Below are 121,896 nucleotides of genomic sequence, written 5' to 3'. Positions count from 1 at the left end.
CTGAATTCCACTACAGTCCTACATAATTTAAAATGACAAATAACCCCCACCCTAAAACACCAATGCCTGCCCATGTATTGGCATCAATTCCAAGCTGACACCTACCCAAACTGTACTATGGGGCTAAGAATTCTTAGGGTGTGCCGAACACTCATTCTCTCAAAAGTTTGAATGAGAAGTTAGAAAGAAAGAGGGTAGAGCTTGTCTTTTCTCCCTTGTTCATTAGATTCTAAAATCCTAACCATATGCCCAAATTTGATTTGGGACTCAAATGTTATTTTTTATTTTCGTTTAATTATAAAAATAAAAAAAAAAATGACCCACAAACCGTTGACCAAGTCAAATGGTTTGACGGTTCAACCACCTCAACAGTTCTTTAACAATTTAAATGATTTTTTTAATAACAATCCAATACAAAGCTAGACCCAAACCAATGAACGGTTACTAAGTTGAATGGTCTGCCCAACTTGCAAGTGGGTGTATTTGAAAGTCTTGAATTATTACTGTGTTACTATGACTCGATTTGGAAGTATAAATACAAACATATACAATATAAATACATACAAAATAATATAAAATACAAAGGTTTACACTCTACATATTTATATTTGTACTCTTTCCAATTGTAGCCTATAGAAAAAGAAATGTGTATACTTATTTGCATATTTGGTAAGCATTGGATTTTATATTCGGAAAATTACATGACAAGAATAAATGTGACAAAAAACCTCTAAAGTTTCTCTCTCTATAGTTTTTTTATATCTACCCAGAAAATGGAAATGCATGAATAAAGTCCATTTTAATATTTTGTGTATATAAACGTATAAGTGGAACTCACAAGTACTGTAAGCATATTTGAATGTGTTACCAATCACATGTAAGAGAAACCCACAAATATGCTTGTCAAATGGTCTTCTGATCTTTCTAGCTTTTGAAAAGATCTTTAAAAAAAAGTTACTACCAAACAATCTTTGGTTTTTGAAGATCTACCTGTGAAAGCTCATCGATATTGAGATTCTAAAATATCTTCCTAAAAAGACTTGTCAAACAGTTCCTTAATTTTACACACCACAATATCACACCATATTGGCAAACTTGGGTGGAATGGAACAGAACATAGTTTCAACCATTTGGCCAATTTCAGAACTAAAAGCCTTAGAGCTCCATTGGCTTTCTAGTGAACCATCGCCCAATTTCAATACTTCAAACCTTAGCTCCATTGGCTTTCTAGTGAACCATATGATCAGATAACAAAGATATCAAACCTGCACCCCCCATATCAGGGAAATGCCGGGTGCAAGTGCAACAACTGCAAACGCCAACGATCTTTCTTTGTGAAAATATATATATGTACAATATTACCTTCAAATGCTGAATGGACAACGGACTTCAGCTTAAATAACTTAAATGTGCCTCAATAGGAAACCTATCTCTCCTACAAAAATTTGAGCCACTGGGCATTAACCATTTTACTCAGCTAGATGCTCCAGCAGCAGTAGCAGCACCTTTATCATATTCTCGCTGTTCCTCCTTGGCAAATTCTTCAATCAACATACGTTGTCTCTGAGTCAAATTCCTGTAAAAGATACAAAATCCATTGCTCAAAAATCATACTCAAACTAGTGAAAAAAAACATCCAATGCTGTCTGGATCAAATTTGCCAAGAAAATATAAGATCAATGAAACTGGGAACTTACGAGGGAATGCTGACATTAAAATGCACATATTGATCCCCATATGAAGCAGAGCACCTTGTTCTAATCCCTGCAAGAGAATACAAGTCAGAATTTTAGTATATGAGCATCAAGTTTTGTGTAAAAAGAAATGCATTGCTTCATCCACCAGTAGATTAAAAATCTATTAGCCTCATCTACTAAAATTTCTCACAGTCTCAACCTCGCAGATTAAAAATTTATCAGCACCTGTGATGAACAGACATGTAAGATTTTGTGCATCACAAGAAGAAATTTGTGATTTCTCTGAAAATAAGTCCAAAGTAATGGAAATTGCAATTTTTCTTTTCTTTTCTTTCAATTCATATGGAAAATAGAGAAGAAAACCAAAAGATGTTGCAGACACAAGCACAACTTTGCAGTTCTCACCTTTTTTCTTCAGCACGACCTTCTGACCATGTTGGGTGCCTGGGCGGATCTGCAAAGCAAAGACAAGTTAATCATGCCACCCAAGTTTTTGGACTATGAAAAAACAGTTTTCTCAAGGAAACCCAACAGTCATTCTTTGTGCCAAAGTATATCTAAGAATACAAAGAGGATATTTGAGAGAAGCAACGCAGATCCTACTCCACTTAGTAGAGATGTTTAATAATGGGATATTTTGTTGTGTAATCTTCATGCAAGAATTTGTTTTACTTGTTGGGTAATCTTCATGCAATAATGGTAAATCAGATTAGCTGAACAAGATGGCTGTGTAGTGGGCTGTGGAACCAATGATAATGCCCCATGCCAATCATAAAATGCATGGGGCCCACCGTGAGAGATTGAATGGTTGTGGGCCCCATGTATCTTATGACTGGTGTGGGGCATTATCATTGGTTCCACAGCCCACTAAACAGCTATTGCATTCAGCTAATCCTATTTCATTTTGGCCTTTGGAAGTAGGTTATATCTATAGGTTTTTTGGAGGTTTGGATTCTATGGATTGGTTGAGTTGTCAGTCTTGGGAGTTTGGGGGTTTGAAGATGTTCTGTTTGTAATCTTGGGTGTGGGTATGGTCAGCGATGGGAACCTTCTATGTTTATTTATGGTTTGTGTAGGGCTGAGAAAGAAGTTCGATATTTGGGTCTGTTTTTTACTTCTTTTTATTTTATGGTTCATTCTTTATCGTCTCTGTTGTAATTAAACTTGTTCACAGGCCAGGCTTTACCACTTATTAAGTGTAGAGAACACTGATGTGGTCCCCACAGTGTTCGTATGGCAGCAATATTTCTGTTAGATATGACAGTGTTAGTTGGTAGTTATTTCAGCTTTATTATTAGTTATTTCTTGTTCTATTTGCCATGTAAGAAATAAGGGCAATTCAGCATTTTACAGTTAGCCAATAGTTATATAAATACTAATAGAGGATCAGCAAAAATTATGACCCTCTCTCTCTTTTCTGAAACTCTCTTCCTGTACTTCTTCTCTTCCTCTCTTCTCTTCTTCTTCTCTTCAATGTTTCATCCTTTTTTTCTTTTTAATTCAAGACTGATTGTAGTCTAGATTGACTACTTGGTATCAGAGCCGACCTAGGAGCTCTTATGCTAGTTTGATTAGTCCAACTGCATGAGAACCTCCTAGGTTTGGAAGTTTTTCAACAAGAAAGGAGGATCGGCTGATTCTTGGAGGTTACTGGTAGTGTGCGGCTGCTACTAAAGAGATTGTAGAAGTCTGGGAGAGTTCCGATAGTCAGGAAAAATCAGAAGCAGCTTCGGATTCTCAAGATTAGTGTTTTGCATCAACCAGAAGTTGGTGACCAGAGATTTTTTCATAAAGTAAGCTTTTTTCTTGTGATTCCTTTTAGAAAATATCATCTTGGTTTAGTCTGAGAGGTGCGGCTGGAGAATTTTTGTGTTTTCTTTAGGGTTTTGAGAGAAAACCCTAAAATTCAGAACTGTTATTTGTTTCAGATCAGAATTTGAACTGGTTTCATTCAGAATTCTGTTTTCTGTGTTCTTTGGAAGACCTAGGCCGGCTGTTATTAGTTGTTTGGGTGTTGTTTCTCTTATTCCAGTAATTAAAAAAAGGGTTTTTTTATTAATTCTTGGTCAAGAATAGAGTTCAACAGTCAAGGGAAAGGTGTTTTTGAGACTAGCAATTATGGTAACATGTCTGAGAATAACTTTCAGATTACAGCAGTTCAGTTTGATGGATCAAACTACCTAGAATGGGCATCAATCGACCATGATGGCCATTGGGGGTAGAGGAAAACTAAGCTACTTGTTGGGAGATGTGAAAGAACCAACTAAGGAGGACCAAACCTATACCAAATGGGTTTAGGAGAACTATTTGTGGGCGAAAACAGCTAAGGAAATCTGGGATGTCATGAAAGATACCTACTCCCAACCCCTTAATGTTGTTAGGGCTTATGAACTGAAATGTGAGGTTAACAACCTTAAGCAAAGAGAGAAACCAGTCTCGGTTTACTTCTCTACACTAAAATCTTTGTGGCATGAAATTGACCACCTAGAAACACTTGAGTGGGAAAGCCAGAAGGATGCACAGACTCATAGAAAGCAGGTTGAGACTAATAGGGTGCTTGAGTTCCTAGCTGGTTTGAATCTTGAGTATGATATTGTGAGATAGAAACTACTGACAAGAGACAATGTGACCCTATCACAAGCCTACTCCTTAGTACATAGTGAAGAGACTAGGAGAAAGGTTATGATGCAGCATCAGCCCTTCCACCATCCTTGGCAACAGTCAAACCTAAGTCTGGGGGTGATACGAAGAGGGATATAAAGAAGGAAGACAAACGGGATCTAGTATGTGACATTACAAGAAACCCAAGCATACTAAAGACACCTGTTGAAAGCTGCACCCTCATTTAGTCCCAGCAAAACTCAGGAACAAAAGGGGTAATGCTAATATGGCTGTTAATACTGATTGTGCCACCTCATTAGGCACAAAAGGCACACCCCTAGACATCCTAGCTGTTGTTTAGGCTGCCCTGACTCAATCATCTTAGTTGCCATCAGCTCCCACATCAGCTTTTGCTCATTCAGATACCCGGGCCTCAACTTATCATGCTTTAGCTCCAAGTAACACTGAACATTGTTGGGTAATAGACTCAAGTGCATCTGATCATATGATTGGCTTGCCATCACTATTCACTATCTATCACTTATCTTTTGGCAGAAATAAAGTGTCCATTGCTGATGGTTCCCTTGTTCCCATTTCTGGCGAGGGAGACATCAAGTTGTCTAATGCCATCTCCTTATCTTCAGTTCTACATGTTCCTAAGCTTAATACTAACTTACTTTCAATCAGTAGCATTACAAAGCGTCAGAATTGTTTAATAACCTTTTTCCCTGACCGATTTGTTTTTCAGGACTTGGAGACAAGGAAGGTGATCGGGATTGGCCGTGAGACGAATGGGATTTATCTGCTTTGAGAGAGTTCACATTGGGAAGACAGTGAAGATAGGAAGTCTTTTGTTTCTCAGTCTATTAGTCAGGTTATGCTTTGGCATAACCGATTGGGTCATTTATCTTTTCAGTCTTTGAAGAGTTTGTTTCCTGATTTATTTGAGTCTGTTCAAATGTCCAATTTGAGATGTAAGAGTTGTGAGCTTGCAAAGCATTGTAGAACATCTTATTCATTGAGTAATAAACGAAGTAATAGTCATTTTGATATTGTGCATACTGATGTTTGGGGTCCGTATCACATCACTACTATGGGGGGTACAGATATTTCTTGTTGTTTGTTGATGACAATACCCGTTTTTCTTGGGTTTACCTTATGCATTCTCGAGATGAGGTTCCTACTTTGACTCAGATCTTTCATCAGATGATTTCAACCCAATTTGAGGTCAAAATCAAAATCTTCATATCCGAGCGAAAGAATACTTTGCCAATCAATTAGCCTCTTATTTGCTTGACCATGGGATTATCCACCAAAGTACTTATCCGCATACACCACAGCAGAATAGGGTTGCTGAGAGGAAGAATAGGCACATATTGGAGGTGGCCAAAAGCATCATGTTTAACTCTAATGTGCCTATTCATTCTGAGGAGATGCTATTCTTACAGCAGTGTATCTCATTAACTGAGTTCGTTCACGGGTTCTTGGCATGAAGCCTCCATTTACCCTCCTATACCCTGATAAAGACTTGTTTACTGTTCCCCTTAAAACCTTTGGTTGTAGTTGCTTTGTTCAAATTCTTGGACCTCATCGTTCCAAATTTGATCCTAAGGCCTCCAAATGTATTTTTCTCGGTTATGCACAAATTCAAAAGGGATATTGCTGCTATGAACCCACTTCTGAGAAAAGATTTGTCTTTATGGATGTTACTTTCTTCGAGGATGTACCCTATTATCCTAGGGTTTCTCCTCAGGGGGAGAGTAGTGAGTGTGGGGTTAACTCATCAGAAGTTCCTTTACCTGTTCCATTTAATGATGAGGGATGTAATCGGGAGGGTGGTCAAAGGTGTCGGGATTTGAGAGTCTATCACAGGCGGTGGAGGCAGGTTGATTTCGGTCATCAGCAGTCCAGGCTAGCCCCAATTCCTTCTACAGATCCAGATCCAGGTACTACAATTCCTTTATCAGATCCAGGTTCCACTGAGATACCTTCCACTGTTGAGCCCTTACCTCCTTTGGATGATCTTGACCTCCCCATTGCAGTCCGTAAAGGCAAACAGTGTTGCACCACATCCACAGTCCACTGCATTTCCCAATTCTTGTCCTATGATCACTTGTCCCCCTCTTACAGGTCCTTCCTCACATCTATTGTTGATATTCCTATCCCCAGAACAGTGCAAGAGACCTTGTCAGTTCCTGAGTAGAAAGATGCAATGAAGGTTGAAATGGATGCTCTTCTGAAGAATAATACTTGGGAGCTAGTTGACCAGCCTAAAGGGAAGAAACCAGTTGGATGTAGATGGGTATTTACTATGAAACATAGTGTTGATGGTTCCATTGAAAGGTATAAGGCTCGATTAGTTGCAAAGGGATTTACTCAGACTTATGGTATAGACTACTTGGAGACTTTTGCTCTAGTAGAAAAGATGACCATTATTAGAGTTTTATCGTCCCTTGCAGCCAGTTACTCTTGGCCCTTGTTCCAGATGGATGTTAAAAATGAGTTCCTTAATGGAGACTTGCAGGAAGAAGTCTACATGCAGTTGCCTCCTGGATTTTATGATGTAGACACATGAAAGAAGGTTTGCCGGTTGAATAAAACCTTGTATGGACTCAAACAGCCCCCCAGAGCTTGGTTTGATAGATTCAAGCAAGCCCTTGAAAGGTTTGGTTATGTACAGGCCCAATTAGACCATACATTGTTCATTAAGAGTAGACTCTTCCTTGACCTTGCTTGCTGTATATGTGGATGATATTGTAGTGACAGGGAATGATAACGGTGAGATTGGATCTCTCAAACAACTCCTTCATCAAGAATTTGAGGTGAAGGATCTGGGAGAACTACGATACTTCTTAGATATTGAGGTAGCTAAGTCTAAACATGGGATTTTTGTTTCCCAAAGAAAGTATGTTCTAGATTTGTTAGAACCGGAAAGTTAGGTGTTAAGCCTACAGATACACCTATTGAACAAAATCACAAGATCAGTGCAAAGGGTGGAGAGCCACTTGAAGATAAAGCTATGCTCCAACGGTTAGTTGGAAAACCCCTCTTTGTCTCACACGACTGGACATCAGTTATGCGGTCAGCGTTATTAGTATATGCACTCTCCTAGGACTACTCACTTACTTGTAGTTGAGAGGATATTAGCATATTTGAAGAGGTGCCTAGGTAGAGCTATACTATTCAAGAATAATAATTACATGAAGATAGATGTTTATACAAATGTTGATTGGGTTGGGAGTATTGATGATAGAAGGTCTACCTTTGGATATTCCGCTTTTGTAGGAGGTAACCTGGTCTCCTGGAGGAATAAGAAGCAAAGTGTTGTTTCTCGTTCTAATGCAGAAGCTGAATACAGGTCCATGGCTAATGGTGTGGCTGAAATCCTATGGCTGAAATCACTATTTGAATTGGGTATTGCTTATGAGAAGCCCTTAATGTTGTATTGTGATAATCAGACTACTATTAATATAGCTCATAATCCGGTACATCATGACAAAACTAAGCATATTGAAGTAGACCGACATTATGTCAGAGAAAGGGTTTTCATCTCAAAAAGTGTGTCTTCCGTATATCACCTCCAGCATGCAGCTTGTAGATCTTCTCACCAAGGCTATTCCAAGGAAAAAGTTAGAGGCAGATCCATGCAAGTTGGGAATGACAAATATCTATTCCCAACTTGAGGGGGAGTGTAGAGAACACTGATGTGGACCCCACTGATGCAGCTTGCAGATCTTCTCACCAAGGCTGTTCCAAGGAAGAAGTCAGAGGCAAATCTATGCAAGTTGGGAATGACATATCTATTCCCAACTTGAGGGGGAGTGAAGAGAACACCGATGTGGACCCACTGATGTGGTCCCCACAATGTTCGTATGGCAGCAATATTTCCGTTAGATATGACAGTGTTAGTTGGTAGTTATTTCAGCTTTATTATTAGTTATCTCTTGTTCTATTTGCCATGTAAGCAATAAGGGCAATTCAGCCCTTTTACAGTTAGCCAAAAGTTATATAAATACTAAGAGAGGGTCGGCAGAAATTATGACCTTCTCTCTCTCTTTTCTGAAACTCTCTTCCTCTCTTCTCTTCTTCTCTTCAATGTTTCATCCTTTTTTTTCTATTTAATTCAACACTGATTGTAGTCTAGATTGACTACTTTAAGTATTAACAAAATATCCAGGCCCGAGGCCAAGCCCAAGTCTATAAAGCCCAAAGCCCAGTGTAGTAGTATACATTATGCAATATCTTAGTTCTATCTTCTAATTTCATATTTTTGAGTTGTTCATATCCAATCACACATTTTGCACATCAAAAATATTGCTGCCCAAAATACAATTATACACCTTGGTTGAAAACAAATCACACAAAATACAAAAAGGCAAAATAGTATCACAAGTTATTACCTAATACCTATTACTAATATATATATATATATTTTATTATTTATAATATTATCAATCTGGGTCTAAAATGGGCTGGGCCAGGCAAGCTTGCTAGGCTACCCAGCCCATGGACAGGTCTAATTGTAATAATGTAATCTTATTCTCTTCTTTCTTAAGCTATGTTTGGTCTGAAGGAAAACGTAGGGAAAGGAAGGGAAAAGCAGGGAAACCTAATACAAGGTTTAAAAAGGTTTTCCTACCTTTCTCTTCTTTTCCCTACTTTTCCTTCAAAACAAGCACAACCTAACAAATTTTCTTTTTTATTCACTACCAAAAAAAAAAAATTCCCGAGTCGAGTAAAATGTGTCTCATTCAATTGCACTAGCATGTGACACATGCATATACATTGCATGTACAACTTTAAGAAATCCCATGTATCATATAGGACCAAGGTGGAGGTGAAGAAATGATGAAAGGACAAGAAATGAAAATAAAAGTGAAAAAGAAGTGCAAAATCCAAAAGTAAATAGAGGTGGACAATTGCTTTAATGGTAAAAGGATAGTCTCACTGCTCAATGTGATAAACATGCATTAGATTTCAATCCAACCTTGAGAACAACATCGCCTGTTAGAGTAGGGACCTGGATAGTTCCTCCTAGAATTGCCTGCACAAGAGCAAACAGATCACTTATAAACCCCTTGAACAAGGTTAAAGATCCTGAATGTGAAACTAGAGGGGAGTATTGGACTGGGCTGGCAAGAGGCCCAGCTTTACATATAGGAAAAAAGTTGGGACCAGGCTGGCTCAAGTCAGCCTGGGCCTGGCCCGGCCTAAAAATACATATATGTATGTATTATACCATGTACTAAATAATATATAGAAGAATTAAGAATCAAATCATTTTAGTTGTTTAGTTCATTACCTAATCAAGTGGCTCCAAACCATAACCCCAAAACTAAAATTTCATTCACTAGAAACCCAACCCAGTATGCATTATTAATTCAGGCTAACACAATTCTAATACACCAAATTGGGATTGGTTTCAGCTTAGCATCTTGGACCAACTTCGGACCTCATCATCCCAGCCCAAAGCCAGAGTCTTCATGTTTGGGCTAGGTCTGGTCTAACTTAGCCCAGCCTGGCATAGTGTTCATCCCCAAGGTTCAAAGTATCAATACACCTTTGTGTATAAGCATAGGAGCTTGAGTGCTTTGAACCATACTCCTTTTATTTTTTTTAGTGTTTTTCAAGTTTCAGTTTTAAACATATCTTTATATATTATTTAAAAAATGGGTTCTAGAAAACACCTGTAAACAGGTGTACGGGGACCAAATGATGCAATACGACACGCCCGATACGGGGCATATCGTATCGATACTTTGTTGTTCATCCCTATGTGGAACTGACTCAGGCTCCCCGTAAAAAATGGCACATTCGAGTCAAAGATCATCCAATTTTTCGACTTTAACTGTTTAATAAATAATTTGCAAATGCAATGACTTTGTGGTTCTCTCCATAGAGAAGCATGAATACCACCCACAGAAAATATATTTCTATCAATAATAGAACATCTAAAGGAAATATCTCATATTAGACTTATTAAAACTTTTTGCCTTCCATTGTATAGAACATATTAATTTTTCCTGGAACATACAGGAAAGGTTCAGTTTGAAGTACCTGAGTGAAACTAATAACAGTGTCAACATGGATGTCAGGACCTTCTCTTCGGAAAACAGGGTCTTCCCGGACCTAGAAAAGAAAAATGACATTAAATTTTGGGCAACAAAGAAGGTATGGCAACTTTCATCACAAACATAAAACATCAGAGATAATAGAAATTAGAGAAGTCACCTTTATTGTAACATAGAGATCACCGGGTTGATTGCCATCAGGATCTGCTCCACCACTTCTAAACACCTTCATGGTTTCATTATCATCCACTCCTATATGCACCAAAGAAACCAAAGAAATTAAACATTCTTGTTAACTGCAAGAAGCACACAATAGAAGACAGAACTGTTTTCCCCCTTGGGACCCTTATGGTTCCATGTGTAAGTACATGGTAACTGCTTCCTGTTGGAAAGCACAGAAATAGGGATATGTCAAGAACTTGATGATGAGAATGAGACAACCAATCATATCAATTCTATTACATTGTTTATATGGGAACATACCCATCCAAAAATGGCATAGATTCTAAGATAAATGAAGATGATTAAACCATGCCTTCAACAAACTTCTTTTATAGGTAACAATTAATTTATTAAAGATGAACAATAAAGACGTACAAAGCTTGCATAGTTGCTGAAGTTTATATTACAATTGAGCCAAAAAAAAACAAAAGTGATTTCTAATTTGGCCCTTGTTTGACTCAAGTATCAGCCAAACTATTTGCTGAAGCGTACACACATTGAATCCTTAGGCTCAGTTTGGAAGGAGTGCAAATACAAATATGTACAGTGCAAAGCCTTGTATTGCATATTTCTAAACCTGTATTTGCACCATACATATTTGTATTTGTACTCTTCTCAAGCTGAGCCTTAGAAACCAACTATTGAGTATTGACCAGAAAGACTACAAAGATAATGTTCATTATAGCCTATCAAAAGGAAAGAAGGTAAGAATATTCATTCATTCTATTAAAAATTTCCAATGGAATGAGTAGAGCTTAAAATTTTAAGTTCAGTTACACGAGTAATAACATATTCTCAACTATGGAAAGTCAGAAACATATTACCCCATCTTTCCCAAAGAAGACGTTTTCCCTCTTTGAAAAAAGCCCATATTTTAAGAACTATTTTGGTGAACTGTGTCTATTTATCCAAATTTCTTGTCTAACAATATTCTCTAATCACCTGGTTTTACAACATAAATAAAACACAAAAAGGGAAAAAACTATTTATAAATTTGGCAAGGGGCAATATGAAATAATGAGAAATCCTGATGCATTACTTCTCAATGAACAAATGCCAAAGGATAAAGAAGAACCACAAAGTGAGCATCCTGGTGGAATGAATGGAATACATTTAAGCAGAAACAAAGAGATAAACAAAATAGACTGCTTAAATGGATATATTAGCTTCTCATTTCAAACCACAAGGAAATGTTCTAAGACATATACTTGGATGGAACAGGGAAAACAACTACATTTAACTCTACTAAAGCAGGAATTGTTGCCAAACTTACCAAACAGATTTCCTAGTAACTATGCTTGTGATTATCATGTGAGTTGCTTGGCCAACTACATAATTTAGGTCAATATTTTTTGTCATTAAACTCATTAGAGGTGGGCCTGTGGTTTAAGTCCCACCCCTAAATAGGGCAGAAGACCTACAGGGTCTCAGAGTTAGTTTATAGCTTATGCTGCTCAAAAAACACCTGACGGTTACAGTAAGGGAATCTAATACTTACAACGAGATGGTAGAAGAGTCAATTTATCATGTTATTAAGGAACAGAGGACATTAGACAAAGCCGATTAAAAGTGTTCATTCAAATGTTTTGCCATTAATCACTTACGAAAAATGACCAAAAAAGCATGAAAAAGTTGAGAACATTGTAAGTTTGGTTTCAATTTTCTTCTTCTGGTTTATCAAATTAATACTAAATCTTCCATTCTACCTGCTATCTTTAAGCAATATGGACATTATTGGGTTGATCTTCCATAGTCTAGTAACTGCAACAAAGCCAGACCAATCTACCTCTATTGATCAGTCAATCTCTCATCCGGGTTTTGAAACATTATTCTAAAACAGTACTAAAAATAAGTGAAAATCAGAGGAAAATACATTTTAACCTCTCAAAAAGAAGACCATGTGTAAAACAATAAAATATAAGATAATGGAAAAAATGCCACCTTAATGGCTTTTTCTATCAAATATAAGCTCATTACCCAACAAAGGAACAAGAATAAGAGAAAAAAAAAAAAAAACAAGAAAGTAATCAGAATAACCACATGCAACCAGAAGTGAAAGAGACAATTCAAACTCACCTGGTGCAATATCCAACTTGACAGACTTCTGTCCCCTCATAACGCGTTCACCCTTGCATGACTTACAGAAGCTCTGTAGACAAAATATACAGAACACAATTATATGTAATAGTTCAATAATAGAAGCCATGAAAGTTTTTAAGAAAAAAATAAAAATATGAAAAATGAAATGAAAGATGACAGATACCAAATAAGCACTACTGGTGTGATTTAATAAATTTCTTCATTCATCAAAAAAAAAAATAAGCACTACTGGTGGCACCTGAATAACTACAAGCAAGGTCCAAAGTATCACAATTGTATTGGTTTTTGAACGCACCGAAACACTGTTTACAGCGTCTAGAGTGTCTTTATGTACAAACATAAGAATCCCTCCTAACATGTTTATGGTTGAACCTCAGTTTAAAAAGTTAAAAAAAAAAAAAAAAAAAAAAAAAAGATTTTCAGTTGTTTGAATCACACAACATGCGGTTTTTGCATATTGCACATATTGATACTTTCAACCATGACTATAGCTGATGGCTAAAAAACATACAACTTAGACCTTTAGTTTCCATGTAAAAGTCCATATTACATTTGGAGCATAAGCATGCATCAGATCAAAAAGCGCGTCTGATGATTTAAAACTCTCCTTAAGAGGCTATTTTCTCCATTTTGGAGGTCAACTTACCTGACTGCAAATAAATTTATCTTGGTAGAGTATATCCTAAAATAAGGGAGTTAGGTCTTCAAACCAGCAAGAATAACACATCATTTTCTTATGAATTACTCTTAGAATCAACTATCCAAAACAGAATTCACCGTTCCACCATTGTGAGAAAGCAACATAACAGAATTCTTCATCTGTGAGACAAATCCAGGGCCTGGCTCTCTTCTGAGAAGGACATTGAAGGTGAAGTTATCCCCCACTTTAATTCTATCTTCACCTCCTCTTATCCAAACAGTGATACTGGTTTTCTCCAAAACCTCCAGGCCCACCTCTTTGACGAGACAATCCACAATCTTACCAGCCCTTGACTGATGAAGAAATCAATCAAGCCACCCTCTCTAATGGGACCCCATAAATCTCCTGGTCCAGATGGCTTACCCAGTGTGTTTTTTCAACGTTATTGGAACATCATCAGCTTGGATGTTACTACAGTAATCAAGGAATGCTTTCAAAATGCTTCAGCCCCCTCCCTCATTTCTGTTGTATTTTCTGCTATTTACTTTTAATAAAAGCTCTGCTAATTATCCAAAAAAATGCTTCAGTCCCAGCTTACCTCAACTGGACCCACATTGCTCTGGTCCTGAAGTTGAAGAATCCTGTCAACATGCATGGCTATCGGCCTATCAGCCTCTCAAACACTCTTATCAAATCCTCTCTAAGTGCATGGTGAATAGATTGAAACCCTCCCTCAACATATTGATTGATTCCGCACAAACAGTCCTCATCCAGATCTAGAACAGAGCCACCTCTGAGAATACTTTCATTGCTCATGTTACTTAAAGCACCTCAAGAGAGGCAACAATTTCCATATGAAACTAGATATGAACAAAGCTTCTGATTGATTGACTTGAATGGCCTTCTTTTTTAGTCATCCTTCAGCCAGTGGGGTTTCCTGCCCCACAGATCAATTTCAATCAATTTTGTTTCCACAATGAGTTACTCAATCCTCATTAACGGCTGCAGCAAATGCAATATAATTCCCCAAAGAGGTACCAGACAGTTCTTCAAGGCCTTAAAATCGGCAGATCAGCTTCAGTTCCACCTTTTCTCTTGAAGATAACACTATCCTCTTCTTGAAAACTATCATCATCAATGACAACTTTCTTAAGCAGATCTTAGACACTTAGAGATCACCTTCAGCTCCAACACACCTCAAGAATTCTGCAAAATTATCTCCAAAATCCTCCACAATCCTGAGGCTAAAGGCCAAAGCAAATATCTGGGAGTCCCCATGGCAATTGACAGGAGAAAAGTCAAACCCTTTTCATTTATTCATGATCAAGTTATAACCAAGTTCAATAGTTAGAAGAGTTTTAACCATACATAAGCTAAAAATGACGCCCTCCTTAAAGTCATCATCTCCTTCTTCCTAGCTTACACTCTATGCAACACTTTAGACTCCCTAAAAGCCTTATTTGAAGATGCAAAACAAGTGTTCTTCCTTCTTTTGGGGCCAAAAGGCCGGTGAGAAGAAGATTACTTGGATCAGTTGTAAGACATCTTTCGGGTGGTCTTGGCTTCCAGGATTTAGGGCTCTTCAATTCTTTCCTGCTTGCCAAAACAGCATGGCATCTCCTCCATGATGATCACTGCCTTTGGGCAAATCTAATGAAGCCCATCTATTCTACCCACAGCTCCCATCTCGAGGCTACTACCTGGGCAATGCCTCCTAGGGCAGGTGAATCCTTCAATCTAGGCTCGATTTTATTGAAACAAGGCATAATTTGGAAGGTGGGTGATGGATAAAAAATCCAAATATGGAATGACCCCTGGATCACCTCATTCCTTGGGCAAAGAATCATTACCCCCAGCCTCCTAACTATACCCTCTCTACGGTGTCTGACCTCATCCTTCCTAGAGCCTGCAAATGGAATGAGCCGCTTTTTTTTTTTTTGATAAATCAAATGGAATGAGCCATTAATTAGAGGTCTTTTATCCAATGCTAAAGTTGTAGCCATTCTCTTTCCCTCTCAGTTGGTAAGACCCCCAGGACACTGTTACTTTGTCTCTTCACAGAAGGGGCAATTATACTATTAAGTCTGGTTACCACCTAGCCTGGCAACTAGACAGTCAAAACCTCAAGCAGCCCCAACCCAGCCTCAACCAACCCTGTGGAAAGTCATTTGGAAACTCAAAGACACCCACCCCCAAGTGGCAAATTTTATTTAGAGAAGCTGCTCCGATGTCATTGCCTCTTCCCATGGAGCGAACATCCCTCTGTTGTCATTGTAATGATGCCCTTGAGGACACTATCCACATATTTTTCCATTGCCCCTTCTCCCAGGCTATCTGGTTCGCATGCCCCCTGCATATCCAAACTGATAGCATTCATGTTTCTCAATTTGCAGATTGGGTTGAGACTGGATTCCTCTATAATGACCAAAAGCTTTAGGCTCACCTAATTTCAAATGGTCACTCCCATAACCCTCTTATAGTCATGAATCATAGTGCTTCTCTTCTCATGGAGCTATTCCTAGTCCTTCCAGAGCCCTCCTTGCTCAATTAGCCTCTGCCCCAGCCGGCCCTCTAGTCCCCTCCTGATTGGAAGTGGCTCAAGGTCAGATGTGACACTAGCTCCTCCCCTTCCTCTCAGGTAGTTGGCCTTGCTTGCATCATCCAAGACCAGCAGGGTCCCCTTATCATGATGAGAGGCTTTCCCAACTGCAGCTTATCGATGGACAACACTAAGAGTAGAGCTATCAAATTGGTTTTCCTAGAAGCTTCCCGCCTTGGCCATTGCAACTTCATAGTAGAATCAAATGCTCGTGGAGTCCTTGATGCTTTGGTTGCAAAAGACTGGCAATTAGGGTGGCTCATATTCTAGCCCAGCAAGCCCATCACCAACAGTTTTTCTTCTATGATAGCTCTCCTATCCCTAAATGGCCTGCTCAGACTTTGATTCATGAATACTATGTATTTCAGCCACCTTCATTGAACAAAATCCCTCATTTTCTACCAAAAAAAAAAAAACTATCAAGAGCATACTGTATATGTATAATAATATGATCTAATACAAATATTTGTGATGTCTCTTCATTTCTTTTTCTAAGTTTGAATCTAATCATTTATTTGAAGTACAACACTGAACTTTCCAAAACTTAAATGCCTTTTCAGCTTCCAGTAAGATATAAATGTCTTTTCAAAATTTAAATTTCAAATTTCAAAATAGACAAGGAGATAATTAAATGGGTTGTCTAGAAAATGACATCTAGGTGTATTGGAAGTTGAAAACTAGACATTTTGTCCCACATCGGATAGGAAGAGCAAGGGAGCAACAAGTACTCAACTATAAAAGAAAAGTTGGGATACTTAATAATAGGTTCATGATCACCTCTAATAATAGGTTCTAACACAGTAGAACCATTAGGTAATAACATGTAGCTGTGCCTACATAGTAATAAGTACACTGATAACAGTACAATAAGGTGCCTTGTGATTTTTATCACCTAGGTGGGTGCCTAGTCACCTAGAAGATGCCTTTTTTATATGAGCCATGGCATTTAGACAAGGTGCCCAAGTGAACTTTATCACCTAGGCAATACCTTGACAATAAGGTGCCTTGTGATTTTTGTCACCTAGGTGGGTGCCTAATTACCTAGAAGATGTTTTTTTATATAAGCCATGGCATTTAGGCAAGGCGCCCAACCAAGTGAACTTTATCACCTAGGCAGGTGTAGGGCACCTAGGAAACACCTTGACAACCATGGTATATGCTTGATATGCAAAATGCATGGATTTCCCCAAAATACACCACATACAGAACATGATTTTTCAGCATACAAACAATTAGAATAAGCTCATTCATGAAGATATCTAATATTTTGCATCTTGTAAAAGAAACAAAATGCAGTTGCTCATGGAAGCATAGTTGGTACAGTAATGCATACACAGAGGTGAGGTTAATGACACAAACTAACAATCAATAACAGAAATCACAGAAACACCGACTGATTCCACAAGATATATGTGAAGTGAAATAACTGCTTTGATTTTTTACAAGGTTACCAAGTGAACAATGTATCAGATCCATTCAAAACAATAATTCAACAAACAGACACATTATGCCATCATACCGTTACAGTTTTTCCAGTTCCACCACAATGTGTACAAGTGGTCTGCAACCTAAATGGTCCCTTCTGCATGAATATCTGTGCATGTGACAGATAACCCCATCAATATACACAAGCATGCAGATGCGCATACATACCAATAAAAGAAAATGGAAGAAGAAAAACCAAATGCAGAGAAAATAGTGTCTTCGCAGAAAACTGACCATTCCAGAGCCCCTGCAAGGTCTACATGTTTCTGGCCTGGTCCCAGGAGGCACACCAGTTCCACCTGCAAAAAATAGTTACATGAATGTTAAAAGAAATATAATTATGTTATAATTCAACCAATCTTACAGAGCTAACAGAACTGACAACAATAATTAAAACTTGCTAAGAGAAAAGATAATTATTATACCACAAGTTTCACAAGGTACAGCAGCTTGGAATGTCACAGTTTTAGTGCAACCCTGGACAGCTTCCATGAATGATAGCTCAAGCGAAACCTATGCAAAAATAATAATAATAATAATAATAATAATGAGAGTGAACATCAAAGAAACAAAAGGATAAACTTTCAAACAACCAACTTCATGATGGTATCAAGTTACGAACTATATATATATATATGTGTATATATATATGCATATATATATAACATGACATTCAAACCTTGACATCTTGCCCACCGAAGCCTCCCTGATTGAAAATATTCTTGAAGAACTGATCTCCGATGAATAACGCCCCAAATCAAGCATGCAAAAGACCAAATAAGATGTCAAGTTTCAGATTAACAATCTGAAGATAAAATTTCTAGAAGAACAGATGCATTACAACCTAAACCAGATTCAGTACATGATAAAATGAGAAGAACTAGGGAGTGAAATAATCAAAGTTTGGCTTAAATTTAATATCAAGAGCACATAACAACTAGTGATCTTAACAGGTTGAGTTCAGTCAGATATAGTTAGATCTGGACTCAACAAGAATACACATTTATGAAATCCAGTTTCAAGTTTGAATCTGATAAGTATGTTTCAGGTTGATCTTTTACCTTATCTGTACATGCAAGTTCTCAACAAAATCCACAACAATACTTTTCAAAAGACTTGGATCTACATTCTAATATAAATAACAGTATTGTGAAGGATCCAAAGAAAACCAAGCTGGATCCCAAGGCTACAAAAGGAATATTTTTGGGGTACTCTCCTATACAAAAGGGGTACAAGTGTTATGATCCTGTCTCCAAGAAAAAGTATGTCACCAGAGATGTAGTCTTTTTTGAGTCTCAACCCTATTTCCAGTCTTATCAGAATCCTCTTCAGGGGGAGACTAGTGGATTGGAAGAGGATTCTCATTCTCCCTCCTGTTTTGTTCCCCTATCTGACTCAGGTCTTCCATTACCTTCCACTACTCCTAGCTGTGACATTCTGGGTCAACCTAGTAAGGCTCCAAATGTGCCAGTTACTCCTCCTGATGCAACAGTTGTTCCTGAAGATTCCAGTAGGCAACAGAAGGAGATACTTACCTACAACAGAAGGAAAAAGGGCTCTCAACCTCATGACTGCAACTAATTGAACTCAAATCAATCTGTCTCTGCAACTCAAGGTAATTCTGACTCACATACTTCGGATTTGGATCTTCCTATTGCTCTTCGTAAGCCTGTCCGTTCTTGTACCACCTGGCATCCCATAGCTTATTTTGTTTCTTACTCACAATTATCTCCTGCCTATCACTCTTTTGTGTCTGCTCTTTTCTTTGTACGTGTTCCTTCTAAGTACTCAGAGGCAGCATCTGATCCAAGGTGGAAAGAAACTATGAATGAAGAGATGAAAGCCCTAATGAAAGCAAGAACTTGGGAATTAGCGGACCTGCCAGAGGGGAAGGGCACTGTTGGGTGCAAGTGGGTATTCATAGTAAAGCACAGGGAGAATGGATCAATCGAGAGGTACAAGGCCAGACTTGTGGCAAAGGGATTTACTCAAAAGGAAGGAATTGACTACAAAGAAACCTTTGCCCCAGTAGCAAAGCTCAACACAATCCGGGTTCTATTGTCACTTGCAACAAATTTCTCATGGGAACTTCATCAGCTAGATGAGAAGAATGCCTTCCTAAATGGTGATCTTCATGAAGAGGTATTCATGGAACCTCCACCAGGCTATGATATTGGCAAGAAGGTGTGTAAACTAAGGAAACATTATATGATTTGAAGCAGTCTCCCCGGGCATGGTTCGAAAGACTTTGTATGGCCATGAAGAAAGTGGGGTACACTCAGAGTGGTGCAGATCATACCTTGTTTACAAGGAAACAGGATAGCAAGCTTACGGCACTCATTGTTTATGTGGATGATATGGTGATTATCGGGAATGACTTGGAAGAGATAAAGAGACTGAAGGAGTTCCTAGCTTCAGAATTTGAGATCAAAGACTTGGGAAATCTGAGAAATTTTCTTGGGATTGAAGTTACTAGATCAAGAGAAGGAATCTACATATGTCAGCAGAAATATGTGCTAGATCTCTTAGAGGAAACAGGCATGATGGGGATGCAGGCCAGCAGACACTCCAATAGAACAGAACCATGGCCTACAAGAATCAATGGGTGAGGACTACTATGATAGAGAGAGATATCAAAAATTGGTAGGAAAGCTTATATACTTTATCCTTTACTCGGCCAGAAACTGCCTATGCAGTGCATGTTGTTAGCCAATTCATGCACTCACCAAAGATCCCTCACATGAGAGCAGTTGAAAGAATTCCCAGGTACTTGAAAACTTGCCCAGGGAAGGGAATTCTATTAAGAAAAAACAGTAAACTTGAAATTGAAGCCTACACTGATGCAGATTGGACTGGGTATGTTGGAGACAAAAAATCAACCTCAGGTTACTGTACATTTGTAGGAGGAAACCTGGTCACATGGCGCAGTAAGAAGTAGAATGTAGTGGCTAGATCAAGTGCAGAAGCAGAATATCGAGTTATGGCCCACGGGGTTGCTGAACTCTTATGACTCAGAACTCTTCTTAATGAGCTTGGCATTAAGGTTGAAGGTCCTCTCAGGCTTTATTGTGACAATAAAGCTGCCATCAACATTGCCAACAATCTCGTGCAGCACGACAGGACAAAACATATTGAAATTGATCGACACTTTGTTAGAGAGATAATTGTCTTGGGAGAACTCTATGTGCCTTATACTCCATTTGAGATGCAAATTGCATATGTATTGACTAAAGGGCTAGCAGCAACAAAGTTCAGGGACATACTTGGCAAGCTAAACATGATTGATATCCATGCTTAGCTTGAGGGGGAGTGTTGGATTGAAGTCTCTTAATGTATGAGTGTTCGGTTGATAAGAGTTCTTATTAGCCTATACTTAAGTTTAAGTTATCCTGTACTGGGCCTGTGTTAATGGGCCTAAGCCTGTTTAATGTTTTAAGTTGTCTGGGTGTCCCATCACTAATTAAGGGCATTCCAATAATTCCTTGTATCATTGTACTACATTCTAATATAAATAACAGTATTGTCGATTGAGCTATTCAGTTCGACATTCGCAGTATTTCAAAGGTCTTCTTCTCTTCTCTACTATTTCGAATACAGCTCCTAAGCTCACAAAGACTACAACATATAAAACTATAGCAGCTGAGTTTATGAGACCATGAGAAAGAGATTATGAGGCAGGCCCAAAGACCTGACAATTGAGATTCCACCAACACCAAGGTGTATGGTCTCCTTAGTAATGTCATCCTCATATCCCCACAAATAACATCAATCAAGTTTCTTGAAAAAAAAATTATATAAATTAGTAAAGCTGAATCCCTATTTGTCACCTGTGAAGAAGGTGATAGTGAAACATGTTTTCATTTTCAGCTGTCATGGTGCCATGTGCACCAACTTTTTGCACTTACCAACAAGAGCATAAACCATGAATTTTAGTTTAGGAGGTTCTCACTCTTCTAGCTTTACACCTATAACAATTTTTTTAGATAAATAACATGACTTGTTGTATTAGCATCAAACTCTCCTCACTACACAAAATCCTGGACTGCAGGCCAAGTATATAAAGCTACCTTTTACTAGAACCAAACTTAAAGAGAAATTACAATTTCATTTCTGGCCCAGGTGATCCCCATAAAAGACTTTCCCTTACATCCCTCAATTTTTGCTAAGCTAATTACCTATAACAATGAGCATTAGAAAGAAAAATAAAAGATATTCAATCCCTTTAATTAATGAAAAGTTAAGAAATATTATATTAATATATAAAAAGATGAAGACATCAAGAGTAGAACTTTTACATCATTCATTCCACCACCATTAAAGATGTCCTCAAACGGGTTGAATCCAGGTCCAAATGGACCACCAGGACCACCTCCATGAGCATGCTCTTCAAATGCATCGGGACCAACCTGAATATTTTATACAAAAGGAATGTCATGATAACAATTAGAAAGATAGTTATAGTAAAACAACCAGAAAAATCATAAATACAGACAAAACCTTGATAACAATATAGCAATACCAAATATAAAACTGAGATTTAAAGAACAGCTAGAAGTAGTTGTGCTTTGAGCCAAATCAACATATGAAGTTATGAACAGGAAATTAAGAGATGATAGGCATATCCTCATTGCTTTTTATGGAAGAGATGCACAAATGAGAAGATATGAACTAACCATTTCCCCCACATTAACACATACTAGCAGTTTTCATATATCATCATCATCTGTTTTTTGATAGATTTCATATATCATCATCATCATAACACATGATAAGCAATGACCTAAGCCTACTCCCACTATATGGGATCAGCTTCTAATCCTCTTTCTTTTCTTTTCTTTTCTTTTTTTTTATCAGCAAGAAATTTTATTAAAAAAGTAGCAAAGGTTACAATCAGTTACAAAAGCTTCTAATCCTCTTTCACCATTCTATTCTGTTTAGTTCCATATCCACTCTTAAATTATGAGTGCTTAAATCCTTCCTTACTACAACCTATGTCCTTTTTTATCTGCCCCTAGCCCTTCTAGCCTCTTCAACATGCAAGAGATCACTTCTTTTTATGGGTGCTGTAGATGGTCATCTATGCATTTTTTTTATTGGAAAGGGTAACTTCATTAAATAACTAAAAATAACTTTCCAGATTTAAATACAGCTATCGACCCCTAAGTAGGTGTTGAGCCCCCAGTTATCTTTATTACAAAACTGCCCAGAACATACTCTCCCTCACAGTCCCTTGTTTAGCCAACGGGTCAGCTAAACCATTAGCTGATCTCCTTGTCCATTTGAAGCATGCACCTATCTCCCTTGTTATTGTGGATTTCCCTTATGGGCTGTCTATAAATTCAGGCTCTCAACTTACCAAATTGCAGCCACTCAATCAACAATTTAGAGTCACCCACAATCTCAATTTGGTGTAACCCCATCTATGCATGTCACCAAACCATCTCAGTCTTGCTCTCATTTTATCACCTATTGGAGCTACTCTTAGGTTCCTTTGAATGATGTCATTTCTGACCCTATCCTTTCTAGTTTTTCCACTCATCCATCTCAGAATATCATTAACTTAATTCATACATGAGAAAAAACAATGGTATTGAGATACAAGGCTCTTCTATTTATTAAGACATCTTAGCAATGTTGATAATTTAACAAGCCACTTCCCACAAAAAGGATTTATTCATTAAATCATTTGTTTTTTTTTTGAGGGGAAAAAGAAGGTTTCTAAGGCTCAGTTTGGGAAGAGTGCAAATACAAATATGTACAGTACAAAATTTTATACACGGTATTTTTAAACCTTGTATTTGCAGTGTACATATTTTCTCTTATCAGTAATCAAAGGCATTTCATTTCATTAAGAGAAAAGAATTACAGATTCATAATAGATTAGATAAAAGTGAACTACAGTTTTTTTCCAATTTACAGAGATCATCCCGAGTCTGCCCAGAATAGTTGATCCCTATGTGCCTATTTGCAGTGTACATATCTGTATTTGCACTCTTCCCAAACTGAGCCTAAAGGGATGGGGCCCATATTCCGAAGTCTCCACCAAGGGAGTTGAGAATATCATCTGTAACATGATCAAATAGATTGGCAGGTCCCAAGTACTTGGGATCCCTAAGAACCCTTCTAAAATTAAAAACCCAAGAAAGACAAAAAGGTGATGAAACCAATGGTGGTTGAGAAATAACATCTTTAGCATGGTCAACAAGATTGACATGTCCCAAGTATTCATGATCTCTAAGACCCCTTATGAAACAAAAATCACAACAGAGACGCAAAGTGTTAACACCATGGATGACATGGAAGTTTTTGGTAGGCTAGGAAATAAAGCCTAGGAAACATGATACAAAGTATATAATTCTAACAAAGAGCCTCCCAAAATTTTACTCCATCCTCAGGCTGTGGGTCATGTGGCTTGATCACCCACATTTCCTAGAGTGGGTAGAAGAGAAGTGGGGTGAAATACAAGTAGAAGGGTCAGCAGGTTTTAGACTGGTCAAGAGGCTCCAATTGCTGAAAGGGGAAATCAGGGTTGAAGTTCAGCAGTTTTAGGGGATAAAGGAAGAAAAAAGAAGGAAATATTAGAAAAAATGGCTCTCTTGGACAGGTTGGAGGAGGAAGGAACTACTTCTCGGGAAGAGGAGATTGAAAGGGAAAGGCCGGGTTATGAATTAAAAAGAATAATTTACAGAGAAAGCGAGAAATGGAGACATAAATCAAGACTGACATGGCTGAAAACAGGTGATAAAAACACTGCCTTCTTTCATGCCTACAATAATGCTAGAAGGAGGAGAAATTTTATCTCTAGAATTCAGGTGGGGGAGGAGATGGTGGAGGATTGGAATGTAATTCAAAGCAAGGTGGTAGATTTTTACAAGAATTTATTTTCTTCAAGAATTTGGAACTGGATGTCTATTGGGGAGATGGCTCCAAGGAAGCTTAGTGATGTCTCAGCAACCTGGCTTGAAAGAGATTTTGATTTGGGAGAAATTAAGGAGGGTTTGAAATGAATAAATGGGGATAAGGCCCCGGGTCCAGATGGATTTAATCTCTCGTTTATAAAGGCATGTTGGAATATGCTAGAGAATGAGTTTGATCAAATGTTCAAAGAGTTCCATAGGGAAAAGTCTCTGGAGAAAACGGCTAATGCTATATGTATATCATTAATCCCAAAGGAGGGTGGCGCGATAGAGCTGAAGGATTTCAAGCCAGTTAGTTTGATCAGCAGCACTTACAAATTATTAGCCAAGGTTCTGTCAAAAAGATTGAGGAAAGTGTTTCATGAGGTGGTGGGGTAATCTCAGATGGCTTTTGTGGAAGGTAGACAGATTTTGGACGGAGTTTTAGTAGCAAGTGGATGTATAGATTCCAGAATAAGGAGTGGAAGAGCTGGGTTGGTAATGCAAGATTGACATTGAGAAAGCCTAAGACCATGTGGAGTGGGGATTTCTAGAAGAAATAGTGAAAAATACAAAGGCTGATGGGATTTAGCAAGAAGTGGAGGAGCTGGATGTTTGCATGTATATCTACAGTGTCATATTCCATTCTTATTAATGGTATCTCTTCAGAATTCTTCCAAGCTTCAAGGGGCTTAAGGCAAGGAGACCCTCTATCTCCCATGCTCTTTGTCTTGGTTACGGAAGTTCTGAATCTATTACTAGAAAGAAGTGAGCAGTTGGGTCTAATTGAAGGCTTCAAAGTGGGCAGAGATGGACCATGTATCTCTCATCTGTAATAAGTAATATGTAGATGATACCTTGATTTTTTTCGGATGCTTCACTTGAGCAGGTTTTAAATTTGAGGGCAGTTTTGCAAAACTTTGAGCTGTTGACAGGGCTGAAGGTGAACCTATGAAAAAGTGTTTTCATTGGAGTTTGGAGGGTTGAAAGGGAGGTTCTAGTGGAATGCACTGACGCCTTTGAATGTAAAATTGGAGAGGTCCCCTTGATATATTTAGGGATGCCAATTGGGGGATCCTCAAAATCAGATGCATTATGGAGGACAATTGTGGAAAGATAAGAGAAGAGGCAGGATGGTTGAAAGGCAAAATACTTATCTTTGGGGGGAAGAATAACCTTAAAGAGTGTTCTCTCAGGACGACAGACTTACTACTTATCCTTACATAGGATTCTGTCACAAGTGGCTGAAAGAATTGAAAAAAATCAAAGGGATTTTCTTTGGGAATGAGTGTGGGGAAGGTAGGGGAAAGAAGTTTCACTTGGTAAGCTGGGGGAAAGTTTGTAGACCAAAGGAGAAGGGTGGTTTGGGTTTTAGGAGAGTAAATATTTTTAACAAGGCATTAATTGGAAAGTGGCTGTGGAGATTTGGCTTAGGGAGGGAGGAAAACTCTTTATGGAGGAAGAGTGGTGGTGGGTAAGTATGGGAGGGTGAGGTTTGGGTGGGAATCCAGGGAGGTGGGGTCTTCATATGGGATGAGTATATGGAAGGGGATCATCAAATTCAATCAGGATTTCAGGGGTCTAACAAGCTTCTCAGTTGGAAATGGAGCAAGAATCAGGCTTTGGGAGGATGATTGGTGCAGAGCAGGTAAACTGTGTGAGCTTTGTCCAAGTCTGTATAGGTTATCTGAACCTGAAATAACCATAAGCCAATGTTATGAGAGAATGGGGAAACAATTGGTCTGGTGTCCAAAGTTCAGGAGACCTTTGCTGGATAGAGAATTGGAGGAATGCATTACCCTTTTGGAGAGGTTAGAGAAAGTGAAGATCTCAGCTCGATCAAAGGATGAATTCTGGTGGAAAGAATGCTCAAATGGGAAGTTTTCTGTTAAACCTTGTTATATGGCTCTCATCAGAAATATTTCAGATTCAGATCAGGTAGATGTTGTTTGGGGAAATCCGGTTCCCCCAAGGATTGAAGCGTTTGCCTGGCTGGTTGCCATGGATGGTATTCTGACCATAAACCATCTCAAATCCAGGGGCTTCAGCTTGGCTAATATGTGTGTCCTTTGCAAAGAACAGGAGGAATCTGTCAGTCATCTTTTTACCTCTTGCAAGATTGCTGAATTCTTGTGGAGGATATTTACTTCCATGTTTGGAGTCTCAAACTTTCAGCCAGGCATTGCTGCAGGAAAGCAAAAATGGTTTGGAGCTATATACCGTTTGCAATTTGTTGGAATATATGGAGACAGAAGAGTTTTTGAAGAAAAATAGTGAAATTTGGACAAGATTGTGGCAGCTGTCAGCAACTTGATTGCAGATTGGATTCTTGCAACTCCAGAACTTAAACATGTCTCTAGGGAGGATTTGGGGGATAATTTGGGAAATATCTTGGGATTCCGTCTCTGTAACCTGGATAGCTATTTTAATCTTTGTGCCTTGGTTGTCCTATAGTTCCAGTTTGTAAGTTATTTTCTTCTCTTTCTGGATCTTGATGGGTCCTTCTACCATTTATGGTGCTATTTCATCTTGACCTTCTGTTTCATTTAGTTATAGGAGTCGTTATATCTGGATAATGGTTCCTTGTGCTATACTGCTAGTCTGTTTGGGTGGAGTGAAACCAGCACATATTTGACAGAAAAAGAAATAATTATTACTAAGGAAGAAGAAAAAGAAAAATCCTTCATTCAATCAAATTGTGGATGGATGCTACTGGCTCGCTTTATGGATTGGGCCCCTTTCCCTCAAAGAGTTGTCTTTTTTTTTTTTTTTTTTGTGAAAGAACTTTGTATTTAATTGTTGAGAATGAGGTACTTCATCATAAAGAAGAGAAGTTTTCGTTTCCTATGTCATTATAATTAATAAAATCTTTTGATTACTCATAGGAAAAAAAAAAATAGGTGTGGTGAAAGAAAACAAACTCTGCACCTTGTCATAAAGGGCTCGCTTCTCTTCATCCTTTAGAACCTACAAGACAGCAAAAGATTAACCTTTTATTACCCTTTTAGCACCAATTATTGAGGGATGCATATGTTTACAAAATATTAAAAAAATATATTTGTTACAAGCTAAAGAAAAGAAGAATACCTCGTAGGCTTTTTGCACTTCCTGAAACTTTATTTCTGCATCTGCATCATCCTTGTTTGTATCCGGATGTAGCTTCTTTGCAAGCTGCACAATGCATGCAAAGAAATCATGGAAGGTATAAACCATCTGGTCGACGACAGTTCAATAACTGAAAAGGCTTACTATAATCAAAGTTCTGAAGGAGAAACCTACCGCATAGTAAGCTTTCTTGATTTCTGATGCACTTGCATTCTTGCTTACTCCAAGTATATCATAGTAATCCCTTGAGGCCATATGCATGGACCCTAACGAACATGCACAGATACATGTTTATTTAAGTTTTTTTACCTTAAGGAATCAAAGAAGATTTCCATTAAGTATCCCATACATGTAGCACAGTAGAGAAATAAATAACTATAAAAGACAGAAGAATAAACCATCAGAAGTGCAAGCAAACAGAAGTTTTTGGAAAACCTGTTCCATGAAAGGACCTCCTGGGCCCCAAATTGCAATGTAAAAATTCACCCCATACTGCATCCTTTCGTTTCACTGCGGCATCAAAATGGCCCAAATCAATTGCAAGCCTCAACAAACAAATAGAAGATACCTTCGTTCACAACTTATAACGAGAGAATTCAAGCCTGGGTGTGAAAAGTCAACGTCGGATTACCATTATCCGAATTTTGCAATCCCAAAATCCGAGAAGAACTACAAATTCCGGAAGAAAATCCTCTGCAACCCCCTCCATGAACTGAATTATGGAACTGCTCAGGGGGGAAAAGAAGGAAATGAGAATTACCTCCACTAGAATCCACTTACAAATCAATCAATAAAAAACCCAACAAGGAAAATAGCATAGGTATATAACGGTATTCAATCCAATCAATAATATAATAACGATATCGAAAGAACCGTTGACGACCTCCAAACCCAAAGAACGTCGAGCAAACCAGTATGCCCACCTAGCACAACCAAAGCGCACCATTTCGAACTCGAGATTGAGAGCGAAAAAGCAGAGACGGTGGTCAAATCGGATGGGTAAAACCCCTAAATAACGGAAATACCCCAAGAGTTCGGGGGAAATTTGAGCCCCCAGAACCAGCTCCTTTTTTTCTTCTCTGTTCGAATGGTCTAGAAAGCTCCATTTTTCTCGATAGTTTCCCGGAGACGGTTAGTTCCTGGTCTGCCCGTGGAAACCCTCTGCCGAGGAAATCCTATTGGTCCACGTCACTCTCTCTGTATATAGATTTGAGAAAAAGCACGTGCCCCAAACGCTTCCCTAATCACATCAGTCAGATAAGGGCGCCCCACACGTCCAACATCACATCCCAGTCGTTTATTGAGAATATTTCTGGATGATAGTATAACAAATAATGAGACATCATTTGGAGATGTTCCTAATACATGATTGGGATGTGTTATAGGACGTTGTGGGGCACCCCTTGTGGGGGCTAATGTGAACTCAGCAGTACTATAATGACCACGCACGGAGAACTCGTCAGAATCTAGTTTATAACAGTTTATTAGGGTTGTGATTGGATTGTACCAAATCGTACATCAAAGTGGATTTCCTGCCCATTACCCTTTACCCACACTATACCTCTAATTAGAGGTGTGAATTTCAAACTGGGATCTGCTAGCGCCTCACGAACTTCACAACCACATCCCACCTTGTATTGGGAATATCTTAGTATGAATAATAAATGCTCCATGAAGGTTTGAAATGTTTGAATACTTAGAGATTTTGTGTGAATTTCATATTTATAACACAATAGATGGATTTGGAGTTTTACAAAGGTTGAGCTGGGAATGAAAGTTTTGTAGAAGTTGGGGAATGCTTATGAGGTTTTTGCTTTTTCTCTCCTCTCTCCAATTCACCTCGTCCTCTCAAAAGCCCCCTTTAGCTCTTCTTGAGCTCGAGTTGAATCATTATTTATAGAAAAATGAAAAAGGAGAGTTTTGAAAGCCCAATCAAAGGGCTTGGGCTTCAGGAGAGTTTTTATAGGAAAAGGGCAAAGATTTTTCAAAGGAAAAAGGTATTCAATCAAGCTTTCCTCTTTAATGAAAGATGTCTTCAATTTAGGGGTGGATTTCACGGGTTTTGTGTGTCCAATGGGAACTTGGGTTGTGCCTATCATAGTAGTTTCATATTTGGGGCTGTCAGTGGCAAAAAATATAAATTTGATGAACTTTTAAATGTCGTATTATTTTTTTTCAGTTTTAAGTGAGGATTTTTTTGGCTTTTTGGACTTTTTTGGGTCTAATAGACTTAATATTATTGGTCCATGTGTTTGAATAGGTTAAGAATGGGTTTGACATCAATCATCACCCTTTTGAGGTTTTAAGCAAAGACAAATGACGTAGCGATTTAATCTCATGCATCGAAATGACATCTTCCTAATTTAATGATCAAACGGGTGAATTAGGACGTGAAATTTGACATGTTGGGGTTTTTTGGGTTTCTAAACATAGTGGTGAGGTCTAATTGGTTTAATATGATTGAAATGATAAAGATCTATTGCTGACAAGTTTGAATCAACGAAATTTGCTAAAATATAATCTTTCTTTGATGAACGGTCAAACGAGGGAATTTTAAGATGAAATTTGGTGGGTAGGCACTTTTGAACATCTTGAATCTGATGAAAGTGATGAATCTTTGACCATAGGTGTAGATTAACAAATTTGGTTTGGGTCTAGGTTTTAGCCAATGGTTTATCAATTAATGAAAAGGCTTGAAATGAAATCTCACTTTCTTAAGGGTATAATGGAGGAGTTTGGTCATGGAATTTTATGTGTCGAGGTTTTTTGAGTTTCCAAACATAGTGGTGTAGTTTGATTAGCCAAATGAAACTGGGGTCATAGATGATAAGCTCTAATTAATGAGATTTATTAAAATAGATCTGACTTTATGGTGGATCAAACTGGGGAATTTTGAGATGAAATTTGATGGGTAAGCACAGATTAAGGTGAAGAGTCGAGTGGATGGTTCTGATATGAGAAAAAATGGTTAATCTAGGTTTTCTAATTCTAGTTGTATAGGCCTCTCAGAATGGAACCTTAGCACTTTTGAAATTGATCATCGTAGACCGACAATGGGATTTGCTAGTTGATTGTATTTCAATGATATTGAGGTGATGAATGCATTGGATCAGGGCCATTACAAAGGAACTTGGCATGATGAATGGTGGATGCGTGACTAATTTATAGCTTCTTAAGTTTGTAGGCCATATTTGATTAGACATCAATGTTGATCTTGAGGTTTTCATTTGTCATATAGATTGTGTCAAAAGAGTGAATTTTGGCTTTGTAAAGTCTCAATTTAATATGGTTGTGATTCTAAGTTTTGGAGTCTAAAAGGAGGGTAAGAAGGGGTAGGGTGAAGGGATCGAGAAAAAATTTGGTATTGACAGTTGTCCTTTTTGTTGGAGGTAGCAAACTACCAAACAATAAAGAAAAAGAAGTATATGAAGATTTTTGTGAGGAATAACAGGTTAGAGTAGGAAATTTCGTTGTTGAAATTTCAGTTAAGGTTGAAGTTGATGTAGATGTAGTGCAAAGCCTTTACTTGGAAGGTGTAGTACCATCCTAAGCCCTTGAAGGCAATTGCAGCTGTCAAACAAACACAAGAAGAACATAGTGGTGTCATCCCAAAAAAAGCTAGTAGTTGATGATTAATGTGTCAATTTGAAGGATTTGAAAGAGTCTAGAAATTTGTTATTTGATAAAGCTTGTTAAGTTTTTATGGATTTTGATTTTTGGTTGTTGATGTTATGAAGTTTGAATTTGTTATTTGATGAAAGCTTATGGGTTTCGATTCTATAAAACTTATTGAGTTTATATGGGTTTTGATTTTTGATAGTTAATATTGAAGTTCAAATTAGTAATTTGATGAAAGCTTATAGATTTTGATTTCTAATATTTGATAAAAAATTATTGAGTTTATATGATTTTGATTTTTAAAAGTTGATGTTGGAGTTCAACTTAGTAATTTTGATGAAAGCTTATATATTTTGAGTTTATATGAATTTTGAATTTATTATTTGTTGAAAGTTTAATGGGTTTTGACATTCACATTAGTTATTTGATTTCAATATTTGATGGAAGTTTACTAAGTTAATATGGATTTTGATTGTTGATGTTTAATGTTGAAAACATATTACAAAACCATTTTGAAAACTTGATAGAGGTCATGTGATTGCAATAGCGCATGTGTAGACATGTGAATATTTAAACCAAATAAATGGGCTTAATATACATGGTAGCCCTCTCAAGTTAATATGGGCCTCCATTCGCCCAAGGTCCAGGTCTACATAAATGTGACTTAGTGGCTCAAGTATCCAAGTGTACTGAGTCCAATATGGATCATTTCCTATTGTAATAGGGTGGTCCCATTGGCAAGACCACTAACTCCTACATAATGGTGCATTTATAGGATTTAATCCTAACCTAACACCCCACCCGCATGGGATTGGTTAGCTAAGTGAGTTGAGGTGGCAGTCCTAACCCTTGGCTATAAATAGCCTTTCTTAAGAAGAAAGAGGCATATTTTTCTTTTTCAACAATTACATTGCAAGAAGCTCTCACACACCAACACTTGAAGATTGTAAGCAACCACAAGCTCCTGCAAACTCCAACAACTATAAGATCAAGAAAAAAGAAAGAAGAGAAAAGCTTCTTCATTCTCAACAACACAATTAGATTCAAGCTCTCCCAAGAAGATCAAACCACCACAAAAAGGCCATTCTTAGAGAAGCATCATTCACAGCTAATCAAGCGCGAAGCCCGTCATGAAGAAATCTGCATAAAATCTCCCAAAGCACCAAAATCAAGGGATCTATATCAACACTTCAAGAAGTACAAGAAACACGACAATAACTCTTGTCTTTACCAAATTCGACCGTTAATCAGAGGTTGCTCACACCATCAAGTAGAAATCAAAGAGAATTCAACTCCCTTGTATTTTTTTATTACAAATTCATTTTTGTAATTTGTCTCCATATTTTGTGTTAATCAAATACACAAAATTTGTGTCAACAAATTTCTGGCATGCCTGGTAGGACCCTCTCTTCTTCTTATCTTTCAAGCCAACAACAACAATAGTCATTCAATGGCTACCAAAAAGGCTACAACTTCCTTCCAGAAGTCCTCTAGCACTTTTGATTCTTCCTACAACTGTCTTGCCACATGTGCCATGGCGAAATCCAACAAAGTGCAATTATCGTCTCTAGTGGAGCTCTCAACATGGAAAATCACCAAGGTGACTACTCTGTAGACGGAAAGCCTTTTCAACGCTTTGCACTATGATTTAAAGGGAAAAAAACACTTTCTCTCAGATAACCAATCCAACATTGCGTTGAAGATGGAGTCTTACTCCACTCTATCATACAACTCCTACTCTATTTCTATGGCATCGTACTGGTGATGAAGACAAAAGCTGCGACAATGGAAGAACGACTCTAAAAGATGATTGGAGCCATTGATAACCTCAACAGCTCCAACATTGAGAAAGATCTCCAAATTGCCTTCTTGATGAACAAACTAGAGATATAAAACCGCCAAGCAAAATCCAGTCAAGGACCTTCTTACCCTCCAGGATTCACTCCTCTAATGACTCCTAATCTCCAAAAAAAACTGAAGCAACAACAAGAAGAGCATGATCGTGTCATAGTGCAAAACAAGATGCAAGACACCACCTAAGTCTTTGACGCTTCTCTAATGATACAATAACTCTAGTATATGATCACTGACACAATAAGGGTTCAATATGGAGGAGTTCCACAGACCTCTCTAGTGTATTCCAAACCATACACTCGTCGTATTAATGAGATGTGCATGCCAGTCAGCTATCGACATCCTAAGTTCCAACAATTCGACAAGAAGGGCAATCCGAAGCAGTAGATAGCCCACTTCATCGAAACTTGCAACTATGCGAGAACCTATGGTGACCAAATGGTGAAGCAATTTGTTCGCTCCTTCAAGTCTACAACATTTAATGGGTACACCAACCTCTAGCCAGGCTCCGTTGATAGTTGGGACCAGCTTGAGGGGGAATTCCTTACTCGCTTCTACTATACACGATGAACTGTTGGACTTCCAGAACTCTCCACTACAAGGAAAAGAAAGGAAGAGTTCATCATTGATTAGTTAGTTAATCAAGTGGTGGAGAAACCCCGCCCTTCAGTGCAAGGAACAAATTAGTTAATCATTTGCCATAGACACATGTGTCCAAAAGGGAACATGCCTACCACTTTCAAAGAATTAGCTACTCGAGTTCATGACTTGAAGATCCAGTTAGTCAAGAAGGACCTTAAGTCCTCCTCCTCCTCCAAAGGAAAGGAAGTCATGAATACTATCATACACCAATTAAGATCTCCAGCAAGAAGAAGAAGGAGATTAAAGTAAAATATTTTGCAAACCAAGGCTAAGAGAAGTCTAGGCCTACTCTAAAGGAACTAGAAGAGAAGGAGTATCCATTCCTTGACTCTGAGGTTCCAAAAATGCTCATCTAACTACTCCAATCAAAGTTGATTGAGCTTCCACCGCTCAAGCAACCTAAAAAGCAAAGACGTGTGACCAACCCCAAGTATTGCTAGTACCATCGGATGATAAGTCATCCAATTAAAAAGTGTTTTGTCTTGAAGGACAAAATACTTCATCTCACAAAACAAGGAAAGATCGAGTTAGATCTTGGTGACAATTTCGCTACTACTAATGTCACCATGGTGACTTTTGGGTCTTTTGACCCAGTACCATTGCAACCCTTTACAGGTTCTTCCTCCTTTGCTCAATCTACAATGAGTGTCTAGACCTCAAAAAACTCTACACCAGCATAAGAGAAGTTAACACCACAACACAACTTAGTGGATTTTCCTCAAATTATGGAGACTGGGGGCAAGGTAGTTGAACCCCCCAACAATGGCTTTTCCTATAGTATCCCTCTAAAAGGGGGCAATTCTATCCAATTTATTGTTGATCAAGAGGTGACCATTGTTTATGCCTATCATGACATGCCAAGGTTTGGGAATCCCAACACTCCAACTCTCTATGAGCTGATGACTGATGACCTAGACTATTGGGAAGAGTCGTATGTTTCAGAAGATGAGATAAAAGATGGTTGGTCCACCTTCACTAGTAAGAAACCCAAGGAGAATGTATGCCACCAATTTAAAGGGGTCATTTCGAATGGGGGCAATACTATCTCCATCTACTCAAGTGACTCATGAACATCTTCTCAAGACGAGATTGGATGGATCATCGTCTCTTGGATTAAAAACAAGGCTCATCATCCTGTCGTCCTTACGTCAATTAGACTAAAGCGGACTAGTAGGCGACGAGTACACAACGCTTCTAAGAAGAAGAAAGTGCCAAAAAAGAAAGCACCTTGGGTACTGCCAGCTAGTGAGGAGGAATGCTTCAACAACCTCATCCAACTCTAATAACCCTTTGGGAGTTCATGCCTAGATAACTTTTCCCAAAGGAGTGTGTAACAACATACGTGGTGACAGTTGATGAAGAGAAAACATCACCATCAATAGAAGAAGCTTCATCTAACGAGGACAAAAACACGACAAGACTTCTTCAATAGCATCACATGTGTGATAAAGAAGTAGCAAAGCAACTGAGATGGCAAAGACCCTAATTCTCCCCAACAAGTATCAAAGCAAAGTACTAAAAGGAGATGACTGCACAGATTGCATGGCAACAATTACCTTTACAGATGAGGATTTACAAGTTGGGTCACGTCCACACACAGACCCTTATGTGTTGCTGGATATGTTCATGAACAGAAAATGTCACATATCCTCATTTATTGTGGATTTATCGTCAACATTGTTAGTCTCCACTATGAAGCAACTTGTAATTGACAAGGATGAATCGTTAAAGAGCAAGTTGACAATCCAAGGCTTTAATCAAAAGGGCAACGTGATGTGGGCATAGTGCATCTCAAGATAGAAATAGGGGACTTGACATTTTTGACCTTTCTGCATGTCATTGACACCAATATATCATACCAATTACTTTTGGGATGTCCTTGGTTACATGAGATAGGAGTGGTTCCTTCAACATGGCACCCATGCTTGAAATACTACCATAATGGAACACTGAGGAAAGTAGTCGCCGAACTAGAGCCTTTCAACAAAGCTAAAGCACATTTTGCTGATGCAAAGTTCTAGGCTAGCAAGGTCATCTCAGAAGCTCTTCCTATCTCTGTGCTAAAACCTTCCACAATGAAGGTCTGGAAAGAAAAGGAAGACAACACATGAAGAAGAAAATGCATCTTCAAGTGGTGACAAAAAGCCTTTAGAAAACCAATATGCATCTGTTACTTTGTCAATAACTCCATCATTGACTCCCTCTCCTTGTAACCAATCACCCTCGTGCTTCGTTACACCCCAAAGTCGAGAAGAAGGAAAGGGAAACTACCTTTTAAGGTAATGGCTGCACCAAGCACTGCACCAATATCAAGGGGTGACATTAAAGTCCTGATGATGCGCAATCCGATCGGTCCTAGCTGCCAGTTACCTTGCCTTTGATGAAATTGGAGGTGCCTGAAACAAGGAAGAAAATGGAGACTTCCAGGGAGGAACCTAGTTGAAACACTCAGAAGCTCAAGTTAGTGCTCTTGAGAAGGCAAGGGAAATGAGAGACTACAAGACCAAAAAGCACAAAATATCGCATACCTCATTCTTTGGGGGAAGGGGGCCTTTTATAATTACCCTAGTACACTCACTCCCATACCTCTGCCAGATCGGGCATCATCACCTCCGTCAGATCGGGTGTCATCATCTCTACCAGATGCCAGTTCGGGTGTCATAGCCTCTGCCAGTTGCCAGTTTGGGTGTCATAACCGCTATTGTCTTCCTTGTCAAGGCCGTCTCTGCCACGTCTGAGATGGCTTTGGCAGGTGGCCGTTGGAGGGCAGCTGTCATGTGTCGGGCCCCTAATCAGTCAAGCATGCCGCCTTCGCGTATGGGCTTCCTAGGCATCAAGTACAGTTGTTCAGTCATGCGACTTGGAGTCAAAGTGGTGTGCGAGGTGAAGTCTTGAGTTCGGATAGAAGTGTGGCCTGAATTGCCCCAGGGTGGGTCAGCTCGGGTTTTTGCCCTTTGCGCTTCTTGTAAGGCTCAGGACCTCCAAGGGAGAGCTCGGGTTCTTTCTTGGGGAGCCCGGGTCATGGGCCCACTATCGTGTCGAGCTGGATCTTCTGCTAGGTCACTCTCGGTTGCTTCCACGTCTCGCGTGGCCAAGGGGTCGGGCCAAATCTCCCTCCATCAATTACCCCTACTCCCCATGCCTGGGTCCTGACCTGGCGTGGGGAGTTCACGGGATGACGGGTGGATTTGCCTCGTGACGCTTTGGCCTTGGTTTGGAGCTTCTCCGGTATGACTTGCTTGTGTTTTTGGTCCGATCAGGGTCGGCTTGGTTCGAGCAGGGGTCAATCCCGGGTTGCATGCAGCTCACGTGCGGACGCCAAACAATTTTAAAATTTTGAATGTCAAAAATGCATGCTAAACTGGCTTCTCCTCGGGGGGTGTGCAGCGGGTTTTGCGGGGAGCCGTTGGATGGTTTTGATCTTGGCCGTTGATGCACGAGTACAATGGCTATAAATAGTGGGGAGCCCCTGGTCACTTTCCTTCGCCATTCTTCAGCATTCGTTTCTTGAGCTCGCGTCCAAGGCTGTCAACTCGCGTCATTCTTCATAGTCCGATAGCTTTTCCCCGGTGAGTCCTCAGCCTTCTTTTGGATTCAATGTCTAGGTCGGGTAGTTTAGATAGTCTTCTGGGGGGTCAGATGCTAGTTCTACAAACCAAGTTGCTGCCCCTAACAGCCTTAGTGAGTTCGAGGCGGGACCCGAGGTAGAGCTCGAGTTCGAGCCCATAGGCCGAGTCACCTCGGGTAGCTTGGCATCCACCTCCCATCGAGGTCGAGTGCCAGATAAGTTTGGACCTTTCACTATGACGCCCGAGAGACTTTGGTCCCTTATCGCTCAGTATAACCTGCCCGGGGAGTATACTTATATTTTACCCTCGGGCGACTTTCCTTGGGAGCATGGTCCCAACGTGATCGTGATATTCCAGGAGTAGCTTGTTGCCGGGTTGCACCTTTCTTTCCATCCCTTTATCATCGTCAAGTAGATCAAGGTTGGTACGTAGCTCATCGTTATTAGTATTGTCGTTGTATGCTTCCAACCAAAGTGAGGGGATTTCGATTTCGGCTGGGATGACTGCCTCCGTGCCATAGGTGAGGTTGAAGGGAGTTTCTCTGGTGGCAGTCTCCTCTGTAGTTTGGTATGCCCATAGGACGCTGGGTAGCTCGTCTGCCCATAACCCTTTAGCTCGGTCTAGCCTGGCTTTTAGTCCACGGATGATAGCTTTGTTCATGACTTCTACCTGATCGTTTGCTTGTGGGTGCGCAACCGACGTGAAGTTTTATCGGATCCCCATCTCTTGGCACCACTCATGGAATTTGATGTCTTTGAATTGCTTGCCATTGTAGGAGATCAACACTCGAGGTAGCCCGAAGCGGCACACTATGTTCTTCCAGAAGAAGTTCTGGACATTTCGAGTTGTGATGGTTACGAGAGTTTCAGCTTCAACCCACTTGGTGAAGTAGTCTACTGCCACTACTAGGAACTTCCTTCCTCCTGTTGCTGGCGGGAATGGCCCGAGTAGGTCGATACCCCATTGTGCGAAGGGCCACGGGCTGGTGAGGTACTTGAGGTCGGTGGCGGGCTGGTGGTGAATATTGACATGCTTCTGACACTTCTCGCACTTCCTGACTAGCCTGATGACATTTGCTTTCATTGTTGGCCAATAATACCCCTGTAGTAGTGCTTTCTAGGTGACGACCCTGCCCCCAGGTGTCCACCACATAGGCCTTCATGAATGTCGTGGAGTACGAGCTCGGCTTCGGGAGGCCGCAAGCAGCGCAGGTAGGGGAGCGTGTAGGATCTTCGGTACAACCGTCCGTCTATCATGACGTACTTGGCTGCCTGGCGCTCTACCCTCCTGGCAGCATTGCGGTTTGCGGGGAGGTTCCATGTAGCAGGAAGTTCGCGAGTGGATCAATCCAACTTGACTCTGCTTGGACGACAGGAGCGACCTCCTCTACCCCCCGGAGAATGCTAGGCCGAGGTAAGTCCTCTATGTACACAGTTCTCATGGTGTTGTCACTGGTGCTGGCTAGCCGGGATAGGGCGTCGACCTCAGCGTTCTCTGACCTCGGTATTTGCTTGATGAAGTGTGACTGAAAGCTAAGCAGAGCCTCTTTTACATTTGCCAAGTAGGCGATCATAGTTGGCTCATGGGCTTCGTATTCCCCTATAACTTGGTTGACCACAAGTTGGGATTTGCTGCAAGTAACTACGTGTTTTGCCTTTACCTCTTGCACCAGGGCTAGCCCGGCTATCAACGCCTCGTATTCTGCCTCATTGTTGGATGCCGCGAACTTGAAGCGTAGTGCGTACTCCAGTTTCATGCCACTCGGACCGTGGAGAACTACACTAGCTCCGCTGCCTTGCTGATTTGAGGAGCCATCTACGTGAAGGATCCAGGGCTCTTCATCCCAGTTCGCACTTGGCCTAACCAGGAGAGATACTGAACTAGGTGCGACCTCACAGGGCTCGGACTCAACCTGCCTGGGAGCACCGAGCTCACTCAAATTGGGAGCCTCGTGCTCAATTGGGCTGAGAACCTCGGAGCTAAACATGCATTATGCAACAAAATCCACCAAGGCTTGAGCTTTGATAGTGGTTCGTGGCTTGTACTGGAGGTCGTACTCATTGAGTTTGATGGCCCACTTCATCAATCGACCAGAGACCTCGGGCCTGAGTAATACTTGTCTCAAGGGTTTGTCAGTGAGGACGATGATGGTATGGGCTTCGAAATACGGACGGAGTTTGTGGGCCGCAATGACCAGCGCATAGGCTAACTTTTCTATCTTCGGATTTCTTGTTTCTGCACCCTACAATATCTTACTAACATAGTAGATGGGTAGTTGGACCCAATCTGCTTCCTTTACCAGTACCGAACTGACCACTTCGTCGCTTGCCGGGAGGTACAATTCTAAAACATCGCCCTCTTCGGGCCGGGTCAATACTGGGATATTGGCGAGGTATCTCTTGAGCTCATCAAATGCAAGCTAGCATTCCTGGTTCCACTCAAACTTTTTGCCTTTTATTGCCTTGAAGAAGGGCAGGCAATGGTTTGCTGATTTAGACATGAAACGACTTAGAGCAGCTATTCTGCCGTTTAGCCTCTAAATCTCTTTCACTTTTCGGGGAGGTCTCATATCTAGATTGCTTTTATCTTGTCCGGGTTGGCCTCAATACTGCGTCGATTGATGATATACCCTAGGAACTTACCCGAGGTGACACCGAAAACACACTTATTTGGGTTTAGTTTCATGTTAAACTGACACAAAATTTGAAAGACAAAATGCAGATCTTGTATCAATTGATGCGAAAATTGTGTCTTAACGACCATGTCGTCTACATAACATTCTATCTTTGTGCCAATTAAGGGTTGAAATAGCTTATTCACAAGCCTTTGAAAGGTTGCCCTAGCATTTTTTAGTCCGAAGGGCATAACCTTGTAGCAGTACAAGCCGAACTCGGTTACGAAGGCAGTTTTTTCCTCACGGCTAGGTCCATCCTGATTTGATTGTAGCCCGAGTAGGCATCCAGGAAGCTTAGCGACTCATGTCCCGAGGTTGCGTCCACTAGGCGGTCAATCCTGGGGAGGGGGAAGCAATCTTTTGGGCAAGTTCGTTTCAGGTCGGTGCAGTCGACGCACATGCGCCACTTGCCGTTTGCCTTTTTTTTACCAGAACGGGGTTGGCTACCCAGCTCAGGTAATGAACTTTCCTTATGAAGTCTGCTGCGAGGAGCTTCTCGACCTCCTCATCGACCGCCCTCCAGCATTCTGGGGCTAAGTTGCGTTTCTTCTGTCCAATGGGTCTAACTACAGGGTCAATATTGAGCTTGTGAGTTATGAGCTTAGGATCTATGCTGGGCATTTCTGCCACGGACCAAGCGAAAGCATCTAAGTTATTGAGTAAGAAGCATACCGGTTCGGACTGCAAGGGTTCTTCCACGGATGCTCCGACCTGAAGTAATCTGGCGGGGTCTTCTACCGAGACAGAGATGGGAACAGTTTCCTCTGTTGGTGCAGCTCGCTCCTCGTTCTGTTCCTCAGGTCGCTCTAGTTCGAGGTCGCCAGTTACCTTGGCTTTTCCCTTGAGGGTGGCAACGTAGCACTTACAGGACTCAAACTAGTCAGCCCGCACTACCCCGATGTCGAAGTCCGTTGGGAACTTCATGGCCAAATAGTAAGTAGACACCACGACCTTTAAAGCATGTGTGATTGGCCGACCTACTATGGCATTGTAGGGGGAAGGGGTCGCGATCACCAAAAAATCATGACTAAGTCTTACCGTACTAGGCCATGTGCCGATTTCCACGGGTACTATGACCTTTCCCAGGGGTCTGACCTCTTCTCCGCTGAAGCCGACCAACGGGGTGTTCGTGGGTTTCAAGTCATTCTCTCGGAACTGGAGTTTATCGAAGGCTGCTTTAAAAAGGATGTCTACCGAACTATCGGAGTCAATGAGTACGCACTGGACTTCGAAGTCGTTGATCTTTACCTTTATGACAAGTGCATCGTCGTGGGGGTAGTGGACCCCGTGCGCATCGTCTTCGGTGAAGAATATGGGGTCTTTCGTCCTAAGCTGCTTTGGGGGATTTTGTTCTTCTCTGGCGGCCTCCCGGGTTGATGCCCGAGCTGTTGTCGAGGTGCATCCTACTACGATTGATCCTCCAACGATCATGTGGATTGTTCCCCAAACTGGTCTTTCTTTCGGGGGCTACTTCTACGGTTCAGCTAGCCGGCTGCTGGACTCGGGAGCATCTCTGTTGTGCTCTCCCTACCAACTCGTCTTATTACTATTATTATTATTATGTTGTACAAAAGTCCTTAGGTACCCGCAATGGATAAATTCTTCTATCTTGTCGCGAAGATTGTTACAATGTTTGGTGCTATGACCATGGTCTCTATGGAAACCGCAGTACAAGTTTTTAAACCTCTCGTTTGGGTTTCCCTTCAGACGAGGTGGCCATTTCACGTATGGGGCGTCTTTGATCGTCATTAAGATCTCGGCCCGCTTTGCGTTCAAGGGCATGTAGTCCGTCTGACCTGCTAAGGAAGCTCGAAACGGCTGGCTTGGCTTCGTCCCCCGAGGTGGGTCTTTCCTTCTCCTGTCATCTGGGTTGGAAGGTTTGCCTTCCTTCTTCCTTTTTCCGATCCCGCTTTCAATCCTTTGATTGATCTCCTCTTCTGTTCTTATGAATTTGTTCGCGAGCTTGAAGAATTCAGCTACGGTCCCGGGCTGGTTAACTACCAAGTGCCACTTGAACTCCTTGTGTGTCATGCCCCTCTTGGCTGCCACGAGTTGTATCGCGGGGTCTAGGCACAGTATCTACAAGCACGCATCATTGAACTGTTTGACATAGCCCTGGATGGACTCTTCTTCCCTATGGACTATTCCGAGGAGGCTCTCCTCGGTTCGAGGACACCGCTTGCTGGTAACAAAGTGCATGGTGAAGACTTGCACGAACTGGGTCCAACTTCTTATTGACCCGGGGGCCAGGTTTCTGTACCAGGTGCGGGCCACACCCCTGAAGGAGGTAGTGAAGGCCACACACATGCAGGACTCGCTGGCTCTCGCCAGGTGCATTTGGGACTAGAAAGCATCGACGTGGTCATTGGGGTCAAAGGACCCATCATACTTGTCTAGGGGAGGGAGTTTGAAATCTTTGGGCATGGGAACCGCAATGAGTTCTGGTCACAGGGGGGAAGGAACTAAAAGAATAGGGGCAACTTTCACCTCGTCTGAGCTTGCTTCTTCTTTACCTCGGAGCTCGGGCAGGATGCGGGTGGTAGTTCGGCGACTTTGCCAGCATCTTCGCTGCTGCTTAGAAGGCTTGGTATTGGCGCTACTTCCCTCGGTGTTGTCGAGCTCGATCGATCCGGGCTGTTGGTAGTTCGCGGCCAGGATGCCAAATTGGTTCTCTACGAGCGGGAGCTCGAACTTAGAGTGTCGAGGTGCTGACTTCGGCAAGGAGGTTCCTAATCCACCGGCGAGCTGCGAGGTGGGGGTAACTAGTCTTTCCCTCCTGCCCGGGGATGAGGCCTGGCTCCTGGAGGGGTTCTGAAGTTGGGAGGCTTCCCCTCGGTGAAGGCGCCCGCCCTGAGAGGAGGGCTTGACCGGCTTCGGAGCAGGGTGCCGAGGTGGGAGCTATGGTTGGTTCAGAGGTAGTTGGGGGAACCGTTGTTGATAGTGACACTGAGAAATGTGGTGCAATACTTATTGTTGATGGAGCTGATGTTGCTGGAACTGCTTCATCTGGGCTTGCATTGCCCGCATGCACTGTATCAAGTCATCAAGCTGGTCGCCAGAGAGATATTGGTTGGTTCGGCGAAAGTTGTCTCGATATGGGGGGGGGGGGGGGGAAGGGGAACATTCACAGGTGCCACTACACTCGGTGCATTGAGGCTAGGGATTCCGTCCGTCGAGAGGGGAATGGTTAATTGCCCGATACATACAGTGGCGGGCTGAGGGTGTTCCCCTGCAACATTCAAGTCGGCGTTGTGCCTGTTGCTACTGGTGGAAGCCATGGGAGCTAAGGTTTCTTTGAGAGAGAGAGAGAGTTAAAGGTTAGGGGAGAATTCTTCCCACAAACGGCGCCAAATGATGATGTGCAATCTGGTCAGTCCTAGCTGCCGGTTACCTTACCTCTGACGAAATTGGAGGTGCCTGAAACAAGGAAGAAAATGGAGGCTTCCAGGGAGGAACTTGGTTGGAACACTCCAAAGCTCAAGTTAGTGCTTTTGAGAAGGCAAGGGAAATGAAAGACTACAAGACCAGAAAGCACAAAATATCACATACGTCCTTCTTTGGGGGAAGGGGCCTTTTATAATCACTTTGGTACACTCTCCCATACCTCTGCCAGATCGGGCATCATCACCTCCGCCAGATCGGGTGTCATCATCTCTGCCAGACGCCAGTTCGGGTGTCATAACCTCTGCCAGTTGCCAGTTCGGGTGTCATAACCTCTGCCAGTTGCCAGTTCGGGTGTCGTAACCGCCACTGTCTTCCTTGTCAGGGCCGTCTTTGCCACGCCTGAGATGGCGGTGGCAGGTGGTCGTTGGAGGGCGATTGTCATGTGTTGGGCCCCTAACCAGTCAGGCGCGCCGCTTCCGTGTACGGGCTTCCTGGGCGTCAGGTATGGTTGTTCAATCAAGCGACTTGGAGCCGAAGTGGTGTGCGAGGTGAAGTCTTGAGTTCGGATAGAAGTGTGGCCCGAACTGCCCCGGGGTGGGTCAGCTCGGGTTTTTGCCCTTTGTGCTTCTTGTAAGGCTCAGGACCTCCAAGGAAGAGCTCGAGTTCTTTCTTTGGGAGCTCGGGTCGTGGACCCGCTGCTGTGCTGAGCTGGCGCTTCTACCAAGTCACTCTCGGTTGCTTCCACGTTTCGCGTGGCCAAGGGGTCAGGCTAAATCTCCCTCCATCATAACCCATTGTGAACCATTGTCAAATGTATCTATTCCTCTTCAATTGTGAGTTGTATTTATGTTCCCCTATTGAACAAAGTTCCTAAATCCACCACTAACTTTATTCCCCGTCACTTGTTATTGTTAAATAATTTGAAGTTTTAAGGCAACCATCATCCTTCGATGTATGACACAAAGCAATGCAACAACCATCTTTTTTGGTAGAAAAAGTATGTTAATGACCGCTTTATTTTAGGTTTGAGAAAGAAGACAATGAACAATGTCTTGCTCTTAAAGGTGAGGGCAATCTGTATGTGAAGAGTAATTTTGTAGTTTTGAAATATTTAAAATGCACATGACATCACGTGTGTATTATAATTGATCAAATGCAAATGGTTGGATGAAAGTGTACTTTTCTAAAAGTTTAAGTTCTATAGTAGCACTTTTCAAAGTTTAGGTACCAAAGTGAGAATAGTTGTGGAGGCAGGCCCAAGGGAGCCATGGGCCCCCCTATGGTCCAATAATTCTCACTTGTAATACTCTCCTCCATGTAAGTTTCCCCCCTGCCCCACTCCTCACCAAATAGTTGCCCTTTATGGCTCATCCACATTTATCCTCCCCAATCCAGTTTAGGTTTTGGCCCCCTCATGAAAAATTGTTGGCTCTTGGCTCTAACCCAAAGTGAGACCGCCCCTACAATACAAAGTACTAATATGCAATTTATCCTTTTGTTTTATATTGATTTATTAACCAATCTAAGTGCATGAAATATCAATCCTGATTAGCCTAGGTTGGATAGTTTGGGTTTAAGCATACACATAACCCAACCCTCCCAACTTGCACCCCCAATGGGTTGCATCTTTTGAAGGCTTCCTTTAACGAGATATCATCCATATTTACCATGTAGAATTATAGGCTTGTACCACCCACAACCAAGTAGGGGTATTCATGCTTTGGTTCATTGTAGTTTGCAGTTTGGAAAATATATATACCTATATACATGTATAGGTGTAAGCCATTCATTAGTTAATTTTTATCTTTCACCCAATTAATGAAACAAATTCAACGGAACACAACATAAGTAGAACAAAGAAGATCATGTCTGTAAACATCAACTCTTTAACCATATCAAACATCCTTCATGCTGAATTTGCACAAACACTTTGATCAAAAGGGTTTCTAGTATGCAAAGACTATTTTAGTAATTCTCTTGATAATGAGTTTATTATGCAAAGCTTCCAAAATATGATAACCCATTGAGAACAATTGTCAAATAAATCTCTTTCTCTTGAATTGTGAGATGCATTTATTTTCCCTATTGATCAAAGGTCCTAAATCCGCCACTAACTCTATTTTCTTTCACTCGCTATTGTTGAACAATTTGAAGCTTTATATCTAACATCATCCTTCGAGGTATGACATAGAGCAGTGCAACGACCATCTTTTTTAGTAGCAAAAGTATGTTAGTGACTGCTTTAGTTTAGCTTTGAGAAAGAAGACAATGAACAAGGAAGAAGTCAATCTATTTAATGTATGTGAAGAGTAATTTTGTAAATTTGAAATGTTTCTAGTGCACATGACATCACGTGTAAAATTATTGACGGAATGCAAATGATTGTACGAAAGTGTACTTTTCAAAAGTTTAGGTACTATAGTAGCACTTTTCAATGTTTAGGTACCAAAGTGAAACTAGCAATGGAGGCAGGCCCAAAGCGAGCCATGGCCCTCCTATGGTCCAAATGTTCTCCCCCCTCCCCCACTTCCCACCCAATGGTTGCCCCCTATGGCCCATCCGTATTTGGACCCTAGGTTTAATTCCAAGGGTTAGGCCTAGGCTGAGCATACACGCAACCCAATTTGCCCAACTTACACCCCTAATGCATTGCATCCTTTTGAGGCTTCCTTTAACGAAATAGCATCAACATTTACCTTGGAGAATTATAGGCTTGTACCACCCACCACCAAGTAGGGGTGTTGATGGTTTGGTTCATTGTAGTTTGCAATTTGGAGAATATATATACTTATATATATGTGTATAGGTGTAAGCCATTCATTGGTTAATTTTTATCTTTCTCCCAGTTGATGAAACAAGTTCAACAGAGCACAAAAAATAAATAGAACAAAGAAGATCATGTCTATAAACATCAACTCTTTAACCATGTCAAACATCCTTCAAGCAGAATTTGCACAAACCCTTTGATCAAAAGGGTTTCTAGTATGAAAGACTTTATTAGTAATGCTTTTGATAATGAGTTGATTATGCAATGCTTCCAAAATATGATAATCCATTGAGAACAATTGCCAAAGGTATCTCTTTCTCTTGAATTGTCAGATGTATTTATTTTCCCCATTGATCAAAGGTCCTAAATCCGCAACTGACTCTATTCTCTTTCATTTGTTATTGTTGAACATTTTGAAACTTTACATCTACCATCATCCTTCGAGGTATGACATAGAGCAGTGCAATAACCATCTTTTTTGATAGCAAAAGTATGTGAGTAACGACTTTAGTTTAGCTTTGAGAAAGAAGAAAATGAACAATGTCTTCCTCCAAAGAAAGAGGGCAATCTATTTAATGTATGCGAAGAGTAATTTTGTAATTTTGAAATATTTCTAATGCACATGACATCATGTGTAAAATAATTAAAGGAATGCAAATGCTTGGATGAAAGTGTACTTTCCAAAAGTTTAGGTACCTAAGTGAGACTAGGTGTGGAGGCAGGCCCAAGGGAACCATGGCCCCCCTATGGTCCAAAAGTTCTCACTTATAATACTCTCTTCCATGTAAATTTCCCCTCCCCCACTCCCCACCAAATGGTTGCCCCCTATGGCTCGTCCATATTTATTCTCCCCCAATCCACTTTAAGTTTTGGCCCCTTCATAGCTCTACTCCTGAGTGAGACCACCCCCAAAGTACAAAGTATTAATATGCAATTTATCCTAATGTCTTGTATGGACTTACTAACCAATCCAAGTGCATCAAATTTCAATCTTGATTAGCCCAGATTAGATAATTTGGGTTGAACTTCATACTTGGACCATAAGTTTAATTCCTAGGGTAGGCTTAGGTTGAGCATGCACGCAACCCAACCTGCCCAACTTGCACCCCTAATGCAATGCAACTTGTTGAGGCTTCTTTAACGAGATAGCTTCCACATTTACCTTATAGAATTATAGGCTTGTACCACCCACCACCAAGTAGGGGTGTTCATGGTTTGGTTCATTGCAGCTTGGGGAATATTTCAAATCGAACTAGTAAAATATAATTTGAGAATTTCTAAAACCAAACCAAATTATAGCACTACAAGAAAAAAGGTCAAAGTCGGCGGTCCTATGACTGTCAGCTTAGGCCTTAATATTAGACAATTTTTGTATGCCCTTAGCTTCAATCAAAATAATGTACTTTATGAGTTTATTGTAAATGAATAAAAGTGCATATTTGATTCATGTTCCATTGGTATGTTTCTGTGTAATATCCTTAAACTGGACACTTAATGAAACTTGTGTTAGTTTAGAATGTTCACAGCCAGTGGGTCGGTCTGGGGAGATCTATCCTGACAAGGCTGACACTATGGTGCCACCAAGTCGATTGGGGTGGCTTGTCTCAGCTACCAGGGTGAGACCCTAGGCACACACAGTGTGAGATTAATTGAATCTTTGAACTAGACCAGATTTCCAGTATCGCCCTGGACTAGATTAATGAATACATAACCCTAAATGGGCCTTAAGCCCATTTCGAACTGGGCTAATTTGATTAGTCTTTGAGTGGCGAATTCTGAGATAAGATCAGCTGATAGGATTGAGCCCACACCCTATCCACTCAGAGAGTCAAAGATCTAAATGAGATTTAGATTTGAAAACTTCCTAATTAGATTAAGAACTGGCTGATCTAATCTACAGATAAAATAAGAATTATCCCCTATCTTAAAGGGACTTTTAATCCAGATATGATTTGGGTTAGCAACTCCTAATATGATTATGAGCTGATCCCTTTAAGTCTATAAAAGGAAGAGGGGGCGGTAGTCTTTAGACATCCAACACAATCACCAGCAACAGTCTTGTTTTCAGAGCTGAGATCATAGAAGAGAGAATTCTGCACCCTACAAATACTCTCTTGCCGCTTCTTTCTTGCAGCCGTTGCCTATAGCAGTTCGATCTCCATTGCTTGGGAGAAATCAAAATTGAATCTTGATTCCAACCTTTTGGAGAAAAGATTGGTGGGAATTGTATTCACAAGCCGTTCAAGTGATTCTTGGGAAGAATCAAGTTCTCAGGAAGAACACTACTGATTCTGCTCCACCCTACACTGCGCCATCTTTAGTAGGAGCAGATTTTGGATCCTACCTTGGGCGTGAACATCTCCATTGAGAGATATTGTTTCTCTGTATCAGGTATTATCTCTCCCTACTCCTTTTGATTCAGATTTGGTTCAGTTTATGGTTCAAGAATGATCATTGAAAATATGATTTTCTAAATAAGGAATTCGATTCCCAGTTGAAGGGATAGAAAAATTTTTGAAATTCGCCCCCTTATTCCACAATCTTTGGGCGTCCATATGATGGATTTCCTATCCCTACACTTAAGACCGCCGGCTTAGGTCTAAGGCGGCAGTCATGCGTCCGCCCCCTAAGAAGTTGCTGCCATAGATCAAGACCACTGGCTTAGGTTAAAATGACCACCGCCTTTGATGACTGGTCAAAGGTGGTTCGAGTTGCTCTAAAGCAGCGGTCTTTTGGAACTGCCGGGTTAGCATTAATAAGGCGGCGGTTTTGACTGCCGGCTTAGGTCCTAAAAGACAGCCACCTGAGCATTTTCTCAATCATCCCTCCCACCTTTAGGTGGCGGTTCAAACCGCCAGATTAGATGCTATATGACCTCGGCTTAGACTTATATGACATATTGTTTATGGCAAAGCCGACGGTTGGATGCCCACCGGCTTAGATCTTTTTTTATATTTTTATATCAGGTATATTTCGACATTTTTTTTGCACTAGAACTTTTACTAATTCATCACTTTAATACCTACTTAGTGAAAATCTCATGACATACATAAAAATAACTTAAATAAAAATGTAATTTGAAACAAAATTAATGTATTAAATTAAAAAAAAAACTAATTATTATTATTTCCAAAATAATTATTCAAATACAATATCCAATTGACATAAAAAATACAAGGACTTCAAATCTCTTACCGAGTGCTTTCTTGAAAGTAAGAGTAGGCTCAGCTTCTTCTGGTTCTTCTGTTGAAAGTGTTCTTTTGTTGAAATACAAGGGCAGACATAAGAGCTACTGCTTCTTCTGGTTCCAGATCATCTAGTTGGTTCTCAAGCAAACACTCTGTGCAATATCATCTCTTCCTCAGAATTCATTTCACATGCAACACTCTTGATCTGAACTACAAGATCAGCATCTATGCAGCCAATTTCCTTCAGTACATCAATCTGCAAAAGCATTAATATGTTATAAAGACTTCAATTACCAGGTATCATTGCTTCTAAGATGATTTCACACTAGACCTGTATACGAAAAAGCAGAAGCCATGTCATGTGAAAGCAAAAAGAAAGAGATTTCATAGAAAAATATACCCGGCCCTGAAAGTCTGGCATCTGTTGAAGTGCTTCATCTGACATTTGGTACTTCAGTGCATTAACTTCCTCTACCAAGGGGATGATTTTGTTTGCATACTTGTCCACACAGACATAGATTTCATAAAGCTGAGATTTACCATTCTTATAATCAACACTACAACGAATTGCAGCTGCATCTTCAAATTCATTGTTAATGGCTTCCTCTACTTCAATCAGACTGTAGTCAACATAATCTGTAGGAATAATACCTGCATATGCCCATGTTGGAGAATACAAAAATACTTAGATAAGCAAACATCAGAAATCAGGTCAATAAAATGAGGGAGCAACTCACCATTCTCCCCTAGTATGCTAAGCATATTGGCATCAGATCTAAGTTTCAATGCCCTCTCAAAGTAATCATGTTGACTAAGCGCAGAGCACACTCCATATGTTTTCCATGCACTTTTCCACAAAAACCTCCCATCATTGCTTGGGCATTTGATGTTAGACCAGTACAAATTAAGTTGATCCAACAGGTCAGAGAGCTGTATGGATTTTGATGTCCATAGCTTGAGCTAGTTCTGGTGAGACAAAATTCAAAGAGAGCAAAGAGGAATTTGTTGTTAGATAAAATGAATATTGTACTACCTCATTTTTGTCAAAAGGACTTCTGCTGCATTTCTTGAGTTGTTTTCCATTCTGGGAGCAGGGAATCAAGCTCCTAATAAAGAAGTCTCGGTCTGGCTCTTTGGAAGGCAGCATCCTGCTTTGCTCTGCCTGCAATATGATCCGGACCACTGAAGATTTATAATCCAAGCTGAGATAAAATGAATCCACAGATAAGATACATCTGACTGTGCAGATCCATAATGATAAAGTGCAAATTCCCTTACTAATATAAAAAGATCAACCAAAAACAGAAATGAGAAATATGTAGAACACTGACAGAGAAAAACACCTTCTTAGCTTTTACATGATATGCCATATAACAGAACAATGAGGGGAGGATAAAAACTTCTTCAGTGACCTCAACTAATAGCTTAAGCTTTTAGTTTGAAGGGTTCCTTGACATCAAGAAATCTTCAGTGACCTCTAATCACTGCTATATTAATGGAACAATGAGGGGAGGATAGCATCAAGAAATCTTCAGTAGTCCTAGAATAGCATGAACATATCATTAACCAGGATAGTAATAACAGAAATTCAGGCCTGAGTTACCTAAAGTTTCCTCTCCAGGTTCATTTTTGTGATAGTCTATTGTAATATTATTCTGATTTTATATATCTGTACCACAAAATTAAATTTACAGAAATTGTGGCATACAGAAAGAAGTTTCTGATCCAAGTTCCAAGTAAAAGAAGAAAAAACATGTTATTAACCGGAGATACAAAGTGCAGTTTGGATAGAATCAGAAATAACATCTGGCCCAACTGTTATGGTATCTCAATAAAAAAGTGGAAAATTCCTCGTCGTGGAGCAAACTTCCAATGTCACAAGTGCAGATGAAATTTCCTGCATAGAAAATAACTTTTGCAGAATTGCATTCAGGATGGTGCCTCTGACTTCTCAAATTATACCAATGGCCCAACAAGCATGAATCATAACTGCTTCACCGGTGGCACCTATTAGATGCAGTACACGGTCCAATTTCAAATCAGGAACCAACAGAAGACAACAGCCTTCTTAGAGTAAAAAAGAAAAAAATGGAAAACCAGGAAAAATTGGAGAAAAAGGAAGCTAACAATAAGGGTCAATAAACAAATAAGGTTCTAGATTAATCAGTACATAGGAAATCAAGCATGAAATACATGAAATGCATACAACTACAAACAAGTCTGTTTTGAAGCATTACCAGATTAAGACTTAAAGTGTGCACTTGAGAGTTTAGACCACCTGAAGATATGCCTCGTACTTATTGGATAAGCCCATCAAAGCTTCCTGAAGCAAGTAACTGCCGATCAATGCTGAAGGTGAAACTAGAAACAAAATCCTTAAGCCCTGCATAGAAAAGCAAATAGTTAGAATGTGCTCCCTTGGAGCTAAGCTAATCATTTAACTCAGTACAAGTGCAAACTTAATTAGAGAGTTAAGTTTATAAACTCGTTGATTGCTGATAAAGGGTGGATCTTGATAGTTAAAGCAAGAGAGATAAAGCAAAATAGGCTTGAGAAATTAGTAGTCTAATCTATGTTCATACTTGGAGACATTTAAGTTTTAAAATTCCAGCTACCATTCTATAACACTTGCAGATTGTTCATTTTCTTTTTTTTTCCAGAGAATTAATTTAATTAACATGGGGACTGATCAACTAATCAACAATCCAGATCTGTTACCGATACCAACATGTTGGTAGCAAACATCTTTCATACTTGGATGTTGTCATTGATGGGGGTTGTACCATGGAGATGGCAATCATATTTTAGTTGTGTGGCTACAATCATGTTGTCATTTTAGTAACAAACTTACAGCATCATAAACCAAATTCTGTTTTTACATTTGCCAAGATAAGGAAAGAAATAAAGAGTTTCGAGAATTCTATCTACCATCTGTTTTGGGTTCTCCACCAAGTCTACCCATTAATTTTTTTGGGTATTCTAGAAACTACAATTTTGCAAAAAAAAAAAAAAAAAATCCTATAGAATTTTTGGATGATGTCCCAACCTTGAATCCAACCAGGCAACAATCTCTCTCTCTCTCTCTCTCTCTCCCCCCCCCCCCTTATCCTTAGTAATTGACTCACCCATGCTAAAGTTCATTAATGGAAATGTTGTACATCCACTAGAAGTGTAAAGTTCAGCAATAGATTTAAGAGAAACAGGGTTGCTCTGTTTCTCTATGGTATTGTACTTGAACTTCAATTTGAACATCTTACCCATTGTTTCAAAATAGAACCATAAAAAAAAAAAACAAAAAAAACTGTTTAAACTTCAATCTGAACTTTTGTAGTAGAACATGAAAAATTTTCTTTCCACAAATCAAAGATTAATTTAAGACCATGTAGCATTGATAAATAAAAAAAAAAAAAAACTGGACTGCTCCATTTATAAATATTGTTAGAACTAATCAATAGAAATTTAAACATATGATTGTTAAAACTGCCTATATACAGGAGTAATAGGCAATAGCATCTTGCCAGACTTGTAGAGAGGAAATGAGAGAGAGATGGACTGACTAGTCAACCTGAATTGAGAGAGAGAGAGAGAGAGAGAGAGAGAGAGGGAGAGAGAGAGAAGAGCTGTACAAATAATGGACAAATGTCCTGAGCTTACTAGGAATACAATGCAGTCCACAGCATAGTAGACACAGCAGATTCAGACTCCATTTCCAATTGATCAACCGGCTCTTGTATTGAACTTAATAGCAATAGCATCTTGCCAAGCTCGTAGTCACTATGGTACTCTTGTGTCACAACATAATGACCAGCACAGGTATCATTTTCTCTCTAAACAAAAGTGTTATAGCTGACTAGCTAAGCTGTCAGCAACCACGGTATGATGTCAAAAGTGCCAAAAACCTAGGCATTTTCTCTTTCTCACTGCTAAATTACCTGCAGCCGAATAGAACTGTCAATAGACCAGATATTGGTTCAACCCAACCTGGTCTAATATGAGTCCATTACAGATGGACCAGCCCAATCCAATCCGATAAAATACTTTGGACTATAATCTGGAGTGGTCCAATTCGACATTTCTTATTGGAATTTCCAACCCGTTCAAATTAATAATAATTCAAATTGGATCCAACCCAAAGCAAGTCCATTGACACCTCTACTCTGATCTCCTATCAATCAACTAGAAGTTGGATAAACCCAACCCAATCCATAAATCATTACTGGACCAGGTGAGCTCCTCTCATACATGCACATTCTGTATAAGGTTTGCCCATACTTCAAGTTCGGATATATGTCTGCTAACGGTGCCATTGCAGAAGCTTTGAAGGATGAAAGAAAAATCCACATCATTGACTTCCAGATCACACAGGGCAGTCCTGGAATATAATGGATGAAAATGACTAGAGGAATAGGTGCACAGCGGTAGCTTTGGGATGAAACAGCTTTATCTTGGGCTTCTAATGAAAGAGAAATACCTGGTATTGGGGGGATAATTAGGGGAAATGATGGCTGATTTGCTGGGCTTTCAATGGTCCAATAAGGACTGTTGTCTCCACTGAGGTTTAGATGCTAGCTGCTTTAACTGGGATCTATAGCTGGAGATCTGGGTATTTCAAGCCTAAACATTGAAAGTGATTCAGAGAACACAATCAGATGGTTAAGAGAAAAAGACAATGGGCCTTGGCAGCTGGAACATTGTTCAACACAGGCAAGATACATCCTGGACTTGATGAATGTAAACCTACTCTTGATTTCCAGGGAGTTCATCTGAGACTTAGAATACTAAACCAAAGCTATTGTCGCTCTTCTGATCTGTGTATCTTTCATACACTACTCTGCATTAGAACTTCTGGTCCACTAAATCAGAACTGTTCTGGAATACCAAACCATAACTGTTCGATTTCTTCAAGCTGTGAACTAGAACATACAGTCTAGCTAAATACAACAAAAATCAAATTTCAAAGCAATCAAGTGTAAGAGTATGCATGAACAAAAATAAACTAAACTCAAATTGAAGACAATGTTTTAATTGCGAGAAAAGAAATTACAGACGTATTTGCCAAAAGAAGTCGCTTGATTTCTCTGATCGAGCAACTACATAGCTTCAGAAAATATTCTTTCGCCAAACGATAGTCCGCTCTACAACCAGATTTCGAATTCATGGATCAAGTAGAAGTGAAAGTAGAAGGAAAATTTTTCAAACAATAAGGCGTAAAAAACCAATTGAAGAGAGAATTCTGATGAAATTAAAAATTAGTAGAGAAAACCTTGTAGAGCTCCGTAAACCGAGCTTCCATGCCATCGTCATCACTATAATGTGAATTATTCGTCGAAATGAGAGGTTTTGCTTTCTCCATCTTCAACGCAGATAGTCACAGTTTCAAACTATGTTTCATAAGATTTATCACCGTTACTTAACTGTTCAGAGAAAAACAACCAACACGACTTTAAGTCCACGGAATAGATAAAACACAGAAGAAAAGAAAAAGCTCAAAATATTGTCAAAACAAACAAAATCGATCATCGATATCTGATATCCGATATCCGATCTCCGATTTTAGTTTTCCCGAATGTCAACATCTGAGTAACTATTTGCAATGAGTCAGAGAAACCCTACCTTTTTGACGAATTCGGTTCAAAGAATGCCTCCTCTGATCGAATGGAACGAGGGGTTCGAGTTCAAATGCAAATTGCAAAACCCTCATTTCTCTCTCTCTCTCTCTCAGCGAGCCCAAACAGTAATCAGTCTCTCGGTAACTAGAATAGAGGCATTGACGAAGTGCCTTAATAATAATTAATTCAAACCGTTGTAATTCAACATTTTCAGAGGCAATTTTCATCAAACGCCTCTGACTTTTCGCCTCTAATTATATACCTTTCTAGTAGTGAGGCATGGATGCAGTCTCCACATGTTGAGCTTCCGAATGAGGCTGAGGCGGCGACTGTTGCTGCTGGGTTGGTGAAGATTTGCAATGGGAGTTGGGGGTGATGAACATGGAGGAGTGGCAGCACCATCCCTGCCAAGAAAGAGCTTGGGGAAATTGAGGCGAGCATGATCCCCTCTCTGTTTGATTCCCTCTCTTGGGACTAGAATGCTAGGCGCGAAGGAGTAGAACAACGCGGGATTCCCCTATTTGAAGTTTTTCTTTGTTTGCGATACAAACGCCGAACCGGGGTATTTATGCACCCCGGTCCGCGTTTGTTTGAAACGTAAAAAGTAATGATTATTAGAGAAAAATTGTGTTTTTTTGACACTTTTGTATTATTAATTTTTTTGACCAAAATTGAGGCATTAGACCATTTAGAGCAATTAATGATGAGCCCACACCTTTTTACCAATTTCAAACAAATATGATAAATACAAAAATGATTTAAAATATAAATCGTGTTTGCATTAATGAACCAAAGAATATATAAATATATAGTGTATATATTTGTATTTGCATTTCAACCAAACAGCCTTTGTCCATAGAGGGATCGATTCAAATCCAATTCAAAGTTAAAGACAACGAAAAGACCGCCCACCCATAAATGTTTTGGTTTCCGAAACCACTACTTTAGCATTCTTTGTGGTGGCGGTCTTTAAGACAGCTGGTTCTAAACCGCCGCCTTAGACAATTTTTCTTGTAGTGAATATGAAAGTTTGGAAAGGAAATCAAACTAAATTATTTTATTACGGTTTAATGTAGTTTCTAAATTTAGAAAGGAAATATAATAGGATCATCCAATTTTAATATATATATATATAGATAATAATAAAGATATTATAAAAGTAATAATAAAATAATAATATATTAATAAAATATTCATAAATTAATGAAAAACACTAAGATATTAATTATTAAATACTAATAAAATAATAATAAAGTAATAAAAAGACTAATACAAATTTAAAACTTTCAATTGATTTTGATTCCAACTCTAAACATGGTTCAAAGTACCAATACGTAGAGGTGTATCGATACTTAGATACACACGAAATTAGCTTTTTTTAGTTTTGTTTTTTTCAAATTTTGGTTTTTGGGGGTTAAAAAAGTTTTTTTTATTATTAAAAAATGTAGGGTGTTTCGTCCGATATGGGACATATCATATCGATTTTTTAAACCTTGACTCCAAATGAACCAAATTGTAACAATCTACATCCGATTCCAATTCCTTACTGAGCCAAAATTCATCAGAAATAGATGATTCTGATTTCAATTCCTAGGGGGTTTGGTTCTGATCCTACTCACGAACCAAATTGGACCATTAAGCTTTTTGAGTCTATGGTTTGTCTTTTTTGTACCTAGTGTAATCCATACGAGTACAGGTAGGGTCTGTATTAGATTAAACTTGACCCACCTCAACATGTATATTGTTGGAAAGCATATAAATTTTACGAAGTACGGATAAATTTTCCAACTCCCCCTACTACTGGCCCTCTCCCCTCCTATAAACCACATCTTGCCTATGAATTTGGCATCAATTCATGGTCAGGATGCATTCCCCCTATACTTTGGAGTTATAAAATTCTGATCTGGGCTGATTAGTCATTCTTCCTAAATTTTATCTATTAATTGTTAAATTTAATAATAATTTGAATTTTATGTAAAGGATAATCGATAATTTATGTGTTTTTTATATGTCTTAAGTAAATAATTAGAAATTTTGTTATTTATTTATGTTATGTTACATATTTATTACGACGAGAAATAATAAAAAATTAGATGCAGATTCCAACCCGCCCTTACCCTTAAATATTAGGAGGGTATTACATTTTTATATATATAAAGAATTTAAATTCTTAAAATCCAAGCTTGTACGAATTTTAGGGCGGATACGGGTTGAAAGGTTTAGAGAGGCGGGTAGGACCTCCGAACCCGCCCCGTTGCCATCCCCCAGCCAGGCACACACCACAAGCTTTTCGCGTGTTCAAACGAAAGGCAATTGGACCCCGTCCGTCCGGCTGCTATAAAATGTCGACACATCTCTAAAAGCCCTACTTTTCTCTGGTTCGAATTTCAGACCCTTTATCTTCTGCCGGAGAGAAGATGCCTCCGGAACGCTCATCACTTCTTGACAACCCACCGGATGCCTATTCCTCGTCTGAAGATGTAGAAGAGGACGAAGAAGAAGCAGAAGAGGACGAAGAAGAAGATGAACACGAGCAAGTTTCCGCTAAGAGATCCTCTTACAAGAACCCGACCATTAAATCCGCTACTATGTCAGGTCGTCAAGTTCACCCTCCCTCCGGTGATGAAGAAGAAGAAGAAGAAGAAGACGAAGAGTTCGATTCCCAGGAAGAGTCCGGTTCTGATTCTGAATCACCCGAAAAACCCCGCCAGCCCGCTCGAGGTGCCGATCCAAGAATAAAGCCTTTCACCTCCAAGCCTATGGACGACACACTCAAGCCCAAGAAGCCTCCGACGAGGCCAGGATCTGCTGCTCCTCCGGCGTTGAGCAGCCCCACAAGATCTACCACCAGAGCAAAACGCCCCGTGGAGACTGATAAAGAGGGGAACAGGGACCCCAAGAGTAAAAAGAAGAAGGTTTGGAACGCCGATGAGAACGGGTCGCTTCAAGTAGAAGAATCTGAGAAGAAGTCCGGGGACGATGCCAAGAAGCAATTGTTTCAGAGGTTGTGGAGCGAGGACGACGAGATCATAATCTTGAAGGGTATAATCGATTACTCAAAGAAAGGCACTGACCCATGGACAGACATGGCTGGGTTTCTTGAGTTCATCAAGAAATCGCTCCACGTTGATGTAAATAAGAACCAATTAGCTGATAAAATCCGTCGATTAAAGAAGAAATACAAGACCAATATGGGCAGAGGGAAAGGGGGCAACGACCCTGTTTTTTCTAAGTCGCACGAATCCAAGACATTCCATTTGTCCAAGAAGATATGGGGTTCCGATGATGCTGGTGGCAATAATCAAGCTACTACCGATGATGGGAAACAGAAAGTTGAAAAGGCTGTCGGTTCGGCTTCTTCGGGAGAGGCCCCAAATGCGGCAGTGAAGGCCGATGAAGAGCTAAATTGGTCAATGTACCCGTGTGTAATGGAGTCATTCCGGCTTAGGCCTGATTTTGGAGAGGATATTGTGAAAGAAGGTTTGGGTTTGATGGGGAGCTCAAAGTTGAAGGAATTGGAGGAGAGGTGGAGGAAGTTGCATATGGAAGAGATTGAGATGTACCTGAAGCGGGTTGATTTATTCAGGGACCAGTTGAAGATGCTGTTTGATGCTCTTGGATCAAAAAAGTGAGGTAATTAGTAGTTGTTGGTTTGTTTTCTGCCAATGTGAGAAAAAAAAAAGACAATGTTACTTCTTTTTCTTTTCTAAGGAGGGAGTTTTCTGAGAGTTTTGGTGAATTTCGGTTTTAACTATACTTTATCGTCTATCAAACTATGCATTTGTTACGTTTGGGAGATCAACTACTCTTTTTCCCTTTAATAAATGAGAGCTTTGATCATCTACTCAGCATGCAGAGAAGGGAGATGCCATGTGGAGAATGGTTCAAATGCTTAAGTCTGAAGATGAGAGGCGCTGCATAAAAAATGGTCTCTCAAGAAGAAAGCTACCAAAAAAATCCATTCAACCAACAGGAGCCAAAAACACAAATGGAAGAACAGAATAAACAAAAAAAAAAAAAAGGAAAAGAGAAAAACCTGAAGCAAAAACTAATAATAAAATTTACCTTACCGAAGATCATAGGTAGAATTATTAATAGCATTAATCAGATCACTTTTAAAGAATCTCTAGAACAAAGCGTTTTGACTTTTCAGCCCAGTTGAGGCTAAATTGTGGGCACCATATTTAACATTGAGAAAATAATATAAATGAGGAGGTTTGTTGGAGAAGAGAATATGGAAACAATGCCATAACAAAGGAATTTAAATTTATCACAAGGTATGTTTTAAGTCCATTATAAAAGCTTAGGGTATGCTCAAGTCAATTTATGAAAATCTAGGGCATGTTAAGTCTAGGCTTGGCAATTGGGTTGGGTGGGTCGGGTTCGGGTTTGGCCAAGACACTTTGGGTTGGTTGAATTTCAGGTTGGGTTGTCAAATGCTAGATCCTAACCCTAAATGTTTGGGTTAGGGTTGACCAATGGGTTAATTTAATTCGGATTAGTTGAACGCTATAGCTGTCTAGCGGGTTATGAAACCAATGATAAGGTTTCACGCTAGTATTAAATTCATGGCCCCACTATAAAAGATGCGGGTCCCATGTATTTAATACTAGTGTGGAACCTTGTCATTGGTTCCACAGCCCATTGAATAGTTAAAGCGTTTAGCTAAACCTTTCTTGGGTCAATTTGGGTCATCCCAAAAACTAACTAAAATTTAAAAAATAAAAATAAATTGATGGAATCAAGGGTCAAAGTATCAATACACCTCGTTACGGCACAAGGGGTGTATTTGTACTTTAAACCATGTGCCATGGAGGTTGGGGGCCATAAGGCAAGGTGTCGAGCAACCCCAAGTAGGTGAGAGATGGTCATACCCCAAGGCCACCCCTCGAGGGTCCTTGCAAGCATCACATGTTCACAAGTCTTTCTATGGGATAAGTATCGAAAATGATCATTCTGTAGGTTCATATACGAAAACCTTGTTATGACTTCTCTTTCCTCTAAATGATAAGGTTAAGTGGACTTCTCACAATGTCATGCGCGATAAATTACCTATGCCGCCATGATCTAAACACTTTACCAAACCATTCAATTGGTAGAAGTGATAGGCGGTGTGTACAAAGGGTAGGGACGTAGTCAACACGAGTTGATGAGTCGCACTTACTAGGAATTCCTCGTTGAAGACCAACAAATGTAATGATCTATCCCCATCATAATGAAGTTTTTAAAGATTATCCAGATTTATCGACCATGGCTATAGACTCGTTGAATACATCATTGCAATGTGTGTGCGGCCTAAAACATCTAAGGGCATCACAAACCTATTATCGCCTCAAAATTTTGTGGCTTAAATGGCCATGGTCCCTCTAAGAAGCTAGCCACAAATGGTGCCCCCCCATAGTTAATTAATATGTTGATGTCTCGTTCGTTAACAGAATTAATTAGACAAATCACTCCACCAACTAAGAATGACCATGCACCAGCACTCATAGAATCAAGAATGAGCTTTTAGTCTGTCAACATTACTATGTCTGGACTTGGTAAGTTTACTCGTGTTGAGTCAAATTAAGCTGTAGGCTTCACTTCTAGTGATGTCCTTCTATCAATTCTTTTAAGTTTCAACCTTGCGACCGAACTCTTAATGGAACCCAAAGATTTTGATTTCTCATAAGGTGTTAGCGAAGTCCTAAAAGAAACATTTGCTAACCCTTGGTTGGCATTGTTTATGGTTGAGAATATGACAATATCTAATTGCCTTCGACCCTAAAATTTTGTTCTTGATTAATGAAAACATCATTGGAAAATGTTTTTATAGTGGTTCATCTTTCATAAATCCAATAATTTCACCTTTGACTATGATACACTAACTCCTCCTATTGTCCTTGCTAATCATTACTTTAATCCTAAAGGCCAACGTAATAGGACCAAAATCCTATGGTGTTATCCCATGCTAATGTTTTTAGAGTGTAGGTTTGCTTTGAGCACTCTAATTTTTTCAAAGTAACAACATTGGAGGCATGGCTCAGTTAGTTAAGGCTAGGAATGCATTCTACGTAGAAGCGATGAGAGGCTGGTGCACACTACGAGGCGAACTGGTCAGTCCAACCTAAGGTCCAACTATGAGTTTTTTAACTGCAAAATCTTTAATATACACTATTGGAGCTAGAATTACCACAGTTGCTAGCACTAGACTTTCCCTCCAATGGATCCCCATTAAGGAATTTAGATTGTACTTATTCAAATTACTAGATTCGTAGAGCTTGGTATTGTTATTAATGGTTAATACCTCCCCGTATTAGGATTGGGTAATTTGCGTGCCTGTAGCCTTCCTTGGATGTGGTAGCCATTTCTTAGGCTCCCTCTTTAGAATTGAACCCTAACTCTCCATCACCCATCACCACCATACTAAGTTACTATCCTACCATCGAAAGTTGATAGGTGTCAGCACCCAATATTTGGTCGGTTCGTCGCTTTAACCTCCAATTTATCCTGAACATTTGATCAAACCTTTTTTATCCCTTCGAAACGCAAAACACACACACACACACACACACACACACAAAATACCCCTGAGTTTCATCCCAAATGCCCTTAGATCCATCATTAAATTTTCCCGATATCAAATTGACAGCCCCAATTAATCCCTATTTACATCGACCCTTAGATCAAGCACTTACATTAAATATCAGACATCCTAAATTCCCTACCTATAAAAGTTCAGCCTAAAATACCCTTGATTACTCCTCCATCATACAAAAATTCCCTTTCAAAGCTCTAAATTGGCCGGATCACTCCCCTTCCAAATCTGCTTGATCTGGGCCCAGTTAGGCCGATCTAATCCCACCAATTACAGAATGCCCAAAAACTCTATATTGCCAAATTGGACACTTATGAAACTTGTGTTAGTTTAGATTGTTCTCAACCATTGGATAGATTTAGGGAGTTTATCATGCCAAGTCTAATACTGATGTGCTACCAAAGAAGTTGGGGTAGTTTATCTTAGCTTCTAGGGTTAGACCTAAAGCACATGCAGTGTACGTTGGATGAAACACTAAACCCATACCATTTTCTTTACCTACTTGTAAATGTAACAGTCTAAGTAAGAACAAAGTTAAGCCATCTTACGTGTAGACTATAATGCTTTGTTAGGAGCAACGATGTATTCCAACTATTGATATCTTACTTGCATTAAAAGACCTCAACTAGTTTTCTCAAGCGATGATCAAAACCTTACCACAAAGGCAACAGAGGTCTGAAGCTCATAATTTAGGGTTAGTTGACGTGATTGCAATGAAACTCTGACTTATGCTGATTATTTACACTGGCCGAACCTCAACTATATTTCCTATGAAGGGCTTCACCGTCTCAAGACATGACAACCCTTGATCCATGTGTGGATAAAAAAATTAAAAATTGCATTTCCCTACAAAGTAATCCAACTTCCCTTTCTATGAATATGTTAATTATCTGCTTATTTACATAATGTTATTTGGGATCTCTTTCACACCTAATAGTATCTCAGATATCGGAATAATACTGTTCATTTTTTTTCTTCTTTCTCTAAATAATCTATGATAAAGTTCATTACGCTAATGCTTGATCGCAATAGAGTCCAACAAGTGCCCGACACAAATACTTGAAATCCATTATTTCCGATGTTACCTAAACACCTGCAAAGTCCTTTCCAAAGTCAATGGACACCTGCAACCCTCTTTCTTCTCAATGACATTTAACACTTGCACTAAGCATCCAAACTAAGAACCAGATCTTTTATTTTTCACAAAAATAATTAATAAAATGAGTAATTACAAATATTCGCATGACAACCCAACCGTTCCTCACTATGTTCTCTAAATCTTGACCCTATGCCTCGAGGTCCATCAAATCCTTCGCCTGCACTGCATATCCGACCACCACCTAGCTTAAGTGTTTCTTGATAGAAGACATTCTTTCAATATACAGGGGGGTTAAAATACAGAAAGTATTGAACTATACCTTACAAAATGCTCCTATGATGTTTCCGTCACTTACACTTACAAAAAAACTCCGATGACCCAAAAAGCAAATACGAGTCAATACAATAGCCTGTCAAAAAGACAGGGGGCGAATCACAAAATGAAAACTTTCAATTCCCATCCAAAAACATTACTAAGTCGAATACCACAGGGGGGCTATCAAACATACCCAAATAATTTTTTTTCCACATGCAAAGCATCTCACCAAGAACAGGAGCAATCACCAAACCTAATGTGAAAAGATTAGGATGCCACAAGGCACTAAAGTCCCAAGGAATGAAGAAACTAACATTATTTGGCATCATTGCAAAGCATAAATCATTTAATTTCCTAGCTTGCAAAGGATAGTTATTTGCATTGCAACATAGCACATTATTTTTGTCATTAGTCATGTTTTTGCATTATTAATAGTATAATTCTTACTGATTTCCCAACACATAGTGGATTGTTAATTATGCTTCAACATAACACACATTTTACTTTCATCAACATTTTTACTTTTGATTGTAGCACAATATATCATGATTAAAAAATGAATGAAATGAAAATGAAAAATAAAAAAAACTCTTATAATAAAAACTTGATAGTAGGTCTATCACCTCTTTCTACGCACGTGGCAACATGTCTAAAAACTTCATAACCTTTAGTCATTACACTATTTGTACTAATCTTTCAAATTCCTCATTCCCAAGGAGCATGAGTGAGAATAATAGCTTAAGGCATTGTATTAATCAAGCATTACTATCTCAATAAATACTTGTCAGCACCCAATTTTTGCTCAGTCCCTTCACCTTACCTCTTTGTACCCTCCTTTTAGACCCCAAAACTTGGAATTACAACTAGAACAAATTGAGACTTTACAAAGCTAAAAGTTCTTCTTTTGTCATAATCAACAAGACAAATGAAAACCTCATGATCAACATCGACATCCAATCAAATGTAGCCTATAAACTTAGGAAACTGTAAATTATTCACACATCCATTGTTTATCACACCAATTTCCTTTCTAATAGCCTTGACCCAACACATCCATTGCTTCAAGATCACTAGAATACAATTACATTGCAAGTTTACAATGACCAACCTCAAAAGTGGCAAGATCTCATTTTGATGGCCCTACACAATTAGAATTAAGAACTTAGATTAACCATTTCTTTCTTAGATCAAAACCATCCACTTGACTTCTCACCTTAATCCATGCTTATTCACCAAATTTCATCACAAATTTCCCTAGTTTGACCTTTTATCAAGCCTAGATCCTAATTTAGCAAATTCATTGAGTAAAGCTTGCCATCTATCATCCAAACTTCATTTGTTTGATAAGACATCACTGTTGTCTTTAAAAGCCTAAGAAATAAACATAGCATGTCAAATTTCATAACCAAACTCTTTTATTTGATTGTTAAAAAAGTGAGATTCAATTATGGGTTATACCAATAATTGATAAACCATTGACCCAAACTAAATTTGCCAATCTACACTTCTTATCAAAAATCCATCTATTCCATCAGATTTAGGACATTCAAAAATGCATACCCACCAAATTTCATCCCAAAATTCTCGTGTTTGACTCTTTATGAACCAAAGATTTTATTTTAGCAAATCTTGTTGATCTAAATTTGTTAGCCATAGATTTGCATCATCCCAATCCTATTATGCCAATCATACCTCAACACTGTTTAAAGGCCCAAAAAACCCAACCACATCAGATTTTATGCCCTAATTCACCCGTTTGACCATTAAACTAGGAAGATGACATTTCAATGCACCAGATTGAATCCCCACCTCATATGTCCCAATTTGAAACCTCAAAAGGGTGATGGCTAATGTCAGACCCATTCTTGACCTGTTCAAACAGTTGGACTAGTGAAATTGAACCTAATAAACCCCAAAAGCCCAAAAACACAAAGATACCCCCACATAAAACTATGAAGAGACAAAACCACTTTTAAAAGTTCATCAGATTTACATTTTTTGCCACTGACAACCCCAAATACGAAACTACCATAACAAGCACACCCCAAGCTCCCATTGGACACACAAAACCAGTGAAAATCACCTCTAAATCAAAGAAAACCTTTCACCAAAGAAGAAGGCTTGGTCGGGCACCATTTTCCTTGAAAAATCTTTACCCATTTTTGTGAAAAAGCTATTTTAAAGTCCGCGTCCTTTGAGTGGACGAATTTCACAACTCTCTCCCTTTCCTTCTCTCTAAGTACTGATCTAACTTGAGCTAAAAAAGGGGGGATCTAGAGAGAGTAAAGACACAAAAGAAAGAGCCAAAGGAGCATTCCCAACTCCTAAAGATGCCCCATTCACGAGAAAACCCCTAAACATTTGAACCTAAAATTTTGAATCCATTCACCACGTTTCAGATCTAAAAATGACACAACATATCCAAACTTCTAACTACCTGAAAGTTCTTCCAAGCTCATTCAAGCTCTTTCTTCATTTAGTTCAGCAATAGGAATCTTAGTAATAAGGCAACATACGAGAGGTATGCCTCTCATAAATTTGTAGCTTGAGTTTGTCTTTTTTTGGTTTATTTGAAAGTTTTGAGACCTTGGAGACTGAGAATAGAGGTAGAGAGTCAATGGTCTTAGGGAAATCAATATCCAATACCCGATAACATCCCCTCAAAATTGGTCGCAAGAGAAGTTGAGAGCATGTTTCTTTAGATCTCAGAAATCCCAACAACCATTTCTGTTGTTTTTTTGTAAGAACTTGAGCCTAAACAATTCCCGTATTGGGTTGCTATAACAGCTTGGAGAACGGAGTCACTATCAAAGACAAAAATTGACTTTTTGAATCTAAAATCAAGGGTCCATTTCCTCTAAAAAATGGATGACGACTTCATTTCTTTGACTTGGCCTTGAGCTTTTTGGAGCTCGTAGCTGGTGACTCCACTAGGGATTGATTAAGAACCTTTATTTGGTGTTGTTTTGGTTCAATGTTGCGCCTTTTTGCTGTGCATTATGAAGACTTAAGAGGTTTAAAAATTGCTAGGTTGCAATTTGAAATCACACCTCAAGAAGGCTGGGTGTGATAGACCTTTCCAACATGGTTTAAAGTCGCATTTTAGCATTGTTTGGTGCAGGAGACCTCTTCCTCATACACTGAAATCGCATCCTAGGCTTACAGAGCCTAGATAGACCTCTCTAGTGAAGCATCTTACCTTTATCGCACTTGAAACTTCACCCAAATACCTCTGTCAAAATCGCAACCAAGGTCTCACCTGAAACACATATTCCTCAAAACTGCACCTATTTTCATCTTTGTTGTAGTCTAAAAGTCCAAAATCTCACATGGTTCAGTTCCATTGTAGCCCAAAACATCAAAATTGCAGCTTCTTTCAATCCTATCACAATCTAGAACTTCAAAATCACACTTTCCTTCAGCTCCATCGTAGCAAAAAACATCAAATTCACACATCCTTTCATCTAAGTGACAGCTTTCTTCATCTTTGTCACAACCCAAAAGTTCAAAATCGCACATCAAAACTTGCTCATTGCACCTAAAAGCTTGGTCGTTGCACCTCAAAAGTTGCTCATTTCACCTAAAACTTTCTCATCACACCTTAGAATGTCAACAACTCACCTCATAATGCCTTCATCGCACCTGAAATCACCCTGTCTACCTTTCTTGCACTCAATTATCACACCATATCCTCCATTGCAGTACACTGGATCTCTACCATGACTAGCCTTCAATACCATAGAAAAATTGTAGTTCTTTTTACAAGCCCCTTGTTTTTTTCCTTTTTTTTTTTGGTGTTTTTTCTTCTCCCCTCCATTCTTTTCCTTTGGTAATTTCTCAAAAATTGTGGTTCTTTCTTCCTTTGTAACTAAAAGTGATTAGCCTTGTCTTTGAATAAGAATAAATTGTATTTGTTTCTTTTTCTACTCCTTTTCCTTTGTTTTAGTTAAACAAGCATAAAAAGGACTTAGCTTCTATTAGTCCCTAAGTGTGGCCACCTAGAAATTTGTAAGATTGTTTGTAAAATCGAACACATGGCTGCACTCTCCCCTTATTCTTTGCTTTTCCTTTATATTTTTCTTGCATATTTGAACATTCACAATTCACACTCTCATGTAAATAGAATTAGAATCCCATTTTACCTATTAGTGGAAGGATAATAGGTGTATACCTATGGACATTGGTCCTCAAAGGCTCCACCAAAGCCTTCAAACTACCCACCAACCAAAGAAGCCCACTTGTTCATGGGTGGAGGTTTGAAAGCTAGCAACCTTATTGGAACCTCATAGTCTAGAATTCTCTTAACAATTTCATGCATCGCACCTAGAATACTGATACATAAAAGATTTAGATGAAAGTAGGATAGAGGAACTATAGTATAATTATGATTAGGACACCATGAGTGTTTCATTATATGGTTGTCATATTTAGAATTAGGATAAAAAAGTGAATTGCAAACTTTCAACCCATTAAAAATTTGATCTTCCATTGAAAGACACTAAAACACCCTAAGAGTCACCAAAGGCAACACTCAGTCCCAAATTTCCAAATCTAAGATAGATCCTAAGTAAGCTTTAACATATCAAAATCTTGAATCAGAGTCAAATAATAATAATAACGTAAGATAAAAAATTTGAAACCAATTAAATAAAAAAAACAAATCAAAATCAAATATACAAATTTCATCTAAGATTTAAACTACAATAATACACAAATTAAGGATAAGAAATCTAGGAATTAGGATCAAAATCAAAACTACAATTATTAGAATTTGAAATTCTCATATAAAATGCTCTTCTTCCTACTCTAGGTTTTTGTTCCCTATCTTGGTTAAGTAGATGCATGACTCAATGAGCTTCACTCTTGAGAAGTAGCACCAAAATGCCATTTTTGACCCCTTTTATTATTTGCCCTATGTGCATCTCTTGGCTAAGTAGATGCATGACTCTATGAGCTCATCTATTGAGAAGTAGTTCCAAAAGGCCATTTTTGACCCCTTTTATTGTTTGCCCTGTGTCCATATCTTAGCTAAGTTGATGCTTGATTTTATGAATTCAAGTATTGAGAAGTAGCATCAAAACACCACCTTAACTCACTTTAAGTATTTAAACTTCGGGAGTATCTAGTAGATATATATATGGTAATGGGTCTAACCCTCCCTTGACCAGTATCAAAGGATACTTTATTTCTTTAACTGAACTTAGGCCAAGTAAATGTTTGGCTCTACGATTTACTCTTAAGAAATAACATCAAAAGGCCACTTGGACCTTCATACTTTCAAAACTCCGAGATGTCAAGTAGGTATACATATGGTGTGGGGATCAATATTCCCTAAGCCAATATAAAAAAGTCATTCTCATGTTCCTTCATAAACTTTCAAACTCAAATATCTTTTTTGCTCTTCTCCAAACTGAGTAGATGTTTGACTCAATGAGTTTGCTCTTGGGGAGCAACATAAAAAATGTTATTATTTCATAAGCATGGTGTAGGGACTAATTACTTTTGTCATTTCCTTCTTGTCTTAACCTTTTCGAAAACCCAAAAGTCTTTTCTAGAACTAAAAGTCTTTTCTAAATTAGAACTTCGATCCTAATTACAACACTAGTTGCCAAGTCCCAAAATTAATAATAAAAATGAGGGAAAAGAACAAATGTACCAAATAACATTAAACCCCAATACTTAATTCATAATAAAAATCTATTTCCATAATCATCCAATATAGAAATCTATCAAGTTAAAAAAAGCACAAAGATAGTTTAGTCCACTCAGGTAATTTCCTAAACTGCCCCAACATGCCCAGATATTTGACCCTTAATGGATCTCACTAGTTGGCACATCAAAGATAGTTCAATCCAACTTTAGTGAAATATCATAATCAAGTCTGAGTTTAATTGAAACTTTCCGGTTTTGCCCATCTATCTCCAAGGTCTAGGGCATAATTGGAAATTGGTCCAAGTTCAATGTTTCTTCCAAACACCCACTGGTTGTGTTAAGGGTTTATCCTTAGCAACTAAGACAAGCTGTTCCACCAATTTGGCAGAATATCAGTGTTAGCCTTGTTAGGATAAAATCTCCAAATTTATCCAATGGATGAGAACTTTCTAAGCTAACCCAAGTCTCATAAGTGTCCAGTTTAAAGAATAGTTCATAGAAACATACCATTCCAAACATAAAATAATAATCCACTAATATTATTACTACATAAAACACAATGTACACAACAACCTGATTGAGCTAAGGGCATATATACATTGTTTAACAATGCCCCTCTTTACCTAGGGTTCTAGGTCCACTCTACGACCACCTACCATTCATGGTGACAATTCAAACTAATGATGTGGTTGGACCAATGTTTGAATTCCTTGCCATGTCGGATCCAATGTGGCAAGCCAACTAGTACTACCCCATCAATACCTTATAGGCATCTAAGACTTAAATTTAGTGTTGATGTATTTTTCAGAATTTAATTATTTATGTTTTCCTAGAACATTGTGTATTTCATTTTTAATACCTTAAATTTTGATGTTTCCACACACGCGCGCGCACACACACACACACACACACAAAATGAAGAACAATTAGGAGTGCTACCAAAAATGGATTGATGAGTATTTTATGCAAAGTGGCATCTATAAACATGAAATTACCAAACAATATAAAGACCAATGTGTTGGTTTAGTTGTTGAGAAAGCAAAACCTACATTGTTATGTTTTTTCCGCTTTCCTACTAAAACATTTATGAATGGCATATCCCTACCTCCTTGTTTCTCTTTTACCATTCTATCCATGGTTCAAACAATCAAGACTCCATGAAGCCGATGTGAGGATTGGTGAGATAACGTAGACAGAAAAAAACAATTGAAAAGGCTTTCTAGGAAAGGAGGCAAATCTTGGTAGGATAAGAGTTTAGATTAGACATGGCTGAACCAGATCTATTGGTTGGCTGAATTTTTAAAAATTACCTAACCCATCCTGGAACTAGTTTCCTAGTGATTTTGAAATATAAAATTTCACGATCGATCTTGCATTGAGTTGAACTATATTTGAAACCCAAGTTAATTTCTAATCATACCTGATATGAAGTCCATAAATGCAGCTTAAAAGTGGTAGTTCATGAACAACAACAAACCCAAACTTGCCTCCCATTGAAGATGGCATGACAATGAAGTGAAGCCAACTTAACAATGTAGTCTTTTCCTTCAAACATCGAATCAACCTGGGATTGATGTAGTAGTGTGAGCCTTCTTAGGGCTGATGTTTTTCTCTAAAAACATAGCTAGGAACTAAAGGAAAAGTGTTCATACTAGGGCTTGAATGAACTAAGGTTTTATTGGAGCAAGGAAGGTGTGTGTGTGTGTGTGTGTGAGAGAGAGAGAGAGAGAGAGAGAGAGAGAGAGAGAGAGAGAGAGAGAGAGCTTAGGGTAGAATGGTTTGCCCATTCCTCTCATCACTTATACAGAACCCTCTTCTAGTCCTACTATGAGCTGAATTCAAATCAGATTTTGAAATGATTTATCCTTATGGATAAATCTATCTTAATAGAACGGGTGTTCCATACCCTTATTTGCTCCATGTCACATGACAACTTTGTCATGCACCTATTAAACTAATCATATTAGTAATGAGCCATAGGCCCATTTTCTTTAATGGCTTACTTTCCTATGCATTACAAGGCCATAAGCCTTGTAGGCCTGAACATTGTATGGCATGGGACTCATAAAGGTCTCACACAAATCCACAGGGGTTCAGCCCCACCTCTGGAAGAGGTTAAGTCGGATTCATTGCCTAAGGGCAATGAACCCCTAACCCAATAAGCTTGGGCTCAATTTGACCCAACATTTCATATAAATGATCATTGGATTCAACCACCCTATGAAGACCAAAGGACAATGGTTACACTTAACCTCTTAGCCCATAATTACCAAAACACTATTCATAGGGAAGAACCACTTCCTTGACTACAAGATGCAGTGTCACACTCTCTGCTTGAATGGATCCCAAGATTAAAACATTCTATAAACCTTTTTCATAAAATAGTCATATAACATATAAATACATTTTATAAATCAAATTTCAAATACAGTTGAAATCCATTGTTGGCGGTTTAGGTTTCAACCAGAGAGTGTAAACCCTGATATTCACTTTGTTTGAAAAGGGGTCGATTCCTTTCATTATGATCACCCACTTAGGTAATTTCCTAAGCTACCCCAATATGCCTAGATATTTAACCCTTAATGGATCTCATTGGTTGTCACATCAAAGATAGTTCAATGCAAAACCTACTTGATGACACCCCATTTTTGTGCCCTTTGGTTTTTCTACAACACTTCAAGCTTCAAGCATGCTTTAGCTATCGTTTCAATCAACCCAGGGGCATTCTTGGATTTTCACAAAAGTTTGGACCTTTAGGATCTGATACCATAGGTTCATAGAGACTAAAAATGCAAATCCAATGACACTAACATCACCCAGATCCGATAATGTTTACCCCTTCGTCTTAAGACTCGAATCCAAAACCGGTTACCCCCTTCATCTCAATTTTGATATTGAACCTCATCCTCCGTTAAATTAGAAATTCGATACCATAGGGACGTAGAACCCAAAAATCTAAACCTGATGGCACCAAGATCATCCAAATTTGACATCATTTACCCTCTTCATCTTAAGATCCGAAGCCATAATAGATTCTAATCGTCCAATCAAAGTCATTTTGATCATGAACCTTATTTCTTTTCAAATTATAAATCCAAAACCATATGTACATAAACCCAAAAACTCAAATCCAATGACACCAAGGTTACTCAAATATGAAATTGTTTACACCTTTTTCTTAAGACTCGAAGCCAGAACCAATTTTGATCATCTGATCGGAGTCATTTTGATCTTAAACCTCATTTCACATAAAATTAGAAACCCAAAACCATAGGTATGTAAATCCCAACAACCCAAACCCAACAACACCAAGATAACCTAAACATGACATCGTTTACCCTTTCATCTTAAGACCCAAAGCCATAACTGATTTTGATGGTCCAATCAAAGTCATTTTGATTATGAACCTCATTTTACACCATATCAGAAATCCAAAAACATTGGTACATAGAGCCCAAAAATACAAATCTAATGACACCAAGATCACTCCAATCCAATACTGTTTACTCCTTCATCTTGAGACTTGAACCTGGAATTGATTACAATCATCTGATCGTGATCATTATTGATCTTTAACCATATCCCACAAGAAATAAAAATTCTGACCTTGTAGATTAATAGGGCTCAAAATTGTAAGTCCAATAGTACATGGATCATCCAATTCCAACACCGTTAACCCCTTCATCTTTAGACCCCAAGCTAGACTTGATTCAGGCCCCCCATTTCGACTCCTCTTCTCAACAACTTTGAACTTTGGGACCCACATGATCAAATATTTCTCCCAGCATCTAGAACCATCTTAAAATTTAAAATTTAACTAGATAAGGAGCCTCCAATCAATCAAGTCAATAACCTAATCTTGGAACATTCAATTTAGGTAAATTAATGAAATTTTTCACTTATTGTCCTGATTGATTGAGAAGATCATTCCAAAACTTGTCTTGACAGCCCTTTCCTACAGATCTTTCTCCCACCCTCTAGAACCATCTTAAAATTTATAATTTAACTAGATAACGAGCATCCAATCAATTAAGCCAATCACCTAAGCTTGAAACGTTCAATTTAGGTAAATTAATGAAAAATTTCACTTATTGTCCTGATTGATTAAGAAGATCCTTCCAAAAGCTGTCTTGATAGCCCTTTCCCTTAATCAATCTCCCTATTAAAACCCTTTAAACCTCAGTCATTTATCACCCTAGTCTTCCTATTTTAGTCCTCCATTCCCTTCTAAAAAACCCTCTCAAAAAATCTATAAATACCCCCTTCCTCACACATTGGAGGGGGGGGGGGGATACATTCTTACCAAGGGAAAACCCATGTATACACCCTCATACAACCCTTAGCTATGCCTAAGACCTTTCCCACTTACTCTCCAACGTCCTTAGATTCCCTCTGCATTCTCTCATATATACACATTTGACAGCTATAGAGAGGGTTTTATGTTAACTCAAAGGGACTCTAGGGAAGAGTATCTTGTTTGCTAAGCATGCACACATGAAGTTGGAAGCATACACTAATGTTGAATATGTTGGATGTATTGATGATAAGATATTCACTTTAGACTATTGTGCTATAGTAGTAGGGAACATCGTGTCATGGAGAAGTAAAAAGCAACTTGTAGTGGCTAAATCCTTGATTGAAGCAAAGTACATGGCAATGTCACATGGACTTTTAGAACTTTTGTGGTTAGGATCACTTTTAGAAGAATTGAAAATTGACTGTGAAAAGCCAATGATACTATATTGTGACAACTAGGATGCTATCACCATTGCACATAATCCTATTCAACATGACATAACTAAGCACATAGAGGTTGATAGGCATTTTATACGGGAGAGAGTTGCTTTAGGAGAAGTTTTTCTGCCATTTATTGCTTTTGAAAACAATTTGTTGATGTTTTGACAAAAGGTGTTTCTAAAGGAAAGCTAATTCATTATATAAGCAAGCTGGGCATGATGGATATCTACGCTCAGCTTAAGGGAGAGTGTAGAGGGACTAGGCTGAATGGGCCTTTGCCCATTACTATCTTATTGTTAGTTCTTCCTAGTTGTTTTGTTTGGTAATGGGCTTTTTCTCTATAGTCTTTTAATTCTTTTTTTATGCTTTCTTTAAGTATGTTGATGAGTTGAACACCCACTTAAGGGAATACTTATAATTTGTTCAATCTTAGTAAGATTAATAAAAGATGAGAGGGGTGGAAGAGGAGACTATCGAACTCTTCTTTTATCCCTTCTTCTCCATCTTCTTCATCTTCTTCTTCTTTTCTCTCATTGTTATAATATGAAAATATTTTACAAAATTTATTGGACTGAATCACATCGGTATTATAATCATGTTTGGGGTTAAGTGCAATTTTCTAGTTTTTCCCATATGTCTCCAAGGTTTAGGGTATAACTGAAAATTGGTCCACATCTAGTGTTTATTATAAACACCCTTAGCTGTGCTTAGGGTCTAACCTTAGCAACTAAGACAAGTTGCTCCACCAGTTTGGCAGTACACCGGTATCAGTCTTGTTAGGATAAACTCCCCAAGTCTATCCAATGTTTAAGAACATTCTAAACTAACACGAGTCTCATAAGTGTCCATTTTAAGGTATAATTCACAAAAGCACACTAATAAGAACATGAAACAATAATGTACTTTATTCATTTATTGATAAATATTTATGTACATCAATTTGATTAGAGGGCATACACTGTTTAACAATAACTTGAAATTGGTCTAGGTCTAGTGTTACTTCCAAACACACACTGGTTGTGCTTAGGGTCTAGCCCTACCAACTAAGACAAATTGCTTCACCAATTTGGCAATACTCCTGTGTGAGCCTTGTCAAGATAAATTCCCCAAATTTATCCAATGGCTAAAAACATTTTAAACTAACAAAATTCTCACAAGTGTCCGATTTAAGGAGTAATTCACAATCACATACCAAATGTGATTGTGAAACTGTAATGCACTTATATTATTCATAAATGTTTTTGTACATTAAGGGCATACACTATGTAACAATAGAAAGGCTTCTTATGAAGACTACAAACCTATTGTTGTCTACCTTATCCTATGTGTTAGTGGGGTTGGTTGTGTGAATCTAGTTCCTCCTTGCTGCTTTGTTAAGGGTTATTTTCTCTAATTATTCATTTTTTTTCTCATTTCACATCTTGAAATTTGAAAGTCCAAAATTACAATTTGTCATATACCCATATGATGCTATGATGGGATGCATTAAAAGTATGTGGTTTCATCCATGTGTTTATGCTTCTGTTTGCAAAAGATGACCAAGTTCTTTCAGAAACTACTTTTTTTTTTTTTGAAATTATAAGGTAAATTAATTACCATCTACAAGAACATATTTAGTCCCAAATAGAGAGAATAGAAGAGACCTAGCTATTCTGTCAAAGTATATGCCCTTGAACTTGCCTCCTACTTTTTCATAAGTTATCAAGTTTCTAATCTTTGCCGGATGACATGACTGCCTCAACCTTCTCGTATTTGGCTTTTGAAAAGAATAATCGTTCAATGAACAGTGGTGAAATCATAATTTCAGGGAAATGCGTTTTCCTAACAGACCCCATAATGGCTAAATGTTCCTGTACACCCACATAAGCTAGCCACCCACTGAAAGTATAAAAAGAAAAGAAAAATAAAAAGTCCATGATAGAATTATACACTACCTTCATCAGTTCCTTGCTTGGCCTATGACATTGTATTCTTAGCTGAAATCCTTTATAATGATTCTCTTTATTGAGCTAGCTCATAAACCTGGTTTTGGTCTTATTGTATGATAAAACTGGGTAACATGGAAAACTGATACAATGAATAAACACAGCTTAACAAAATGTATTAGTACAGTAGGAGTTTTAAGTCTTGTGGGCAAAGAGGCTTGCCTTTGTGGTGTATTATACAAACATCTCTTTTCAAAGAAAGATACAAGAAATAGGAAGTAGAAACCAGAAAACATGTTAGAATCTTCCAAACAGTTAACATTTTGAATAAACAGAGAATTATGGCAGACTTCCAAGCAGGCCTTTCAGTTGCTGTAGTGGTATCAGCTAGCATTCAGGAGCAGGCTTGTGTTTCTCTCCTTATATCATGCTGTCTACTCGGGATGGTAGTCTTTTGAAGAAATTGCTCGGTATAGAAGGCAACTTGCTGCGGAATCTGGGGTGTCGAAGCATGAAAAGGCCTATGACCAAAGCCACTACTCTGAATGGAGTAATATACAGCACAATAGCAGCGCAGAGACAGCAGAATATGAAAAGGCTAGTTGCCCTTGGGTCTCTCCAGCTGAGAAGTGATTGGAATCTCTCCCCCTGTGTAGCCATGTCTCCTACCACCGTCTGAATCCTCCCTGCAACACTTCTAAGCCTGTCATATCTCAATCGAACTATGTCTTGGGGCTTAGATGTTGGGAAAGTGTCAAACTCCTCATCTAGCTCATCTGGGTGGACTGCCTCTGCCCATGAGAGTCTAGTGTCCATGTGAGGTGGGTGTCTTTGGCGGAATCTGTAGTTCCATATCCCAATGAGGAACATATAGAGGAAGATGGTTGGGAGTATTAACTCCGGGTACCATATCAATATGAGGAACAGAACATGAACGAGGACTGATGTGATTGGGTTCTTCCAGTGACAAACATCATCAAACCATCTGCTGACAGTTATTGTACCAGATAACAGCGACATGATCCTAAAGAAGTAAGCTTTGCTTCTTCTCATACTCCACATGTGGGAATCCACATCCAGCATATACTCAACAACTTCCTTCCTGAGTGGTGGCTCGGCACGTCCAAGCCTCACTGCCACAATGTTCATCGCCTGGTATCTAAGACTGTCTAATTGGTTTACTGTGAAAGGATGTATGTAATGCATCTTTGGAAGTAGAGGATGGCCATAGAGGTATATGATGTTAGCCAAAGAAAGGCAAGTAAAACGAACTGCTAACTGGAGCTCCCCCATTTTCTTTATCCCATTTGGGTGTAGAACAATAAGTGGGTAAGAGTGTGTGTAGATCTTATCTGCTTCCAGGGTTGACAGTCGAATTCTTACCTTTCCAATCCGTGAGTCTCTTGCTGTGCCACCGGTAGCTGGTTTCTCGTTACCCCCCAAATGGCAGTTGTCGAAAACTCCTAGTGTGATCACTGTGCAAGGATCATAGACCTCCCATGTGTATTGCTCATTCCATTTGGGACTGAAGCTGTCAATAATTGTTCTGGTTCGTACCCACTTCTGTCCATACCTGGCAACGCAGTAAGCATCTGTGGCGCCCCGGCCATCTCTCATCTTCATGGGCAACAGCCCCTGTGCGCTCAGGATTCCCACCTCCAATATGCCGATTGGTTGCTTCCACAGCTGCCTTGCAGTAGGGCGTTGGTCACTTATGTACATGGTTGATTCGTCTAGTACATGGTAACCACCTTCCAGACAGACTCTGAGGTGAATCCTGCTAGAAAATTTGAGCTCCTTTCTCTTGTCTCCTTCCAAGACTCCAAACCCAAATTTCTCAAGGTTGAACCAACGAGAATCAACTGGTCGGTGGTCCAGGCGTTTCTCAAATATGTTGAGCGTCAGACTTATCCTCCCAAGGACATCGTCCTTGGATTGGTGCACTCGATCCTCAACTGTAAGCATCAACTGTTCTTCAAAGGGCTCAGCCACTACAAAGACCAGATCTTCATTCCAGAGTGGGTTGATGGTACGAGTTGGGCATAACTTGGTCTTAAGCACTTGGCTGCCAACCTGAACTTTCACAAACACCTCCGGAAGACGGCTTCTGTCATTCGGTTGTACATCCTGGGCTTCAATCACATTCACCCTTAGGTACCACAGTTTGGGTGAGACGTAGACCTTTGATCGGATGTTGAAGACACCCTCTCCATGAACGGAAGCAGCGTCTGAGTGCCAGGCCTCTGGGAAGGCTTCATCAGCCTGTGTTCCCATCCAAACTGCAAGCATGATCTCTCCCTTCACCTTCCCGTCTCCCCGGCGATCCTCTAGTCTGTACCACTGAGGTGCAAGGGGGCTATCGGGTGGCACCCTCGTCGGCACCTCATTTAGATCAAACACCACCTTCCCGAGATAGTCATCTCTCGCCACCATCTCTTTGTCCTTGACGAAGACCTCTAGTGCTGATGACTGAATTCTCTCTTTGGAAAATGCAAACACCTGGTTCCACTCAGGATTGGTTTTCTTCTCGAAATGCCTAGTCGTCCCTTTGTAATTCCCAAGCTTCACTTCTGCATATGGATCACAGCTTCCAGCGATGGAATTGGTAGGTAATTCTTTGGCTTTTACAACTCGAACATACAGGTAGTACATCTGTTCTACAAGGTCGTACGTGCTGGTGAACTTGTCTCCGCTCATCCATCCTCCGCCACCACGTATTCCTCCACTTGGCCATCGTTCTCCAAGTTGTGGGCTTGTGTCCTTCAGTTTGTAGTCCTCCTCCTGTTGGTTAGGATGGGGTTGTGGGTTGTTGATCTGGTGCATGATTAACGGCACGACTTGTGGCTGTCTCTCTACCGATATACCTGCTTGTGAGCAAACTTGCTGCTTGTGTATGTATTGGGTAGTCTGGACTTTCACTTCTACAGGCTCCTTGATCTCCTCCTTTGCCTCCTTGTGATCAGGACCAGCAGTACCAGTAGTACCAGCGACTCCAGCTGGAGAAATGGTGTCAACTGCGACAACTGTAGAAGTTGAACTACCAGTTACCGCAGCAGCGGCCTTGCATGTAGTGGCCGCAGTATCAGTAGCTGCCGGATAATCTGTAGTAGTAACAGTAGTAGTAGCTTTATCAGAAACGGGAGGAGGAGGAGGAGGACGTGATGGTGGTGGACAGGATGGAAGGGGAGTTGTGGGTTCTGATTCAGGTGAAATATAAATTTTCAGGCCAATATCGCCTTTGACGTATGAGAAAAACCATTTCTTTTCTAATTGGAACCTTTGCAAAGCTTCTTCTCCTTTTTTAACAACATTAGAGCCATGAATCCATACCTTCCCAAGAAAATTGCGGCCAGCAGGGATCGACCTCCTCTCGTTGTAGACGCAAACTTCAATGGTGTACTGATGGAGGCTGTTGGGGTCTTGCAGGTTGAAGAGGAGCTTCTCGTTCCAGACAGGGTTGAGGTTTCTGTGAACTGTGTGGGATCTGATTCTCTGGTTCTCGAAGTCAACTTCTACAAATGGACTGGAGGATCCTTCACCGTCTCTGGGCATAAGATTGTGGGCGTCCACCACCTCCACCACCAGCTTCATAGTCCCTTTCTGATTGCTTAATTTGCTGCTGCGAGAAGCTGCAAGGAAGCGGCCTCTCGCAAGAAACCTGAAGCTCGATTCTGAAGCAAAGTTATTCTGACTACGAAAGTAAAAGTGACAGAAAGGAACGGTTAAGGTTCTTCTCTTTGTCTCCTACATGATGCATGGCAGGCCTTGTTTCTGGTTATGTGCAGGAAAAGAGTTCTTTCATGGAGAAGCTGTCTGCAAATGTCTCAGGGAGGTAAAGGCATAAGCTTTGTTTAAAAATTAAAAGAATTGTATTAAAGTGAACCAGACTAGACCCCATTTTCTTATAGTGCAAGTATTAGAAAATCAAATCCCTTGTTCCAATTTCTAACAAAAGATGACCCAAGTCACCTCCTTAGCTGACAAAGATTGCCTTTAGCTTGGCTAGATTCTCTGCAACAGAATGCCCAGAATGCCCTTCATTCTGTCTAAGAATTCTCAGTTATTGATACAGGGATCATATTTGGCTCAAGGCTAATTCTGGTCAAAGCACTTGGAACAGAATTGTTAGGGAGTGTGTTCGGGGACATTCCTTTCTTCTTTGGGCTGCAAAATCAATGTGAAGGAAAGCAGGCGAACAAAAAATACATACGGAAAGAGAAAAGCAGACTGCATTTAAAAGAAAAGCAAAAGCAAAACCCAAAGTTGAAGGCCTGGTGAGCCTTGACAAAGATGCGTTTTTGCTTTGCTTTATTCTATTCTCTTCTCTCATGGACCTACAATTAATTTATTATTTCCGGTTCTCCTTTCCTTATCTAGTGCCCAGAATTGCACAGAAGCTTCTGCATTCATATCCTTACTTACCTTGGATAGTTTCACATCCATATAACCTAACTGACCAAACCTCTCCTCCCTGATGAGAGAGCTGGATTCCATGTTGATGGGCGGTCATTTACCTTTTACCAAAGCTTCTTCCATCCCAGGAAGAAACTGTGAAATCTTTTGAATGTATGAAACCGCAGTTAAAAGGGTTACTGGGAAACGACTTAAAAAGGCTTTTGGCATACCTGGGGAGCCTCCTTTTCATAGCCCTGATTAGATTGCCTTGTCGTGACTGATTGGTTAATTGATTACTGATTAGTGGCCTTGTCTCTATGCTTCGGTTTGCTGATTGCAATCATCAAGGTCTCAATGTAACGAGTCTGGCCTAATATTCTTGTGTATAAATATGCAGATTTTAAATTCCTTGCTGCAAAAACAAGAATTTAAAGTCATTATTCTTCCATGCATGCTCTGATTCTTTGCCTTTTCTAGGTCATATGGAGATGTAGGCGGTGATAGTTGGCTTTATTCCTTGTGGGTTGGCTACTTGGCTTTATTCTGTATTACCATTACTTCTAGAAATGCCTAGTCCCTATCAGGAATAGGATGCATGCACTTGGGAGAAATCTTATATAAAAAATAAGCTTTGAACTTACCATCTATCACCCATAGAGTAGGATTTCCTGAATCTCAACGTGTAATTACATGAATAGGATCGTTATATTAGTTTCGTCTTTGCCTAGAAAATTCTCTACTCAAGACCCACTTTCTGTTGGAAATTGCAATTTATAACAATGTTTAAACTAGAACAATGCCATGAAGCTAGTATAGGGTGCAAGTTGGGTTGCCTGATTTGAAAAATTTTCAACTATATCGGACTTGGGTTCAGGCTTTGTTTGGGCTGTACCTTGGCCGGTCAAAGCTGCCACATGGCTGCTACTATGTCCTGGGATCACCCAACCTCCTCAGGCCACGTTGGCAAGCCAGCACAACACGCACCAGAGTCGGTGGACTTATTCACATGTGAAAACCTTGAATAGGATCAGGACATGTGATGTGTCTATCTCAGCAATAAGAATCCCTGCCAAGGAACACTGGATTGTCTGAAGACCTCGGCAGACGGTCTCCACCCTTAAGCCTCATAAGGAATGTGACCAAGTGCACCACAACACTCAACTATTTAAAGGCATCTCCCCTCAAGGTACACTCTCTCCAATCTCTCCTGCTCTCTGGCCTTCTTGTTCTCTTGCTTTGTCAACCTTGATCAACCAGAACTAGCTCGGCCCGGTCGATCTATTCATCGCTTACTGACTTGAGTGTCAGAGTGCCTTCCCTAGGACCTCCTTCTCGGGCCTCTAACTATGCTTTAGTTTCAGGTTTTACCCGATTCACTACTTCGTCCTTTCACCTCGATCGACTCATCCAAGTTGGTAGTATTTGTCTGTTGCGTACCCACCTTGGTTTAGGCAATGTCAGATTCACTCCATTTATGAGAATTGGTATGAAAAGCCTCTGGTATCTCTTCTTTCCCGTACACTAGCAGCCATGCCTCCGCTGCTCTGGCGCTTAGTCCCCATCACGGGGATCCCATTCCAGATACACCTCAATTCCCAAGGAAGCTCGCAGTCAAAGCCTATAACTCATAAAGAATTCAGTGCCTTGCAGAGATAGGTTGATTGGTTCATTGTGATGGAGTTGATGGGGCAGCTTGGGGGTATCCTAGAGACAGCCCCACCCATTCAAAGGATGCCCCTTAAGCCGATCCTCCTTCCAAGGACCCCAAAGGGAACCAAGAAGACCCCATGATGCTGAAATTTGAACATGAGCAACCTTAGCCATCTCTTGGAGATCCAGATCTCATGCCTAGAGCAGAGCCCACAACACTCACTCTTGGGGATCCCAACACTCCAGCACCTGCATCCATTCCAAGGAGTGCCTCAAGCCCTAAGTATAGCCATAATAGCAGCAACAATAGTGCTCAAACACCAAATCAAGCTTGGTCAGGGACCGCATGCACCACCAAAGTCACCCAAGTGCGCCAACATTAGTAGTGAAATCAAGGACATGTGTGAGCGCCTGAACGAGCTCTAGAAAAGTCACTTTGATTGCCACACACCCACACCTAGAACTTGCCCCAACAAAGAGATAGTCTTCACACAAGAAATCATGGACGATCTTTCCATGGCTAGCTCAGTTTAAGGACCCCATAAGTCACTTCGACTGCCTTTGCTTCCACCCTATAGGAAGCAATTCAGAAATGGTATTCACCAATTCGAAGAGAAGTTCTTAACATAGTTCACTAGTAGTCGGCAACATTGGAAGATGTCAGTCAACCTCATGCAGCTCAAGCAGAAGGATGAGGAGTCCTTGAGGAAGCCCTTGGTGAGGTTGAATGCCAAGTTGATTCAGTCCAAAACTTGAATCAGTCTGTAGAAGTAGCCACCCTAATGCACGATTTGTGCTCCTTGCGCTTCAGTTTCTCATTCCAAAAGAAGGCCCCCCAAGACATAACCGAACTTTTGGCATGGGTGCAAAAGTACATCAACAACAAGGAAGCGTAGACATAACACCAAGAAAATGAGGAGAATTAGCACGACTTGAAATGCAAAGATCGGGATGACAGTCGGGCTGACCACGATAGGAAGAGGATGGATCGCCGCCGAGATCACAGGCCAAGGACTCTGCCTCTAACATTCAAGAATTTCATGCCACTCAATGCAACACAAACCAAAGTGTTGATGCATATCTATGATCACCTCTTTGTTTGATGGTCGGCAAATTGAAGTCCCAAGGCAACAAGAGAAGTTGAAATAAGTATTGCGAAGTCCACTGAGACCATGACCATGACACGAAGAGATGCAGAAACCTCCGCAATCATATCAAAGACCCCATCTGCTGATTATGATAGGGGATGACCCCTAAAAGAGCACACCAATGGTGGACTTCTTAATGTTAAAAGTACAATCATCATACAACGTCATCTATGGCCAATGAAGCAATGAAGTTCCCAACTCATTACAGCACCGGTGTCACTTGAGGAGATCAGTGCACTACCCAATAATGCTATGTAGCAACCTGCAGAGGAAAATCCGAATCCTGAGAAGCTCTTTCCGCTAATGGCCTAGACCTTCGGGACAAGCTCCACACATAGTGCAGTCAACCCATTGAGGGTTTGACTCAGACATGGCAAGGATCGACCCCCAAGTCAAAACCCATCGACTCAACACTAACCCCCACTATCAATGTGTATAATAGAAGAAGAGGATCTTCACTTTGAACGATGGCAAGTAATAAACAAGGAGGTGAACAAACTCCTTGACTCATGTTTCACTAGAGAAGTGACCTATCCGAACTGATTCACGAATGTGGTAATGGTGAAGAAGGTCAATGAAAAATGGAGGATCTACATCGACTTCACTAACATCAACCAGACTTGTCCCAAAATTAATTTTCCTTTATCGAGGATAGACTAGATCGTCAATGCAACTATAGGCCACAAGTTGCTCTATTTTATGAATGCCTTTTTAGGCTACAACCAGATAAGGATGCACCCCAACGACCAAGAGAAAACTACCTTCACCATTGATTGAGGCCTGTATTGATACAAGGTCATGCCCTTTGGTAAGGATGCACCCCAAACACCAGTAGTTGAAGTAGTATCTGAACTTTCCACTTATGCTGATGAATTTAAGTCTGGGAGATCAATTGCTACTATATCTCTCCACTAGTGATGAGAAGGTAGGTTCAGTCTTGGTAAAAGAAGTAGATGGAGTTCAAAGGCTGATCTACTATACAAGAAAGGTGTTCATCGATGAAAAACTAGATACCCAAACCTAGAGAGTCACTTTGGCCCTAGTGACTTCGTCTTGCAAACTCCGATCATACTTCCAGGCCCATAGCATCTGCATCCTCACAGATCAACAACTTAGACAAGTACTATAGATGTTGGAAACTTTAGGTTGCCTGATAAGGTGGAGTATAGAACTCAGTGAATTTGACCTCAAGTACACTCCTTGGTCCACTATCGAAGATTAGGCCTTGGTCTATTTCATTGCCGAGTGCACCTTCTCAACCCCTGAATCTAGCCAAAGAGCCTTCAACATTGGCACTCCACATCGATGGTTCCTCCAACCAGAAAGGGAGTGGTGCCGGTCTCCTCATCCTCAGGTTGGATGACACCATTCTTGAATATGCCCTCAAATTCAACTTTAAGGCCTTTGAAGCTGAGTATGAAGTTCCCATAGCCGGATTACACCTCACGTTGGAGGTTGGTGCAAGACGCATTGAACCTTTCAATGACTCTCAACTTGTGGTGAATCAAATCAACAGAAAATTTGAGACTTCGAAGCCCATCATGGCCAGCTATTTAAAGAAGGTCCAAGAACTCTTCATCCTATTTGAGAACTTTTTCATACAAAAGATACCACAGGCTGAGAACATCTGAGATAGCACCTTATCTAAGCTCGCTAGCTCATCTCAAGCCAACCTTGGAGGGATTGTTTGAGTTGACACCCTGGCTTACCCAAGCATCACTGAAGCAACTCTAGACGCCATACCAATGCATCCACATCCGTCATGGATAGATTCCATCTTTCAGTATTTGCAAGACAACACTTTCCCACCAAATTGAGCCAAAGCCAAGAAGCTGGCACACAAAGCTCAATATTGCATCATCAGAGGGTACCTTTTTCGAAGATTGTACACCTTTCCTTACCTTAAGTGTCTCCCCCTAGACAGAGCTAAGTACATGCTTAGGGAAATCTACGAAGGAATTTGCAGTAATCACTCTAGTGCTCGGGCCCTTATGTATAAAGCTCTCCGACAAGGGTGCTTCTGGCCAACCATGAAGCAAGATGTTGCGCAACTCATACAAAAGTGTGATGGCTGCAAATGACATTCCAACCACTCCACTAGCCAGTAGTCCCCTTGACATTGATCAATAGTCCTTGACTTTTCACCCAATGGAGGACATCCTTGGTGCTTTCCCTCCCGCAACTGGACAAAAGAAATTTCTCCTTGTAGCCATGGACTACTTCACCAATTGGGTTGAAGTTGAACCCTTATCACACATCACAACTCAAAATGCCCAAGGTTTCTTGTGGAGATCCATCATCTACCACATCAAAATTCCTATAGTGTTGATCATCGATGACACCTAGTTTACATATAGGAAGTTCAAGAATATTGTGTCAAGTTTGGAATAGATCATCACACCATTGTGGTTCATTGCCCACAGAGTAATAGCTAGATCAAAGTCACCAATTGTGCCCTACTACACAACCTAAAGATGTAGTTGGGCAAAGCCAAAAGCAGGTGGGTAGAAGAGCTTCCCAACATCCTCTAGGCTTATCGGACCACACCAAGGACAGTGACCGAAGAGACTCCATTCACACTTGCATTCAAAGTAGAAGTAATGATCCTAGTACAAATTGGGTTCCCTACACTCCTGACCGAGCTCCACAACGAGGCAATCAACGACGAGGACCTTTGGCCAAACTGGACCTCCTAGAATATACCAAAGATCAAGCATAGATTAGAATGGTGACACACTAGCAAAGGATGGTTAAGTATTGTGATGCTTAGATTCACTGTAAGCAGTTCAAGGGAGGAGACCTTGTCCTCCACAAAGTTATTATACCAGAGCCTGCATAAGAAAGCTCTGATCAAATTGGGAAGTACCATATGAATTGACCATAGTATTGGGACGAGCTCTTACAAGCTAGAGGACTTTGACAACAACTCTATACTGTGATGTTGGAACTCTAGTAATTTGAGAATGTACTATCAGTGAAATGTGTCGAATGGGATGGTGATTGAACTTTTTGTAGTTCCCTGATTGAGCAACAAAGTTATTTCCACACAAGAAGAACAAACGACCACAACCTATGGCACTATACACATCGAGCACCATACGCCCAAACCTGGCTGACCACTAACAGTCAAGGCCTAACACTTAGCCCATCTTAGGATGGGCGTAGTGGAATGGCATCCCTACCATCCATGGCAAGAGGATGGCCAACAAAGACTGCTCCATGGTGCCTATATGGCCCCATAGGTCCAAGGACCCATGACAACTTCCTTGGCTTAGCAATGGGGTAGAGTAGGTCAAGGACCATAGTCGACCCATTGAGGAACCTCTAATCAGGTCCCAAGTGACCAAGTACCACTGATCTCCCCAGTCATCATGAGAGCTTGGAAGTACTTCAGCTAGTCTAGCTCAGAGAAAACCCGAGCCATAATCGCTTTTCATAATTTTACCCAAACATGGAGCTAAAAGCTTCAATCGTCCAAAGATTGAGGCCGTGCCCTAATAACCACCAATGTACTAAGGCAAAGACCTCAGCTACTTGAAGGTTGAGTCCTTGCAAGAATATAATTCAACACAAAGAAATCGATGAATTAAAGTGAAGTAGCAAACATTTCCATTGCAAAAGTAAACTTTTACAAATGTTTGGCCTCAGAATACTAGATCGTACAAAAGAGAACACTAAAAAGAAATACAGAAAAGCAGACAAAAATCTAATGAAGTAACTATCTGAGGACTTCAGCGGGTGTCACTGCTTAGTTGGGGGGATCGTCAAAAAGCCCTTGGCTATTCACTCGGTTGGTGGCCTCGGTTCCTCCTCTCTCCTTGGCTCACTCACTGGGCACCTTCAAGTCCCAGGGGCCAGACTCCTCTACCATGTGTGCGATCTCTGGGAATAGGTGTGCAATTCTTCTCTTACGACTCACAAAGGTCATCTAGTAGGAGTTGGTAGCAAAGTCGTCCAACTCGGTCTTGTACATGTTAGGCACCTTTAATTCAGCAATGGCCTCTTCTTTCGCCTGGCCACCTCGCCTTGGCCTCCTCTATTACTTTCATATCATGGAGGTGGGTCATATCTTCTTTAGCTTGTCCTCCTTTCCCTCCATCACTTTCTTTTCCTCAGCCAACTTAGTCTTCAATATTGTGTTATCCCCTTCTCTCTACTCTACAATTCTCTAGAGGGAATGCGTGCGGTTGACCAGATTGGTGACCACACAAATAGCCTGCAAAATAGAAGAAGACATCAGACTGAGCTCTTTGAGTTGAAGAAATGGATATAGAAACAAAAAAGCATCAGACTTACTACCACAGTCTCGTGGATGGTCGAGCTCTCCAATGCCCCACTCGTATGACCTGAAGTCTCCTTCCAGCAGCATGGCCTAGGCGAACTGCTCAACAACACCCTCATTCTCCAATGTGCCCACAAAATGGACACTCCAATTCAGCCAATATACCTTGGCCTCCTCCTCCTCCTCTTCAGGAATAAAGGTCTACCCTTCAAGATTCCTCTGAGGAGTCATCTGTGTGTACAGGAAGGGAGCATCTGTTTAGCATCTACCACGACCATCTCATTCTCTGAGGTCCTCTCCCTCTTCAACAAACGCAGAATGGTCTCCTCAGACCGACGCTAGGGAGGAGCAGAACCCAACGATAAAGCCATATGGTTTTCTTCTTCGTTGCCGCAACTTGAAAAAGCATTGCATCTGAGCCTCCTCATTGGGGTTCATCTCTACTTCAGCATGACATAGAAAGATAGTTAGTATTTAGGTGAGAAACCATCCAGCTAATCTGAAAGAGAGCAATCAAAAGACCTCTTGGATATTACAATAACAACACAAACACACACACATAGAACTCAATGATCAATTTAACATAACCAAGTTCTCTAGGTGCAAGACAACACTAACCGCATGCATACACTTTTGCATACACAAGTCTCTGACTTACCAAAAACAAAACCGCTAGCTAACTCCATTCTTGTGAAAACTTCCATCAGTATTAACTTTAACAAAACCTGGAGGCGGAAAGAACCAAAAGGCAGGAAGGAGCCGAATTCCTCTTAGGCAGATAGTCGATTAATTCTTGTTGGAAAGCTTTCTTCAGTTACCATTTTCATTTTCAATAAGCATTGATATCATTTACTTGTGACAAAGCTTATATTTATAGTACAAAAAATCAGCTTGGTTGATATATGACGAGTTCAAGTTTATCCATCTTTATGAGAAGGTTTCAACTGGATCAGCTATGACAAAACTTATAGTTTTATAGTACTCACTGATCTGGGTCATGTTCTGCCTTCATCCCCCCCCACCACTACCTCCAAGGAAAAAAGAAAAACTTTTATAGAAAGTAGAAACACTAATCTGGGGTCAACTGCTTAGTGTTGGTGTTTCATCGGGGGCCTCGCAAGACATCTGCACCCCACGAGGGGACGCCCCACAATGCCCCCACAACACATCCCCACCTTGTATTGGGAACATCTCCACTATTCCCAATACAAGGTGGGGATGACTGACGTGGCCAATTTCATAGTGATGTGGCAAATTTGATCACAGATGGTCTCAGAGAACGAGTTTATGAGTAATTTTGATCTGCCACGTCCGACTACGATTCACTGATCCATTAATCATAAAACTTTGATTTTCAGCACAGAAATGCAAAGTGTTGGTTGAAGTCGAACTTAAATATATTCAACTTGACCTTCTAGTCACGTGAAAGATGCCAGAGGGAGAAGAAAGGGCTTAGTCTGAGAATTCACATCTTCGCCCCACAAAGCGCGCCCCAAAAATGCCTCACATACATTGACAAGTATGGGATATGCTCCCAATGCACGCTTAGATGTGCTTGGTGGGGCACAGATGAATTCTCAGTTTGAAGCTTCGAGGCAGTCCCCTTGTCGCTGTGTGGACCGTCATGAGTTTGGGTCTTAAGGAATGTCCTGTAAAGAGTGCAAATTGAGCGGGTTGGACCGGGTTTATAGTCAATCCAGACCAACCCTAAGATCAGGGGTCTAAGGCCCGAGTCCTTGCCAAGCTCTAGGTCAAACCTAACCTTTCCAACCTAGGCCCAATACGACCCTGAAATTTGATACACTCGGGTCAGACTTTGGGCCTGGTTCGGGCTAGGTTGGTCAATGAGCCTACTCTCTGCCAACTATGTGCGTCTATGTAAAGAGTTTGACATAATATCTGGAAAACTTATTATCACTCAATTGGCATCCTAAAAGTGGTAACCAATGTGGTGGGGGGAGGAGGCATCACATATGCTTGAATGGAGCATCATATGTTTGAATGTATCTAGTTGGGCTGGACTCAATATGGGCTTAGGCCAGATATAGGCTACCTAAGAGCTAGAGAGATTAAAAAACCAGCATGACAAACGAAAATTCAAGCCCAGTCCATTAAAATTGTAGGTTGGGTTGGTCTCTAATCATAGATTGGGCCTGCCCAAGTTTCAGCCCTGATGTCCTGCACGGGTTTCTCTCTGCAGAGACTGACTTCTATTTACTGCAGACCCCAATTGAAATGTCCCAAACCAAATTAGCATGATCTGCTAGGCCTGAATTTATGTCAAAACCCAAATTGGCCAATTAAAACAAAACCAAATTTCTTCTATCAAGTCCAACTCCATACCCTTTTGTCTCTTCTATATAAATTATATGGGTCTTAACATGGATCCTGTTGGGCCTAAACTTATGTCAAAACCCAAATCGGCCAATCCAAACATAATCAAATTTCTTCCATGCAGCTCCATGCGGACCGTGTATTCCACGGTCTACCTGCTATAGTTTAGAGGATAGAAAAGCCCAACTAGTATCCTTGGGCTTTCAGAATGAAGCGCCAGGCTTTATGAAGCTACTGACAAGCCAAAGAAAATAACACGTGTCCATTTGGGAGGGTTTTCACATAGTGGTTTCTGGCTATATGAAGTGGGTTCCATTCATACAGCCTATGGGGGTGTTTGGCAAGTCTTTTCTTGTGGTTTTTAGGCTTTTCAAAACTTGGAAGACCAAATTTTGGCCTTTCTCTATATGGCAATGAAAGACAAGAAGTCAAAAGGACCTATGCCTTAAAATGCTCATGGAAGCCCAAAATGGCCAAAATTCTAGAAGCTTCAACAGAAGCTTCTCATCTTTTTGCAACTAAAATCTTTCATTTAACAGCTCTATAGACCATGGTATACTAGGATACTTATCAAATGATCTATATCTTTAAAGACAAAACCCAAATTGCTCTTTAAATCATTTGGCCATCTAAATAATTGGAAGATCTTTCTAAAAAGACTTGCCAAACGGAACCTATAAGCAATATTTGGTGAAATTTTCGCAAAAAGCCTAAAATAGCTACCTTACATCCAACAATATGGATGTTTTGGAAACTCTTTTTAGTGACTTCTCCAAGGTAGTTCAATCAAAGCTTCAACCCTCTCAAATGAGCCCATTTACTTTTTACTTTTAATAGTATGTTGAATACTTTTACTTTCATATTTTTATTTTGAAAACCATCAAGATTAAAATTTTTCAAAAACACATTTTTCAAAGTAAAGTAAATAATGACATTTTTTATTTCTTTTGAAGGGCTACATATTGGGGGGTTGCCATCCCCCAATCCAAGGGGACATGTCACACGGCATTTGAGTGCAAGTCAATGACATGCAGATGCCACATGGAAACATATATGAATGCCATGTGACATCTCTATGTAGGGTTCATAACATGTGGATGCCAGTTGGAATTTAAAAATAAGTCAATGATATTAGATGCTACATAACAACATAGATGAATGCTATATGACATACATTTGTCATCAATTTATGTTCAAAGTGCCACATGGCAACATATATGATTGCCACATTATATTTGAATGTGGGGTCAATGACATGTGGGTGATGCCATGCAACATATATGGATTCCACATGGCATTCGAAGGTAGGTCAATAATACTACATGCCACATGGTGGCATAAATGAATGCCACATAGCATACATTTGTCATTAATTATGTTAAAGTCCCTTGTATCATTCATGTGAGTGTCACATGTTATCTAAAATGACACCACATAGTATACATGCCATTAAATATGTTTAAATTCCACATGACACACATGTCAGTGAATACATTGATGTTCCTACGTTTCCATGTGGCATTTATATATGTCACCATGTGGTGAGGTGTATAAGTATCACACATGTGATTGATAAACACATTTTAGAAAGCACAAAATATGTTAAAAGGGCCAAAAATACGAAGCATCAAAATCTAACTTCATACTTTCTGTGTTATTTGTACTTTTACTTAGTGTTTTAAAAGCAAAAAATACGTCAAACAAACACATCTGTGTACTTTCCATGCTTTCATACTTTCAAAAGTATGAAAAGCACTACCAAACAGGGCCTTAGTCTAAGCTCGACTTTTTTTAATTTAATTTTGACTTGCTTGTTGATGGTTAGGAGAGGAAACAAGATGATAAATTTTTATCAAAGCAATGGAAAAATTGGCATGAAATGTTGCATAAATACCAGCCCAACTACTCTTTGCTTGAGAAACAACATTGGTTGTGTAATTTGATTTAATTAATACACTAAAGCAATATTTACGGCTAGAGATGCAAGTCAAGAACAAGTTAAGTCAGGTTGGGGTCAATAGTCAAAAGCATGGGTTTGCCTCAACCCTAACGCGAACCCAAAGTGCCTCAACCCAAACCTGACCCGATTTGCCTTAAAAATACGTAGTTTCCAAACCCAACCCAACCTTATAGGGTCTAACCCGATGCTGACCCATCCTAACCTGTAGCTTTTCAATTGTATTTTTATAACACATTTTGAAGACCTAAAATCCATTAATTTAAGTTAGGAAATTGTTTTATAGAATCTAAGATGTCACTTTTCCATTTAAATAAAGAAAAAAATCAAAACCAACATGTAAATAAATATTAAACTTTAAATCTATAGAGTTAGAAGTCAAAAAGTTATAATAATACTTTGTATATATCCAGGGTATCATGACCCAGTGGGGCGGGTCAGTCAAAACCCGAACCCAACTCAGGATGAAAAATCAAAACCCTAATCCGATCCTAAAACCAAATATATTGACCCTATAGGGTTAGGTCAAACTAGGTTTACCATTTAACCCGACCCATTGACATCCCTAGTGAATAGTAACCAACCCAAGCTATTGAATCCCTAAACCTAACTCCAACCCTAACCCAATCCATAAAATTAACCTAAAGTCTGGTTGGGTTCGAGTTGTCCCACGTCTTTACTTTTGCCAAGTGTTTTTATTTCTAGACTCAATGGTTGAGGTCGATTGAGTTTTAATGTTATCTATATCCAAGAAAGTTTTAAAAATAGACCCAAAAATGGAACCAAGCTACTAGTTTTTGGGTCAACTGTCTAGGTCTAGCAGTTCAAATCGTTGAATCAAATTTCTAATCCATTTTAATTTCAACCCTCATATGAGAATATTAGGGTAAGATTACTAGTATTATAGTATATAACTATATATACCCTATATTTATTATTAGAGTGAGAAGAAATCTAGTTTGTCTGGTGAATCTAAGTGTTGTTGAAGTCAGCTTATAAATTGAGATGCAATTTGTCTTCCAACAAAGAAAATAATGTTAACTAGAGAAATCTCGTACGGAACTTGAAATGTCAACCAAAACTCAAGGCCTTTCTCTTCTTACCGCTGAAATACAAGCTCCCATTAAAAAACCTACTGAGGGCTAGAGGTTTGAATATTGATATGGAGGTTGTTGTTTCTGTAGGGAGGAGGAAGATTTAGACCATGCCTTTAAGAGTATGAGGTGGCTAAACAGGTTTGAGTTGTTGTAAACCAGAGTGTGTTGGTCCCCAATCAGTCAGATCTGAATTTAATGGCATGGTGATCAAATTTATATGAGGTAGATTTGAAAAATAAAAGCAATAGGATGGAAAAGTGTGTTAATATTCTTTAGAAAATTTGGAAAAACAAAAAACAAAAAACTTCTTCCAATAACGCAGCCCCTCCTCAAATTGTTGTGGAAAAAGCTTCAAAGAATTTGGTTGAGTTCTTTGATATTTTGCAAGACCGGCCGGTTACTTCAAGAGAGAGGAAAAAATTGATGGGTATTACATGGATTTTCCTAACCCTAGATTTTATATGCATCTTGTTCAAGTAATGGGACATATTTGGTGGCTGTAGTTGCTAGAAGTCACCTTGGTAGAATAGTAGACTTCAAAGACTACAATCATGGCATTTTTACCATCAATGTTGTGGAAGCATGGGCTGCGTAGGAGGCTCATAATTTGGCTACGAATTTTAGAGATCAAGCGATTATTATTGAAGGAAACTCAAAGCTTGTCATTTCTTGTCATAATGGTTAGGTCACCCCTCCTTAGAATATTAGGAATATTGTGCAAGACTGCTTGCGGATCAAGGACCAGTTGATGCATGGTGTGTGGTATAGACATGTCTACAAAGAAGCTAATCAAGTGGCTGACTAATTTCGTTATTCACCATCACCGGCATTGCAGTGATTGAATGGACGACATTGCAACAACTTAGATCTCATTTTTCACAAGTCTCTCTCTCTCTCTCTCTTTCTCTCTCTCTCTCTCTCTCTTTGAGATCTAAGATATGAGATTTCTCATATCCTATTTCTCCCCCAATCCCTATCCCCTCTCTCCCTCCTTAGTTCCTCTTCAATCCTAGATCTAGTTTTCATCTTTTTAGTTTTTCTTTGGTATTATAATTTCCTAAAAAATAAATGTTCTTTTATTAAACCACAAACCATTGTCTAGGTTAATTGCAAAAAAGATGGGTCAAGGTAAAAATGGAAACAAATAGATGATTGGTTTTGGGGTTAAGTGATTCAATTGCTTGAATCAACACAGATTTTAAAACCATTGTGAACATCGAGAAACTCCCGACACTTCACTTCATGCCCGAATATAGGGAGTCGCCACCCATCAAAATATATAACAAGGAGTGATGGGACTCATAGATTTGCATTTGACAAGACATTTCAGAATTAATAGTGACTCCACACCATTTGGCTAGGACAAGACCATTCTAGGTAAGTTGACAAATAAAGAGGGAAGGGGTTAGGCACCCCTCCCCTGTTTGATCCATTAATCAGACCTTACCATTGTTTTAAGAGACCCAAAAAAACCCTTGCACATCAAATTTCCCAACTAAACACCTTCATTTAACTATTGAAAAAGTAATGTTCCATTTTAATCCCTTTCATTGATTGAAAAACTATAAGCTAAGACTATAATTTGAACTAAAACAATCAATATATGCCTGTAATCAAAGATCCATCACTTCCATTAGATTCAAAACGTTCAAAAGTTCTAATCCACCAAATATCATCCCAAAATCTCTCCGTTTAACATTTCATCAAACAAAGATTCTATTTCAGCAAATCTTGTTTATCCGAACTTGTCAGTCATAAATCTCAATCATCCTAACCCTATTTGACCAATCAGACATCACCACTATGTTTAGAGACCCAAAAAACCCTAACATGTGAAATTTTACATCCTAATCCATCTGTTTGATCGTTAAACTAGAAAAATACCATTTTAATGCACTAGATTAAATTGCCATGTCATCCGTCCCAACTCGAAGCCTCAAAAGAGTGATGGATGATGTCAAACTCATTCTTGACTCATTAGAACACTTGTACCAATCAAACAAAGTCCAATAGACCCAAAAACCCAAGATGTCCCTACTTAAAACCAAGAAAAGACAAAATAACATTTAAAAGTTCATTGCATTTACATTTTCTCCCACTAACAACCCCAAATATGTGACTGTCATGACAGGCACGCCTTAAGCTCCCATTGGATGCACAAAACCCATGAAAACCACCCCCAAATCAAAGAAAATATTTCACCAAATAGGAAAGTTTAATTGGGAATCTATTTCTTTGAGTAATCTTTGCCTATTTGTGTGAAGAACCTTTATTCAATCTCAAGCATTGTAGCTGAACGAATTCAAACTTGACCCCCTCCCTTTCTCTATAAATGTTGATCTAATTTGAGCTCAAAATGAGAGAAGAAGGGGAAAACCACAGATAAGAACAAGAAGAGGTAGGAAACCTGAGGGAGGCCCTTAGAGAGAGAGACAAAGAGAGAAGAAATCTTTCTCATAGCCCATATATTGCCTCTTGTTTACCCATAATTCAGAGGTACTCTGAACCTCAAATTCCAAACTCGCCTCCTCCATTTTCATGCGGAAGTTGTTGCAACCAGAAGCACTCCCTCTCTCAGGAACCCATTTAAACTTCATTCTATCTCATCCCTAACTGTTGGAAAACTCCTGTCAAGGTACATATGAAAGGTAAGTCTTTCATTTTAACTTTTAAGCTTGATTTTGTAATCTCTGTTTTTTTTTTTTTTAGTTTTTTTGGGTTGCTCGAGGTTCTGAAATATTAGAGAACCATTGTTTTCAATTTCTTATTGACTAAGAATAGAGGTAGAGAGGTGAGGGTCTTAGGGAAATTTGTACCTAAGACTCAATAACATCACTTCAAAATCGGTCTTAGGAGAAGTTGGAAGCATGCTCCTCTAGATTTAAGAAGTTCCTGCAACCATTTATATTTCTCTCCAAAAGAAATTAAGTCTGAACAACTCCCGTATTGGGCTGCTACATCAACTTAGAGAGAGGGGTGCCTAATCCCTTCCCTCTTCCAATCCTTGGGGCTCGAAATATCTCGGTTGTGTGCCTTTTCCATGGAAGATGGAGTCACTATCAAAGATTTAAATCGAGTTTTTCAAATATGAAAATGAGGGCCCATTTAATGGGTGGCGACTCCATATTTTTAAGCCGACCATGAGCTTCTCGGAGCTCACAACTAGCGACTCCACTACGGATAACTAGAACCTTTACTGTGTTTTGTTCAGACTCGGTTTCATTCTATTTGTTTTGTGTTGGTAAGTTTAAAAGTTGTTTGATTGTGATTCAAAATCGCACCTCAAGAAGGTCGGGCATGATAGACCTTCCCAACGTGATTCAAAACCGCATTTTAACATTCTTTGGCATGGGAGACCTCTTCCTCATACACTGTAATTACACTTAAAACCATTTTTGTTCCTAAATTATACCTGAAACTTCACCCAGAACCATACCTTTATTGAAATCGCAACTAGAGTCTCACCCAAAATTGCATCTTCACCGAAATCACAACTAAGGTCTCACCCAAAACACTTCTCCTTTAAAATCACACTTCATTTCATCTCTGCTGTAGCCTAAAAGTCCAAAATCACAACTCATGGTTACAAAAGCCATGGTCTCACTTAACCATTAAGTTACTTAAGTAACTTGATTATTTGTTTTCATTTTAATATTTGAATGTGTATAATAAATAATGTAAAAGGTAATATTTATAAAATTTAAATTATAATGACAAATTTTGAATAATATATTAATATATTATGGTAATCTATATATTAAATTACTCAATTTAATAAATAAAGACAATATAAGTTTTAAACTATATATTATCATTATTGAAAATCATGTTTTTAAAGGACATGCTTTATCTTTTTTTTTTTTTTCTTTTAAATGGGAGAGTAAAAAAAGAAAAGGTTCCATGGATAGACCTTGGAACCTACCATGGAACCAAACCGAACGTCCCATTCTCACCCCTAATGTGGACAACCTTGTTTTATAGATAGTATAAATAAATACCAACCATGCTAATTTTGGACTTTTGTTCATGTGTGCGTAGCTGGGCCTGAAGTATTGGGTCAAAGTCTATCTAGAAAATTTACAATTTGATGTAAGCCCAGCCTTAACACAAAACCGAGGCCCAAGATCGGATTTTCCAGGATGAGCTGAAAATGATTGCCCCATATTCTATTGTCTTTAGTTTGCATTGGAGAGGAAAACCAAGGAAACAAAATTGCAAGTTATATCTGATCAATGCAACTGGTTTTGTCTTAATTAAACAAAACAACAGTTGCTGTCTTGTTAGGATGGAAAAGAAGGATGATAATAGTTGTTAATTTTCAGTGGGAATGAACCCGTCGGCATGCGATGCAGATGAATTCATTAACAAAACTAAAGTCACGAAACTTGACATTTTTAAGAGACTTTTGCAGCATTTTACATTAAACGTTAAAACCGCATGCCCTATCACATTGTTTGAATGAATACTATGAACCAAATAAAAGCTTCTATCTCCTCGACTCCATTGTGGAAGAGGGTTTGGTCTATTAAAGCTCAACCAAAAATCCAATTCTTTATCTGGCGATATGCCTCAAGGATATGGTTCCTACTATAGCTAGCTAGTGGGAAGAAGATGCCTGTCAAAGATGTGGAGAAAATGCTGAAACCGAGGAACAATTTAATCTTTCAAGGGGAAAATGATCATCCGACTTCAGTTGTAGACAGAGATCGATCTTTAATTTCTGAACAAATTGAAGACGATTCTTTTAATTTGGTGGTGCTCGAAGACAATCAAACACAATTTCAGTTCATTGGGAAAAGCCTCCGACTGATTATGTCAAACAAAACTCAGATGCCTCTAGAGTCTGCGTTCTGCACCTGTAGGTGCACTGTGCACTGGACGAGTGCACGCACCAATCACGTTCGGCCACGTTGTCTGTTTTAACGTTAACGGTGAATTGCACGTTAATCTGGGTTCGGTGGTTCAATCGGACACGAACCGGCCACAATATAACCCAGAGTAATAAAAGTCCCCCCAACCCTCATTCTGAGGATTTTTTCTCGCTGGATGTTTTCTTCCTTTCACCGAACCCTCACTCCTTCCACCAAACCATCCCTCCATCGGCGACAGGGATAGCTCCGGCGCCATGAACCACGGAGCCACCGGCGGTGTAACGGTAAATCGTCGAACAAACTAATGCTTTTTTCCTATTTTCAACAGGTCGGAGCAGACCACAGCGGCAGTCAACATTCACCTAAACGAACCTGGGTTTCTCTGCGAATTTTTTACCGTTGGCCAACCCACACACCGAACCCACCCTCCATCGGTGACAAGAATAGCTCCGGCGGTAGATTTCTGGCCTCCTCTTGTTTAATAGCAAAATCAGATTGTCAGGAGCTTATTAAAGCAACCTATTCGAGGGCGGGAAAGTTTTTAGAGTGAAGTGGGTCCAATCTTGAAAGACATGTAAGACTTAGCTCGTTGGTTCCATTCCATCTCTTCGTGCTAATGGGATAGCTTACAAATGGTTGCAGTTAGGGGTGTGAACGGATTAAATTCGAATCGGATCAAATAATATCTAAATTTAAATCTGATTAGAAAATTTGATATTTGAATTCGATTTGATATTTGATGAATATTGAAAATTAATATTTATATTTGAATCTGATTAAATATTCAAATATTCAATTCGATTGGTTAATTATTTTAGATAATTAATAAATATATAAGATATTTGATATATAGTATATAAATATATAAATTATTTATATAACTTAATTATTATATAAAAAAATTATATATTATATATAAGAATTAAATAATCAATCGAATTCAGATATTTATCAAATCAAATCAGGTCATATACGAATTCGAATCCAATTAACCATTCGGTATAAATAGGATATCTGAATTCAACCAATTAGATATTCGAATTTGATTTAATTATGTCGAATATCGAATTTGAAATCAGACTTTTGAATACCATTGAAACCCCTAATTGTTGTTTGTTCTCGCACAGTTGGCTAGTATGGTTGTGCCGCAAGAGTCCATCTTTCTTAATTTCTGAAGAAAGTTCTGATCTTTGTATTGGTTTTGTTTCGTTTATTACCAAAAGAAGAAATTTTTGCAAAAAAAGTTTTTCAGTTTTAAGGGAAGAAAGAATTCAAATGACAATCTCTTGTGAAAAAAAATCAAGGCAAATGGGACCATTAGTGATATCATAATTAAATGATAAAAAATAAAAAACTGATAAAAATATTAAAGTCATAGAAAAATTAATGTAGAAAAACTGTAAATGAAATACAAATTAAGAATCAGAAAGAAAGGAGAACCAACAGGTGACCTGGCCATGACTAAGGGTGTCAACGGACCAGTTTTAGATTAGACCCCGTCTGGTCCAAAATCAATTTGGATGGATTAAATGGACCAACAAGACATTGAATTGGACCAATCCGGTCCAAAATATTTATTAGATTGGATTGGACCTGATCCATGCATAATAAGTTTATATTGGACTAAGTTTGATTAAACCAATATCTGATCCATTAATATAAGATAAGAATATAGGTATTAATGGACTGGATTTAGATTGAAACCAATCTAAAACAAAACGAATTTAAACAAATTGGATGATCCAAACATTGAATTAGACAAATCCAAAATGATCCAAAATATTTATTGGATTGGATTGGACTAAATTCATTTATAATGTACTCACATTGTACTGGATCGGATTGGACCAAATCCAATCCAATTTACACCCCTATCTGTGACCCCACTGTGTCGAACGGTCTAACAGTTCTTCCAGTTGGCTCACCTGGTTGCCTATTGAGTGAATGATTTTCTTTTTTTCTTTTTTTGCAAGTAATTTGGTTCTGAAATGGATCCATAATTAATTATAGTCAGTTGATAGGTCAATCCGTTTGATCGATCAATTTGACCACTGGTTGAAATTGATTAAAAAAATCAATTAATTGGGGTTTTTATATTTCATTCAACTTATGATCTCATAAATTAAATAATAAAAACAGATAAAATATTATATGATTAAACAATAAAAACAGACAAAATACTATATACTTAAATAATAAAAACAGACAAATCAATATATATACATCAACTCTTGTCTCTTTTCAACCACACCATCAAATTCATTGATTTTTTTTTTCTATTTTCTTTGGGAATTGTTCTGATTCTATGTAATTTATATTTGAACACTGAAGCCTCCTCTTAATTTAGACCACCAATATCATTTTCATGCATCTTGGTGGGTTTTAGACTTCTAACTTAGTTTCTAGGCTTTACTTTGCTTGCTTTAATTATACTTTTAATTGGGTCACGACTGAGGAACCAATCAACATTGCAGCTGATAGAGATGGATAGTGATTGTTGATTTTATGTCATTAATATATTTATTCTCCTGTTCTGACCTTTTATCTCAGTCATTGTGTTCTACGTTTACAGCCTGTTGTTGATTTTATGTCATTAATGTATTGTTTCCTCTGACCTTTATCTCAGTCATTGTTTTTTGTTTTGTTAAGTTACTTCGAAATAAGACTTCAAGGCCTAGCCAAGAAAACATCTGTTGATGGAGATGGAGACAAGCCCACGTCAGGGATGGTACATTCGCTGATATTGACAGCATAAATATTTTGTATTTTTCATTGGTTCAAGTTTTACTAAATACGATTTCACGTTAACCGTTCAGGGCAGAGAGGGGTGGTTCTTCGGAGGTAGATTTATAGCCAACGATTGGACAGATTCTGCGATTTTCTTGCAGCAATAGAGCTCTGCCTGTAGGGTTGAAGGAGAAGGTATACCCTGTCCCCTGTCTCAAAAGTCCGGTCCATCCTCTTCCCGTCTGTGCATATTTCTTCATCCTCACTTGTGCCTTGGCCAGGTTTTCCTTCAATTTCTGTAGTGCATGGTCCCAGTGTTTGAATTTGTTATCATATGATAATGATGATATGGAAAATTTTAATTGGATTAGGATGAAGTTTAGAGTTTGTATTGTTATGATAGAGTTTGAGATTGATTGAGTTTGAGTCTGAATAGGTTCGATTTGTTTTAGTGTATAAATATATAAATATGATGTAATTATTATATTCAAATAATACAATTTACTTTCTTCTTCTCCGTTATTCTAATATGGTATCAGAACCCAAGATCTGAACCTAGAGGCCTTCCATCTAAGGGTGCAAGTCAGGCGGGCTGGGCTGGGTTTTAGTTCAACCCAGGCCCAACCCTAAGAATTGGACCTAAAGCCCAAACCCAGTTCGAGTCCAAGGTCAAGACCGAATTATTCAACCCAAGCCCAATTTGGACTAAAATTTCAGGCATTGGGGTTGGGCCCAGGCCCGGACCAGACTTGGATCGGTTAAGAGGTTTTCATGTTTTGGAAATTTGGGTTTCCTTAACTCCTGTTGCCATAACGCCATTTGAATTAAAAGAAGTTGAAACATCAAAGGCGACGGGAAGCAGTGTGTTTAGAAAAAGAAACTAATTAGTAATTAATGAGTAATGAGTAATCAGTAATGGCATTGGCACATGGCACCTAATACTAAATTAGTAGTTTACTAATTAAACAACTACCATTAAGTCATTAACATACAATTCAACTGTATGCACATATATATTATAATTTATAAATGTAGATGTACAACACATCGGGTCGGGCTCGGATTACCCAAGACCTCAACCCGAGCTCAACCCAAAAAATATAAGAACCCGCCTTTTTCAAGCTCAGGCCCAACCCGAGGCCCACAAAATCCAACCCAACCTGTGAAAAAATCGGGTTGAGCCGGGCTAGGTTTGGGTTAAGCCCGCCCAAGTTACACCCCTACTTCCATTATGCTTCTTGTGTTTCCGGCAGGTGGCCAACATCTTAGTCACCTTTCGGGTCTGCTCCCACAATTTATTTTTTAGATTTTTTTTTTCATATAATTCTTTTATGTTGAATTTTTATTCCCTTAGATTTAGAATTTTATTTATATTATATATCTCTTAATCGGATACCAACCATATCACATCTGGTTTCTCAATTTCCATTGATTGCTTTGCGTGTGAACAATTACGACGTGATTGTAACCAATTAGTAATCACGGTGGTGCTTCCTTCAGATTATTCAGATTTCTTGGAAGATCATCTGCAACCGGGTTGACGATGGGTGTCCACCCAACACTCGTGCCTTTGACACATTCTCCCAATAAGGTTATCCTCTATCTTCCATGATAAGTTATCGCTACACTTTTTTTTTATGTTCAGGCCCGCCAGCTATTCACTTCAATCTATTCGGTTATTCCCTAATATGACTGTATTGGAGGAAGTAGGTGGCGCATGCTATATTAATCAACCACCATCATCACGCTGTCAGAATCAACCACCTACTACTTCAAGCTATCGCCAACATCTACTTGATTGTATGTGACATTTGCATACCACCATATTTTCTAGAGAATCGCAACACACTTGCAATTTGATTGAACCAGTTAAATCAGTTTAGATCGGTTCAGATTGGTTTGGCAACATGGATTTGCTGCTCTTCATTTGGGCCATAGAGGCCTATTTCAATTAAAAACAAAAAACAAACAAAAAGAAAAGAATCCATTGAGGCATCTTTTATTTGGCCCAAGGTGGCCCTTCTTTGTTTTAGCCTATCAAGGCATTTCATTGAATCATTGGGGTCTTTATTGGCCCATTGTGGCCCATTTCATATTGTCTCAAGAAGCCGCCCTTTGATGCATTTGGGTTGACCTAATGAGGTCTTTTGTTGGCCTATTTTCAATTTGGCCCATGTTAGCGCATTGACAATTATCGCCATCAGCACATGATAAAGGCTTTCTCTTAAAGATATAGCAGGTTTTCATTATCATGCTATCATCACGGCCATAGTGAGTCACATTATCATCACAACAGGCTTGGAGATTTTGGCACATCATCACATTGTAAAATCTTTGATCAAGCACGTCACGATCTTTGATCCCCATGTGTTTGAGGAGGGACATGTTAGGAAGTTGAGATAAGATTGAATTTGTTATCATATGATGTAATTGCTATATTCAAGTAATAAATTTTACTCTCTTTCTTTGTTATTCTAATACTCCTAGCCTATTGAACCTTTGTGATTCCTAGGATATAGGTGAGCAGTGTTGGTCATGCTACTCCGTAGACAACTTGGTAAGGAGTGGTGTGTGCTAAGGACCGGTAAGTGGTATTGTACCACCACTCTGCTAAAGGAAGCCATTTCACCTATGTCTTTGGTTGAACATTAGAAAAATATCTCATGTAATCTTCTGGTATTCTATTGAGAGCTTCAGTCTATCCGTCTGCTTGTCTACGGGTGCGCCCGAAAAGTTGAAGAAGAACCCCTGTCAGGGGAATCCTAAAAAGTACTACAAGTTTCATTGAGGTACGGGCCATGACACTGAGGACTGCTACGATCTAAAAAATGAAATAGAGTCACTCATTCGTCGAAGCCACCTCAAGCAGTACGTCAGAGGTGAGGTTGGCGCCTCGTCCTCTCAGCAATAGTAGCACCAGCACCAGCACCAGCAAGCAGCAGACATCATCGACGTCATAGTGAGAGGTGTGACATCGGGTGGAGCCTCGGCTTTGGCTTACAAAGCCTACGTCAGGCAGTTAAACATCCAGGGGTCGGCCCCCAAGAAGAAGCAGGAACCCCTCTCCTTAACGAACGAGGACCTGAAGGGGGTAGCAGTCCCCCATGACGATGCATTGGTGGTTTCGAACGTCATTGCGAACTTCGTAGTCAAAAGGATCCTTAGAGACAGTGGCTCCTTAGTCGACATCCTTTTCTACGAAGCTTTTGAAAAGATGAAGATAGATCCGGAGCGCTCTCTAATCGATAGATGCCCCACTAGTCAGCTTCTCCGGCAGCATTGTCAAACCGGAAGGCAAGATTTCCCTACCGGCCTCACCCTATAACGCTATAATGGGGAGGCCAACCCTTCACGCACTCCGGCAGCCATTTCTTCCAACCACCTCGCCTTAAAGTTGCGCATCGAGCATGGCGTTGGGGTCGTTCATGGGGACCAGCATGCCGCCCGTCAGTGCTATGTGGCAGCACTGAAGGACAAGAATAAAGAAGCTTTGCCACTAGAGGGTCTCGACCTTAGGGAGGAGCCAGCAAGCCGAGGCTAGTCGGCCAAGGACCTTGTCTTGGTTCCCCTAGATGATGACGAACTCGACAAAACAATCCACGTTTGGTCCATCCTTCCCCCTGAGAGCCTATCCGAACTGGTAAGTTTCCTCAGACTCAATGCCGACGTCTTTGCTTGGTTCGCCACTGACATGCCCGAAATTGACCCCTTGGTCATTACACACAGGCTGAGCGTGGACCCAAGCTCTAGGCCAGTTCGGCAAAAAAAGAGGAACTTTGCACTAGAATGTTGGAAGGCCATAGAGGAGGAAGTTGAAAAGCTACTCGACGTCGGCTTCATCCGAGATGTACACTACCCTAACTGGTTGTCAAACATGGTTATGGTAAAGAAAACTAACAGAAAATGACAGATCTATATTGATTCCATAGACTTAACCGAGCCTGCCCCAAGGACAGTTTTCCTTTCTCGAGGATAGACCACCTCGTTGACACCATTGCAGGTAGGAGTTGCTTAGCTTCATGGATGCCTTCTCCGGATACAATCAAATAAAGATGCACCCAAATGATGAGGAGAAAACCTCATTCATCATCGAGCATGGCACATACTGCGACCGTGTGATGCCCTTCGGCTTCAAGAATGCTGGGGCCACCTACCAGTGCCTTGTCAACAAGGTGTTCAAAGAACAGATGGGGAGGAACGTCGAAGCCTATGTAGATGACATGGTAGTGAAGAGCTTGAGGGCTGAGACCCACGTCTCAGACCTAGCCGAGACCTTTGACACCTTGCGGAAATATAACATGAAGCTTAACCCCAGCAAGTGTGCCTTCAGTGTTACATCAGGAAAATTCCTAGGTTTTGTCGTCACTTAGAGAGGCATTGAGGCTAATTCTGAGAAAATACAAGCCATACTAGATATTTCACCCCTGAGGACGATGAAGGAGATTCAAAAACTCATCGACCGAATAGCATCCCTCAATTGCTTCATGTCAAAGTCAGTCAACCGTTGCCTACCCTTCTTCCGTGCCATCAAGAAGCTGAAAGAGTTCCAATGGACAGAGGAGTGCCAACGTGCCTTTGACGAGCTCAACGTGTAACTTACTTCGCCTCCCCTTCTTGCCCGGACGGCTGAGGGGGAAACCTTGTACCTATACCTCTCGGCCGAGGATAAGGCGGTCAGTTCAGTCCTCATCAAGGAAGATGGCGTGTAGAAGCTGGTTTACTATGCCAGCAAGGTCCTCTGTGACGCCGAGACTAGGTGCCCTGAGATAGAAAAGTTGGCTTTTGCCCTCGTGATTTTAGCAAGGAAACTCTGACCATATTTCTAGGCCCACACTGTAGTGGTCATAACGAACCAGCCCCTTAAGGCCGTCCTTGCCAAACTTGAGACCTTGTGACGCCTGACGAAGTGGGCCATTGAGCTATCGAAATATGACATCCAGTACCAACCGAGGCCTGCGATCAAAGCACAAGCCCTGGCAGATTTTATAATGGAGTGGACCTTCAGCTGGGCCCTTCGCCAGCCCCCGGAAAATGTTGAGGGGGATCATGTGGACGACAAGGCTCAACCTCGACGAAAGCTCTTTGTCGGTGGTTCCTCCAATGCTAAAGGAAGTGGAGCAAGCATCATCCTCCTCACAACAGATGAGGCCTTCATCGCTGGTCTCCAGCTGGAGACCTCGCTTCTCACATGTTGAAGTCTTCAACGACTCTCAACTGGTGGTAAATTAGGTGAATGGTGAATACGAGGCCAGAGAACAAAGCATGTCCAAGTACATTGCCAAAGTCCAAGATCTAGCCTGCTACTTTCAATGCTTCTCCCTGCAACGGGTCCCACGAACCGAGAATGCACGAGCCAACGCTCTCTCCAAGTTGGCGAGTAGCTCGAGCGGATCCCTCGGCCGGACAGTGCACGTCGAGAAGCTACTTCGGCCCTCCATCGAAGAAGTCCAAGTGCTCCCATAGAGACCAAACCTTCGTGGATGGATCCCATCATCAACTTCCTGTCAAAAGGACGGCTGGCCGAAGACAAAGATGAGGCAAAATGACTCAGACGACAGACAACCCATTATACCATGCTAGAGGGAAAGCTGTACCGAAGATCCTTCACCTTGCCTTACCTCCGACGCCTCCTTCCGAAGGAGGGCAATTATGTGTTATAAGAAATTCACGAAGGCATATGCAGAAACCACCTCGGGGGGAGAACCCTAGCCCCAAAACTTATAAGATAGAGCTACTTCTGGCCTACCCTCCATAAAGACGCAACTAGATTGGTGCAAAGATGTGACCCATGCTAGAGACATGCCAACTTATGCCACAGGCCGTCCACCACCCTCTTGGCCCTCAGCAGCCCATGGCCCTTTGCCAAATGGGGCATGGAACTTTTTGGATCCTTTCCTCCAGCCATAGGGGGCAAGAAGTACCTCATTGTCACAGTAGACTACTTCACCAAGTGGGTAGAAGACTAGAAGCCGAGCCTTTGGCCGCCATCACGACGTGAGCCATCCAAAACTTCTTTTGGATAAACATCATCTGCCCCTTCAGGAGTGGTGTGCCTCCCTTGGCATCGGGCAACAGTACACATCGGTAGGCTATCCTCAAACCAATGGCCTAGCCAAGGTCACCAATAGGACAATTCTGGATGGACTGAAGACCAGATTGACCGAGCTAAAGGCCTATGGGCTGAAGAACTGAATAGTGTACTCTGGGCTTACTGAACCACGCCTCAGACAGCCACGGGAGAAACCCCATTCGACTTAAGCTATGACAGAGAAGCAGTAATCCCAGTAGAGATCGGCCAACCGACACTCCGAGCTGAAGCATACGCCGAAGCCGAGAACGATGAAGGCCTCAGGGCAAACTTAGACCTACTAGAGGAAGCCCGAGAGCAAGCACAGATAAGGGTAGCCGCTTACCAGCAATGAGTGGCCTACTACTTAGAAAAGTCATGGTCCCCAAACCCGGAGTAGGGAAGATAGGCTCCAACTGGTAAGGCCCCTACAGAATTAAGCAAGTTGTCGGCCCCAACACTTTCCACCTGGAACACCTAGATGGAAGAGTTGTACCTCAGACATGGAATTCGGAGAACCTCCAGATGTGGTACAAATGATTGTAATATATTTTTAAAACTATGGAATGAATGAAGAAAAGTTCCTCTTGGCTCAATGCTCAGCACGTGTACCCATTAAGTCCTTATAACTCTTCAGCCTCGCGACTAGCAAGGGCACACGGCCTCCTCCGAGGCTATACCCCCTCGCTAGACCGATGCCAAGACTTAACGAATAAGTAGCAGATACCTTGGCTATGACTTAGTGCATCAGAATACACCAGGACGGCTGAGGGCCCCATGTGCCTCAACGCCCCGCCTCGGCAGCGGCTAGCCTCCTGAACTTTCACACTTAGTGCTACCAACAAGGAAAGCCAACCACCTTGTAGTGTTGCACTCGACCTCGTCGAAACAAGTGTGCAGGGGCATGGGAGCTAAGAGAGCCTCAACTCTGCCAAGACCCCATGGAGCCAGACGAGCCTTAGATCTACCTCGGCCACCCCCCAATATGGCAGGCCACCTTGGCCTCGTCAAGGTTAACACGTTGGGATACGGGAGACAGGTGAACCCTTGCTCGACCTAGGCCCCATAGAGCCAAACGAGCCCCTGCTCTGTCTCAGCCACCCCTTAATACGGCAGGCCACTTCGGCCCCTTCAAATCCAACACTTAGAAGATTGGGAGATAGGCGAGCCCCATCTCAGCCTTGGCCCCATTCTACATCGATGTGTCATCTTGCTATCTATTTAAGTAAAGGGAAGAGAGCCAGGCAAGCCCAGCTACGGCCTCTCCCCATCATAGGCCTCTTTGGGCCCGCCTAAGTGAACGATTGAAAGGGTGTTATGCCAGGCAAGCCCTGGCTTAGCCTCGGAGGGTTTGCCTCGGCCACCCCTTCGCCATGATCCTGACGCACAAAAATAGAACAAAGTAAACCAAAGAAAACAACGCTCATCCCTCACTGTGTTTTTTCCTTTGGAGGGGCAAGGACCCTTCGACAACAAAAGCATAAGTGCAAAAAACGATGCAAAAAAATACAGGGAAAGATAACACAGCAAAACACAAAGTGTAACAGTTGAAGCAAAAGATCAAAAAATTCCTCTGATTTTCATTATGCACAAAAAAAAATCCTTTTGGCTTTACAAATTTGTTCTATGGCACTTCAAGCCGAATAAAAAAAAAAGAAAAAAAAGCAAAAAGCCTGGCTTAAGCCTCACTACCAGTTGGAGGAGGAAGTGCAGAGTCGACAACCTCTTTGGGAGTATCGGGAATCACCTTCAGAGATTCAACATTGAAGTCTGGAATCATTGTCAGGAGTGTCTTTTCAGTGTCCTCGGTCCCATCCAAATAAGCCTCAAAAGCGATGTCGGCCAGCTCGTTAGCCCGCTTCTCTTCTTCCTGGGCTCTCTTCTCAGCACTAGCCATCTTCTGCTCGGCCTCGGCAACCTTTTTAGCTGCCTCCTTGGCCCTCTGCTTTGCATCAGCCACCTACCTGTTCACCTCAGAGATGCCCTCCTTGGCTTGTCGGAGATGCCGCTCAACCTCGGAGATTAGGATCTCGACCCAAACCCTCTCAATCTGCTCCTTGGCAAGAAGATCTTGCATCTTCTTCAGGTTTTCCTCATCTTCCTTGCGGAACTTCTATTCGTCAGCAAAGAACCACTACATCTCACGATGCTTCTCTACGGCGTTGGCGACAGTCTCCTGAAGCTTGTCTTTCTCAACCTCCAACTTATCCATATTGGCCAGGGTCAGCTTCAGCCGATCCCTTAGACCAACAAAATGAAGGCAAACCTACAACAAGAAAATAGTCAATACCCAACAAAGAGAAGGAAGGAAAAAGAGAAGCAAAGAGGAACAAACGGTTACCTCGGCTAGGCTCTGCAACCCTTGGTCGTATAGCTTGCAGGGGCCCTCACCAAGATCTAGAAGCGGTCTTGAGACACCAGGGACCCGCTTACCAGTGCTGGGCCAACTCCCGCGTTGTGGGTCGAGTCACCCTTGCGGACCTCCCACTAGGGGTGGAAGATCTGGTTAGACCATTGGCGAGCTCCTCCAATGGCATGGGAGCAGAGAATGACCCCATCCACTCCATGTGGGACTCCTTAAGGCATCATCGGCAGAGCTCTTGGTGTGGGCCACCTTCTGCTGCGGTTGGCCCCCCATGGCCCCCTTGGCCGGTCTCTTCCTCCTTGCCTCGACCTCGTCGGCAAGTCCCCTCAACACCTCGGCCGGTTGCTGCGGTGCCTGCTTTCATGCCCCGACTGGCACTCCTCAACGGGCCCCTTCCACTTCACAGGGATCTGTGAAGTGGCTCCCTTCGGGGGAGTTGTTAAAGAGGTCCCTTTTGCAGGGACATGTGCCCTCATCCCCTTGGCAGGGACCTGGTAGGAAGACCCCCCATTTGCAGGGGTAGAGACCTTCTCGACCTTCTCTTTCTACCCATCAAAAGGCCTCTGGGGCGTCTTGGCCCGTTCCTTCTGCATAGCATGAGCACATTCTAGAACATCCTAGCAGGCATCCATTGGCACCTCTGCAATTAAAGTGATGCCATCAGTAAGGTAGCAAAAAAAAAAAGAGAAGAAGAGAAGAGAGAAGAAAAAGGGAGGGGTAAAAAGGATATGTTAAAAGACTATAGCATCTCTCCTACTGAGGGGAGTAGGGCTAAGCCCCGCAAAAACTAATGGGACCTCCTCTTCCACCAAGGGTTGGGCTCAAATTATCCCTAGGTCGAGCAACTAAGCTAGGTCATCGTTCTCCGCACTCATGAGCATGGGAACACTCTTCTCCGCAGCATGGCTAACTTCTCTCCACCCCGACTTGAAGGACCAACCCTCGGGGCATGACAGAAAGAAGAATTTTCCTTTCCAGTTATGCACGGAGGAAGGGTTGTCTATCGTCTTGGTCTTACGGGGTTGAAGGTAGTACATGCCATCCTCGAAGGAATGCCTCCTTGAAAAAAATAGCGCTCAGAAGAGCCTTAGCGTCAGCTCCACCATCTGGAACTGAGCCACCACCAGCATGGCCACTATGGTCCTAATAGCCTTGGGCACTTGCTGGCTGAGAATAATCCCATACGCCCTCAATAGTTTGGAAATCAACGGATGAAGGAGAAACCGGAGACCGAACTGGAGGAAATGTTGGTAGACGCAGACCTCCCCCTCCTTAGGAGTCCACGACTGTTCGCCTACTTCGGGCACCCTCATACCATAGGACGAGGGAATAAAGTACTGCCTTGCCAGAGCTTTGACCTGGTCCCTATCTAGAGAGTTCTCAAAACCCAGGCGGAGGACATCAGTTTCAGCTACTACCTGGGTAGCTCGTCCCGAGAACATGGTCTAGGGTTCCCTCCCCCACAGCTGGGCAAGCTCCTTTGGCCTCCCCCGGTGTCACAGAAGTGGCACTCTCACAAGGAGGGTCCTCGCCTCGATGGCTGCCTTCGGTACCCTCAGGGGCTACCCATTCCCAGAGCATCTTGACCTCCTACCAGAGGGGGGCAAGAGTAGAAGGACTCAAGGGGGAAAGGGGAGAATGGGTACGGGAAGAGCTCCCTTCCGACTCATGAAAAAGTTCATAACACACAGGTCCAGAATCTGAGAAAGACATTATTTAAAGTTATCTAAGAAATGTTGAAGAAGAAAGAGTGAGAGTAGAGTGTTGAAGGTTGGAGAGTCTGGAAACTGAGTTCACTCGAAGGGAAAGGCGCTTAGAAGCAAACGATGGGAATGCTACCCCTAAGGACCCTATTTAAAGAGGAATGAATGGCCCATATTTCTCAAGATCCAATTGCTAAGAAGCCACCGCCTCCACTACCCAATCATGGCGCACTGCGTGACGCTCAACCTCAGAAGGTGAAACGACGCGGTAGCGATGGCTCGGATTGTCCCTGATCCAACGGACGTGAAATGCCTCCGCACCTGTGATCCATTTGCACCACATCCCTAAATGCTCACCCTCAGAAGGCGAAACGACGCTCACCCTTGGAAGGCGAAATGACACTCTGGGTGGACCGACGTGTCCACCCACTGTGGACCACCGACCTACGCGACCTGACCATGCGGATGCGTGCACCGGTCAGATCGGAAATCCATCCCGCGCACGGGTCCTTGGGCTTCATAGGTCTTTGGCCTAAAACAGCCTTTGGCTTCCCAAGTTTTTGGCCTAAAAAGCCTTGGGCTCCATAGGTCTTTGACCTAAATAACCTCCGACTCCACAAGTCTTTGGCCTAAACAGCCTTCAGCCCCTAATGTTCTCAGCCCAAATTGACGGCACTAGAACACCCGCACTGAGCATGCCTCCCGAATCACATGTCCGAAGTAGCAGTATCGTGAACCACTTGCAGCCTCGGCCCAATGCATAAGTACAGACCAGGCAGAGACACGAAAGAGGATGCCACCACAAGGTACACCTTAGCTATTGGGCTCACTGGCGCTCACCATTATTAATCCCATTAGCCAAAGCCAAATCTTCCTCTTCCACCTCGGGAGTGCGGGGAAAGTGATGTGGGGTGACCCAACCCAACCCATTTGAGAGTGGGAGGCCCAATCCATGAGATCCGCTACAACAGGGGTTGCCATGCTCCCATCATACGGAGCCAACCACCATGCGCTCACATGACCTTGCCAAACTCGCTGATGGCCCTCGTACGACTCCCATCTCAAGCGTTTGTATTCACCAACCTCCAACCAACTCAAGTATAAATAGGGGTACTGAAGGGATAAGAGATCCATCATATGGATGGCCGAACCCTGTAGGAAGGTTGGGCGAAATTTCAAAAATTTATCTCTCTCCCATGTGGGAATCACATTCCCTATTTTAGGAAACTGCATTTTCAATGATCAGTCTTGAACCCAAATCAGATCAGATCTGAAACCAAAAGGGAGTGGAGGGTTATACATGATACAAAGTAGTAATAACCTCCAATGAAGGTGTTCACGCCCAAGGAAAGATCCAAAAACTGCTTCCACTAAAGATGACACGGTGTTGGATGAAGCAGAATCAGCAGGATGGTTCTTTAGCAAGAACCGAATTCTTCAACAAGAATCTGATGGAGGGCTAGTGAGCATGACTTCAGATTACATTTTCTTCCAAAAGGTAATATCAAGAACCCTTCTTGATCACTCCCACAGGTGGAGATCGAACTAGTATGGAGGCACGAGTAGGAGAGAGGGAGACAGTGCAGTCAAACTGTGTTGTCTCTCTCTAGAATCCAGCAGTCAGTTAGATGATTTCTTATGTGTATTGAGGGTTCGCCCTGCTCTCCTATTTATAGCCTTAAAGAGAGGTTCTCCTAATCCCATTAGGAGTTTCCTAATCCAAATCATGTATTTGTATCTAGACTCTCTTTAAGAGATAATGATAATCTCTTATCTTATCCGCATATAAAGATCAGCCCTCCTAATCTAATTAGGATTTTCCTAATCCAAATTTTTATTTTGATATGGACTCTCTTAGTGGATAGGGATAATCCCTTATCCTATCTTTTGATCTAAATCCCAGAACCACCCTCCTTTAATTAATCTCATTAAGCTAGTTCGAATTGGGCTTTAGGCCCATCAAGTCTATCTGTTCACTTACCATCCAAACTGCTGCTTAATTGGATATCCTTGTATGGCGTGGGACCCAAACATTGATCTAAACATCAGCCACATGGGTTCAGCCTAGTCTTTGTTACAAGGCCTGGCCGAATTCATTGTAAGAGATAGTGAACACTTGAGTCCATCACCATGGGCTCTTAATGGGCCCAACATTTACACTAAATGGTCTCGGGGTCCAGCCACCTTATAAAAAACCCAAGGACTATGGGAAGATGCAAGATTATCCCATCAGGTATTACTCTCAATTGTCTTACACTTAACCTCTCAGCCCATAATGATCAAATACTGCCCGACAAGAGAGGACCTCTCCCTTGGCTTAAAGGTACAATGCTGCACTCTCTACTCGCATGGACCCCAGGAATTAAAACCTTTTGCAAACATTTTGAAACCATAATATATAGATATATATGTATATGTCTATACAAATTTATTTTGCAAAACAAATTTCAATGGTTGAAATTGACTGCTGGCAGTTTAAATTTCCATTAGAGAGAGTGCATCCCCGATCTTTCACTTTGTCTGACAAAGGGGTTGATCATGTCACTATGATCACCCACTCAGATGAATTCTTGGACTGTCCCAACATACCCAATGTTTGACCCCCTTTAAGGATCTCACTGATTGGCATATCAAAGACAACCCAATCCAACACCTAGTGTAGTATCATAATCGACTTTAGGGGCCAGGTGTAACATTCCAGTTTTGCCCATCTATCTCCAAGGTCCAGGGCAATACTGGAATTTTGGTCCGATTCAGGGTTTCAAGAAAACCCACACTGTATGTACCTTAGGTCTCACCCTGACAGCTGAGACAAACCACCCCAACCAACTTGGTAGCACATTAGTGTCAGCCTTGGCAGGATAAATTTCTCCAGATCTATCCAATGGCTGTGAAGATTCTAAAATAACACGAGTCTCATATGTGTCCAGTTTAAGGGTATTACACAGAAACACACCATAATAACATGAATCAAATATGTACATTATTCATTTACATTAAATGTCATAATGTACATCATTCTGATCGGAGCTAAGGGCATACACTATCTAATAGCTTCCACTTGCACTTAGGTCCAATCTGGTATAAGTCAGAGTCTCATGCTTTCCATGTGTTTCTCAAACACTTTCTATGTCTGTGGCTTAGTCAATGGGTCTACTACATTCTCCGCTGATGCTACCTTTTGAATTAGGACGTCCCCTCTTCCAACTATCTCCCGCAGTACATGGTACTTCCTCTCGATGTGCTTCGACTTTGAGTGGGCTCGTAGCTCCTTAGCCTGAGCGATGGCTCTAATGTTGTCACACAACAATGGAACGGGTGATATGCTGGATGGAACTACTCACAATTCATGAATGAACTTCTTCATCTATACGGTTTCTTTGGCAGCCTCATTTGCGGTAATGTATTCTACTTCGGTTGTGGAATCTGTCGTAGACCCCTATTTGCTGCTTTTCCAGCAAACAACACATGATCTTATCGTGAAAATATAACCAGATGTAGACTTTCCATCATCTAGATCCGATTGGAAGTTGGCATCAGTATACCCCTGGATCTGTAGTGAACTACCATCGAATACCAAACAAAACTCTTTTGTCTTTTGAATGTATTTTAGTATGTTTTTCACAACTGTCCAATGCTCCTACCTTGGGTTTGACTGGAATCTGCTTACCACACTCACTGCCCAAGAGATGCTAGGATGAGTGCACAACATAGCATAGATGATGCTCCCTACGACTGAGGCATAGGGAACGTCCTTCATGCCCTCAATCTTTTCAGGAGTCTTGGAAAACATACCCTTGGAGAGAGTGACTCCATGCATGAAAGGAACATTTCCTTTCTTGGAGTTCTCCATGTTGTATCTCTTGACTATTTTGTCAATGTGAGTAGATTAGGGTAATTTTATTATCCTCTTTGATCTGTCTCTATAGAGTCGAAGACCCAGTATGTAGGAGGCTTCTCCAAAATCTTTCATGGAAAATTGCTGTCAAAGCCACACTTTCACCGTAGTCAACATTCGTACATCATTCCCAATGAGTAGAATGTCATCTACATATAGAACCAAGAACGTAACCTTATCACCACTGGTTTTCTTGTAGTCACAGGGCTCAGATGGATTTTGCTCAAAGTCAAACTGTTTGACAGTTGAGTTAAACCGGATGTTTCAACTCCTAGAAGCTTGCTTAAGTCCATATATGGATCGGTTCAGTTTACATACCATGTCTTCCTGACCCGCAACTATGAAATCTTGTGGTTGCTGCATATAGATATTTTCACTAAGATGTCCATTCAAGTATGGAGTTTTGACATCCATTTGCCAAATTTCGTAATCATGGTACACTGCTACAGCTAGTAGGATCCTAATGGATTTAAGCATGGCCACCGGCAAAAATGTTTCCTCATAATTGATTCCTTCTTTCTGAGTATATCCTTTCGCCACAAGACGAGCCTTGTAGGTATCAACCTTACCATCGGGCCCTTCTTCCTCTTATGGATCCATTTGCAACCAATTGCTTTTACCCCAAGGGGCAGATCTATTAGTGTCCAGACTTCATTGGTCTCCATTGAGTCCATCTCAACTCTCATGGCATCTACCCACTTCAAGGAATCTATGTCCAACATAGCTTCTGTATAAGTCACGGGATCCTCCTCACTGGTCGTGGCTTCCACAAAGTAACTTTCTTGGTCATAGCCGAAATGGACTAGAGGCCTGGAAACTCAGGTAGATCTCCTAGGTTGGTCATTGACTGGAGCTTGCGGGACATCTCCCACTACCCCTAAGCTCTCCTCATCAAGAACAACTTCTTGATGATGATTGTTCAGGATGTAATCATCTTGGTTTCCAATTTGTCCGCACTCATTCTTTTAACATGTGTCGGACAATCCCAAATCTTCAAGTGTCTTACACTTGGTTTCTTACCGGTCCAAAGCTCATAGGGAGTCTTCGGAACTGAATTGGTTGGAACCCGGTTCATCATGTATATCGTAGTCTTTAATGTATAACCCCAAAAGGATGTTGGTAATTCTTAGTGTACAAGAAGTGATTGGACCATATCCAATAAAGTTCGGTTCCTCCTTTCTGACACACTATTTAGTTGTGGTGTAGCTGGAAAAACTAGTTGTGATACTATCCCATTGTCATTTAAGTAGTCCTTGAATTCGTCAGAGAGATACTCGCCACCTCGATCTGATCGAATGGTTTTAATTTCTCTCCCCAACTGTTTGTCGACCTCTTGTCTGAATTCTTTGAACTTTTCAAAAAATTCAGACTTATGTCTCATTAGGTATACGTAACCATACCGTGAGTAATTATCGGTATGTATAAGGTCAAGTGTGCCTATCGATCTTTTAGGCTTACTGTCAAATGGTCATTTTGTCATCTTACCCTGAAGAAAATGTTCACAAGTTAGAGGATTTTCTACAGTTAGAAAATTCAAAGGACCATCCTTTACCATCCTTGTGATACGATCTATGTTGATGTGGCCAAGTCGGTAATGCTACATGCACGTGGGATTAACTGTATCACATGTTCTTTTCTTGGGGATATCATTCGACATATTTTTGTTTATATTTGTTTCCAGAGAAGGATGGAGAACATAGAGACCATTCTCAAGTTCTCTGTATGCGAGGAATTTGTTAATTCTTTTAATAGTAATCGTATTACTAAAGAGAACAGAATATGCATCTGCACACAATTTTGAAACAAAAATTAAATTTCTTCTCAAATTTGGTACATAAAGACAATATTTTAATGTAACTGATCATTCTTTGAAATACAATTCTATAGTCCCTATGGTTGTAATTGCAACACTTGCAAAAGTCCCCAAGTAAAGAATCACCTATCTGTCACTCAGTATCCTGTTTGTCCTGAACCCCTACAGCATATTACATGCAAGAGTGGAAGCCCCAGAGTCAATACACCAGGAAGCATAAATTACCAACAAATTAGTTTCTATGACAAAAGAATTGAAATTACCTTGCTTCTTGGTCTCTAGGTACTGAGGACAATTCCTCTTCCAATGATCGGTCTGCTTGTAGAAGTGACAAGCATCTGATGCTTTGTCCTTCCTCTGCCTTTTGGTCTTGCTAACTCTCTTCTAAGGCTTATTCTTGCCCGATTTGCCAGCTTTCAACAAGAATGACAATGGACTCATCCTTCTTTATTAGTTCATTGGCCCTCTGCAATATATTGTTGAGTTCCTGGATGCTAACATTTAGCTTGTTTATGTTGTAGTTCATCATGAACTGATTGAAGGAAGGAGACAAAGAATTTAGGATGGCATCAACCTTGGTGAGATGATCAAGCCCGGATCCAAGAGCCTCAAGTTCATTGACATATCTCATCATCTTAAGACAATGGTCATGAACTTGCTGGTTCTTGGACATTTGCACGGTCATGAACTGTTTTAAGACCTTCTGACGATTAGAATGATTATGCTCTTCATACATCGTCCTTAGACTGTCCAAGATATCCTTGGACAATTTGATTTGATCGAATTGTCACTGTATCGGATTATCTAAGGAGGCTATGATGTAGTAACAGACAAGGGAATTTTTCTCTTTCCATTCTTGATAGTCCCTCCTATGGGCCACAAAAGCCCTATCACCCAGACGTTCCAGGGCAGGATTTTTAGCTAACTTGTCCAATATCTCGAACGTCAGTACCAACATAAAGTTATGGTGCCAGTCAGCGTAATTAAGGCCCTTAAGATTGTTGTCGTCCAACAATTTAGCGAATTGTCTGTTTGCCAATTTTGATAAAGGACAAAGCAAATATTAGTCCACAACCTTATTTGATTCATGTTATTTACATAGATATGACTTTTAATCTATGTTCAATTTCCATTTCATCTTTGAAATTTCCCTCCTATCTCAGTGATGGGACTGCAAATTATGTCTTTGGAAATGTGGAATCACATAGAGTGCATGGAACCAACAGTTTCAGTTGTATAACCTCACCACCTTTCTGTGAATGATCATATCCAATCATCTTATGAGCTTTCCCTTTGGCATCTGTTAGACAATGTTCAATGCCATTTTAGGTTAAACCTTTTTGTCCAGTGAGTGCTCACCCATCATATTCGTGAACGCCAAGGTACTGTGAGATAGTCTTCCATTTTAGGATAGGCCCCTCCCACATCTGTATATGATGCCCCTATCATCTTATGAAAAACTCCAACAGATCCAGCAGCAAATGGATAACCCAATTTTATGGTGTTTTTCCTCATTACTGAAGAACTCATCTTCATGTTAATGATGGAAGGCCTTTAGAGAGTTCATCATATAAATCTTCCTATCACATGCACTCATATTTCAGTGGAAGGAACAGAATATTATGCCATAATTTAATTTAGGTCAAACCAAAGTGACTCCCACTGACTTTCATAAAGTCAAATTCAGATGGGCCCTAAACGGCTAGGGTTTCGCACAGTTCCTCTTGGGGAGGAAACTGATGTGGAGCCCACCACAAAGGGAGATCATCCAATGATCTTAAGAACACCATGGCAATGATGTATCAGCCATGGTGTGCATAAGAGCCACTATCGAATTAGCATGGGCCAAGTACTTATGGCCCATGAGCGTTACACATCACACATCCATACATCACATGCAGGAAAATCATAATTGATCCAATCAATTAAATAACTGTAAAACCCATGATTAAAGCCCATAATAATTCATAATGTTACTGATTAATATTATCTAGGTATATGGGCTGAATTGCAAAGAGTAGTTTGGCCCATATAGCTTTTATGCTGAAACGAGCTAAAGCAGTTTTAACTTATTAAAACTTGGTTTTACAAGTGTAGGTTGAATTGTATCTTGCAATTAACCATCAACTCCTAGACCCATGAGTGAAAAGTTAGGGCTGACAACAGCCCTCATCAAACCACAGATTCGGTCCAACCAATTTGGTTCAATCTGGTTTGAATGGGTCTAGGGTTTGATTTTTAATTCAAGATTTAATTCAAGAACATGATCTAAAATTAAATTACTGATACAAGACATTCAAGAATCAGTAGGGGGCTATTCGTAGGATTGCTACTCTGCAAAACAAAAGTAAGATAGCAGCATGCAGTTTCAAAAACTACAAAATCGCAGATGGCCGAACCCTAATATGTGAAATTCTCCTCCTTGCGCTTTCTGCTTCAACTTTGAATGGAATAAAATAGAAAACCTAATTTTCTATTAATATTACATCAAAATTGAATTCCTATACATCCCGTCTAAAAATTAAAACAAAATAATTAATTACAGACCAATAATGAAAAGGAACAGCAGGTGCACAGATTTCTTGCACCATTAAAGATTTCGATCTCCACCGTACGAACAACCCAAAAATCAAGAAAAATATGTAGAACAATTCTAAATATAATTTAGATTTATAAACATTTAATTTCAGATCAATCGCCCAAAATCTGGGAACCGATTTCCCAAAAAATTGCTAATTTACGCAAATCGGGTATAACGCCTTCTACCCATTTGTGCAGATCTAGATCTGGTTAATTTTGGTTCAAGATTTGAACCTGGCTTTGATACCACTGAAAGGATGAGAGATCCATCATATGGATGGCAGAACCCTACAGGAAGGTTGGGTGAAATTTCAAAAATTTCTCTCTCTCCCATGTGGGAATCACATTCCCTATTTTAGAAAATTGCATTTTCAAGGATCAATCTTGAGCCCAAGCCACACCAGATCTGAAACCAAAAGGGAGTGGAGGGTTATACCTAAAACGAAGTAGTAATAACCTTCAATGAAGGTGTTCACGCCCAAGGAAAGATCTAAAGACTGCTTCCACTGAAGATGACACGGTGCAGGATGAAGCGGAATCAGCAGGTAATATCAAGAACCCTTCTTGATTGCTCCCACAAGTGGAGATCAAACTAGTATGGCGGCAAGAGCAAGAGAGAGGGAGGCAGTGCAGTCAAACTGTGTTGTTTCTCTCTGGAATTCAGCAGTCAGTCAGATGATTTCTTATGTGTACTGAGGGTTCACCCTGCGCTCCTATTTATAGCCTTAAAGAGAGGTTCTCATAATCCCATTAGGAGTTTACTAATCCAAAATCTTGTATTTGGATCTAGACTCTCTTTAAGAGATAAGGATAATCCCTTATCTTATCTACAGATAAATATCAGCCCTCCTAATGTAATTAGGAGTTTCCTAATCCAAATTTTTATTTGGATATGGACTCTCTGAGTGGATATGGATAATCCCTTATCCTATTTGCTGATCTAAATCCCAAAACCATCCTCCTTTAATTAATCTCGTTAAGCTAGTTCGAATTGGGCTTTAGGCCCATTAAGTCTATATGTTCACTTACCCTCCAAACTGCTGCCCAGTTGGATATCCTTGTATGGCGTGGGACCCAAACATTGATCTACACATCAGCTACATGGGTTCAGCCCAACCTCTATTATAAGGCCTGGCCAAATTCATTATAGGAGATAGTGAACCCTTGAGTCCATCGCCATGGGCTCTTAATGGGCCCAACATTTACACTAAATGATCCCTAAGTCAAGCCACCTTATAAAACCCAAGGACTGTGGACAGATGCAAGATTAGCCCATCAGGTATTACCTTCAATGGTCTTACACTTAACCTCTCAGCCCATAATGATCAAACACTATCCAACAAGAGAGGACCTCTCCCTCGGCTGCAAGGTACAATGTTGCATTCTCTACTCACATGGATCCCAGGAATTAAAACCTTTTGCAAGCATTTTGAAACCATAATATATATATATATATATATATATATATATATATATATATATATGTATGTATATCTCTATATAAATATATTTCGCAAAACAAATTTCAACAATTGAAATCGATTGCCGGTTGTTTAGGTTTCGATCAGAGATACTGCATCCCCGATCATTCACTTTGTCTCACAACGGGGCTGATTCTGTCACTATAATCACCCACTTAGATGAATTCTCGGATTGTCCCAATATACCCAGGTTTTAACCCCCTTTAAGGATCTCACTGATTGGCATATCAAAGACAACCCAATCTGACACCTAGTATAGTATCATAATCGAGTCTAGGGGTCAAGTGTAACATTCCAGTTTTGCCCATCTACTTCCAAGGTCCATGGCAATACTGAAATTCTGATTCAGTTCGGGGTTTCAAGAAAACCCACACTGCATGTACCTTAGGTTCACCCTGGCAGCTGAGACAAGCCACCCCAACCAACTTGGCGGCACATCAGTGTCAGCCTTGGCAGGATAAATTTTCCTAGATTTATCTAACAGCTGTGAAGATTCTAAACTAACACGAGTTTCACATGTATCCAGTTTAATGGTATTACACAGAAACACACCATAATAACATGAATCAAATATGTACATTATTCATTTACATTAAATGTCATAATGTACATCATTCTGATTGGAGCTAAGGGCATACACTGTCTAATAGCTCCCACTTGCACTTAGGTCCAATCTGGTATAAGTCAGAGTCCCATGCTTTCCACGTGTTTCTCAAACACTTTCTGTGTTTGTGGCTTAGTCAATGGGTCTGTTACATTCTCCGCTAATGCTACCTTTTGAATTAGGAAGTCCCCTCTTCCAACTATCTCCCGCAGTACATGGTACTTCCTCTCGATGTGCTTCGACTTCGAATGGGCTCGTGGCTCCTTAGCCTGAGCGATGGCTCAAGTGTTGTCACACAACAATGGAATGGGTGATGTGCTGGATGGAACTACTCCTAATTCGTGAATGAACTTCTTCATCCATACGACTTCTTTGGCAGCTTCACTTGCGGCAACGTATTCGGCTTCGAGTGGGCTCGAGACTAGGGGTCAGGTGTAACATTCCAATTTTACCCATCTATCTCCAAGGTCTAGGGTAATACTAGAATTCTGGTCTGGTTCAAGGTTTCAAGAAAACCCACACTACATGTACCTCAGGTCTCACCCTAGCAGCTGAGACAAGCCACCCCAACCAATTTGGCGGCACATCAATATCAGCCTTGGCAGGATAAATCTCCCCAGATCTATCCAACGACAGTGAAGATTCTAAACTAACACGAGTCTCATATGTGTCCAGTTTAAGGGTATTACACAAAAATACACCATAATAACATAAATCAAATATGTGCTTTATTCATTTATATTAAATGTCATAATGTACATCATTCTGATTAGAGCTAAGGGCATACACTATCTAACAGGTACCCCCCTCTAGGTAAAGGGATTACAAAAAACTCAAGACCAATAGTTATTGTTGTAAGGACTATTGCAATAACTGTTGTTGTGACTTTATTTTGGAACTGCCTACCAGGATCCTATCCTGGTACTCTCCCTTCGTACCTTGTACTAACTTGACCGTCGGAGACTCTGCCTCGGGTTCTCACCCAGGGCCTCTGATGAAGTTTTGCCTTGCAACACCTCAGCCACCTACCCTTAGCTTCTATCGTACTCGGAGTCCTCCCCACCTTGGCCTCAGCAGTGACCTTTCCAAGTCCTTAAAGCCTTTGGCCACCCTTCGGAGTCCAGGGACGAAATTTCTTTGTTGTCCTTCGCCATTCCAAGCACCAATAAAAATCAAGTTCAAGAGAGCCAAACCTTCTCAAGAAGCTAGAAACTCACCATAATTTCAGCATCCCAAGTCAATAAACCTCAAAAGAACAATGTTGAAATCTCTCCCATTGTCTCCATGATAATTAGCTTAAGTTTTTCTTTCATTGCTTATTATTAGGATAAGATGAGTTAAACTCCTAGCCTAAAGCTGAGTTACTACACCTCTAACACATGATACCCAAACAACCACATTTGTTGGCATTTTATTCATGATTATTCTAGGAACATCAAATTAAACCCCCACCTATCAACCTAAAGCTTAAAGACTCCAAACCCTTCATTCTAACCTCAACTTGCACATCTTATTTGAGTCCTAAGATTTAAATTTTTGGCTCTCTCATTATATGAATGTTTCCTGTTAACCTAAGTGATCCACATGACTCTTTTTTATTTCAGTCCAACCACTCAACCCCTTTGCATGTGTTATTCAAAATTTTTGAACTTGACATGTGTGGTTTATTTCATCTTAAAACTGAAGGGATGAGTATGGATGGTCGAACCCTTCTGGTAGGTTGGGCAAATTTACAAAAATTTCTCTCTCTCCCATATGGGAATCACATTCCCTATTTTAAAAAATCTGCATTTTCAAGGATCAATCTTGAACCAAGAACCGGACCAGATCTGAAACCAAAAGGTAGGAGAGGGATATACCTGATACAGAGTAGCAGTAACTCCCGATGAAGGTGTTCA

The 121,896-nt window shown here is 40.4% G+C and overlaps 3 protein-coding genes and 2 pseudogenes across 8 annotated transcripts; 1 reads left to right on the top strand and 4 right to left on the bottom strand.

The window, feature by feature from the left end:
- Positions 1 to 1,193: 1,193 nt before the first annotated feature.
- LOC148861636 (chaperone protein dnaJ GFA2, mitochondrial-like) lies at positions 1,194 to 28,593 on the bottom strand. Of its 2 annotated transcripts, none has more exons than XM_088984799.1 (18): positions 28,300 to 28,593; positions 28,048 to 28,141; positions 27,852 to 27,926; positions 27,591 to 27,682; positions 27,399 to 27,482; positions 27,240 to 27,278; positions 21,711 to 21,821; positions 18,095 to 18,145; positions 17,841 to 17,928; positions 17,650 to 17,714; positions 17,450 to 17,524; positions 12,668 to 12,740; positions 10,530 to 10,621; positions 10,356 to 10,427; positions 9,286 to 9,342; positions 2,103 to 2,151; positions 1,698 to 1,764; positions 1,194 to 1,576 (listed from the first exon to the last, which is right to left on the bottom strand). In XM_088984799.1, exons 1-18 carry the CDS (start codon positions 28,360 to 28,362, stop codon positions 1,474 to 1,476), a joined length of 1,350 nt encoding a protein of 449 aa, XP_088840925.1. In that variant the 5' UTR covers positions 28,363 to 28,593; the 3' UTR covers positions 1,194 to 1,473. The 2 variants fall into 2 exon arrangements, with proteins under 2 accessions (XP_088840925.1, XP_088840926.1); XM_088984800.1 differs by having other exon boundaries at positions 28,340 to 28,542.
- Positions 28,594 to 49,003: 20,410 nt separating this feature from the next.
- Positions 49,004 to 55,261, bottom strand: LOC148861635 (intracellular ribonuclease LX-like). Of its 4 annotated transcripts, XM_088982317.1 has the most exons (9): positions 54,984 to 55,224; positions 54,726 to 54,865; positions 54,376 to 54,526; positions 54,157 to 54,247; positions 51,391 to 51,495; positions 50,146 to 50,274; positions 49,850 to 50,042; positions 49,513 to 49,763; positions 49,004 to 49,368 (listed from the first exon to the last, which is right to left on the bottom strand). In XM_088982317.1, exons 3-9 carry the CDS (start codon positions 54,414 to 54,416, stop codon positions 49,252 to 49,254), a joined length of 927 nt encoding a protein of 308 aa, XP_088838443.1. In that variant the 5' UTR covers positions 54,417 to 54,526; positions 54,726 to 54,865; positions 54,984 to 55,224; the 3' UTR covers positions 49,004 to 49,251. The 4 variants fall into 4 exon arrangements, with proteins under 4 accessions (XP_088838443.1, XP_088838442.1, XP_088838445.1 ...); XM_088982316.1 differs by having other exon boundaries at positions 54,726 to 55,261; XM_088982319.1 differs by lacking the exon at positions 54,157 to 54,247 and having other exon boundaries at positions 54,984 to 55,210.
- An 837-nt stretch (positions 55,262 to 56,098) lies between these two features.
- Positions 56,099 to 58,561, top strand: LOC148861634 (putative transcription factor At1g11510). The gene has a single exon (XM_088985891.1). It carries the CDS (start codon positions 57,139 to 57,141, stop codon positions 58,351 to 58,353), a length of 1,215 nt encoding a protein of 404 aa, XP_088842017.1. The 5' UTR covers positions 56,099 to 57,138; the 3' UTR covers positions 58,354 to 58,561.
- A 1,105-nt stretch (positions 58,562 to 59,666) lies between these two features.
- On the bottom strand, positions 59,667 to 61,308 carry LOC148861633 (18S ribosomal RNA; annotated as a pseudogene).
- Positions 61,309 to 75,172: 13,864 nt separating this feature from the next.
- LOC148861632 (FT-interacting protein 1 pseudogene) lies at positions 75,173 to 79,754 on the bottom strand (annotated as a pseudogene). The gene is made up of 2 exons (XR_016112344.1): positions 79,652 to 79,754; positions 75,173 to 78,839 (listed from the first exon to the last, which is right to left on the bottom strand). The product of XR_016112344.1 is annotated as an FT-interacting protein 1 pseudogene (transcript).
- Positions 79,755 to 121,896: the final 42,142 nt, after the last annotated feature.

The sequence above is a fragment of the Nelumbo lutea genome, chromosome 4 (genome assembly GCF_056320005.1).
Source record: "Nelumbo lutea isolate HS-2025 chromosome 4, American lotus-T2T, whole genome shotgun sequence".
Lineage (NCBI taxonomy): Eukaryota > Viridiplantae > Streptophyta > Magnoliopsida > Proteales > Nelumbonaceae > Nelumbo > Nelumbo lutea.
This window is presented reverse-complemented; position numbering and strand designations above follow the sequence as displayed.

Excerpts from the sequence above, each read along its gene's own strand:
- LOC148861636 (XM_088984799.1), bottom strand. The coding sequence starts at position 28,362 with ATGGTGCGCTTTGGTTGTGCTAGGTGGGCATACTGGTTTGCTCGACGT. Across the intron at positions 27,927-28,047 it reads ATTGCAAAATTCGGATAATG|TGAAACGAAAGGATGCAGTA; the intron begins GTAATCCGACGT and ends TTGATGCCGCAG. Across the intron at positions 18,146-21,710 it reads ATGGTGGTGGAATGAATGAT|TTCTTCAAGAATATTTTCAA; the intron begins GTAAAAGTTCTA and ends ATCGGAGATCAG.
- LOC148861635 (XM_088982316.1), bottom strand. The coding sequence starts at position 54,416 with ATGACGATGGCATGGAAGCTCGGTTTACGGAGCTCTACAAG. Across the intron at positions 50,043-50,145 it reads GTCCTTTTGACAAAAATGAG|CTCTCTGACCTGTTGGATCA; the intron begins GTAGTACAATAT and ends AAATCCATACAG. Across the intron at positions 49,369-49,512 it reads TGCCAGACTTTCAGGGCCGG|ATTGATGTACTGAAGGAAAT; the intron begins GTATATTTTTCT and ends ATGCTTTTGCAG.
- LOC148861634 (XM_088985891.1), top strand. The coding sequence starts at position 57,139 with ATGCCTCCGGAACGCTCATCACTTCTTGACAACCCACCGGATGCCTAT.